Source organism: Sardina pilchardus, chromosome 1 (genome assembly GCF_963854185.1).
Source record: "Sardina pilchardus chromosome 1, fSarPil1.1, whole genome shotgun sequence".
Taxonomy (NCBI): Eukaryota; Metazoa; Chordata; class Actinopteri; order Clupeiformes; family Clupeidae; genus Sardina; species Sardina pilchardus.
This window is the reverse complement of record NC_084994.1, coordinates 21,749,083-21,868,377: the sequence shown is the minus strand read 5'-3', so window position 1 is coordinate 21,868,377 and position 119,295 is coordinate 21,749,083. Positions and strand designations below refer to the sequence as shown.

The following is a 119,295-nucleotide window of genomic DNA, read 5'->3' as shown; positions in this document are numbered from 1 at the left end:
TGGTCGACATAACAGACGCTCCTCAGAAGATCGCAATGGGCGGTTGGGAATGTACATCGTGATTAAAGAACTGAAGTAGCTGGGAGCAGATCCAGTCAGTGTCCTATAGGCCAGAGTGAGAGATTTAAATTTAATTCTGGCTACTATAGGGAGCCAGTGGAGAGTAACTAGGAGAGGGGTTACATGTGTCCTCTTTGGCTGATTGAAGACCAGTCGTCTTTGTCTTTGCAAAGTAAAAAAGTGAAGGGCGTTTGAGTTGCAGCTAATGGCAATATTAGACACATTACATACCCGTGCGTTTTTGCTGTTGTTGGGAAATTATAGCCTAAAGTTAACCGCATGACCATGGCCATATGCCAGTCCTATGAACTCGGAGTGATGTTTGAATGAATGTTATGCCGGTAGCCGATGTCCAGAGTGAAGAGCCGCTGTTTTAAATGTACATTTTAACAGAATGCTACCGACGTGTGTGTCGGCCTGATCAGGCAACAGAAGCGCTAGGCAACCGCGGTTGTTGAGTAGCCTAGCCTATGCAACGTTACGTGACTGTAACAGCCTGCTTACCAACATGGGTGCATGTGTGTCAGACTCAGCATGTTTATCAAACATGAACAATCTTGAAACGGTCCGTTGTTTACGTGAGACATTGTAATTTCCATGACTGGCAACTCGTGACGTGTGTGTCAGCGAAATGGGCTTTTTTGTTTCTGTGCTGGAGTAAGTAGCCCCTTTCACATTCAGAAACGATACATTAGCGTTTAAGAAATAGCGGGTTCAGGGGATTTCGCAATGTGAAAGGTAGACGTGTTTTGGTCATAGACAGTAAAAGATATGGACAGAGCTATCACGTAGACGGCAGCAGAGACCGAGGAAGCAAATTTCAACGGTTTTTTTAGGTCTTCTTATTCCGTCATAGGTCTCCTGCGCAGGCTCAGTTGTCGTACATGTGACGTAGGCACGTAGTCTGACCGAGTCTGACCTATGGCGACGCTTTACTCTCGCTGGACGCATGCGCCTTTAACACTTTAGCATTGACTTCGGAAAAACGTTAATTACTCAGCCGATAAGACAGTTACGAGATTATTATGTCCATTTCACAATGTAGCATGTACCCCGACAATAGAAAATGTTCATATAAAGGCTTAAAACGCCTCAGCTCTAACGTAATTTGATGTGAAAGTGGCGCTTACGCCCCATAGGATTCAATGGAATGGCCAGCTAGCCACGGTCTTCTCGTTAGCATGGCGGCCGCCATGCTGTCTACACTCTCAGAACGTTCGCTGCCCCCTTGGTTTTGGTCCCGGGGTTGTTTGAAGCCGGGTTCAGAGGCGAGTTATGGGAGGCGTTGCCTAGCAGCACGTCACACGCAATTTGGTAGTGAACAATGACGTTAGTTCTAAGCATGCCTTGGACCTCGGAGATAAACTGATAAACACAACTGTCATGCTAGTGCTACGTGGTTTAGCTTCCAAATGATGGCGGGCCACTTGTTATGTTATTTGAATGCCAAATGAGGTCCTTTTGTCTGTCGAAGTCATATTTTAGTGTGCCGAGTGAGTCCTGAACAACTTCTGCTCTGACAGTTAGCTCGTTGGCTAGTTAGCTAGCATTAGGTAAACATGCTAAAAAGACATGCTGGCAGCAGACGGTTTTGGTAACCTAGCAACAATAAACACTTGACCGAAGTGCTGAGAAAAGGAAGTTCAGGGAAGGGAACTCTCTGCGTAAAAAACGGAGCTATGGTTGAGGCCGTGTTCCAGGACCACAACATCGTAACTCCACCTGATTAGTATGCATAAGATCGCTCCCTGATTCGTTCGATGGGAGGCCGGTTCGTATTTCCGTTTCCTGTAGCTGGACACCCGCGGGATATTTAAAAATGGCAGGTAGAAGAGGTAATATATTCATTAATTTTAAGGTATATAGTGATTCGTGATGTTTATAACGATACACGATCGTTGTAGGATATAACAAGGATGATGTCAACTTAACTTTAAGTTCGTTTTTCAAGAGAAAACATTAAATGCTAATGACATAAACGTGACGTAACCTTCAAGTTCATGTTCAAGTTCAAGTAGTCATGCACTCTTAATAATGATAAATGCTAATTCGAATAAGCTCAACTTTAAATAATACATTGAAAGTAATGTTAAGAAGCTATATTGTGTGTATTTGTGTTTGTGTGTATTCTTATACATTAGAATAATGTATAAGAATAATTACATGGCCATGGACACCTCAACAGGCACAGGCAGTTCAGTGCAATGATAATGCAATAGAAATACTGTAGCTGCTAACTAATATTGAAGAGTACATGAGTTAGGCTACAGTAGATGAGCAACACAGGTTGATTGAATATGATCAGTGGAAGGGGGGGGGGGGGGGGGGGGGTATTTCTGAGTGTTCAACAGAGTGATTGCTTGGGGGAAGAAGCTGTCTTTGTGTCGTCTGGTTTTGATGAACAGTGCCCTGTATGGGTTACCAGAGGGATGGAGGTTGAACAGTTTGTGACCAGGATGTGAGGGGGAGATGTAATGGATAACCAAAGAAGACAATTAAGACAAAATCATATATTTTATTTCCAATATTGTATTCCAATTTTATTTCCAAAATCATTTTCATTCCATTCCATTATAAAAGTCAAGCAGAAAATATATGCAGATGTTTGTTTCAGGTATACTCTACGACTTTTAGACTAAGAGTGGTTGTAGCTGTTTATGCATTTTGATCTCTTTCAGATTACCCAACCTTGGCGAAGGTGGCTTCCTCATTCAGCACAAAGAGGGACCTTCTTGGACTGGATTTGGATAAGATTCCCCCTTTGAAGAGGCACAGGCGTCCAGTGAGTAAAATATTTTTCAACAACCCATATCCAGCCCTGTTGGAGTAAGTTACTGTATAAAATGACCAGTATTTCAATAAGGAGTTTTAACCTCACCTAGATAATCTTAAAGAAAAGATTAACTTAAAAAGGGTTCATCTCAAGTGTTTTGTCTTTTCATTCGTGGATATGTAGTTGCAAAGCTTTTAAGAAAAATAACTGAAAAATAATTTCAGAAACAAGCTGCGGAAGCAGTCGGACTACCTCTCCCCTCTACCCCGGTGCCTTCAATCACCCCACCTTCCATCCAATCTGCAGTGGTGCCTGGTAAGCACATCTTGCTCATCTTTCATTCCAGCAGTGCACCATTATTTATTACACATTTGAAAATAACATCCCAATGTTCCCTATAATTACAACAGACAGTTGTACAGATAGTTCCAAGAATTCACTTGAATTCACGGTCATCTGTGAATTCTATTCTTTGGCTTGTTGGATTGACAGATTGTTCTCATAGTCATACAGACTGACATACTGAAATAATTATTATTGGGAAAACAAATATTTAGTTGTTGGAGAATATAACAAAGATGCCGTTACAACAAAGCTATCGCTACACCAGAAACAAATGAGCTACCCGAATTCATGCTATTGTTTTTGAGGTTTGTTTTATTACAGTGCATGCAAATGCACTGTTCTGTTCTCCCTAGGCATCTTCTTCTTCTTCTTCTTCTTCTTATTCTCCTAACCAGGTCAAATTCAGCTTCAACCGTTTATCGTAGAAACTTGGTTCAAACTTTATTAAGTCTATGTATATTTCAGTTCTGTAAACTTGATACTTTTTGAGATATTAGCAAAATATTTTTCCCCATTGACTTTTCATAGACCTCTGAAGCTGCCCTCTTTGCCCATATAAGGAGATCCGGGAGTTAATTGAAGCCAACTGCCTATATATGGCAAGCTTTTTTGTAGGCGAACTTCAGAGGTCTATCACACTGCACTGCTGATTAAACTGATTTGCACCTTGAGCCAGCTGCTCAAGGTCCTATCAAGTTTAATTGACAGCCAGTTAAATTGAACCTGCATTATACGGCTCTCTGCTCAGCTCTCTCTGTCTACCCATTCACTCATCCACACGCACACGCACACACACACACACACACACACACACACACACACACACACACACACACACACACACACACACACACACACACACCTGACTGCAGCACTTCATATATACCACACTTCTCCATGCACTCCACAACATTCTCACCTTAACCTAACTCCCCATTTCACTGCATCATAGAAAGCCATGCTCCTTACATCCACTTACATCCACACACACACACACACACACACACACACACACACACACGCGCACACACACACACACACACACACACACACGCACGCACACTCACACTCAGAGGTGGAAAAGTCAAGCTTCAGAAAGTAAAAGTCCAATCACGTATTGGTTCTATCTGTGCACTTAAAAACAGGTGATCTCACCAATTAGCTGCTCTGCCTGGCTGCCTTCCCTCACCTTCCTCTGTCCACAACTGTTTGTAAATTAAAGTTTGTTTCACATTTTATCTTATGTCTTGCTTTTGCATGCACTGGTAATTTCCTCGAAATTACGTTTTCTAGTTGTTTGTTGTTGTTTATTTGTTTTATTTGTTTTATTGTTTCAGAAGAACATCCAGTGGAGGATCCGGTGGAAGATCCGGTGGAAGATCCAGTGGAGGATCTGGTGGAAGATCCGGTGGAAGATCCGGTGGAGGATCTGGTGGAAGATTCGGTGGAGGATCTGGTGGAAGATCCAGTGGAGGATCTGGTGGAAGATCCGGTGGAAGATCCGGTGGAGGATCTGGTGGAAGATTCGGTGGAGGATCTGGTGGAAGATTCGTCAATCTCCAATTCTAATGTAACATAAATTGCACATTTATGTATTATCATACCCTTTCCTTTATTGGTTGGTCTGTGACTGGTCCAAGTATACATTTATTACATAGACTTGCAATGTCATTGGATAGTGCACAATGTTAGTTGTGTTTGTTTGTTTGTTTGTTTGTTTGTTTGTTTATTTATGTATTTATGTATTTATTTATTTATTTATTTATTCGTTCATTCATTCATGCAGTCATTCATTATACAGCCTGATACAACCTCACAATATCTGTGTTTACAAATGATTTCATTTCATTACACTCATTATACTCATGTTGACAATATGTGACATGTCATTAAAATCACATCAAACATTCATCCCTCTACCAATATTCTTTAATATTTATTCTCATTACAATACTCCAATACACCTACAATTCAAGAGAAACTGCTTTAATACATTTTAACTGTGTAGGGATGGACAAACAATTAATCAGACTTGGCAGAGATTGACTTGACAAAAACACTTCACCATTGAGTTCTACTGTCTAGTTAACCACACAGGCATAGTAAGATAGATTTCATGGCACTACACATATATTATGTATTGATTCCCAGGAGTCCAAGCTTTCAAATGGTGTATAATATGACTCTGAGGCAGATTAAGGGGTAATAGAGGGAAACCCATTACAACTACAAGGAAAGAAACACACAGCAAGAAACAAAGAAAAAAATATTTGCACTTTGGAACGAAACACGATATGATGCAGACGGTGTTGACGGACCAAACATGCCAGTGAAGCACTGGGCAGCCTGGCTATTTGAGATCAACCTAGTATTCTCCACCAGGATTCCAAAAAGGGGTCATTGTTGGATCATCCAGAAGGTCAATAAACCGAAGCATATGTCCAGATCACCACAACTTGCATGTGGATGTGGTTTAATGTCTTGTATCAATTTGTTTTCAATAGCTTGATGAAATATCTGCGTTGGAGGTTTACAAGGGGAAGTTGCTGTCAGAAGGCCTGATGTTGGCATGTAACCCACCAGCAACCATGTTTCTGTTACCTTCATATTCAACAGTGGTAAATAATTCCTTTCACACAATTTCACACAATAACTGATAACTTTCCACTGTTTGATACAATGTGTAATGTAGTAGTAATAACTAGAAAAGCACTCTGAGAGTGCAGACCTCCGCCAAGCGAAAACTTAACCGCCTTCTGGATCCAGACCGTGGATCACTCCCAAAATAGCAAACAAATAAACAAACAGACAGACCCCGATGAAAACAAAACCTCCTTGGCAGAGGTACAGTAATAAGTTACTGTATACATACGGTATTCATTAACAGGAGGCGAATTGTGTGAGTTCTGGTAAGGCCAGTTTGAGTTTTATGGAAGTAATTCACTGTCCATGACCGTGGAGTCTCTATTTTTGTGATGCCAAGCAATCTCAAATCGCACCCTGTTCATTACAGTATTCTCATGCAACTCTGCAACTCTATTTTCTGTCTTTTTTATAATCAGACATCGAAATATGTCATTGTGAAGGCACTGTTGGCACAGTTTGTTGATGGACAAAAAACCATTTATACATGTACGTGCAACCGTCAAAGGGCCTCTCAATTATCTGCCACGTCAAAGAGCAACATGACTCACCAAGGTGATTTTCAGACTTGTCCAGTGGCTGTAGTGTTTATATTTTTCAAGCATCTAATGGTTTTCTACAACAATACTTCCCCACTGCCTACTGCCAGTTAACTCATTTGCTTGTTTCTTTGATAGAGTTTTCCAACATGCATGGCTCTTGTGTTCATGTAGAGGCCATTGCACACATTGTGCAAGAGCCTGACACAGCCGGCGTAGCTGACCACAGCTATGCTGGTCAGGATGTAAGTAATAGAAATGTTTTCTTACCAACATAACAGCCACATTAAAAATTGAGCATCCAGCGTCAGTTCTGGCAGGCAAGAAGTCTAGACGCTGCTGGGCAACTCCCCTCGCTTCTAAATGGCTACATCCAAACGTGGCGCCTTATTTAAAGCTGCCTAGTTGCTCCTAACTGCTTGCTGCTCGCATTTATGCAAACCACCTCCCCTGCTCCACCCTGTCGTGTTCATGTATAACATGGCATAGACTTAATGTCATAGTTGCTGCTCTGTTCTTATGGGGGAATAGCTCGCTCAGTCTTAAACTGTTTGAGCGTCCCTTAATACTGCTGCTGTCTGGGGACTGCTCTGAACAGAGCCATACTGCCAAATTTAATTCGCAATATATTTATTTAAATTGTAATTTTAAATTTCCTAAAGAAATGTATTGTCTGTGTTGTTCTTTACTTAATGGCCCTGACAGAAATGTGGTTACCTCTTGTGTAATTTCTTTTCTTGTTTTCGCTAGGATGGCATACATTTCATCCAGGTCCCTTTTGACCTGGATGTGTTTGTTTTGGTTGATGGTCAGGAGGCAGCCTATCTGTCCCCAAAGTTCGGACAGCCATACTGCCATGTGTGCAAAAATGGACACTGCACACATGTCCGAACTTTGGGGAAATCCAAGGACTCCCAGCCCAGGGGAGCCTTGGATGAGTGGGAGGACAGGCTGGATAAGTCGAAACAGAAAGGCTCTGAGCCGGTTCCAAAGGCCGTTGGTGGGGAGATACCATTTTACATCCCCCCCCAATTAAAGGTTTTGTGACATTTTTGTGACATTAATGACACATGTATTATGACACACATTAATGTTAATTTTTGATAACATTGTTGTTTTAATTAAGGAACTGTTTGCCAATGCCCCACGGCAACATGTGGACATTGTTCCACAGGGCACTGTATGCCAGTGTGGAGCCACATTTGGCCCAGAGCCAATCCCCTCTGGCCCTGTGAGGCAGCTATACTCAAAAGCTGCAACGGTTACATGCCAGCGTGAGTTCACTTCAAAGATTATGCAATCAAAATGAATCAAAAGCAACTAAAAAAAATCACATTTAATTTTCTCATTCATTTATGTTCCCATTCACCTCAGCTTGCCACTTCAGATGCAGTTGTGGCATGGTAAGCCATGGCAGGCATGTTTTCATCCTAGACATGGGAACATATTTTGTCCACCACAGCCTCATGAGGGATTATATGTTTCATTTCCTCTGCTCTGGGTAAGCATAGGAAGAATTAAAAACTTTACACATTTCATTTTCACATACATACTGGAGAGATGTTAAATTCCTTGTGCTATAGGTAGGGGATCTCACACAATGGCCAATCTACAACCAAGCCTATTTACTTTTCAAATCAAAATTACTAACAAATCACTAACAAAAACATCACCACCATCAAAACAGACTTCATAGATGAATTAGGCCTATGATGACACCTCCATGCTCAACGCTGGTATCTGGTGTTCCAGACTCACAACTCTCCACACTCATGATGAGTCCTCACCCAACTTAATACTATAACTAAGTGTATTACTCTTTTATTTGATACTATCACTGAATGTGTTACTCTCATCGTTCATCTTGACACATTTCTTTTGTAGGACTTCAATGTATAATTACCACCAGACCCTGACACAAACCCTGCAGGACTGCGGGATAGAGGACGTTATGTCCTATAAGAGATTTAGATGGGCATGGCTGGGATACCTGAGTCTCCTTCAAATCCCTGAGGCTGAGGGATTTCACTGTCACGCATGTGGTGCATACCCCAGGTTGTTACAATCATTATTGCATCATTGCAGCACTTTATATATCCCATATCTCTTCATGCACTCCACAACACTCAGATTTCTTAACTTTAACACACACACACACACACACACACACACACACACACACACACACACACCCTATTATTACTCTCCCCCCCCCCCCATTTTTTTCACTGTCCCACCACATCCAAGACATCACACATGCCTGCCCTTAGGATTCCCCTGCCTCTCACACACACTTACAGGCTCCCTCTACTAGCTCGACCCCAGGCAGTTGGTTTGGCCCCTTGCCAGATCTGCCCAAGGTTTCTTCCTGGACAAGGGAGTTTTTCCTTGCCCCTGTTGCTCCTGGGTGTCCCCAAACACACACACACACACACACACACATACACATACATCATTTACCCCCTGCAGCTCTTACTCTTACCCCCCTCCCTGCCCATGTACTTAAATGCTTTTTGCACAATAGGAGAAGGAACTGACAATTCCACTGCATTCCTTACATTAGTAATCATATGCATGTGACAAATAAACATCCTTGTATCCTTGTATCATTAGCATTATAACCTTATTTGGATAAATGACCCAGATCCATCTTAGATGCTGTTGTCTGAAGTCACTGAAGACCCTTGACTACTACTTTACAGGCAGTTCTACATGTATACAATTTAGGCGTAACATTTGCTCTCCTTTCAGAGCGGTAATTATGGATGGGACCACACTTGGGTACCATAAAAAGTACTCTAAGCCTGACATCCCGAGGCCTCAAGATCAGAGGTTGAACAGTGGAAGATAAGTTTTTCTAATGTTTGCCATACCATGGCGTGTAATGATTACCACAAAAAAAAAAAATCTTCAAATTATTTAATATACTTCACTTCATGTCGGATATTACCATAATTGACAGGGCATGTTTTCATTCCTTTATACTAGTCACATCATACGCATTACCATAAGGAGCCCACAGCTCAGAGGTCTCCTGGGCAAGTACTGCCATGGCTTGTCACCGGGGGAATGGGATGACCTGCTACCCATTTCTGAGAGGGAGGCCCCATTTCTTTCCCCCATTTTTCAATACATGGCCAGGGAGGGCCACACACACAAGCCGGATGTGGCATTCAATGCTCTTTTTAAAGAGCTGTCGAAAGCCACTCCGGCATGTGCATTCTTTCACCCCACGGCCGACATGGAGGAAACCATAGAGGGCCTACTGAATGAAGAGTCTTTCCATCAGTGCTCTGCACTGATGAAGAAACTTTATGAGCAGTGCCCTCTGCTCTGGGCACTAGTCGTAGCCCATGGCCACTTCCCCCTGTGCCTGCGACCTTTGGTCATTCAGATGTGGCAAGTGGCAAAAGCTCCATTTGGAGAGGAGGAAGATGACCAAGACGTTGTAATTACTGATGGTCCAGAGGGCCAGTGTTTCCCATGTCTCCCTGCTCTTCGGCCCAGAGGGGTGTACAGGGCAGATAAACGAAAGGATGGGAGGACATGCCCTAAACACGCCCCCAGGCACTTCGCCCTAATTCCTGGGCTTTTCACGGTCCTCTGCCCTCACGGTATTTCTGTTTTTTTTTTTTTTTAAATGTCATGACCTGTGGTCCCTCTCACTCACTATAACCCATACATAAAAAGTAACTTCTAAACTTAAAGACTCTTTTTTAACAGGTGTGTGTCTTGGATACTCCATAATGGAGTCCCCGGAATCAGTCAATATTCCATTCACCATTTTGAAGACCAGGTGGCAGACTGGTAAAAAAGGAAATATCTCACTGTTATAAAACTAATACAACTACTACTACTACTACTAGTAATAATAATAATAATAATAACATTATTAGTAATAATAGTAGGAGTGTTGGGAAGGTTACTTTAGAAATGTAATGTGTTACAGTTACAGAAGTTACCCTGTTTAAAATGTAATAGTAGTGTTACTTTTGAATTACTTTATCTGAGTAATGTATCTAATTACTTTTTGATTATTTTTCTGATTTTTTAAATGATATAGTCCCCAAATCCATGCAAAGATTTTTGCCTTGGTGTCCAGGCTGCCAAGCAGTTCGGTACAAGCGCACAAGACACCATGGGCATTCCCAGGCTATATTGAGCCCCTGATAATACATGAATTAGTATCACATTTTTTATGAGGATAATATAATGATAACCACCACAAGGTCAGACTTCATTTTACTGTAAAATCAATCTGAGTTGACATACATGTCACAGCTTTTTCCCCCCTTTATCATAACACGTTTACAGACAGGCATGTACGCTGATGGCGCTATAGACGTGATAGAGCCTGAATCAGAAGGTCCCGTATCAAATGGCTGTGGAGGGAAACAGTTCTTTTTACATACAATATTCTTTGCAAGGTTTTGCTGACAAAATTGAGATTTTGAAAAAGTAACTGTAATTGAATTACACATTTTTCTCCAGTAAATGTAATATATTACTGTGACATTTATTTTCTAGAATAGAATAGAATAGAATATATACTTTTTTGATCCCGTGAGGGAAATTCGTCTCTCTGCATTTAACCCAATTTACTGAATTAGTGAACACACACAGCACACACACAGTGAGGTGAATCACACACTAACCCAGAGCAGTGAGCTGCCAGCCCAACCAGCGGCGCTCAGGGAGCAGTGAGGGGTTAGGTGCCTTGCTCAAGGGCACTTCAACCGTGGTGGACCGGCAACCCTCCGGTTACAAGCCCTAAGCCCTAACCAGTACACCACGGCTGCCCACATAATTTGTAATTAAATTTGTAATGCGTTACTCCCCAACACTGAATAATAGTAGTATTATTTGTTGTTACTGTTGTTCAATTACTTTCCTACTCACTTCAAAACATTCTTGCATGTATTTCAGCCCCTGAAGTCATTATGTATGACAATGCATGCAAATTACATGCTTACAGCCTGAATCGGTCGCCAGTGTTTTTCAAAAACAGTTGGTTTCTGGTTGACCGACTTCATTGGCGGAACCACAAGGGTAAGACATCTTTCAACAATGCAGTTTTCAACTGATTATATCCTATAATGACTACTGACTGAAAATGAATGCATAATAAAGATGCCATAATTACAGTGCATGAAAATGCACTGTACTGTTCTTCCAAAGTCGTCTTCTTCTTCTTCTTCTTCTTCTTCTTCTAACGCACGCAATTCAGCTTCAACAGCTTAACGTAGAAACTCCATTCAAATTTTGTCGCGTAGGTCTTACTTACGCAATGTGGGCTTTGTATTTTTCAACTTTGTAACTTTTATACTTTTTAAACTATTAGTTAAAAACTATTACAATTTCCCCCATAGACTTAACATTGCTCATTATGACATCACGGCAGCAATTAGAATCGTACGCCAGGTGGCCGGCCAGCTGGGCACCAACTGTCAGTTTCTCTGGCTTTAAGCATACAGTCTCTCAGAAGACTACATATCCTGTTAACTGTTTCCTCTGTCCACAACTGTTTCAAAATAAAAGTCCTCACTGCAATAATACACTATTAAATCATTTAACCATTGAAACTACTCAACTATTGAACTGTTCAACCATTCCAACTGTCAGTTATCATCCACTATGCCTCCAGTCAACTACATGAAACCTCCATGTACCTAGCAACCAACATAGCAACCATTAAAATTAAGTGTTTATGACCGTTTCCATAGCAACCAACATGATTATACTGCAGTAACTTCTTGTTTCCTGATAGTGGCCACCATGGACACCCTAGCAACAAATGTTTCAAAATAAAAGTCCCCACTAGCAAGTTAGCTAGTTAGCATGGTTAGCATAGTTAGCATTGTTAGCATAGTTAGCATTTTTAGCATAACTGCATAACAATCATCAACTAAGTTAGCTAATCAACCTGGTTAGCATTGTTAGCAAATTTAGCATTGTTAGCATAGTTAGCATTTTTAGCATTACTGCTAGAAATCATCGGTTAAGTTAGCTAATCAACCTACATTATCTATTTTTGCATTTTCATGCACTGGTAATTCCTTGGAATTGCATTTTTAGTTTAGTTTGCTTTTTATTTATCTGTTTGTCTGTTTTTCAGGGTGTAGTGATGGGTACAACAGCAGAGGTTATCCACAGTTGGCTCATTTCAACACTCAAGTGGCGGAGCAATTCAATGCCCGCCTCAAGAGGCTTAAGCACCATCTGCCGTACATGACCAGGGAGCACTTCCTGCAACATATCAGGTTGTACATCTGGTACCACTCAAAGGGCAAGGCAACCAACTGAGGTACAGCGCCTCTCACCCCCCCCCCCCCCCCCCCCTCGAGGTAAGGACGCTGAGGCACAGCGCCTCTCACAACCCCCTCCCCCTCCCCCCCCCCCCGAGGTAAGGACGCTGAGGCACAGCGCCTCTCACAACCCCCTCCCCCTCCCCCCCCCCGAGGTAAGGACGCTGAGGCACAGCGCCTCTCACAACCCCCCCCTCCCCCACCCACCCCCCCTCCCCCGAGGTAAGGACGCTGAGGCATAGCGCCTCTCACAACCCCCCCCCCCACCCCCCCTCCCCCCCCGAGGTAAGGACGCTGAGGCATAGCGCCTCTCACAACCCCCACCCTGCCCGAGGTAAGGACGCTGAGGCATAGCGCCTCTCACAACCCCCCCCCCCCCCCACCCCCCCCCCCCCCCGAGGTAAGGACGCTGAGGCACAGCGCCTCTCACAACCCCCACCCCTCTCCCCCCCCCCCCTGAGGTAAGTACGCTGAGGTACAGCGCCTCTCACAACCCCCCCCTCCCCCACCCACCCCCCCTCCCCCGAGGTAAGGACGCTGAGGCAGCGCCTCTCACAACCCCCACCCCCCTCCCCCACCCTCCGAGGTAAGGACGCTGAGGCACAGCGCCTCTCACAACCCCCTCCCCCTCCCCCCCCCCGAGGTAAGGACGCTGAGGCACAGCGCCTCTCACAACCCCCTCCCCCTCCCCCCCCCCGAGGTAAGGACGCTGAGGCACAGCGCCTCTCACAACCCCCCCCTCCCCCACCCACCCCCCCTCCCCCGAGGTAAGGACGCTGAGGCACAGCGCCTCTCACAACCCCCCCCCCCACCCCCCCTCCCCCCCCGAGGTAAGGACGCTGAGGCATAGCGCCTCTCACAACCCCCACCCTGCCCGAGGTAAGGGGTAAGGACGCTGAGGCACAGCGCCTCTCACAACCCCCCCCCCCCACCCCCCCTCCCCCCCTGAGGTAAGGACGCTGAGGCACAGCGCCTCTCACAACCCCCCCCCCCACCCCCCCTCCCCCCCTGAGGTAAGGATGCTGAGGCACAGCCCCTCCCCCACCCACCCCCCCTCCCCCGAGGTAAGGACGCTGAGGCATAGCGCCTCTCACAACTCCCCCCCCTCCCCCACCCCCCCCCCCCCCCCTGAGGTAAGTACGCTGAGGCACAGCGCCTCTCACAACCCCCACCCCCCTCCCCCACCCTGCCCGAGGTAAGGACGCTGAGGCACAGCGCCTCTCACAACCAGTAGCAGCACCAGCAGCACCAGCAGCAGCAGCACCGGCAGCACCGGCAGCACCGGCAGCACCGGCAGCACCGGCAGCACCAGCAGCACCAGCAGCACCAGCAGCACCAGCAGCAGCACCGGCAGCAGCACCGGCAGCACCAGCAGCACCAGCAGCAGCACCGGCAGCAGCAGCAGCAGCACCAGCAGCACCAGCAGCACCGGCAGCAGCAGCAGCACCGGCAGCAGCAGCAGCACCAGCAGCACCAGCAGCACCGGCAGCACCAGCAGCAGCAGCGGCAGCAGCAGCAGCAGCGGCAGCAGCAGCAGCAGCGGCAGGAGCAGCTGTCAAAAAATACAGTTCTGTATTTGGTAGTATTCAGTAGTATTTAATAGAGTTCAGACACCATCGCTCAGACCAGTGCAAACGCCTGGTGCGCACGCTTTAACAAACAGGGCACAGATAGAAGTTCATAGTTCCTTACCAAATGCACGGTAATTAAAGTTCTGTGTTGCCTTGTGTATAATAAAGTGTATTTCTTTCCAACTGACATCTTTTCTTTGACTCTCCACAAAACATATTTATTGTGCTATCATATGATATATGCAAGTGTTTTGATATGAAATAGACATGGTTTGCATGACATCACCCTGCTGGTCACTTTTTACCCACGCGATAGCCTAGCAAAGTACCATCCAGACAGCTATTTACAGCAGTTTCAGACTGTTTTGGAAGCACAAAAGTACATGAATCAAACCAAGCACCTCAACACATATTTATTAGACTATTATATGATATATGCAAGTGTTTTGATATGAAATAGACATGGTTTGCATGACATCACCCTGCTGGTCACTTTTTACCTACGCGATAGCCTTGCAAAGTACCATCCAGACAGCTTTTGGCTGCAGTTCTGGATGCACAAAAGTACTCTGAACTGGTTTTCTCACTGGGTGAACTTGTCACTGTCTTCAAAGCCCATGAAATGTGGCCGAATGCTCTCTTTCAAGTGTAGTGTCTGACAACATCATGGTGTTGTGAGAGGATGGAAATGTCAAAACAGGTAAAACTGGTGTTGGGGACATAGAGTGACCATGGAGTGACTGGAATTGAACCTCATGTACAAGATCTGAACTGGTTTTCTCACTGGGTGAACTTATCACTGTCTTCAAAGCCCATGAAATGTGGCCGAATACTCTCTTTCAAGTGTAGTGTCTGACAACATCATGGTGTTGTGAGAGGATGGAAATGTCAAAACAGGTAAAACTGGTGTTGGGGACATAGAGTGACCATGGAGTGACTGGAATTGAACCTCATGTACAAGATCTGAACTGGTTTTCTCACTGGGTGAACTTATCCCTGTCTTCAAAGCCCATGAAATGTGGCCGAATGCTCTCTTTCAAGTGTAGTGTCTGACAACATCACAAAAGGTCACGAATCAAAACAGACACCTCTAAACATCTATATTGTGGTATTATATGATATATGCAAGTGTTTTGATATGAGATATACATGGTTTTCATGACATTACCCTGCTGGACAGTTTTGACCTAAGTGACAGCCTTGCAAAGTACCATCCTGACAGCTATCGGCTGAGTTTTCTGACAGTTTTGGATGCACAAAAGTTCCTGACTCCATCCAAGCACCTCTAAACATATATATTGTGGTATTATATGATATATGCAAGTGTTTTGATATGAGATATACATGGTTTTCATGACATCACCCTGCTGGACAGTTTTGACCTAAGCGACAGCCTTGCAAAGTACCATCCTGACAGCTATTGGCTGAGTTTTCTGACAGTTTTGGATGCACAAAAGGTCACGAATCAAAACACACACCTCTAAACATCTATATTATGGTATTATATGATATATGCAAGTGTTTTGATATGAGATATACATGGTTTTCATGACATTACCCTGCTGGACAGTTTTGACCTAAGTGACAGCCTTGCAAAGTACCATCCTGACAGCTATCGGCTGAGTTTTCTGACAGTTTTGGATGCACAAAAGTTCCTGACTCCATCCAAGCACCTCTAAACATCTATATTGTGGTATTATATGATATATGCAAGTGTTTTGATATGAGATATACATGGTTTTCATGACATTACCCTGCTGGACAGTTTTGACCTAAGCGACAGCCTTGCAAAGTACCATCCTGACAGCTATCGGCTGAGTTTCCTGACAGTTTTGGATGCACAAAAGGTCACGAATCAAAACACACACCTCTAAACATATATATTGTGGTATTATATGATATATGCAAGTGTTTTGATATGAGATATACATGGTTTTCATGACATTACCCTGCTGGACAGTTTTGACCTAAGCGACAGCCTTGCAAAGTACCATCCTGACAGCTATCGGCTGAGTTTTCTGACAGTTTTGGATGCACAAAAGTTCCTGACTCCATCCAAGCACCTCTAAACATATATATTGTGGTATTATATGATATATGCAAGTGTTTTGATATGAGATATACATGGTTTTCATGACATCACCCTGCTGGACAGTTTTGACCTAAGCGACAGCCTTGCAAAGTACCATCCTGACAGCTATCGGCTGAGTTTTCTGACAGTTTTGGATGCACAAAAGTTCACGAATCAAAACACACACCTCTAAACATCTATATTGTGGTATTATATGATATATGCAAGTGTTTTGATATGAGATATACATGGTTTTCATGACATTACCCTGCTGGACAGTTTTGACCTAAGTGACAGCCTTGCAAAGTACCATCCTGACAGCTATCGGCTGAGTTTTCTGACAGTTTTGGATGCACAAAAGTTCCTGACTCCATCCAAGCACCTCTAAACATATATATTGTGGTATTATATGATATATGCAAGTGTTTTGATATGAGATATACATGGTTTTCATGACATTACCCTGCTGGACAGTTTTGACCTAAGCGACAGCCTTGCAAAGTACCATCCTGACAGCTATCGGCTGAGTTTCCTGACAGTTTTGGATGCACAAAAGGTCACGAATCAAAACACACACTTCTAAACATATATATTGTGGTATTATATGATATATGCAAGTGTTTTGACATGAGATATACATGGTTTTCATGACATTACCCTGCTGGACAGTTTTGACCTAAGCGACAGCCTTGCAAAGTACCATCCTGACAGCTATCGGCTGAGTTTTCTGACAGTTTTGGATGCACAAAAGTTCCTGACTCCATCCAAGCACCTCTAAACATATATATTGTGGTATTATATGATATATGCAAGTGTTTTGATATGAGATATACATGGTTTTCATGACATCACCCTGCTGGACAGTTTTGACCTAAGCGACAGCCTTGCAAAGTACCATCCTGACAGCTATCGGCTGAGTTTTCTGACAGTTTTGGATGCACAAAAGTTCACGAATCAAAACACACACCTCTAAACATCTATATTGTGGTATTATATGATATATGCAAGTGTTTTGATATGAGATATACATGGTTTTCATGACATTACCCTGCTGGACAGTTTTGACCTAAGTGACAGCCTTGCAAAGTACCATCCTGACAGCTATCGGCTGAGTTTTCTGACAGTTTTGGATGCACAAAAGTTCCTGACTCCATCCAAGCACCTCTAAACATATATATTGTGGTATTATATGATATATGCAAGTGTTTTGATATGAGATATACATGGTTTTCATGACATTACCCTGCTGGACAGTTTTGACCTAAGCGACAGCCTTGCAAAGTACCATCCTGACAGCTATCGGCTGAGTTTCCTGACAGTTTTGGATGCACAAAAGGTCACGAATCAAAACACACACCTCTAAACATATATATTGTGGTATTATATGATATATGCAAGTGTTTTGATATGAGATATACATGGTTTTCATGACATTACCCTGCTGGACAGTTTTGACCTAAGCGACAGCCTTGCAAAGTACCATCCTGACAGCTATCGGCTGAGTTTTCTGACAGTTTTGGATGCACAAAAGTTCCTGACTCCATCCAAGCACCTCTAAACATATATATTGTGGTATTATATGATATATGCAAGTGTTTTGATATGAGATATACATGGTTTTCATGACATCACCCTGCTGGACAGTTTTGACCTAAGCGACAGCCTTGCAAAGTACCATCCTGACAGCTATCGGCTGAGTTTTCTGACAGTTTTGGATGCACAAAAGTTCACGAATCAAAACACACACCTCTAAACATCTATATTGTGGTATTATATGATATATGCAAGTGTTTTGATATGAGATATACATGGTTTTCATGACATTACCCTGCTGGACAGTTTTGACCTAAGCGACAGCCTTGCAAAGTACCATCCTGACAGCTATCGGCTGAGTTTTCTGACAGTTTTGGATGCACAAAAGTTCCTGACTCCATCCAAGCACCTCTAAACATATATATTGTGGTATTATATGATATATGCAAGTGTTTTGATATGAGATATACATGGTTTTCATGACATCACCCTGCTGGACAGTTTTGACCTAAGCGACAGCCTTGCAAAGTACCATCCTGACAGCTATCGGCTGAGTTTTCTGACAGTTTTGGATGCACAAAAGTTCACGAATCAAAACACACACCTCTAAACATCTATATTGTGGTATTATATGATATATGCAAGTGTTTTGATATGAGATATACATGGTTTTCATGACATTACCCTGCTGGACAGTTTTGACCTAAGTGACAGCCTTGCAAAGTACCATCCTGACAGCTATCGGCTGAGTTTTCTGACAGTTTTGGATGCACAAAAGTTCCTGACTCCATCCAAGCACCTCTAAACATATATATTGTGGTATTATATGATATATGCAAGTGTTTTGATATGAGATATACATGGTTTTCATGACATTACCCTGCTGGACAGTTTTGACCTAAGCGACAGCCTTGCAAAGTACCATCCTGACAGCTATCGGCTGAGTTTCCTGACAGTTTTGGATGCACAAAAGGTCACGAATCAAAACACACACTTCTAAACATATATATTGTGGTATTATATGATATATGCAAGTGTTTTGACATGAGATATACATGGTTTTCATGACATTACCCTGCTGGACAGTTTTGACCTAAGCGACAGCCTTGCAAAGTACCATCCTGACAGCTATCGGCTGAGTTTTCTGACAGTTTTGGATGCACAAAAGTTCCTGACTCCATCCAAGCACCTCTAAACATATATATTGTGGTATTATATGATATATGCAAGTGTTTTGATATGAGATATACATGGTTTTCATGACATTACCCTGCTGGACAGTTTTGACCTAAGCGACAGCCTTGCAAAGTACCATCCTGACAGCTATCGGCTGAGTTTCCTGACAGTTTTGGATGCACAAAAGGTCACGAATCAAAACACACACTTCTAAACATATATATTGTGGTATTATATGATATATGCAAGTGTTTTGACATGAGATATACATGGTTTTCATGACATTACCCTGCTGGACAGTTTTGACCTAAGCGACAGCCTTGCAAAGTACCATCCTGACAGCTATCGGCTGAGTTTTCTGACAGTTTTGGATGCACAAAAGTTCCTGACTCCATCCAAGCACCTCTAAACATATATATTGTGGTATTATATGATATATGCAAGTGTTTTGATATGAGATATACATGGTTTTCATGACATCACCCTGCTGGACAGTTTTGACCTAAGCGACAGCCTTGCAAAGTACCATCCTGACAGCTATCGGCTGAGTTTTCTGACAGTTTTGGATGCACAAAAGTTCACGAATCAAAACACACACCTCTAAACATCTATATTGTGGTATTATATGATATATGCAAGTGTTTTGATATGAGATATACATGGTTTTCATGACATTACCCTGCTGGACAGTTTTGACCTAAGTGACAGCCTTGCAAAGTACCATCCTGACAGCTATCGGCTGAGTTTTCTGACAGTTTTGGATGCACAAAAGTTCCTGACTCCATCCAAGCACCTCTAAACATATATATTGTGGTATTATATGATATATGCAAGTGTTTTGATATGAGATATACATGGTTTTCATGACATTACCCTGCTGGACAGTTTTGACCTAAGCGACAGCCTTGCAAAGTACCATCCTGACAGCTATCGGCTGAGTTTCCTGACAGTTTTGGATGCACAAAAGGTCACGAATCAAAACACACACCTCTAAACATATATATTGTGGTATTATATGATATATGCAAGTGTTTTGATATGAGATATACATGGTTTTCATGACATTACCCTGCTGGACAGTTTTGACCTAAGCGACAGCCTTGCAAAGTACCATCCTGACAGCTGTCGGCTGAGTTTTCTGACAGTTTTGGATGCACAAAAGTTCCTGACTCCATCCAAGCACCTCTAAACATCTATATTGTGCTATAATATGATGTATGCAAGTGTTTTGATATGAGATATACATGGTTTTCATGACATCACCCTGCTGGACAGTTTTGACCTAAGCGACAGCCTTGCAAAGTACCATCCTGACAGCTGTCGGCTGAGTTTTCTGACAGTTTTGGATGCACAAAAGTTCACGAATCAAAACACACACCTCTAAACATCTATATTGTGGTATTATATGATGTATGCAAGTGTCTTGATATGAATTCACACTGTGACCTGAGAACGTCTTCGCAAGCTAACTTTGCACCTCAGTCGCTGTCCATGTCTGGTGGTGCTGAAGTTTCCTTGTCGTAAAGTACTATCCTGACAGCTATCGGCTGAGTTTTCTGACAGTTTTGAGAGAGTTTGAATAGTGCTGGCTTGGTGCGCACTTCACATTCAGAGAATTCACACTGTGTCACCTGAGAAGGTCGCAAGCTAACTTTGCACCTCTGTCGCTGTCCATGTCTGGTGGTGCTGAAGTTTGAAAAGTGCTGGCTTGGTGCGCACTTCACATTCAGAGAATTCACACTGTGGCTGTGTCTGAAACATCCGTACGCACGCTGGGCAGTGTGCATTTTCCGGAAGTTACATCAGAATAGACTGTCCGAAAGTCAAGCGCTCTCACTAGTTGGGTACTTCGTTTGGCATGATTTCCAAGCGTGCATCGATGCATTATTTCAGTACAGCACACCTCTGTGTATCATAATCAATCAAAATATGGATGTTCTAATGGTTTGGGTATGATTTAAGAACTTTTGTGTATCGACTTATGTCAAAAATATGCTCTCTGAACATCAGCTTCTGAAGATGTCTTGTGGATCAAAATTCCCACAGCAAGTAAGATCAGTGAAATTGGATTTATTTCAGTACAGCACACCTTTGTGTATCAAAAACAGTCAAAATATGGATGTTTTAATGGTTTGGGTATGATTTAAGGACTCTTGCTTATCAACGTATGTCAAAAATATGCCCTTTAAACATCAGTCTGAAGATGGTTCATCAACTTGTGTGCATGCAAAACTCTCTGAAAACTCAACCGAATAGCTGTACTTTTCAAGGCTGTCACGTAGGTCAAAACTGACCTGCAAATCATGTTTATTTATCACAACACATGTAAATATGAGAAAATGGCACAAAATGGGTTTTATGAGGTGGTTGGTTCGATTCATCAACTTGTGTGCATGCAAAACTGTCTGACGATAGCCAGAGTGCAGTCTATATGAACATAACTGGTTTAACCCTAAGGTGCAATCAAGGCCTGCCTGTCTATGCAAATCATGAACTTAACACGTATATGTTTACTAAGACATAGCCTACAGCATTCAGATTAACTTTTTCAGCTCTGGATCGAGCATAGTTGACGGCGCAATTCCAGACCGTACTTCCCGACCTGAAATGTTGTGGGAAGGCCTAAGTTTGGCTGGCACCCAGGCTAAATGAATGTAATAATAAAAACTGAAATGACAAAATAATTAAATGAATGCCTTTATTTTATTTATTCCAGTATAATGAAATTGTAGAGACACTCAAGTAAGGTGCATATATATACTGTATATGAAACATAAAAGCACAACTTCCCAGTCTGATTTCATTGTTATCCTTCTTTATAATCTGCCGCTGCTGCTGGTGGCGTTTATAGTGCTGGTGGTGCTGCTTCTGCTGCTGCTGCTGCTTCTGTTGTTGGTGCTGCTCCTGCTGCTGCTGCCTCAACAAACAGCTGATCATTGACATGTGCATTGTAGGACTGCAAAAGCTGTCTCAGCTATTCAGCTGTAAAAGCCTTACGTCCTTTTTACGTATTTTCTGAAAGCTCAGAAAGAATAGATGTCATTTAATGTATGCAAAGCCATATCTCACTCTTCTACATGCAAAAGAACTGACATCATACGTGGTAGGCACGTATGACAAACTGGCCAGCTGAACTCACAGTCAGTACATTTTGAGGTGTAACGCTGGGATACGTACACCTAGGTACCATAAGTCATATATTTTCTGAAAGCTCTTGAAGAATAGATGTCATTTAATGTATGCAAAGCCATATCTCACTCTTCTACATGCAAAAGAACTGACATCATATGTGGTAGGCACGTATGACAAACTGGCCAGCTGAACTCACAGTCAGTACATTTTGAGGTGTAACGCTGGGATACGTACACCTAGGTACCATAAGTCATATATATTCTGAAAGCTCTTGAAGAATAGATGTCATTTAATGTATGCAAAGCCATATCTCACTCTTCTACATGCAAAAGAACTGACATCATACGTGGTAGGCACGTATGACAAACTGGCCAGCTGAACTCACAGTCAGTACATTTTGAGGTGTAACGCTGGGATACGTACACCTAGGTACCATAAGTCATATATTTTCTGAAAGCTCTTGAAGAATAGATGTCATTTAATGTATGCAAAGCCATATCTCACTCTTCTACATGCAAAAGAACTGACATCATACGTGGTAGGCACGTATGACAAACTGGCCAGCTGAACTCACAGTCAGTACATTTTGAGGTGTAACGCTGGGATACGTACACCTAGGTACCATAAGTCATATATTTTCTGAAAGCTCTTGAAGAATAGATGTCATTTAATGTATGCAAAGCCATATCTCACTCTTCTACATGCAAAAGAACTGACATCATACGTGGTAGGCACGTATGACAAACTGGCCAGCTGAACTCACAGTCAGTACATTTTGAGGTGTAACGCTGGGATACGTACACCTAGGTACCATAAGTCATATATTTTCTGAAAGCTCTTGAAGAATAGATGTCATTTAATGTATGCAAAGCCATATCTCACTCTTCTACATGCAAAAGAACTGACATCATACGTGGTAGGCACGTATGACAAACTGGCCAGCTGAACTCACAGTCAGTACATTTTGAGGTGTAACGCTGGGATACGTACACCTAGGTACCATAAGTCATATATTTTCTGAAAGCTCTTGAAGAATAGATGTCATTTAATGTATGCAAAGCCATATCTCACTCTTCTACATGCAAAAGAACTGACATCATACGTGGTAGGCACGTATGACAAACTGGCCAGCTGAACTCACAGTCAGTACATTTTGAGGTGTAACGCTGGGATACGTACACCTAGGTACCATAAGTCATATATTTTCTGAAAGCTCTTGAAGAATAGATGTCATTTAATGTATGCAAAGCCATATCTCACTCTTCTACATGCAAAAGAACTGACATCATACGTGGTAGGCACGTATGACAAACTGGCCAGCTGAACTCACAGTCAGTACATTTTGAGGTGTAACGCTGGGATACGTATACCTAGGTACCATAAGTCATATATTTTCTGAAAGCTCTTGAAGAATAGATGTCATTTAATGTATGCAAAGCCATATCTCACTCTTCTACATGCAAAAGAACTGACATCATACGTGGTAGGCACGTATGACAAACTGGCCAGCTGAACTCACAGTCAGTACATTTTGAGGTGTAACGCTGGGATACGTACACCTAGGTACCATAAGTCATATATTTTCTGAAAGCTCTTGAAGAATAGATGTCATTTAATGTATGCAAAGCCATATCTCACTCTTCTACATGCAAAAGAACTGACATCATACGTGGTAGGCACGTATGACAAACTGGCCAGCTGAACTCACAGTCAGTACATTTTGAGGTGTAACGCTGGGATACGTACACCTAGGTACCATAAGTCATATATTTTCTGAAAGCTCTTGAAGAATAGATGTCATTTAATGTATGCAAAGCCATATCTCACTCTTCTACATGCAAAAGAACTGACATCATACGTGGTAGGCGCGTATGACAAACTGGCCAGCTGAACTCACAGTCAGTACATTTTGAGGTGTAACGCTGGGATACGTACACCTAGGTACCACAAGTCATATATTTTCTGAAAGCTCTTAAAGAATAGATGTCATTTAATGTAAGCAAAGCCATATCTCACTCTTCTACATGCAAAAGAACTGACCTCATACGTGGTAGGCGCGTATAACAAACTGGCCAGCTGAACTCACAGTCAGTACATTTTGAGGTGCAACGCTGGTATACGTACACCTAGGTACCATAAGTCATATATTTTCTGAAAGCCAGAAAGAATAGATGTCATTTAATGTATGCAAAGCCATATCTCACTCTTCTACATGCAAAAGAACTGACATCATACGTGGTAGGCACGTATGACAAACTGGCCAGCTGAACTCACAGTCAGTACATTTTGAGGTGCAACGTTGGGATACGTACACCTAGGTACCATAAGTCATATATTTTCTGAAAGCTCTTAAAGAATAGATGTCATTTAATGTATGGAAAGCCATATCTCACTCTACTACATGCAAAAAACCTACCTCATACGTGGTAGGTGCATGTCTTAGGGCATTTTTTTTGCCTATTTAATAAATTTTTCCAGTACATTCTTTTAAAAAAAAAAGTATTAGTTGTCAGACCATTAGCAGTTTCTGAAACATCAGTCTATGCACTAATAAAATTAAAACTAAAAAAACTTTTAGGGTCAGCTAAATGTAACTGATTTATAAAATTAGAAATGGGTGTAGGCCTATATGAATGTGATAGAAATGTAAACTACGGACCATGAAATGTGGCCGAATGCTCTCTTTCAAGTGTAGTTTCTGACAACATCATGGTGTTGTGAGAGGATGGAAATGTCAAAACAGGTAAAACTGGTGTTGGGGACATAGAGTGACCATGGAGTGACTGGAATTGAACCTCATGTACAAGATCTGAACTGGTTTTCTCACTGGGTGAACTTATCCCTGTCTTCAAAGCCCATGAAATGTGGCCGAATGCTCTCTTTCAAGTGTAGTTTCTGACAACATCATGGTGATGTCCTCCTGGCAGATGCTGTTATCAAGCACACAGAAGGGTGGAATATGGCCTATCATACCTTAAATGGCATGTATCCATCACAAGCATTCCAAAAATATATGGTTTATCCTATTTCATGTGATCTGTCTTCATGTTACACCCTAAAAACAACCAGTACACTAGAGTCTCAGGTCAATGCAAACGGTCATGTCCTCCTGGCAGATGCTGTTATCAAGCACACAGAAGGGTGGAATATGGCCTATCATACCTTAAATGGCATGTATCCATCACAAGCATTCCAAAAATATATGGTTTATGCTATTTCATGTGATCTGTCTTCATGTTACACCCTAAAAACAACCAGTACACTAGAGTCTCAGGTCAATGCAAACGGTCATGTCCTCCTGGCAGATGCTGTTATCAAGCACACAGAAGGGTGGAACATGGCCTATCATACCTTAAATGGCATGTATCCATCACAAGCATTCCAAAAATATATGGTTTATGCTATTTCATGTGATCTGTCTTCATGTTACACCCTAAAAACAACCAGTACACTAGAGTCTCAGGTCAATGCAAACGGTCATGTCCTCCTGGCAGATGCTGTTATCAAGCACACAGAAGGGTGGAACATGGCCTATCATACCTTAAATGGCATGTATCCATCACAAGCATTCCAAAAATATATGGTTTATGCTATTTCATGTGATCTGTCTTCATGTCACACCCTAAAAACTACTACTACACTAGAGTCTCAGGTCAATGCAAATGGTCATGTCCTCCTGGCAGATGCTGTTATCAAGCACACAGAAGGGTGGAACATGGCCTATCATACCTTAAATGGCATGTATCCATCACAAGCATTCCAAAAATATATGGTTTATGCTATTTCATGTGATCTGTCTTCATGTTACACCCTAAAAACAACCAGTACACTAGAGTCTCAGGTCAATGCAAACGGTCATGTCCTCCTGGCAGATGCTGTTATCAAGCACACAGAAGGGTGGAACATGGCCTATCATACCTTAAATGGCATGTATCCATCACAAGCATTCCAAAAATATATGGTTTATGCTATTTCATGTGATCTGTCTTCATGTCACACCCTAAAAACTACTACTACACTAGAGTCTCAGGTCAATGCAAATGGTCATGTCCTCCTGGCAGATGCTGTTATCAAGCACACAGAAGGGTGGAATATGGCCTATCATACATTAAATGGCATGTATCCATCACAAGCATTCCAAAAATATATGGTTTAGGCTATTTCATGTGATCTGTCTTCATGTTACACCCTAAAAACAACCAGTACACTAGAGTCTCAGGTCAATGCAAACGGTCATGTCCTCCTGGCAGATGCTGTTATCAAGCATACAGAAGGGTGGAATATGGCCTATCATACCTTAAATGGCATGTATCCATCACAAGCATTCCAAAAATATATGGTTTAGGCTATTTAATGTTATCTGTCTTCATGTTACACCCTAAAAACAACTACTACACTAAAGTCTCAGGTCAATGCAAACAGTCATGTCCTCCTGGCAGATGCTGTTATCAAGCACACAGAAGGGTGAAATATGGCCTATCATACCTTAAATGGCATGTATCCATCACAAGCATTCCAAAAATATATGGTTTATGCTATTTCATGTGATCTGTCTTCATGTTACACCCTAAAAACTACTACTACACTAGAGTCTCAGGTCAATGCAAACGGTCATGTCCTCCTGGCAGATGCTGTTATCAAGCACACAGAAGGGTGGAATAGGGCTTATCATACCTTAAATGGCATGTATCCATCACAAGCATTCCAAAAATATATGGTTTATGCTATTTCATGTGATCTGTCTTCATGTTACACCCTAAAAACTACTACTACACTAGAGTCTCAGGTCAATGCAAACGGTCACGTCCTCCTGGCAGATGCTGTTATTGGCTTCAATGGCATCTACACACCACAAGCATTCCAAAAAAATATTTAACATAATATTTTAAGTAAAGCTATTGTCAACCACGATCATTAATGCACTACTAAGTGACACAATCAACACCACATCAAACAACATCAAAACTTATATGTCTCTGTCACTACAAACGCACTAACTAATACTCCATTAAATCTCATCCAAATTAGTCACTGTTTTCTGTGTATAACACCAAATTCCTGTTTCTTTTATAAGTCACCTGGATTCAAATGTTCGCCATTTCAATATACTTTGGAAATTCAAAAATCTGTTCGCAATTCCTCTTGGGTAACCCCTCAAGATCATTTCACTGCTCATATGACATGATTTCGATAAACCGAATGTTCAAAATACATGGTGTGCAAAAATCAGAAAATCTCACATAACTGAAATTCTTTTAATATTTTCTATATAGTTCAAATGTAAAACTTGTTCAGATCCATACAACCACTAAATGCGGTCCATTTTCATGAATGTATGTGTCAACCACATGTATAGGTGGCGCTATACAGTCCCTAAGCCACACCCTAGGCCAGAGCTCTGTCTCTGAGTAGCGATACCAATTCCACACATATAGTTGCCACATTTCAAGAGTTTTAGAGAATGCCAAGTATGGTGAAAAAAGGCAAAACGTGGGACGCAAAGACGAACCTACTATAATAATAATCTGAGCAAAAACACCTACGCTGCAGCCGCTGCAGCCGCTGCGTCCGCGCCCGCACCTCGGTGCTCGGGCATCACATTTTTGTCAATGCACCAAATGGTGTTGCTGGTACTGGTGGTGCTGATGCTGGTGCTGCTGCTGCTGCTACTACTACTGCTACTGGTGCTGTTGCTGGTGGTGGTGGTGGTGCTACTGCCTCAACAAAGCGGTTGTAGGACTGCACGATCTCCCTTAGCTTTTCAGCTGTGAAAGCCTTCCGTCCCTGACCTTTGCCTTTAAAAATGGCAAACAATGCAAAGAAGTGTGTAGATGAATTCAATTGTCACATTTTTGTATTTCCCAAAATGTTCAGCTAAAATGTAATGTTGGGTCAAAAGAGAAGATAGAAAAAGTCTAGTAGGACAACATAAAATAAGCAGAGGTCTGCATAGGTTAGTAGCAGGACAGTCATGGCCAACTTCTGTACTGGTAGGATAGGCAATCATTACTGTTTTTTTTTATCATACTCGACAAGCCTAATCATGATGTAACAGTTGTGTGCATGAAGTTGTAACAATAATAGTTGGTTAATCAATATTAACATACCATTACTGACTGACGCGAAAGGTAACTCCTCAGGCCACCAAGGTGGCCTGTGCTCCTCGGCATATGTGGGCCTTGATAAACCCTGTCTCAGTGCTGAGGTAGAAGGGTGTTAAGGGTGTAATTAGACACAGTAGTCTGCATAATTGTCATCTTTAAATAAGGAAAATGAAAACATAGAATGACAGTCCTACCAAGCTTTTTGACCACTCTGCCAATTGCCATCCTGCAATATGTGCCACTGACGTTGGGGTCAATATATGTTGGTATATCGGCGGCGGCGCTCTCATCTCTCAAAACATCTGTAAGACAGTAAACAGTAGTGTCCTTACTACTATCTCATAGTAAAGCATTTGGAAAACACTAAGGCATTTTCCAGACTACTTTTTAGTTCTGTTTTTAAATAGGGCTGTCAAAATAACTGATTAATAAAATGGGTCCAGCATGTTGAGGTTTCATGTTTAAGGATCAGCCAGCATCTTCATTTTTTGAGAAAGCTAAGAGTGTTTGGCATACAGAAAGACAACAAGCTAACTTATCTTATCAAAAACAACCCTGCTGAAAAAAACAGCCTGACCAGCTAAAGGTGGTTTGCTGGTTGACCAGCTTGTTAACCAGCTTGTTTGACCACCCTTTGATGGTTGACCAGCTAGACCAGCAAAACTCTCGCAAAAACATACCTTCAGCTGGTTTACCCAGCTTACGATGGTAATTCAGCTGGTTTTGATTGTCGTACCACCTCAAGCTGGTCCTTTTAGTTGGTGTAGCTGGTCTACATTGCTGGTTTTAACTGGCCACGCCAGCTTATGTTGGTCATTCTAGAAAACCAGCTTGACCATCTTTGTCAAGCTTGACAGGCTGGTCACCAGCATGACCACCTTAAACCAGCTGTATCCCAAACGACAGGCTGGTCACACCAGCACTACCAGCTTCCTCAGATGGTCACGCCAGCAAGTCTAGCTGGTGGCCTAACCAGCTACAGCAGCAAAGACCAGCAATAGCTGGAAGAAAACCAGCAAAGACCAGCTAAGACCAGCTAAAACCAGCTACCAGCCTAAGCTGGTTTCTTGCTGTTTTTTTCACGTTCACGTTTCATGTTACGGTTCCATGTTTGAACTTCAAGAAAGGATTGACACAGAAACAAACTTTCATTTATACATACCCCTTGACACGCTTCTGTTGGTGTACAGGTTCACCAGCTCTGTCTTCTTCTCCTCAGTCCAGAAGGCCTCAAGATGCTTTGGGCCTGAATAAACAGTAACAGCAAAAAAAACACACATGCCAAGAGATGCATACACTTACACAGAGGTCTTCATTCAAGTGAAGTCTGAAGGAGCATTATATTGTTTGTGTCAATATAATTTCTATCATAACTCAGGGCTAGATCCTGACCATACTAAAATAACTGTTTTTGCATTGAATGTCATCTTCGATGGATCTCATTGAAATGCTGTTGAATAAACACATTACACATACCTGTAAAATTGAAAGTGGGTGACTCACTACTAAAATCAACCCACACAGAAAATGCCAGGGGTGCTCCAGTCTCCCCACGGCACCAATTCGTCATCTGAAAAATAAATAAATAAATGACATGAAAAAGATTATACTTTACCTTTCTTTTCAAAGCAGTCTCCCTCCCTTTCTGTCATCACTGAACTCAGTATCATTGGGTGCACACATCTGTACTGTCAAGTCCTCCAAAAAGTCACCAAATGTAACATTATAGCTACACTGTCAGCCTACAAATACCCTGCCACTGATACTCTTCCAAGAAGCACGACTGGCCCTCCTTTTCTTTTGAACCTGGCTCCTTTTTCTCTTCCAACCTTTAATTATGAAGAAAAAGATGAAAATGTAACAAGAATTTTGAGCTCCAACACAGAAGGAAATTTAATACATGAAAACTATGTATTTTCTGAAAGCTACTCAGCTTTTGTCCACATAAAAGTACAGGTGGTTGTATGTTGCATATTGGCGAACGAGGCGTACACATGACGCATTTTGAGCTCCAACACGGAGGGAAAGCAATTTGAGGCAGGTAAACTAAACTATATTGCCAAAAGTATTCGCTCACCTGCCTTGACTCACATATGAGCTTCAATCACATCCCATCCTTAATCCATAGGGTTTATTATGACGTTGGTCCACCCTTTACAGCAAACTGCTTCAACTCTTCTGGGAAGACTTTCCACAAGGTTTAGGAGTGTGTTTATGGGATTTGTTTAGCATTCTTTCAGAAGCGCATTTGTGAGGTCACACACTGATGTTGGACGAGGCGACAGGCTCTCAGGATTCGCTCTAATTCATCCCAAAGGTGTTCTATTGGGTTGAGGTCAGGCAGGCCAGTCAAGTTCATCCACACCAAACTCTGTCATCCATGTCTTTATGGACCCTGCTTTGTGTACTGGTGCACAGTCATGTTGGAACAGGAACGGGCCATCCCCGAGCTGGGCTTGGTCCCTTAGTTCTGTTCATCTCTATCTCTCTCATACGCTTTCTCTCTCTCTCTCTCTCTCTCTCTTTCTCTCTCCCCCCTCCCTTCCTCTTTCGTGAGTTTGCCGAAGGGACGTCTCGCTGGTGACAGGCAGGCCCGTGATTGAGTCCCCCCCCTCCTCCCTCCCTCCCTCTCTCTCTCTGTATTTGGTGAGGCCTGTGAAATTTCTATGTTAAATGTGAGGCGGATGTTGAGCAGCCTCGGACCCGGGGCTCTGAGTAATTAAAGACCTTAGTTTCAGTAAAAGGAACACTGAATGCTTCAGCATTAACCAAGAGATTTTGGACAATTCCATGCTCACAACTTTGTGAAAAGTTTGTGGATGGCCATTTCATAACTGTGCACCAGTACACAAAGCAAGGTCCATAAAGGCATGGATGACAGAGTTTGGTGTAGATGAAGAACTTGACTGGCCTGGCCACGCCTAACATCAGTGTGTGACCTCACAAATACGCTTATGAAATAATTGTCAAAAAATCCCATAAACATGCTCCTAAACCTTATAGAGAGTCTTCCCAGAAGAGTTGAAGTTGTTGTAGCTGCAAAGGGTGAACCAACGTCATAATAAACCCTATAATAAACCCTATGGATTAAGGATGGGATGTGACTGAAGTTCACATGTGAGTCAAGGCAGGTGAGCGAATACTTCTGGCAATATAGTGTATGCATTTTCTGAAAGCCAATCAGTTGTAGATGTCAATAAAGATGAATTAGGACATGTCTCACCTTCCTGCAAGCTTTTGTCCACATAGATGTTCAGGTGGGTGTATTTTGCATATTGGCGAATGACGCATGTTGAGCTCCAATTCAGAGGGAAAGCAATTTAATACATGCAAACTATGTACTTTCTGAAAGCCAATCAGTGTAGATTTCAATTAAGATGAATTAGGACATGTTCCACCTTCCTGCAAGCTTTAACTAATATTTATTTTAATTATAGCATTGCTGCTATACATCTTATATTACTATGTTTACTTTTTTTTATCTTATATTACTATGTTTACATTTTGTCAATATATTTATACTATTATATTACTATGGTTATGTTTTTCTCTCTATTGTCCATATTACTGGTCGCTAGATTTTAACCCTGCACTCACTGTTGGGTTCATTTGCATTACCACCATGATGACACACACCTCATACTGAAACATAGGGTCAGTCCCTGCCCTGTCACTGCAAGCGCCTCATGCTTATACATCCTTAGTACATTCATGTATACATTTATACATATATCATACATGTGGATCCTTGTTTTAGTATCTTTAGAACATTTTCCTGTTCTTTTTTAGCCCTGTGGATTTGTTATTTATCATCCTGTTTACGCTGTAGTGTACAGTATGTTGTGTCTTAGGCTACTGGGACCTTGAATTTCCCCTTGGTGATCAATAAAGTGTGTGTGTGTGTGTGTGTGTGTGTGTGTGTGTGTGTGTGTGTGTGTGTGTGTGCGTGCGTGCGTGCGTGCGTGTGTGCGTGCGTGCGTGCGTGCGTGCGTGCGTGCGTGCGTGCGTGCGTGCGTGCGTATGTATCTATTTATGGAATGATTGTACTGTAAATGTGATATGTCATTTTGTGACACTATATTCCACTCTTCCGTGTGTTTGAGAAAACCATATGCCAGGAAGAGATCACCATTTTGGTCACATTTGAGTGTAATATAACGATAGATCCATGTACTGTAGGATACCTAAATAACATACTTCTGGAATGCTATTCCATACAACGTATTGGTGTTCTCAAGCACACATAAGGATGGAATATACTGTAGGTTATACCTTCACGAGGCAGAGGAGCAGCACCGCACACCAGGGATCCCTCTCGAACTTCTGCAGGATGTAAAGGCAAGACTTTCAGAACATGCTTTAGGTGGATAAATTACTTGTCCCTTAATAGTGGAGTCCACAATGGCCTTGGTGGTCAATATCAGAGAAAGCCCTGAACAAGGGCAGCCTGCAAATGTTATTCACCATCTGATAAAAGACAAAAATGTTTTCCAATTATGCAATTATGCAAATGGACGATTGGGTTATTGTAGGACCATTTCTCATAATTATTTAAGGTTTTGAAGTTTACTAATCTAAGTGCCTGCATTGTTAGGCTAATAATAATGGTTCACTTGTAGTATAAACTCAGAGACAGAGAAAATCACAACCCATTTAACAGGATTTCTGAGAAATGATCATGGTTCATGCTCTTCTCATAATACTGAAATGATTGCATGTATTTGTATGACAACAGTTTTCGTAATATATCGTCGTAGTAGCCTACAAACGTTCCTATTTATTAGCATGTGGAATCGCTATAACTTAGTTGTTGTTTATTTTGTTTTGGCGATTAGTGTTGGTACTTGGTACATATGCTACGATAAACGCCTCTGTTTCAGTATCAGCCTTCTGGGGTTTCAGAATTTAACAAAAGTCTTAAATAAATCATAAATATAGAATCATTATAGCAATGATAGCAAATTGCTCCGAGTGTTACCTGTATTTTCCGCCATATTTACTTGTCCTATGGTGTAAACATGAGTCCTGGACTGTAATACGCAGCCGCAAACTGTGAACCAATGAACGAGCTCCATTCTTAAGATGTTCTCAGAGCCCTGTTCTTCGGTACCAGACATACCTCAAAAAACGCGATTGTTGTAGGCTACACAGCCATAGATATGGACACAGCAAAGTTGTCTTGTCTCTTGTGTGTTTCCTGTATTTTAACCTCCTGCCTTGCCAAATACGTCATCAGTCACACACCCCTAATAGCGGGGTTGACCTCTGTTCCTTTCATATTCAACACGGCTCGGCTCTGATACTACCCCCCGAGACGGGTTGGATTGCCGAGGCGGGTTGACTCCCCACCCCGTGTCGTCAATGTGAAAGGAACAGCCTAAACGTTAAATTTGGCTGATTTAGCGTTAAATTCGGTGAATGTGAAAGGGGCTAGTGAGAGTGAGGGGGAGTGGCTAGTGTGAGAGTAGTAGAATTGTGGGATTGCGGTAGAGTTGTATTTCGCTCAATTTAACGATATCTTTGTCATTTGTTGTCCAACAACGACCAAACTTCGCACTGCACTCACACATGTCATTAGCAATACCTGTGTCAAATTTTAGGTCAGTCGGATTTGTGGTTCGAGAGTTATGCGTGGAACACACAGACAGACAGACAGACAGAGTGACACACAGACAGACGTTCCTCGCATTAATAGATAGATATCATTTGGTTTAAGATGGTTTAAATTATTAAATTATTTAAACAATCGCCCTGGTCTACAAGGTATTAACCGTATATAAATAATGAACAGAAAACTGTGATTAAGGCATTTGTCAAAAAAAAATAAGGGTGCTTTTGCTGTTCTACCAATGTTGCGCTGATTGGTTATGTCTATCCAAAGGTCGTACATCCCAATGCTGCAGTTCCAGACTAAAATTCTGAATACGATTGAGTATGGCTACTCTACAGTATGTCAGACCGTAGGCTTGCTTGTTTTTGGACCGATTCTTTAAGTGTAACTCCAGCGAAAACTGACCAAAGACTGTTTTTTTTTTCTGAATGAAAATATTAGCAGTGCAGTGTTTTTCATTGATCAAGCACCACAGAGTTAGCACTGGCATAAGCTAGAGTTCAAAATCGCGGGAGCGTGCCTTTGTACCCATAGCCCAATGTCCCATCATTCCCAAGGGCTTCATCAATTTGCATCAGATTTCATCCCCATTTTTCCCAATTTTATAGTCACTTACACCCCAAAACCTAACCCTTAAGGGCCTGTCCCAATTTTCATCTTCCCCTTGATTTTTGCCCTAAACCCTAGATTTTGCACGTTCCCTTGTAGGGTTAGGGTGTCCCATTACTTTAGGGAGCAAGTAGAAGTGCAAATTTCCCCTTATATCCACCCTAACATTATAGTGGGCTTGGAGGCAGGCTCAAGACGAAGTGGAAGATGAAATGAACGAGACGGCAGACATGTCCAGTTGGTAAGTGTTTGCGAGTTTGTGAACTACATTGTTGTTGGTGCTTTGTTTTATCTAGGGACTCAGAGCAAGCTACTGAGAAGGTTTAGTGCTGTTTCGAGAGATATCACTGGTTAAAAAAAATGCTAATTGGAATGCACCAAGCTCACCACCCTTAGCTAATCCACTGTTTCGAATTTGGGACTCTACTGTAGCTTGTGCCAGTGCAAGCTGTGTAGTGCTTGAGCCACGAAGAACAGTCTCCACGATTTATTTGATGTACTGTATTTTCATTCAGAAAAACACCCTTTGGTTAATAGTTGCTGGAGTTACACTTTAATGTAAAAAGGATTTTTCCATCTATCAATATTTGGATACATTCCATATTACTCATGTCCAGCTATGCCAAACAGGCTCCAGGTGTTTCCAACATATTTGTTTCATTGTATTCATACTGGGTTTCTTTTGTCTCTTCACATGTTGTTAGGAGCTGCTCATGTGGCGTTTTCAACCTATAAGAATATGGAGCGCTATCTGCAGCCAAAACATTTCCACACTGAGAATGACACCATCAAGATTATGATGTCCCCTGTATTCTCTGCTTCCCTTCCCAAGATTGCAAACAAAATCCTCACCCAGCCAGTCAACTTCACCCTTTGGCACCTCAAGGTGACATTTAACTTGAGATTAGAAAGCCTCATAGATTTTATATATGTGTATGCAGTGCTGTGAAAAAGTATTTGCCCCTTTCCCAATTTGTTCTATTTTTGCGTGTTTGTCACACTTCTGTTGTCCACGCAATAGGATAGCGCTAAACGATTTACTCAAAACAAGGTATATTGTGATAATTAGAATAGTATGTTGTGATTCCCTGACATCTCAATGGCATGTTTACTGCCAAGCATAAAACATTGAATCACAGTCCACTGTTGCATGTTGTTGCTTTTAGGCAACATGGTTGTTTTATCAATATACAAAATAAATATTTGAGGAAAAATAGTAAAAATGGGTATTGAAGAGTGCAGGACTTTTCCAAGATTGAAATTAGTATTAATAGTTGATGAAAAAAATAGGATAGTGCCATTATTAGACCATTATTGGGAGACCAAAAATAGCCACCAGATATGTCCTCAGTAGAGGAAAAGAGTATGACAAAAACTAGTTTGAAAAGAGAAAAACGGCAGTATGTTGAGGCAACTCTATAACAATAAAGGGTCATATACAGTATATACCAGTAGATTGCTAACTGTGTCTGATCTGATATACTTCTATTGATTTTTTTCTTCTTCTGTGTTTTTGGGGGCTGGGTAGAGTGTTGAACCCCAAGGAGTACTCTCCTGTGTGTACTGGAATGGCAGCGCCTGGGTGGTAGACGGCTGTGATGTCACCCAGACCAACACCACCCACACCGTCTGCACCTGTGTGCACTTCTCCACCTTCGCTCTGATCATGCAGGTGGAGCGACCTCCAGAGGTAATAAGGTCTTCACATTTAACATTACAGTTCATAAGATCAGTCCAGTGCTTCCTTATGTTATAAAATAGCTACAATGCACAAGACTTATAGGCGGGGATCACATTAGCCAGCGGCAAGCGGCAGAGGCAAGCGTAACGCACCGCTCAGACCATAATAATAAATCCAAAACATTCTATCTCGTTCCTAAGTTCAATCTTTGTTGCTACGTTATTAGACAAATCTGATTGGTCAAAATACCTAAACATTCCAAAACTGATTGTGATGAGCCGAGCGGAGCGCTTCAAAGTTGAACCAAGTTTGCTCAACGCTAGCGTTATGCCAGTGTTGTCACTGGTCCGCTGCCGAACCATAGAGAACAATAGGAAACCTGCCGTTTGCCGCTGGCTACTGTGATCCCGCCTTTGCCCCTCACAGGACCCTTCGTTCGAGAGTAAAACCACACAGTCTAAGGGCCATTTTATAGTCTACACAAACTACACGGACATAGTTGGCAATTGGTGCTGCGTTCACACATATTCAATAAGCTCTACTCAGACAATGCACTCCGGTGTGATTTGTTTGGTTTTGTTATCGTGTTGTGCATAATTATCATGTATCTGCTGGATAGTTTAAGGAGTTCGAACTTCATACACGTAATCCTTAAGACAACTGTTCTGGGATGTATAACTTTTTTTTCAGACTGATGAGTTGATGAAGTTGCTGAACCGGATTGCTGTCTCCATTGGTCTGGTGTTCCTGGCACTGGCTGTGATGGCCTTTTGCTTCTGTCGATGGAAGGCCAACGTGAACAACACGGCTCGCCTGAACATCTGCATCAGTCTGCTGCTCGCTCACCTCCTCTTCCTGCTCGTCCAGGAGTTCATCCACCTCATCCGCCCTCAAAAGGTGCCTGAAACTGGGTCAGTATGTCTCGGGGGCAGCCGTGGCCTACTGGTTAGGGCTTCGAGCTTGTAACGGGAGGGTTGCCGGTTCGATCCCCGACCAGTCCACGGCTGAAGTGCCCTTGAGCAAGGCACCTAACCCCTCACTGCTCCCCGAGCGCCGCTGGTTGGGCAGGCACCTCACTGCTCTGGGTTAGTGTGTGCTTCACCTCACTGCGTGCTGTGTGTGTTCACTAATTCACAGATTGGGATAAATGCAGAGGCTGAATTTCCCTCATGGAATCAAACAATAATATATACTTATTATACATTATCAAGCCATTATAATCAGAACTACCAAGGCATTTGCTGTTCAAGCCTACTGGAAGGCACAAGTTGTAACAACATTGTCATTGGTTGGCAGTGTCGGCATGCCAATAGCTAGCTGCAATGTCGACTTCGATATCAGATAAGAGGATTTACAACTTTTAAAGACTGTCACACAGCTAAAAACTCTGTTTCGGACAGCCTAGCAAGATATCAACATAGAACGCCGTTGCTATGTTACCGACAGCTGTGCTTTAGGTGCGTTAGCGTAAATCGCTATTAGCATGCTAGTCATTGCAAATTAATTGCCACTGATGTGTAATGACCGGACAATTTCTGGAAATGCTTTAAAAACCTGACCAGCCGACGCAGTTCACTTGTTAAGACCCCGGGGATGGTGTTGTGGAGGAGAGGAGTCGAAATTTGAAGTATAAACATGCTTTAGACATGTAAACAGACCTATCGTGATTTTTGCCAGCTAAATACAACGAGGTGAATGGAAGCATTTTACCGTTCACTGACATCATAGTTGAATAGAACTTTGGGATGTTGAAGGCAGCATGAAGGATACATCTATGCTGCCTTCAAAACTGGGCAAAACGAAGGTATCTTAGAAGGCAGCGTTTTTGTTTCGGACGTGACACGATGCCTCGCTCCCCTGTAAGATATCTTAGAAGGCAGCATTTTGCCCGTTTCGGACACAGCCAATGGGTATGTCCGAAACGGAACGCAGCTGCCTACTGCCACGCTGCCTTCACTGCCTAGCGAGTGAGTTGCCATAGAAGGCACCAAGGTAGTGGATAAAAACTCTGTTTCGGACAGCCTAGCAAGATATCAACATAGAACGCTGTTGCTATGTTACCGACAGCTGTGCTTTAGGTGCGTTAGCGTAAATCGCTATTAGCATGCTAGTCATTTCAAATTAATTGCCACTGATGTGTAATGACCGGACAATTTCTGGAAATGCTTTAAAAACCTGACTAGTCAACGCGGTTCACTTGTTAAAACCCTAGGGATGGAGTTGTGGAGGAGAGGAGTCGAAATTTGAAGTATAAACATGCTTTAGACGTGTAAACAGACCTATCGTGATTTTTGCAAGCTGAATACAAAGAGGTGAATTGAAGCATTTTACCGTTCACTGACATCATAGTTAAATAGAACTTTTGGACATTGAAGGCAGCATGAAGGATACATCTAAGCTGCCTTCAAAACTGGGCAAAACGAAGGTATCTTAGAAGGCAGCGTTTTTGTTTCGGACGTGACACGATGCCTCGCTCCCCTGTAAGATATCTTAGAAGGCAGCATTTTAGCCCGTTTCGGACACAGCCAATGTCACAACAATGGCAGCCCCTCAGCAAGTGTACAGAGAATGTACATAGAGCATGACATTTCTAGTCATTTTCTGCGACAATGCCAACGACTAGTTGCTATGGAAGCCCGTTTCCGCCACTTGGTGGAAAAAAACTGGCAGATACTAAGTCATAATTATGAGATGCAAAGTCGTAATTATGAGATAGAAAGTCATAATTATGAGATAAAAAGTCATAATTATGAGATAAAAAGTCATAATTATGAGATAGAAAGTCGTAATTATGAGATAAAAAGTCGAAATTATGAGATAGAAAGTCATAATTATGAGATAAAAAGTCATAATTATGAGATAGGAAAGTCGAAATTATGAGATAAAAAGTCATAATTATGAGATAAAAAGTCGAAATTATGAGATAAAAAGTCATAATTATGAGATAAAAAGTCATAATTATGAGTTAAAAAGTCAAAATTATGAGATAAAAAGTCATAATTATGAGATAAAAAGTCGAAATTATGAGATACTTTCTCATAATTATGAGATGGTAAGTCATAATTATGAGATTATAATAAAGTCGTAATTAAGATTATAAAGTCAAAATTTTGACTTTATTGGTTGGTAGCCTGCCTTGACCTCGCATCACTTCCTTCCCGTTCAAAACTGTTGCCGGCAGTGTTGTGCACGTTCACACTCTTCAGTAGCCGGACTACCTAAATCTAACAAGTTAGGATTATTAAAACAATATTTGAGATGGGAAAGTGGTGCTAAATTTCCATAAACTTTATTCAGTGAACGGGTAAAGCCGTCCGTTTGTAAGCAAAATCAAGAAATACGATCTTTTAGTTCTGTTTACCGTTACCTAGCAACCCCAACAACAAGTGAGTGAATAATTAGTATTCTCCCTCATTATCCCAACAGCGTGTAGTGCAGTGGGCTAATGATTGGTTTACCATGCCTGAGATGTGGGGTTCGAATCCCAGTTGAACTGCTGTTTTCTTGCATGTCAAAGTACGATCGATTACTTCTTTTTTCTTAGATGACGTTACCTCGCGGCAAATAAGAGTTTGTGCTTTTTGAACCTATAATAAATATATATATTTGACAGGTTCAAAAAGCACAAACTCTTATTTGCCGCGAGGTAACGTCATCTAAGAAAAAAGAAGTAATCGATCGTACTTTGACATGCAAGAAAACGGCAGTTCAACTCGGATTCGAACCCCACATTTCAGGCATGGTAAACCAATCATTAGCCCGCTGCACTATGCGCTGTTGGGTTAAAGTAGGAGAATACTAATTATTCACTCACTTGTTGTTGGGGTTGCTAGGTAACGGTAAACAGAACTAAAAGATCGTATTTCTTGATTTTGCTTACAAACGGACGGCTTTACCCGTTCACTGAATAAAGTTTATGGAAATTTAGCACCACTTTCCCATCTCAAATATTGTTTTAATAATCCTAACTTGTTAGATTTAGGTAGGCCGGCTACTGAAGAGTGTGAACGTGCGCAACACTGCCGGCAACAGTTTTGAACGGCAAGGAAGTGATGCGAGGTCAAGGCAGGCTACCAACCAATAAAGTCAAAATTTTGACTTTATAATCTTAATTACGACTTTATTATAATCTCATAATTATGACTTACCATCTCATAATTATGAGAAAGTATCTCATAATTTCGACTTTTTATCTCATAATTATGACTTTTTATCTCATAATTATGACTTTTTATCTCATAATTTCGACTTTTTATCTCATAATTATGACTTTCTATCTCATAATTTCGACTTTTTAACTCATAATTATGACTTTTTATCTCATAATTATGACTTTTTATCTCATAATTTCGACTTTTTATCTCATAATTATGACTTTTATCTCATAATTTCGACTTTCCTATCTCATAATTATGACTTTTTATCTCATAATTATGACTTTCTATCTCATAATTTCGACTTTTTATCTCATAATTACGACTTTCTATCTCATAATTACGACTTTCTATCTCATAATTATGACTTTTTATCTCATAATTATGACTTTCTATCTCATAATTACGACTTTGCATCTCATAATTATGACTTAGTATCTGCCAGTTTTTTTCCACCAAGTGGCGGAAACGGGCTTCCATAAGTTGCAATGTCGACTTTGATGCTAGATAAGATGATTTACAACTTTTAAAGACCATCACAATGTCAGTCCACGACTGTTTGCAACTGCAGCAGCAATTTAGCCTGGCTAACACCACCAACCAAAAATTAATTTCCCCATTAAAAATAGCCAGAGCTGTTTATTGGGCACTACGGATATCTGTCAAATGCATCTGTGCATAGCTCACAGGCTAGCCAGTCGTATCAATTAGCCTATAATACTGTATGTAGAGATGACATATGTTTTAATACTTCAAATTAACATTCGATAAATTAATCTTACATTTTTCAGTAGTGAAAGGTGTGTACATTTGAACAAAAGCTGGTTTGACTCTTAACCAAAATAAAAGCATTGGTGTGTTAAGCTTCGTTATCATCTTGCTGCCATTATATTGAAATTGTTTGGCTGTCTAGGCCTGAAAAACAATTGAGCATTCATATTTGCTGGATTTGGCTGAGGACATTGTGGACAGAGGAGTACTTCATAAACAGATGATGCAGGCTCAGCCAACAACAAAATCTTCTTAGAGCAGTTTAGAGATGCTGTGTGGATTGGCATGGCTGCCATATTATCCACCTTTTGTAATATGTGCTAAAGGGGAATGTAACGCCATGTATCACTTCAAGAATAAGTTACTCTGAAATATAAGAATAAACAAATAAACACAAAAAAGCAACACATTTTCATCGGTTTACTATAAACTCTTCTGCGTTCAGTTCCACCACCAACGGAAGATGGCACATGGAGTAGCTTAATCCACAGGCTTTACCTTTAGAAATCTCCCATCTTCTACCAAATCTCCCATACAATTGTATCCAGTGATGTTTAATACCACTACAAGCTATGACTTCGGTTTGGATTAGTAAATACATTTCAAATGCATCATAAATAATTATTACACTGGTAACACTTGATGTTCTTTCAGATCGTGTGCGTGGTCCTTTCAGGAATCCTGCATTTCCTGTTCCTGAGTAGCTTTGTGTGGATGTCCATAGAGGCTGTGCTGCTTCTGTTAGCAGTACTCAGCCTCAGATATGTTCAGAAGGAAGTGGGACTTCACTGGGGCTACCTCTGTCTGATTGGCTATGGAGCCCCATTGGCTGGGATAGCTGTGTCTGCAGGCATCATGCCTGATGGCTATGGAAGTGACAAGTAGGTTTGAGCTGTTTATGAAGTGGCTTTGTCAGAGGTGTCCTAATAGGAAGAGATAGCAATCTTAGCCCTTAAGAGTGTACCGTCACACCGGTGTGACAGGAATGTTGGAAAATTAACATTCTAAAGAATATCTGGGTTCATTGAATTCTACATAGAATTTTAGAACGTTGAATTGTTGCGGAATGGAATCTTGTGTTAGAATGTTCAAAACCCACCCTTTTAAAGGTTAGCAATAATTGAAAATCCTCATGTTACTTTCCCATAGAAAAAAATCTCAAGATACCGGATCTCCTTCTTTGGCGGTAGCTTTTTTGTAGGCGAATTCAGAGGTCTATAAGGAGATCCGGTATATTGAGATTGTTGCTATGGGAAAGTAACATGAGGATTTTCAATTATCGCACCTGTTAAACTCTCGCGGGACGATGACATTAGAAATGCAGACGTTTTTTTTTTCGCTACACAGTTTTGTCCACTGCCGTCTAGTGGATACTGTGATGTCCGGTAGGTGAAGACAGCACACTTTTGATCTTTGCTACCCCAGAGCTAACTTATGGGCAAAGATGGCGAGTAGGCGAAAGTAGGCGAACTTCAGAGGTCTATTCCAAGGTACCCATTTGGGCAAAACAGGCATTACAGTACAAAGTAAAGTCCATCTGCACAATGAAGACCCCGCATGGTCAAAAGAGGCATTACAGTCCAGAAAGTCCTGACAGTATCATGCCCTTTTATGGAAATTGTCAGGTCTTTTTACCTATGCTAATTATCAACAAGTGGCACGTCCTGTCAATTTAAGAAGACATGGCATTCAGAATGATAGGAGTTAAACTGCAAACATGGTGAATTTGCTTAAACCCAATTGTCCTTATTTTCAGATGCTGGCTTAAGCATGATAAAGGCTTCATATGGAGCTTCTTGGGTCCCGTGTGCGTCCTCCTTGGGGTGAGTTTCAGATTGCTCACGGTTAAGAAGCCATCGACTTAATCCAAACAGTGATTAACTATAATGAAATAAACTTAATCTAATCTAATTATTATTTTGTGTTACCTTTAATTAAATCAAAGTTTCATGTCATTATTTGATCACCCTGTCCAGACCAATATACTGCTCTTCATCATCATTGTCTTCATGTTACACACAACACTCTCATCCATGAAAGGCATGAATTCTCAGATTAAAGATATCAGGTAAGCAATGTCAATTTATCACACACTGTACTCTGACCTGAACTAATTTATTTTATTTGACCTATATGCCAAGGAGGTTATATTGTAACCCATTGGTTTGTTGTTAGCTTTGTTGATTTGTTGTTGTCTTTGTTACTGGCGTTACACAAAACCTAGTTGTCATGACATTTTGTGGAAATACAGTGTTTAGGAACAGGTTGACTCCTAGGATGCCTAGACGATAGTACTATTACTTACTGTACATCCTCTTCAAAAGTGCTGTCACAGCACACATTTTATTTATTATATTTAACCTTTAGACATTCAACTTAACTTGTTTGTGTTCTAGTACGTATAGTGTATACAGAGAGTTGTGGTGTAGTATGTATCCTTTGTCCTGTTTTTATGTATAAAAATATATATTTTCTTTTTTTTGCACTGTGACTTTATTTTCACAGAATTGAGGGGTTGGAGATCCTTGATTTTTGCTCCGTTTCAGCCCTTTCTGGTGAAATTTCACCAACTTAAAAGAATAATTTGGAATTTTGGACCTCATTTCCAACTTAGCCAGTGATATAGGTCGGTGGAGACAGATTTCAGCATATTTCATCCCGTCTTTAGATCACAGCAGTCACCTGGTGCTAAGCTGGTGCTGAGCTAAGGCAATTCAACGGTATCATCCAGCCTGCCACTAAAAACAGTCTTAATCTACTCCACAGAACACCCCCAAAAAAGTTTATTTACCTGCCGCGCCAACTCTGCCAGGATTCGGATACCATCCTAGCAACATTCTGGACACTGTCCCCTAGTAAAATCCCAAATATCAACTTCTCAAAATCTTGGATGTTGCTAGGATGGTATCAAATTTGTAAGTTGGTACAATTGCACCATGTGAAGGGTTTTCCACTTCACAGATGTTCATGAATCCGCTCAAAATAAGGTGACAGCATGAGCTAAATGGAGATCCAGCTAATAGCATTCTATTGGGCCCTTTGGTGTTATATATCAATGAATCAGTGCTAACCTGAAAACTTTACTGTTTTGTTGTCAAAAGAGTTGTGGTGCTGAAAACTGTGGCCCAATTATTGATCATCGGTGGCCCTTGGGTACTGGGATTCTTCATTCACAACAAGTTCCTGGAATTGGCCTTCCACATTCTGAGCTCCCAGCAGGGATCCTTCATCTTTCTGATCCACTGTGTTCTTAATGCAGAGGTGAGCGAACCAGTATGTCAGTTATGGAATGACAACTACTTACTATGATAACTATGATGATAACTTTTGTTTTTTTAAAGGGGGAATCCAACGATTTTCACAGATCTCCATTTCTCGAGGTCACTGAGTAGTGTTGGTATTTAGAGAGAGAGAGAGAGAGAGAGAGAGAGAAAACGGAAACGGCTTAACGGAGCTCGAGTTGTTGTAACCAGGCAGCTACAGCAATATACTCTGGGAGCATGAACATAGGGACTCAGTGTAGCACTGAAGCTGCCTTGCTGCTGTAACTGTTGTCTGCAACAGTTCAAGTTTGGTAAAACTGAGTGTTTTAGTGTTTTCCGTACTGACAGTATTCAGATCGGACTGTGTTGGATTTAGGTCATCACTACATATCTACATTTATTTTTATAGTCAGTTACCTTGCTAACCCACAAGTAATGCAAACATGGTAATATACTGTAACAACATTAATACTTTTTTTATTCCATTTCCAGCCTAAACCTTGTAGGTAGAAGGTCAAAAATCTGTAGCTTAACTCACTAACAGTCATGTATTTGTCGTCTTTTAGAAAGACTTTGCAACCAATATGGATGCGCAAGGATGCTCAACAACAGTAAACTCATGCATGAGCAGTCTCCCTCCAAACAGCATGTAAAACCTGGTGCCAGGAGTCGACACATGGAATGCCATATTTTAGTTATCAAACGTTGGTGGCCACATGCCATGCTGATTGGGTGAAGCTAATCTTCCAAATAGTGATCCCTTGACTGCATCTACTTAATTGTGGTTTCTTTTTTTTTTTTTCAGGTGCGGCAACAGTTCACAGCGATCTGCAGAGGATGACACTTTTTTTTTTAAAACGCCTATAATCACTGCCTTTATTTTTGTTTCAGCTTATACTTATGAAGAAACAACACAACACAACACAACACAACACAACACAACACAACACAACACAACACAACACAACACAACACAACACAACACAACACAACCATGTGTGCACAAATAATCTCAAACCTTTCGCTTTGTCAGATATACTGTAACCCTACAAATGTAGTCCACCAGGTATGTTTTCAAAATCATTTTCAAATTCAAGTTCAAGAAGTTTATTGTCATGTACTCAAATAAGAAATTACAGTATAAGCAATGGAATTGTTTTTGTTGTTTGGGGGTATGGTGTGTGAGTGTGTGTGTGTCTGTGTGTGGGGGGGGGGGGTTACCTGTGGGGGTATTTATACATATTTAGGTGCAAAAATATGTAATTGTTGTACGTTGTCAATACGAACATTATACAATTGAGATTGGCTACAAACTTATAAAGGTTTGGGTGACCCGGAACACAAGTGTATGTAAACGAAATGTACACAAAATCTATATTTGCAAATTTCACAATAAATATTTACCATTTAAAAAACATACATTTGGTCAAATATTCAAATCTTACAAGGTTTAAAACCTACATTAGAAAACATTGCACTAGAAAAACTGAAAATGTGTTGAGATGAAGTAAATATAGCCAGAGAGGGTAGGCAAAGGGGAGGGGGGCTAAATCCCCCTTTAAGCAGACCTCCGTTACATTCGAACTGAACTGCTTGCCAATCTGACAGAGCTCGATATCCCACTACACAGTAAAATGAAAAGTGTTGATTTTTTGGTGATATTTTTTCCAGTGTTGATTAGTGTTAATTAGTGTAACTTACGGAGTTAAACATATGAATGTACACCTACAGTGTAATTAAAACTCGCAACCTAGTGTTTTAAGTGGGAGTGAATGTACGCTCACTGGGCTGGAGTTATTTGAACATCCGGTCCTTCAGTTTTTTGAAAAGAAGACGGACGCCATTGAAGTTCAGCGCGGGATATGAAAAGGTAAAGTAATTTCTCCCCACTACTTGTGAAAGCTAGCATGAAAACTACGATAAATACACAATTAAGTAATGTAACATCACAAGTATGTATTTTCATACGAACGTGTTTTACCTACTAAGAAATATTAGGTCGCTAGCTGGAAAATTGTTTGTAAACTAGCCAACAAGCTAACATTAACTTCGGTGGGTTATAACCTAACCAATTTGAAATGGTCACGTTTATGTTCTTTTGTAGTACTTGGGACACTATAAACTGACATTAATATAATATTGTAGTCGACGACGAAACCTTCCCGTAATTCGAAAGGAGGTTGAAATTTTAATAGCAGCCACCAACGGTGGTAATAGCAGCTAGCTAACATGCTAACGTAACCGCTAGCTGGTTACGGTTAGCGGTTACGTTAGCATGTTAGCTAGCTGCTATTACCACAGTCGCTGGCTGCTATTAAAATTTCAACCTCCTTTCGAATTACGGGAAGGTTTCGTCGTCGACTACAATATAATACTAATGTCAGTTTATAGTGTCCCAAGTACTACAGAAGAACATAAACGTGACCATTTCAAATTGGTTGGGTTATAGCTAACCATCTGTTAGCTTGTTGGTTACAGCCAGGATTCCACTGTTCTTAGATCTCGTAAATGGTCGTCTAGCAGCACTAAGGAATCTGTTGACTGCTTAATTATAAGTCTGTCGACAAATTGACGTTTGATTTAACTCAACACTATTTGTATTTAATTCGGGTTATACGTTTTAGCTGGTAGCTAACGCTAGCTGTGACCACGAGGGCATTTTTGTAGGCATTTGTAGCACACAGGTAACGGTCAGCCTGGTTGGTTAGGTGCAGTGTACATTCTCAGTATATTAGGTAAGTTTCTGTTGGTTTTATTTGGGTTTGATCAACTATTGAGGGTGCAGGTAAGTCAAAGATCTTAGAAGTAAGTTAGCCAGCTGAGACTAATTTCAGATTTTGTAGAAATATGCTAGCTTAAAGCATGCAAGTGCAGAAGGATATTAAGTCCATCAGTCATACAACTGAGCTGAGCAGACATAGCCTACATGTTAATTCTGTTTTTATGAATGGTGTAGACTATAGTACTGCCTAATGAAATTATCTGACTTAATACCAGTCAAGTTGCTTTAAATCAGTAGCGACTACTGTATGTCAACATATTTGAACACAAAACACTGCTGTTTGTCATGGTGAATGATATTGGAATTTTTAGAAGTCTGTTGCTAGTTAGTTGATATACTGTTGATAGTCAAATCATTGTGGTTGTCGTATTGATGTAATCATGGATTTTGTTTGTTTTAACAGGGCCGGCACCGTGGACTAGAAAAGTATAACTGCAGCCTGTTCTTTTGAAAGTTTCATTGAAGGTGAGGCTTTATGTGAAACTTAGATTAGTATTCAATTTCCTGAACATGCTTTTATTCACCCATTGATGCTAATGACACTGAGATGATACAAAGATTTAGACTCACCCTTTTGTTGAATTGAATGAACTAAAATCAGAGACTAGATTTATTGAATTCTAAAAGCAACCCTTTAAGATTCCAATGTTGTGTTTTTGCAGAATTTGCGCTAGTAGATTCTTCTACTCCAAATTCTTCACTTTTGAGTGGAGTGGTATGGGGTGATATGGACTCTTCAAACAAGGCACATCAATCCACTGGTGCAGGAGGCGAGAACACCTGCCATAGGAGATGCAGCAGAGAAGGCCAAACGAGTGAGTATTTGAAATTAAAATCTCACCAGGAGAAATCCTTGTCTGTCCGGTCTCTAAAATGCAGAAGCCTGGCTTCTTGTTCTGTTCAGTGTCAAATCAGCGGGCACGTTGTGTCACTAGAGACCCTCAGTGGTATAAAGTAGCGTTTCTCTTTTGATATGCTAGCTGCCGCCTTAGCTTTCACTGCAAACCCATTTGGTATTAACGCAAAAAACGGTCTGGCTCAAAACTCCACCAAATAATGTAATTTTGCTACCATACTACCATAAATAGACCCTAGGTTGTTTGTATTGTGGAGTTAGGTGCAGGTATGTTTTCTGTTTGCAAGTGTATCACTGTTGTTGTTTCTCTTTTATGTATAGATGGTCCAGGAGGTTCTGGAAAAGAGTTCAGGGGGAGAGGAAATAATGGAGGATTATAGAAGATCAAGCACCTTGATTCACTGCACAAGAAGACTTCTTGTGAATATTCCATCAGCCACATGATTGAAATGCATGGGTAGGTTTTGTTTTGAATAAATTAATGTAACTAACCGTTTCCTGTCAGCACACATACGTCTCCAAGATGCCTGGAAAACTTCTGATCAGCTTAATTACATTGCGTTTTGTATATATAATATATAATAGCGCCAACATTTGTAAGATCAAAATAAGACGATTCTAAATGGAACGTGATGTAATTAAGTTTTTCAGATCTTTTCCAGGCGTCTTGGAGACCTATGTCTGCTGACAGGGTTTGGTTTGATCAAACTATTGACTTATTCTAGGGGTGTCACGATTCTCCAGATCCTCGATTTTCGATCTTTTTTTCCAACACGTGTGTGTGTGTGTGTGTGTGTGTGTGTCTTGGCATATATGTTGGACGTGAGATTTGGGGTGTGGCTACATTACATTGTCGATTCTTCCTTTAAAATCGAATTTTGAGATTGAGATGTAATTTCGATCGAAATTGGGACATCCCTACTCCATTTTTGAGTTAAATCATTTAATAAATTCTGAGTGAATAATCAAATGAACATGTAATGTGGGGGAAAAGTTGATAAATTTGAGTGCAGACAACTTCCTTGCAGAGTGATAATCATAGTTCTTGCCTACATTTTTTTACAGGAACACTTCTACGACCCTGTGAGTGGGACAGGCTATGGCATGGCGTCCAGAAACTGCGGCGATGAGTGTCCCCGCGTTAGGTCAAGAACAACTCGGGGAGCTTTGCATTTCATACGTGAACACCATGATCATTGAAGTTATGTTAAGGTAGCAAGTTACAGTGTGGGTATACCTCCGGAACACTTAACAAAACTGTCGATACTCGATAACATGGGTCAAGATTGATGGCTCTGAATATGGGGAGGGATTTGTTCTTTGCACTTAAGTCAAGGATGAAATTCCAGTGTTTGCCAGTATTATTTAAATTCTCTTAATTTATATTTTATGTTATGTTTTATTTCAGTGTTTTGCTGAACATTTCCATGCATATGATTGTGAGGACAATGTTTATTGTTACAGTTAATGATTTGTACAAGTGTAAGGCTAAACAAAATGTCTATGGGCCGAACAGTGACCTATATTGTACCTGTGCACATTATTTTAGCCATGTCATGCCAAAGGTCAATAAAGAAAAAGAAAAGTAATTCATTTTCTGTGGTTTGATTAATATGTTTATTATTTAGGATGATTATTTTTCATTTCTACTCACTATTTTGCAAGCACAAAACCTTTTTCCAGGCTCTAGAAACTTATTAATGATTAAACTCCAATGGAGTTAATTTTGAAACTCTGATAAGAGTTAATAAAGAAACTGGTGGAGTTAAATATTAAACTCCAGTAGAGTGAATTTTGAAACTGGTAGAAACACTGATGGAGTTGATTAAACTCCCAACAGAGTTAATTTTGAACCTCTGATGGAGTTAATTATTAAACACTAGGCTGGTGTTAAGTTTGAAACTCTGATGGAGTTCATTATTAAACACTAGGCTGGTGTTAATATGTCAACACTATGGAAAGTGTTGTTTTAACACTAACGAGTGAGGATTATATAAACTCTGGAATAGTGTTAAAATTAACACTCATAGAGTAAAATTAACACTGTCCGTTTTACTGTGTATGACGTCTTTGCGACACGCCTCTTTAAGCAGACAGGAACTGTTCGAATTTGGCTTCCATAGAGATGCATTATGTTGCTCTATCTTGTCAGTAATGAAGGATCTTTGATATAGCTGCTGAAGAGTAACCCAATTGCTCCATGTGCTCCTCAAGTCCACTCCCATGTTTTGCTTTCAGCTTACACTTCCTGGTTCCTGTGTTGTGCCACTGAGCCTTTGACAAGCCCACTCGATCTCCACTCCTAGTCACTGCGGAAGTGGGAATCTCTGAGCAACTTCAGGCGTGTTGTTTACTCTTTCCGTCTCAGTTTAGACAGATCAATCTCCTCTGTTGCGTGATTACGTGCTAAAACATATCACAGCTGCACAGAGAAGTTGACTGGTTTTGCTGGAGCTGGAGCAGTTAAGTGGCCAGTTGGGCTTTCTCTCCTTATTTTTTCAAAATCTATCTTTCTCTCTTTTTTTCTTTCTCCCTCTTTCTCTTGAATTTCCAGTCTCTTTTCCGCTTAAATGCTCTCTCTCTTTCAGTGTTTTCTGATTTTTACTTTCTGATTATTCCTTAACTAATTATTTATATCAGGGTTTCTTGTTCCCTCTCTCTCTCTCACTCAGCATTTGTGTGTTTTTTCATATGGCTGCCTCTGCCTCCCTGTAAGTCTTTTCTATAAAAAAAAAATAGCTTGACAGCTTGTTGCCCCTTATTCCTTCTCACTCATTCTCAGCCCTTGTGTTCTATTTCTCCTCTCTTTTTTTCTCTTTTCTCTTTCCACCGCTCTTTCCCTCTCTACTTCCCGTTATGGCTGCCTCTGTCTTGTCCCTGGAGGAGGACTTGTCGTGCAGCGTGTGCTGCGACGTCTTCCAGGAGCCCGTGCTGCTGGGCTGCGGCCACAGCTTCTGCAGGAAGTGCCTGAGCCGCCACTGGAGCTCCAGCCCGGGCCGCCGCTGCCCCGTCTGCCGACGCCCCTCGCCCCAGGAGCCCGTCCTCAATATCAGCCTGAGGAGCACCTGCGAGTCCTTCCTGAAGCATCAGAGAGCGGCCAAGAAGGCCCAGATGAGGAGGATAAAGAAGAGGGAGCAGAAGAAAGGGGAGAAAGACAAGCTGTGTCCTGAGCATGGACGGAAGCTGGTTTTCTTCTGTCAGAGGGAGGGTGAGCTTGTCTGCTGCCAATGGAAGAATAGCGGACACAGGGGCCATCGCGTTCTTCCTTGGCAGAGAGCAGTAAAGAAGCGCAAGGTCAGTGAGTGTGTAACAATTTAACTTAACAATCTAATTTATCAATCAAATTGAACAGTTTTCATAAGGCACACTAGCGCAAACTTGACTGGCCTGCACAGAGTTCTGACCTCAATCCAATAGAACACTTTTGGCATGAATTGGAGTGGAGACTGAGAGCCAGTCTCCTCGTCCAGCATCAGTGTGTGACCTAACAAATGCGTTTCTGAAAGAAGTGGCTACAGAGCAAAAAGGAAAAGTGAACCTGGGGTGCTTTGTGTTCAGATTAGGTAAACTGCACCTCTGGCTTCAAAACAAACCGTGCCAAGACTGCCTCCTGAGCTGGTATCGGCATGATCACTTTAGAGGGGTCTAAGTTCATTTGGTCTTCATACAGTATATGCACAAAAATGCTGAGCCACCAATCAGAGTTCATGTAGAAGGCTGAAAGGGGCAAAGTGTGAACTAGAACTGGCGTGGCTTGCCTTCAGGAGGCACTTTGATACAAGTATCTGTGCTTGTAAAGATCTGTGAAAGAGATAAAGATATACTGTTGTTTATAGGGAGACTTGTGGTCAGGAGAAATTAAGCACATACAGTGACAACGTAAGTAGATGAGAATCCAAAACCTGAGCACAAAAATACAAAAGTGAATGTACAATAGAACATTGATCCTTGAAGCAGACAGACCATAGACAAATTAACTTAAAGAAAACGGTGAGTCGTGCAACCGACTGAAGAAATTCACCAAAAGTAGCCTAAGTCCACCAGCTGTGGACATGCATGTCCTGTGTGCACATGAGAAAAATGAAAGATTCTCTGCCAATCAAACAATCACATGATTCTTCTTACTTAGCAATAGACCCCTTAAGTTCACTGACAAAAAAACTGCCATCTTTGAGATCCGGTATCTGACGATTTTTCCTGTGGGAAAATAACATGGGTATTTTTTAATTACTGCACCTGTTTAACTCTTGTGGGGACGTAAACGTTTGAAATGCAGACATTTTTCGGAAAACACTTGTGTGCTCTGCCTTCGAGTAGATAAGTGATCTCCGGTACGTAAAGTGCCACTCTTTGATAACGTGCATGAGATTTTCAAATGCATTCTTGGTTCCGCCCCTCGAGTTAGGCCATTTTCATTAATTGTGGCCAGACCCTTAATCTGAAAGACTCCAGGGTCTGGTTTACTACCAGGCTATTTATTCACAGCATCTTTGCAGAATGTCTTCAACCAAAGCCTTATTTTCACACAGTGCAACAAGGAAAATTAACCCACAAATGTGTAAACATGGGGAACTCACCCCATTGTGTGACATGCACATGCACAACTCAAAGCGTGTGTGTGTGTGTGTGTGTGTCTTGCTCAGAGAGAGCTGGCAGAAGCCACAGAAACTTGGAGAAAGAGACTGGATGCCCTGAGAAGTGGATCAGCTGATGACCACACGTCAACAGCAGACATCAAGGTAATTTACCCAGGTTGATCTTGTTGATCCAGTTCCCACTCATTCTCACACAAGAACGGATTGCAGTACCGTAATTGCTGCCGCATTGATTTTGCATAATGTCTTCAGCTATGAGGTTGATACATGGAGCAGTTAATACCGTGTTTATATGGTTTTGCCTTTGACTTGAAACACTGTCCTGTGGCTTATACACAATGCAACTATACACAGGAGATTACTGTATGAGCAGGGGCAGAAATTAGCAATTCTGTCCATCTGTCACAATGGCTGGTGGATTAAAAAAAAAGATTTTACCAGCCACTAGAGATTAATTAGCTGGTTTCATTCTCATTGAACTCAATGCCATTCAAACCAGCTAATTAGCTAACAGCTAATAACTGACAAAAAACATGCCAAACTCTTAGTTTGGTGAAGGGTATAGTGTTGATGTGGGGTTATTTTAATTCCAAAGGCCAAGGGGATTTTATCGGGGTGCATAGTATCCTGGATCCATGAAATAACTGGCCTTTAAAAATAAAAATAAAAATCCTCTATGGGAATTTAACAATTCCAATACTTATGACCCTCTATATTTTAAGGAAAACATTTATTTATTTACAATACGTTATTCATTCACAAAGACAATTGATGTCCTTAAAGGTTGAATATTTCCTCATTGTTTCATTTAAGGCATTAAGATCAATTTCCAAAAGATGATTTTATATTTAACTTTAAGCATGTGTTCCAATACTTTTGGAGGGCACTGTATAGTCTAAAAATGCAGGAAAGCACAAAAGCTAACATTAAAGCTGTCGAACAGAAAAGCACTCAGGCAAGCATAGTCAATGTTTAAGGTACCCCGTATGACAAGGATTCCCACAGACACATTGAGATTAGAGATGCTACTGTATCTCTGCATTCATATGTGTCGACATTGTCCCAGACCTACATTTGAATTTATTTCCCTTACATTTTCCAGTAAGAAAACAGTAGTAACGAAAATATGTCATTGTTCTATTCTTCTCTCTTTATATAAAAATGTTTTTTTAAATAATAGGAGAACAGATAAGAACAATTTGCATTCATGTGTGGATATAAATATATAATTTTAAGTAGAAATACTATATTGGGATATATATTGTTATCAGGATATAGAATTTCCGATATCAGGAAATAACTTTTTGTTCATATCGCACAGCATTAACTGGGCTACTAATGCTACAAAGCTTAATGCAAATGTTTAAAATTCAGACATAAATACAAGCAAATGTATCTGCCAATGTCTGCCAACAAATTGTCTTAAATCTTAAATCTCAGCTAAAATTAAGGCACATGTTCTTAATCCACTGGCAGATAAATCTGCTTCTGCTTAATTGAAGAGGATTTTGATTTATTTTAAGTCAAATAATCTTACAAGAAAGTTCACAGTATCTTTATACTTAAAACAATACAAAGATTATAACACTTGGTAAGATATCAATGTTTGCTGTGTAGGCTATGCCGTGGACGGCGGCTCATACCAATACAGAAATTCACCCGCATTTGGTGGATGGGGGGTGCTAATTTCCATCCCTGAATCATAGTGCTTACAATCTTATTCCTGCCATTCAAAACAGTACCGCTGCATTGCCATCTCACCATAAAATATGTTTCTCTATTTGCTTGTATTGATTGGTTCCCAACTTGTTTGTTTGTTTGTTTGTTTTCACTAGGCTGTTGTGGAAAAGTGTGAGGTGCAGATGCGGAAAGAATTCGATAAGCTCTTCAAGTTCCTGCAGGAGGAACAGAAAGACCGTCTGGAGGCCATGAGGGTTGCTGGGATACGAGAGATCCAGTTAACGAGAAAGGCCATCGAAGCCGAGGCAACTCTCCTCTTAAATCAAATTCAGGAAGCGGAGGAGATGGCACAGAACAATGACATCATTTTAAAGCAGGTGGCTATTGTCATTTTATCTAATGTTACTTTTGTAATTGTAAGATAAATGTAGCAATTGATATAGTATGTCTGAGTATTGAGTGTGTGTGTGTTTATATACATTTAATTTATGTAATGTGTGTTTTAGGAATTCAACGCCATAATGAGGTGAGGTGCAAACATGTGTCTGTTTAACTAAAACTAATTCAGACATGGAACCTTATGGATGATTAAGGAACCAATGTATCCTTCTCTCTCTCCCCCCCCCCCCCCCCCCCCCCTCTCTCTCTCTCTCTCTCTCTCTCTCTCTCTCTCTCTCTCTGTATATGTGTGTGTGTGTGTGTGTGTGTGTGTGTGTGTGTGTGTGTTTCTCCTCTTCAGTGCACAGTTCAGCCAACGAGAGCCAGCCAGGTGTCCCTGGGATAAGATTGAAGTCGCCGAACGACTTGGCAACCTGAGGTTCCATTTCTGCAAGAAGATGATGGAAGTTACTCCCTCCTGTGAGTACACATATGAGTCATTCTGTGTGAAATCAGACAAAATCCAGGAAAATGGTTGCAGCACCGACTCCGATTTTCTACACAATGTTTAGGTTCGATAACTAAAACCTGTAAAAAATTTCTGTTCTCATTGTTTTCATTGTATTTTTGCCCTTGAATTTTTACACTTTCTACATGGCCTAATAGGCCAGTCAATCTGGCTCAAAAAAGGGCCAAAAATTAAACTAATTGCAATAGTAATGTTTCATACTTTTTATTGATCCTTAAACCCTCCTGCATCACATATTAAAAATCTACCCATTTATATTTAGTGGAACAAACGTTTTTTCAAGGTCAAAGGCAGCAATTTCCAATGCATTTTGCCATTGGGATTTACTGTACTACAGGTGAAATGGGTAAAATTTTAAACTATAGATATCAACTTGAAACTTTCACAGTTGTTTACTCACATTAAGGCAAAGATTTTTTGTATTGCAAGTTTTCTGAAATGGGATGTTTAGATATGCAAATGAGACCAGTTTTACTTAAATATGCAATAATTTGCATATATTTCTATAAAACTAAATCTGAGCAATAGGTACAGTCAGCTTCAAAATAATTGCTGCATTTTGCTTATATATTGGATACCAAAAGCCTATGCAAAGGGAATATTAGATATCACTTCATATGCATGCCAAGTCACATAAGGAAGATATTGACCTTCAGACAACATATCAAGTGACCTGGGATGCATTGAGATACTTCCATCATACCATATCATTGACAATCATTTGTTCTATAATGTACTTCAATTGAAACACATTGATTTTGACTTGACTCGATATCCTCCTTTCTGAGGTGATATGAAGTGATATCTATATTCCCATTGTATTTTGTATTTTAATGTGAAGTCTCCAAAACAAATGGCCCTCATGACAATAATAAGGATAAATTAAGGTGTATTTGTATTTTTATGTCATTTTCATGCAGCTGAAATGCTATGTGGGGTAGGTAGTAGGACCATGCAAATATATGTGGAAATAACAAAGTATATGGATATTTAGTGTGTAAAGTACCAATATTGTACATGACGGGGGGCCACTCCACCCCCGCGCTGGCCTCCCTGAAACTCCAAAACTGCAGTTTCTCCTAAATAACTACCTGAACCGTGGCACAGGGGATGACGAAATGTTGGTATGTTAGTCTCAAGAGCCCGCATCAACCGAGTTTATAACCAGTAATTTGTGATTTGCTAGCCTGGATGCCAGACCGAAGTTTAGCCCCGCCTACATTGTTTTTCTGCAGGGAACTTCGGTCTGGCACTGCTCCGTTCAGCTGCTACTATTCGAGATACAGAGCTGTTCGGACCAATCACATTGTCAGGGCGGGCTTTACGTGATGATTGACAGATGAACAGCAGTGAGGTTCACGGCTGCATGCGTCCTCGTTCGACGAGTTGGGTGTGAGACCGTGTTGGCTTAGGTTGATTTTGATTGCGACAGAAACGCTATGGCTATGAATAATTGTTCATGCAGTTTGGCCTTTCGTTTATCTTAGCTATTGAAACGGAGGTTTTATCACGGATTCACACAACTATTTCTGAACACTTAGACCAACGTGGATATGTGGGAAAACAGTTTCACTTTCACTTTCAGTTAAAACAGCATGTTTGGGTGATGTTGTTCCCGTTTGTTTAAAAATGCCTGTTTGCTCGTTGGGTTAACGTAACGACACACTTCCCCAGCTGTTCATTGCATACAGTTTGAAGGAATTATTTTTAAAAACGAAGGAGGATGTTTTCCATATAGCCTACCCTGCTACATATTTCGTTGTCTTAGATTTCGCAGATACTGACAGCCAATAACTTGTTCTGTTTGGTTTAGGCTATCCAATGAGTGCAGAGCTATCCCCCCCGCCCTGTATCAGTTGAATCACGCTCCATAATCGCAACTGAATGGAGCAGTTTCAGACTCATATTCTGATAAGAATTGAGTATGACGTCGTCAGGCTAGTGATTTGCACCCCCATGGTCAAAAAATTAAAATGCAATATTATATTGCTTTAATTGGCCCTATCTTCAGATGAAATGTTATGAACTGCACCAAATTGCATGTGTATGGGAGTATGCCAAGTTTTGTGGAATTACATCCATGGGGGGCTATAAAATAGATTAATTTATGTACATTTAGTGACATGTACACCCATCGGACTGCAGATGGTGCTATTGAACGAAGAGTTGCTGGTTAAGAATGAATACTGTCACGCTCACGCTCTGAAATATTTTTCCTTTTCTTCACCAAAAGACCCAGTGATCCTGAACCCCAGAACCCCTCTAGACGGCATCATTCTATCAGATGGCCTGACTAGTGTTGAAGTTGAAAAGTTGCCTGAATGCTACTATTTTGTTGTGGGTTCCAAGGCCCTCGACGAAGATTATCACGTTTGGGATGTTTGCGTCAAGGACTGCTCGGACTGGATAGTGGGCGTGTCACCGGAACAACACTCTTTCACCTCGAGCCTTCCTCTGTCTTCAGACCTATTTTGTAGTTTCTGTGCGATCCAGCGGAAGAAGGACCAGTACTTAGCTCATCCCTACCCTGCCACCACACTGAAGTTACCCAGCCCCCTAGAGGTGCTCAGAGTCAAGCTAAGGACTAAGTTGGTGATGAAGGACAATCATAATTACCAACGCTTCTGGACAGTTACGTTCTCTGATGCTCAGACAGGGTCAACCATTTTCAGCTCTCCGTTTTACTGCTTGAGGAGGCCAGTCTACCCATTTCTGTCTGCATTACAACAGGGGGGAAAGTTGACAATTCAGCCCACTGAGGTGATGGTTGAGAGGGAAAAAAGCTACTGGGAGAAGAATCGGTCTGATATTCTTATTGCTGGCATTTACATTATTATGCTTATAGCTTTCACCTTTCTGTTTACGTGCACAAATTTCATGGATGTAATGCTAGAGTGGAATGATAAATTGGAACAATATATGGAGAGTTGGACAGGCATCTCATCTGCTAAGTTAAGAGCTTGATGTTGTGGCAGAGGCGTATTCAATTTCACTTCCAAACCACTTTTGCTGATCAAAACAAATACACATTGTATATTATGCACTTGAATATCACTGACTTTTGCTCAACTGTTGATCATCATGTGTGGCATGTCTTTTATTAAGATCACTTTACTTGAATCACTTTACTTAAAGGGGACATATTATGCAAAACTCACTTTTTGCGGGCCTTTGTGTTCATATTTGGGCCTCTACTGTTCTTATAAACACTCTTTCGTTTTCTATAAACACGTTTTCTGTAAGTCAGTAGAAAGACTTTGGTGTCAAGAATAGTATGCTGCTGTGAGCCATTTGGATGGCGCCCTTATTCTGATGTCATACTAAGGGAATTTGCATAGACCAACCCTGGCACCACGGTCTAACATACCGTATGTGGTTGGATATTGGTTCTGTTTGCGGTCATTTTCACGTGTGAAACGAGCAGCGTAAACAGTACACGCAGCCGGAGGCGTGGCCAGCAACAGCTTATTTGCATAAAAGTGACAGAGCCCTGAAACGGCTCAATTTGGGAGAGACTGAAACTGGCAAGAAAAGAGCTGGTGAAATCTCTTTATGTGAGAGTGATTTTTGTGCAAAGAACTTCATGAACATGTTTTGTATATCCCATAGACCAATTCTAACTTGTTAAAAAAGAGGTATAATATGTCCCCTTTAACAAACCTAGAAACACCAACATCTGTTTTTATTAAATGCAAAATACTGCATATGTTTACTTTGTTGTATATTTGTTTACATTTGCTTTTTAAAGATTGCCTTATTATTTGCCTTTGTCATTGTTTCCTTATTTTTACATGTTGAAGTGCAAACATATACTTGTTGTCTCTGTACATTTTCAGTTAGAATATTAAATAATTGAGATTGGCTTCAAAGGTCTGTGGGGGTTGTCCTTTCAAACCGTATATTTGGCTAAAGATTCAGATCATGGCAATTCACAAGTATCCAAAAAACATTGCCCCAGGAGGACAGTGACAAGTTTGTAACTCTTGCAAAACTGAAAATATATTTATCTAAAGTAAAGAGCTGTAGAGATGAAGTAAATATAGCTGCTGAAGAGTAACACATTTGAATCGTGCGCGTCTGACTCAGAGGAAAGTGCTCCATGCCCTCTTCTAGTCCACTCCACGTTTTGCTTTCCGCTTACACTTCCTGGTTCCTGTGTTGTTCCACTGAGCCTTTGACAAGCCCACTCGATCTCCACTCCTAGTCAGTGCACAATGCCATTGTCACATTGCTTTTGATTCTGTGGAAGTGGGAGTTCTGCCTGTAATGTAATGTAATAAAGGCATGCTGTTTACTCTCTCCGTCTGTGTCTGGACAGATCTCTCCGTCTGTGTCTGGACAGATCAGTCTCCTCTAGATCTATTGTGTGATTACGTGCTAAAACATGCTATGGCTGCTGGCAAGAAGTTGACCAGTTTTGATGGAGCCGGAGCAGTTAAGTAGCCTGTTGGGCGTTCTCCCTCCCTCTGTATTTTCACAATTATCTCTGTATTTCTATCTTTCTCCCTCTATTTCTCTCTTTCTCCCCCCCCCCACTCTCTCTCTTGAATTTCCATTTCTCCTCAATCTCTCTGTCTAAGTATTCTGCTTTTTGATTATTCAGTAACAAAATAATGTAAACAGATACAATCTCTCTTTCTCTCTCTCTTGAATTTCCATTCCCTTTCCCCCTTAACACTTCAAGGTCCAAGGCCTTTCAGACACTCTGAGGCAGTTAGCTACCACTTTAGATTAACATCCATGCAAATGTGACACCTATGGTTATAGTCTAGAAGTCCTCAGCAATAAGAAAATGAGAGTGAAGTGAATATAAAGAAATGTTTTCTGATTTTGTACTATTCCTTAAACAATTATTTCTATCAGGGATTATTGTTCCCTCTCTCAGCATTTGTGTTCTCTTTTTCATCTTTATGTCCATTATGGCTGCCTCTGCCCCAGATATATGATCCCTGTAAGTCTTTATTTAAAAAAAAAAAGCTTGACAGCTTGTTGCTTCTCTGTCCATCTCTCTCAATCTCAGTCCTTGTTTTCTATTTCTCCTCTCTTCTCTCTCTTTTCTCTTTCCACCCCTCTTTCCCTCTCTACCTCCCCCCCCTGTTATGGCTGCCTGTGTCTTGTCCCTGGAGGAGGACTTGTCGTGCAGCGTGTGCTGCGACGTCTTCCAGGAGCCCGTGCTTCTGAGCTGCGGCCACAGCTTCTGCAGGAAGTGCCTGAGCTTCCACTGGAGCTCCAGCCCGGGCCGCCGCCGCTGCCCCGTCTGCCGACGCTCCTCACCCCAGGAGCCCGTCCCCAACATCAGCCTGAGGAGCACCTGCGAGTCCTTCCTGAAGCAGCGGCGAGAGGCCAGCGAGGCCCAGGTGATGAGGAGGAGGAGGAAGAAGAGGGAGGAGGAGGAGGAGGAGGAGGAAGAGGAGAGAGGCAAGCTGTGTCCTGAGCATGGACAGGAGCTGGTGTTGTTCTGCGAGACGGATCAAGAACCCGTCTGTTCCCAGTGTAAGAACAGCCGACACAGGGGCCACCACACCATGCCTGTGCAGAGAGCAGTGAAGGAGCGTAAGGTCGGTGTGTGTTCTCTAAAGGATCATAACAGGGTTTGTGTACTAGTCTGGCTATCACCATATACTAAGCTCAATCTTTTACGATTGAACATTAGACTTAAACTTTTTTGCAAACTCAATGTATAAGCCGCGGCTAATATTTCGGAAATTCTGGTAATAAAGTGACTAGGTGAACTACTCATTTTCTCTCTCTCCCTGAACTATAGATATACTGTATATATATACGTGTATATATATATATATATATATATATATATATATATATATATATATATATATATATATTGTAGGAGCTGTCAAATTAACTGATTAATTTCGATTAATTAATTTTAGAAAAATTAACTGATTAAAAAAAATAACGCAGATTAATCGATTGTGACCTTTGACCCAGAGCCAGTAACCATTAGACTGTAAAATGAAGGAGAGAGAAGAGAATGTGCTGCCTAGATCATTGATTGGAACATTTACTTTTTAAAAAATGGCCTGATGGTGCTGATAAAAAAAAGTGTTGATATATCCTGCATAGGGAAGGCTGGCAGATGCCACAGAACCTTTGAGAGATAGACTGGGTGCCTTGAGAAGTGGATCAGCTGATGGTCACACCTCAACAGCTCACATCAAGGTAAATCAGTGATCAACTCAGGTTGGTCCTGTCACAGTTCCCATTACATCTTGATCTTGTCACAGTTCCAACACATTACAATTACAATAAAAACAGGCTGCAGTGCAGAGTACACATTTAGTCTAATTTGTCTATTTTCTTGTTTTGATTGTTTCCCAACTTGTTTGTTTGTTTGTTTGTTTGTGTGTTTGTTTGTTTGTTTTTTACTAGGCTGTTGTGGAAAAGTGTGAGGTGCAGATACGGAAAGACTTCGATAAGCTCTTCAAGTTCCTGCAGGAGGAACAGAAAGACCGTCTGGAGGCTGTGAGGGTTGCTGGGATACGAGAGATCCAGCTAGCGAGTGAGGCCATCGAAGCCGAGGCGACTCTCCTCTCCAGTCGAGTGCAGGAAGCGGAGGAGATGGCGCAGAAAGATGACATCACTTTCCTGCAGGTGGCTAGTACCTCTCTGTCCTGCTTTGACTTGATGCAATTAGGGTAATGAACTTAGCCTGCATGGGATGGATTTCTGGATAGCTTTTTTTGTCAGCAGTGTTGCCACAATTGGTCTGCTGGTCTGCTTGTCTGCTGACCCACCAATCAAAGTATTCCAACCCATGTTTACTGTTGCTAATGTAGCCTACTTGTAATGTACTATGTACTTAAAGAAACAAATTGAGTGGTAAAATCATACACTGTGTTTCAAATAGCGTACTTCTGCACTTACAATACCTCCTTTTAGTGCATGAGTGCATTTACATTCAACATTCCAACAGCACACAATGCACTGCTAGTCCCCGGATGGTTCACTCACAATGATCAGTTGAATGGGGTATGCCATCTACCTTGGCTTAGACGGCAACAGCAGAAGGGAGCATTTTCAAACTCATGATAATTTTGGTTGCGAAAGCTGGAGCAGCAGCATTGGAAAACACACTTTACAAGTGTACAAGCAAGTTATAACATAAGCTGTTAATTTACGACCATATCACTGTCGAATTGAGGACACCAATGAAGTTATATTTAAATGATGCGATGGTCATTGCCGTTAAGTGCACAGAGTTCTGTTGAAATATACTGTATGCACTCCACTGGCAGAAGTACACCATCTAAGACAATGACTGGCACAGAAAATGAGATAATGGAAATAGAAGATTTTACGTGCTAATTGTAAGAAAAATGAAATGATGAATGTATATGTCTTGAGTATTGAGTGTGTGTGTTTATGTGAATTTTTGTGATGTTGTGTGTTTTAGGAATTCGACGCCGTTATGATGAGGTGGAGTACACATGTGTATATGTTCAGCTAAGCCAATTCATACAAGGAGCCATATGGGTAATGAAGGTACCAATGTGTGTCTCTCTCTCTCTCTCTCTCTCTCTCTCTCTCTCTCTCTCTCTCTCTCTCTCTCTGTGTGTGTGTGTGTGTTCCTCCACTTCAGTACAAAGCTCAGGCCCCCAGAGCCAGCCAGGTGTCCCTGGGCAATGATCGATGTCCCCAGACGACTTGGCAACCTGAGGTTCAACGTCTGGAAGAAGATGAAGGAAGTCGCTCCCTACTGTGAGTGCGCTTGTCATTTCATATCATCGTACGTCACAATGTTTTATCTCTTCATCGAGATAAATTCATCATCGAGGTATAAATACCACTGCATCTTCAAGTTGGTTTCTATACGGTTCTCACGCTAACATTATTTTACTTGTTCTTGTTTAAAGTGATCCTCCTTATCATATTGATACAAGTGGTTATTAGAATCATAATGACAAGTTATTGTAAGCAGGACCTTGCTGCTGGCAATGGAGGCATAAACCTGCTGCTAACATGACAATTCTGCTCGCTAATGACACACTGGTAGCAATCTACTGTATGTATCTGAGAGGAATCCATGTTTCAATATCCACATAAGTTGATATACAGTGTGTGCAAGGAGAAACACATTATGGTTTGAAGACTTTGTAGAACCAATTTGTGTTCTACAAAGGCAAAGTAATATCGCCTCACTTTTTTTGAATGCGTAGCCAATGCTTCTCAATAATGCCACTGTGAGTGCAGGCTAGCTAACCTGAAATGGTAGATGAAGCTGAAACATCAAAAGATAAAACTTCCACCTCGTGTAGTGTTGTCTCATTGCAGTCATCATGACACCTTCTCCTAAAAATAAAAAAAAAGATAGGTTTCTTAATGTCCATGGTAAGTCCATAAGACTGGTATCGACATAACAGTAGATTATGAAATTCAGCACACTGTGTCTCGCATCACAAACAATTGTCATTCACTCACTACTGTTTTAGATGTAATGTTCCGTTTCTTCACCAAAAGACCCAGTGATCCTGGACCCCGACATTCCGCCCGTCGGCATCATCCTATCAGACGACCTGACCAGTGTCAAAGCCACGCCCATTTCGGACACCTCCTCTCCGTTGTCCAAGTGCTACGTTTTGGTCATGGGTTCCAAGGCCCTCGACGACGACTGTCACGTTTGGGACGTCCATGTCGGCGACTCCTCGGACTGGATGGTGGGCGTGACGTCCCAGCGACACTTTCATCTGGGGGTCCCCCTCTCCGTGTCCCCGTTTTGGGGCTTCTGGGCGATCCAGCGGAAGAACGAGGAGTACTTTGCGCTCACCTCCCCCCCTACCCGACTCAGGCTTCCTTTCTCCGCCGACGCCCTTCAGGTGCTCAGAGTCAAACTGCTGTACAAGATGGTCGCCTACGAGGGCTCTTGCAAACGCTTCTGGGAGGTGACCTTCTCCGACGCGCGGAAAAGCCGGGGGTCAACCATTTACAGCTTTTTGCTGGGCGGGCGCAAGAGGCCACTCTACCCATTCTTGTGTCCACTGCGACGGGGGGGCAAGCTGACCCTCGAGCCTGCCGAGGTGACGGTGGAGGTGAAAGGGGTCGTGGGATTCTGGGAAAAGTATGGGTCAGAGGTCATTCTGTTTGGGACTGTCGTCATTATCGTCATTATAGCCATCATCTCTCTGGCATTACGGACAGACCTGTTTAGCTCTCTAATCAGATGGAATGCACTATAGAGTCACATGTAAATTAATAATTGGATTGGATTGGATTTTGTCCTTAACTAAGGAAGGAGAAAACTGTTTTTTTTGTGATTGGCAGCAAAGCCAAAGAGAAAGAGCAGCAAAAATTGGATCAGCAATAGAGAGTTAGCTTCAGTAGACATCTTGACTCTGGTTTGTTGCCTATAAAGACCAAGCTCATCCATGTTTTTACGTATTATTATTATTATTATTATTATTATTATTATTATTATATTGTATGTGTAATCATTTCTTCTCTTTTCTATTCTGTTTTATGACTTTTTCACTTTTATGTAATATTTCTTTGAATTCAATTTGAATGAATGCAGCAAAATATGACATGTGACATGAACCACATCTAATTAAATTAGTCTGTTTGTTTATGAAGTCAATTTGATAATTTATGTTTTTGCAATATACAGTTTAAAATACAGTTGCGTGTCAAATGTTAAGCGTTAATCTGAAACGATTTGGTAAGAGTTTAATGTACCAATTTAACTTTAATTTCACGGCTGGTTAGGCCCTTGGCTGTCAAGTCAATGAAGTACAGTATTTCCAGACCCACTCTCAATCGCAACTAGGGCCGGATGCGGCCCATTGGATTTCACTGTACCTGTGAACCGCCCGCAAACTGCCTTCAAATATGCCTGTCATGGCTATGCTATAATCAATAAAATAAAACGACAGCAGTGACTGGCTGCGAAAGTAAACAATGTTGCCCTTTTTGCAATTGCTGGACTTTTATTTTGACAAGTTGTCGTTATTCTGTCTTCCACATTCATGAAAGGTTTAGTATGAATATTGAGTTAAGTCTCGTGAAAACAATCATGAATGTTTTATGCACAGTTTATGACAGCTACTCTGAATATGTCAAGTAAATTGTTACCAAAGTTTCAGTGTAGGATATTGGAGCACTCGAAGTGGCAATTTACGAACGCACCTGTGACCTGTTGGCAGCAGCAATCACAATGTTAAAGAGACCCTATGCAACATTTTCATAGTCATAAAATCACTTAGAAATCGTTGTTTTGCTTGACTGACCAGTTTTATCCAAAACAGTCATATTTCCTCCTGCCCCCAGTGTCCCTATCCGCTATTGCAGCCTTGCAGTTTGTCTAGGAAGCGATCGCTCCTTGTTTACATCTGGAAGTCTAAGACGCGTGAGGAACGAGAAGAACCACGCTTGCCATTTATATATATATATATAGCCTATTGGTGCATCTCAGAATGGTGTCCACCACATCCAGTGTTTGTGAATATATTAAACTGAACTTATTAAATGTAGCTGGATATGCATGCACACATGTCTCTTCAAGCAACACTAGTCATTTTTGTAACGGCTAATTTTGGGTGGCCCCCAAAGACCTAGTGGTTTTCCTGTCTGGCCCACTCGGTAATGAAGTTGAATAGCCCTGGCCTAAGGTGTTCAATTCTGATTTCAGATCTGTACTCATTGAACCACCTGCTGTAGTCCCCCTCCACCCTGCAGAGGGAGCTGTGGTGCCATAGGTTATGCCCACTCAGTGCTACAGTAGCCTATGAATGCCTTTCATTTGGGCTTTTATGCATCCCCCCTCCCTCCTCGGGCCTCGATCCTCACTGATCTACATAAAGAATGATGGGGCGGCAACAATGGGATAGTCTATCCAGTGTTAGTTATAGATCAGTGGGAATGCCCGTCAAGGATCGAACATCGAGGATTGAGGAGAAATGTTGAGAGGCACTCTATATGATGAGCAAATATCAGGTGGCAACAGATTAACTAAAGCTAATTTACTAACTATGCAAAATCAATTCTTTAATGTAAGCGACAAACTTGGGTAAGTTAACTCCACCTCCTTATAGAACAGCCATAGCCTACAGGTTTTCTCTCCTGACAATACAGTGTAAAACAGCTGTTAGTTTGCCTTGAGATGGGGGAAATACGCATTTCAATGAATCCCATGAGTAGGACTTCCTGCTTTCAATGATGTAAAATGATGATTTTTACATCATTGAAAGCAGGATGTCCGACATTGAAATCCGTATTTCTCCCATATCAAGGCAAACTGAGGGAATGATGCACGACCATTCAATGAACATGACTGGTTTTCTAAAGATACAAAGCTTAATGCTAATCGGTGAAGTGTCTCTTTAATGGGCTTATTGCTTCTCCTGCTTTCACCTGTCCCTGTGTCTTTATATTCTCTACGCATCTAGGCCAGCAGAAGAGATGGACGGGTGGCAGGCGTGCACCCCTCTGCTTTGCTACTTTGGTTCAGCTTATCCTGTATAGCAACACCTTACTCCTCATGCATTCATTCACTCACTTACATATTACTGACTACTGATTACTTACACGGACACGTCTTCTTTAAAATTATGCACTTTTTGGTATATTAGTCAATCAATTCAATCAAGTTAAAATGCGTGTCCTCCTTTGTTTTGTGACGGCTTGGAGTCAGGTCGTTAGCCCACACACACACACACTCTCTCCCTCTCTCTCACACACACACACTCTCTCCCTCTCTCTCACACACACAAACTCTCTCTCACACACACACATGCTGCTATATGACATCTGACGTCTGTATAATGTCCAGTTTATCACTAACACAAAGTAAACATTTATCAAAACACCCTCGCAAGACTTTGTTGTTTAAGTAATTTGCATTTGACCTTCTTTGGTCAAAAGATAACGATCTGGTGGTTGGTGTCGCATTATGCATGTAAAATGATGTTGTAGTTGTTGTGTTTTAACACAGGAGCTATTTCTCTGAGTGTGTATTAATGTGAGGGGGTTTCTCTGCTGTATGCAAAGTCATTTCCTCCTCTGAACAAACCAGATACAAATAGATTATGAGACTGTCTTTCTGTTTGTGAATTAATGTGGGTGAGAGAGAGAGAGAGAGAGAGAGAGAGAGATTGTATCAAATAGATGAAATAAGAGTGTCTTTCTGTTTGTGCAGTGACTGGAAACACAAACAGACCATCAGGGATGTTCTGACCAGAACATCTCTCCACCTTTTCACAGGGACTCAGAAAATACAAATCGCTCACTCAGTCACTCAGTCACTCAGTCACTCACACTCTCTCAATTTCAATTGGCATTACTCAGTGAAGCAGTGTTTTCCAAAGAGAAATACAGTGCCCTCCAAAAGTATTGGAACACATGCTTAAAGTTAAATATAGAATCATCTTTTGGAAATTGATCTTAATGCCTTAAATGAAACAATGAGGAAATATTTAACCTTTAAAGACATCAGTTTTCTTTGTGAATGAATAATGTATTTCTAATAAATAAATGTTTTCCTTAAAATACAGGGGCCATAAGTACGCCCATGTTAAATTCCCATAGAGGATTTTTATTTTTATTTTTAAAGGCCAGTTATGGATTCATGGATCCAGGACACTATGCACCCTGATAAAGTCCCCTTGGCCTTTGGAATTAAAATAACCCCACATCATCACTATACCCTTCATGAATGAAACCAGCTAATAAGCTAACAGCTAATAACTGACATAAAAGCATGCCAAAGTCTTAGTATGGTGAAGGGTGGTGTTGATGTGGGGTTATTTTAATTCCAAAGGCCAAGAGGAATATACTGTATATATATATATATATATATATATATAATTCAGCTAATGGCATATATATTTTGGTCTTTCAGCTGAAGGTTCCTCTCCTAAGAGGATAGCCTTTTTTATGTTTGGGTAGTTGGTTTTGAATTGATGGAGAAAGGTTTTTCTTAATTCACTATTCTTCACAGTGAAGAGTAACGTGCTCAACCTTCCCTCTCTGGTAGTGACCACATACAGTATTCTCTCTTCCTTTGGCATCCAGGCCATTCTTTCTCTACCAGTTTCCACTTTAAGGGTGTGGTCACTGAGTCTGTATCTGGTCAAAATTTGCCTCTGCTTTGCCTTAAACCAGAGGATGTTTTGGGGACTAAATTTCAGGTGCATCCAGAATTGTAGAGATATTTTTTAATTGGTAAAGCCAATGGATAATGGCTTAATTCTACCCTATTGTTTGGCCCTTCTGATGGATGTTTGTCCCCATGTAGTGTAGTTTTGCTTACTGAGTGGGTTCCAAACCTCACTTACATTTAGCGCAATAGGCTGTCAAACAATTTGCACCAGATTGTGATGGATCTCTCTCTCTCTCTCTCTCTCTCTGTCTCTCTCTGTCTCTCTCTCTCTATCTCTCTCTCTTTCTTTCTATCCTTCTCACACACAACACACACACACACACACACACACACACACACACACACACACACACACACACACACACACACACACATACAGTACACAAGCACACAAACTAAATATATGTAAATAAATACATCAATGTTAGAGCACTCACAAACTCTCTCTTATCTCTCACTCACCCCCCCTCACCCCCCCACACACACACCCCACCCCCCCACACACACACACATCATCATCAGTTATCTCTCTCTCATCTCTATAATTTCAGGATGCTCAGGCACACACCTCCTCAGTTGACTATTCCTGCATGCCAACACACAGTCGGACCTGTGCAGGCAAAACACCATGAGGGTTCCTGGATGGCACCATGTTTGTAAGTTTATACTATTATTTTATATTCTTTGTAACAGTAGCAGTCAAAGTAGTACTACTACTACTAGTCGTGTCGTCATCATAATGATTGATGCATTTACCAAAGAAGTTCATATAAATCAAATCCAATAGGTATCAACCTAAAAGAAACCTAAAAAATGATTTAGAACTTTTAAAAACAGTAATCCGTTCTGACAATTGATAATCTGCCTCAATTTCTATTTGTTGGTTTACTTGTAGTGAATTTGAATACCATTTTGGCCATTTTCATCATTGGTAAGTAAATAATAATAAAAAAAACTATAAAAGATGTCCATGATAAGATACGACATTATTAGGCTACTCAGAGAGGGTTACACTTACAAGAACGCATTAGCAACTTTGCATACTCATTTGCCATTCTTCTGAATGTGTGCAGGTTTGCCTCCTATAGCAATGTCTCTCTCTCTCTAACTCTATCTCTCTCTCTCTTTCTCTCTCTCTCTCTCTCTCTCTCTCTCTCTCTGTCTGTTTCATACTCACTCTCTTGGACTCTCTCTCTCTCTCTCTCTCTCTCTCTCTTTCTCTCTCTCTCTCTCTGTCTGTTTCATACTTACTCTCTTGGACTCTCTCTCTCTCTCTCTCTCTCTTTCTCTCCTTTCAAAGTTCCTTCATCAGTAATAATATTGAGATACAGTATTGCCAAGGAATAAAAAGTAGCATATTCAAGATAATATCAAAAATAATAATGAAAGAAAAGTCAGATGAAACACAAAGTGATATGGAAAGTATTATGTGCTCTCTCACACGTGCACACACTGAATATACTCTCTCACACACAGATCACACCTACCGTACAATAACACACGCACCGAACACACACGCACATACAGTACTGTACATAGCTCAAACACACACACACACACACACACACACAGCTCTATCATGCAATATCAAACAAAGGATATTTAACACACATACAGTAGCTCACACATACACTTACACACACTGACTGAACACACACACACACACACACACACGCGCGCACACACACACACACAAACACCTGAACCTGGCATCGCCTCACTTCCCCTCAGGTGAGAGAAAGTCAGTTAGCATGTGTGTCATTACATTACATTAGATCACATGACATTTGGCTGACACTTTTTAAACAAAGCGACTTACAACATTGCAATTTCTTTAATACTGACAAAAACATTTTTCAACAATAAACAACAACCACAATAAGTTCATCAATGAGTATAGTAAGTGCATCAATGAGTGCAATTGTCTGTAAGATAAGCAAGACTAGTTGTAAGTAGTGCTATGAGAGCAGATGGTCTCTGAAGAGTTTTCAGACTTTTTTTTTAAGACTCTAGTAGGAACCGGTAGTGTGTTCCACCAACGAGGAACGAGGAAGTAAGGGCAGTCCGAAGACAGGCATGTAATCAGTGTCAGTCTTTGCCACTGTCGCATTTATTTAGATTATATTATGGTTCTATTATTGTCAGTGCTGCTCCATACTGTATCCTATTTAACAAATACATATCAGTTAAAATGTCAGCACTGATTTGCATGGTTGTTCAGTACACGGAGCACTTTGATTAATCTTTTTCTCTTTTTCTATGTCTCATGCTTATACGTGCTTAAAAATGTATTGAGCCAATTGTTTTCAGGTATAATGGTTGCCCATTCAGTGTCAGCCGTCAGCAGTGGTGAGTGTTACTTGATTCCTTTTTATAACTTTTTAAAGGGGACATATTATGCAAAACGCACTTTTTGCGGGCCTTTGTGTTCATATTTAGGCCTCTACTGTTCTTATAAACACTCCAAGCGTGAAAAAAAAAAAACCATCCATCCGTTTTCTGTAGATCAGTACAAAGACTTTGGTGTCAAGAATAGTATGCTACTGTGAGCCATTTGGATTGCTCCCTTATTCTGATGTAATACTAAGGGAATTTGCATAGACCAACCCTAGCACCAGGGTCTAACATATGTGATTGGATGGCGGCTCTGTTTGTAGTCATTTTCACCTGTGAAACGAGCAGCGTAATCAATACACGCAGCCGGAGGCGTGGCCAGCCCAGAAACGGCTCAATTTGGGAGAGACCTTCTAACCTCGTTTAAAAAGAGGTATAATATGTCCCCTTTAACTTTTTTTTGTAAATAGCAGGGTAAAATATAAAAATATTGCAACAGTAGAGGGAGCTCTACAGTCACCAAGAAATACCTAAACCTGCACAGTGTACCTTTTAAGGCAGGCTGCAACAACACACTATTCTAAGTATGCATAGGGGTGCATAGGGGTGAATTTTAGGATATTTTTTTTTTTTAATGTAAGAAAAGTGAGCAAAAATACAATTCTCACACATTTCCAGATGCGTATAACTGCTTGGAATTTATTGAGCCAATTGTTTTCAGGTACAACGGTCAACCCAGTGTCCGCTGTCAGCAATGGTGAGTGTTAGATGTTTTTTCTTCTCAATTTTTGTATAATTTTTGCCTGCCAAACCTACAAAAGTTGAACTGTGATATGAGGAAAAAAACAAATAATAACTAGAAAGTATTTCCGAGGAACTGCGAAGTGTGCTTGCTCAGGTGTGGTGTGCTCTATTAATACCCCATCTGGTACAAATATTTTATTTGCACCCCTGTGCATTTACCCTGACATACTGATCAGAAAATGCAATTAAAAAGAAAAAAAAGACATGTTTTTGTTGTTATGTCACAATTTCAAATTTCAACAAAGTACCCATCTTCAAGAAGTTAAAGCTTGGCAAAGGACAGTGGCCAGACACCATGTACATTGTGAAATCGAGAGTTTGGTAGGACCAGACTAATTGGTACCTTGGTCTATATAGTAATGAGTGTCTTTTGCTTTTTGTTCTGAATAGGGGTCAAACCCCTATTTTTGCTGGATTTCGTTAGACTATTCTTTATTCCTCACAGTTGACAGACTAGGAAGAAACACTTGTGATTGTATTGAGTTATATGCAATATGCGACAGTATAGCAGTAAAAGGTTTTGAGTGGTGTTGTGCTGAGAGATCGCCACTCGTGATGACACATAGAATGCCTCTAATCCAAACGGAACGGTTTTATAATGTTTCATTTAAGAATAATGGATAAAAAATAATTCTCATACATTTCAGTGCTTGTGATTTATTGAGCCAATTGTTTTCAGGTACAGCGGTCACACCAATGTCAACTGGCAGCAATGGTGAGTACCAGCCAAACCTACTGTACAAAATTTTAAGGAAAAGAACAAATAAAAAATCTGAAAACAATATACTGTAACAAGTTATTGCTTTACACAGGAATGAAACATGCAAACGCGTGTACATTCTATAGACATGTTGGCAGGGAATAAAACACATAAAACCAACAAATATATATTTAGGGTTCTTTATAGGATATGCAAAGAAATAATTTTTAGAAAAGATGTACAAAACAAAAGATGTACAGTACGAAACTGCTCTTAGGCAGGTGTAAGAGAATAGAAAACAGCAACTGGTGCTTCAATAACGTAACACTCTGCTGGTCAATAGCCTCGCCAAAGTCACTTCAAGATGGCATATCAAAAAGTAATAGCCTACAAATATAACCCAATAAACGAGCACAGCAAGGTGATACAGTGTAAATCTCTGTGGCATAAAACGGTAGCGGTGATTCTAAAATCCTAATAACATCTAATGCAACGACTATGAATGAAATGAAAAATCTAAAGGTTTGTGTGTGCGTGTGTGTATGTGTGTGTGTGTATGCGTGGTGTGTGTGTGTGTGTGTGTGTGTGTGTGTGTGTGTGTGTGTGTGTGTGTTTGTGTGTGCGTGCTGTGTCTGTCCCCCCTTTCCCCACCACCCCCCCCCCCCCCCCCCCCCCCCCCCCCCAAATTTAATAAAGTTACATCCACTCCACTCAGTGGCCCTTGTTACAACTACACTCTGTTGAATTACACCTGGGAGTCAGTTCACTACAACGGTGACCGTGAAGATACGTCATATGCCATCACATGCAGCAACACTTCTGACCACCAGAGGGCAGGCTTGGTACCGGCTCGGCCAACGGGAGGAAAGCGTCCTGATGCTCAACCAGAGTGAGAACGTGTCGGAGGAAAATTGTACTTCTTACGCACCCATCTGGCTTAACGGTTCTCACCTGAGCCCAGAAGATGACAACGTCACCATGTACGTGCACAGACCCCGGGAGCGCAAATGCTGCGACGTCCAACCACCGTCCGTACAGGTTCAAGCGTTGTCCTGGAAACTACCTGGTGTACGACCTTCGGCATCACCTGTGTTGTTATGCAGCATGCTGCGCAAGTAAATCTATTCATTTTCTTTGGCATGTCATCAAAATGCTCGTTCATACACTGTTTTGGTGATTTATTGTCGCTTTATTTTGAAATTGTGTTATTGTTAGGGATTCAAGCCGTGAAGCTGTGCTAACTCCTTCGCTTTTTGTTCTAAATGGGGTGAAAAATCTATTTTTGCTGGATTTCGATAGACTTTTGGTTTATTCCTCACAGCTGACAGATTAGAAGGAAACACTTGTGATTGAGTTTGTGTATTTTTTTTTGTGTATGAGTACTGTGTGTGTGTTGGGGGGGGGGGGGGGGGGGGGTATTGTGTTTTGAAAATTGTATTTTGTATATTGTAATACTACTACTACTACTAATGTTTAAAGAAATAATAATAAAAATAATAGAAATGTTTAAATAATAATGCTAATAATAATCAATGGCCACATATTTTATTTGTAGAACTGACGAAGAAGAAGAACATTTCGGAATTGAGCGAAGGTAGGATACATGTTCTCTTAAGATAAGATAACCACATATTGTATTGTAACCATCTATACTGTATCATGGGATTATTCGTCATGGCCACTGTGGCCCAAGGCAAGCCTCTAGGTTAATTTCAGTCAAATTCACTTGAGATTATGAGTTATGAGATGGGAAGTTTAAATTACAAATATGCACAACACTCACAAATCTATTTTACGAATATAGATCAGTTTTTATAGCCACAATTTTTTTACCATGACAAATATAGCCTGGGTATACCTGTGCTGCTTTGCATGCAATTTCGTTCCTGCTGAAGAACCAGGGAGGAAACTTTTTCATGATATTGCATTCACTTCATGTTGGTTGTAGACTGATTGAATTAATGGGAGGCGTTGGCAAAGAAACTGAAACTGATGAACAGATGATGTAGCGAGAAACTTGCTAGTAGTACTTCTCCTGAGCTGTGATTGGTTAGCGATTTATGAATTAAATAGTGACTACGAGTCTTTCCTGTAGAGCTTCGCTAAAGCTACCATTTCTGGAGGGGAACAGGGAACACAGAAAGTAAGCCAGTGAGCAACGACGGTCGTGAACATATCTCATACATATCTCTTTTTTTTTGTTGTTGTTTTTTTGCTGATCTAATGTCCGGATAGACATTTTTTTTCGCTGGAACATTGAAAATGTACTGTTAAATAAATGCTAAGATTTAAGAAAATGCAACAGCAATGGGTGAGAAAAAACTATTGGGGATCCCATCTGAGAGATTCATGTATCAATTTGACTGACAGGAAGACAGTCATCTCAGTAAAAACCAAAGAACTGTTCAGATACAGTTTATTTCCATTTCGTAAATGTAAATGTAAATAAATTGTAAATAAAATTATAAACGGAGTGTCTATTTGCACCCCTGGTGCAAATAGCCTTGGCCACATAGCTGAGCTATTTACACCCTATAACGTGTAAACAAAAGAAATGAACCATCTTGGCAGGAGATGTCCTATCTAAGTCCTAAATCTAACAATTTAGGATTATTAAAACAATATTTTAGATGGGGAAGTGGTGCTAAATTTCCACAAACTTTGCTCAGTGAACTGGTAAAACCGTCCGTTTGTAAGCACAATCAAAAAATACGATCTTTTAGTTTGTTTACCGTTACCTAGCAGTGACAACTTATATGCAATATCTCCAAAATTTCGTTATGCAGTGTAGTACATCGGCGATGTCATTGGGTTATGACTCCATGGTCCAGGGTTTGATTTCCATGCAGTTGAGACAATGCCTTTTTTTTGCATGGCAAAGTACAAGCGACTCTCTCTTTTCTTAGTTGACGTTACCCCGCAACAAATAAGAGTTTGTGCTTTTTGAACCTGTCAAAGATTGACTAGTTTTATTTCAGTTATGACTACAGTTGAGTAGAAGTAGGCTTAGTTGTGAGTAGAAAGGTTGCTTGGTGTTTTGAGCCCCCAAGGCGCTGGGGTTAGGCATGGGTTAAGGTAAGGCCTACTGTATCAGTTAAAATGTCAGCACTGATTTGCATGGTTGTTCAGTACACGGAGCACTTTGATTAATCTTTTTCTCTTTTTCTATGTCTCATGCTTATACGTGCTTAAAAATGTATTGAGCCAATTGTTTTCAGGTATAATGGTTGCCCATTCAGTGTCAGCCGTCAGCAATGGTGAGTGTTGCTTGATTCCTTTTCATAACTTTTTAACTTTTTTTGTAAATAGCAGGGTAAAATATAAAAATATTGCAACAGTGGAGGGAGCTCTACAGTCACCAAAAATACATGTAGCTACACCTGCACAGTGTACCTTTTGAGGCAGGCTGCAACAACACACTATTCTAAGTATGCATAGGTGTGCGTAGGGGTGAATTTTAGGGAGATTTTTTATTTTTTTAATGTAAGAAAAGTGAACAAAAATTCAATTCTCACACATTTCCAGATGCGTATAACTGCTTGGAATTTATTGAGACAATTGTTTTCAGGTACAATGGTCACCCCAGTGTCCGCTGTCAGCAATGGTGAGTGTTACTGTAGATGTTTCATGATTTATTTTTCTTCTCAATTTTTTTAATACTTTTTGCCTGCCAAACCTACAAAAGTTGAACTGTGATATCAGGAAAAGAACAAATAATAACTAGAAAGTATTTCCGAGGAACTGCGAAGTGTGCTTGCTCAGGTGTGGTATGTTCTATTAAAACCCCATCTGGTACAAATATGTTATTTGCACCCCTGTGCATTTACCCTGGCATACTGATCAGAAAATGTGATTAAAAAGAAGAAAGAGTTTGGTAGGACCAGGCTAATTCGTACCTTGGTGTACAGTATATAGTAATGAGTGTGTTTTGCTTTTTGTTCTGAATAGGGATCAAACCCCTATTTTTGCTGGATTTCGTTAGACTATTCTTTATTCCTCACAGTTGACAGACTAGGAATAAATACTTGTGATTGTATTGAGTTATATGCAATATGAGACAGTACTTGCAGTGAAAAGTTTTGAGTGGTGCTGAGAGACCACTCGTGATGACACATAGAATGCCTCTAATCCAAACGGAACGGTTTTATAATGTTTCATACATTTTTTAATTCATTTCAGTGCTTGTAATTTATTGAGCCAATTGTTTTCAGGTACAGCGGTCACACCAATGTCAACTGACAGCAATGGTGAGTACCAGCCAAACCTACAAAACTTTAAGGAAAAGAACAAATAAAAAATATGAAAACAATATACTGTATCAAGTTATTGCTTTACACAGGAATGAAACATGCAAACGCGTGTACAGTACATTCTATAGACATGTTGGCAGGGAATAAAACACACAAAACCAACAAAGATATACAGTGCCTATAGAAAGTTATCATACCCTTTTGAAATAGTTACCTTTTTTGTCTTACAGCCTGAAATCAAAACCCATTTAAAAAAAAATCTTTTCCAGTTTTATTTACAAATGTAGCTGTACAACATCAAAATAATGAAAAAAAAACTCAACAATTCTGAAAATTAATAAAAAATGAAAAACTAGAATAACAGGGTTGGAAAAGTCATCATACCCCTGACTTAATACTTTGTAAAGCTTCCTTTTGCTTTCATTACAGCCATCAATCTGTTTGGATATGTCTGTATTATAGCTTTGCACACCTAGATAGGGGAATATTTGCCCAATTTTCCGTACAGAAATGTTACAATTTAGTCAAATTCTGTAGGGAATGGCGATGGACTGCTCTCTTCAAGTCAATCCACATATTTTCTATAGGATTTAAGTCAGGGCTCTGACTTTGCCACTCAAGGATATTCACCATCCTATCCTTAAGCCACTGCTTTGTTCTTTTGGCAGTATGTTTAAGATTATTGTCGTGTTGGAAGGCGAATGACCTCCCCATCCTCAGCTGTTTAGGAGAGGGACGCAGGTTTTCCTCAAGAATTTTGGTGTACTTGGCAGCATCCATTTTCCCTTCTATCCTGACCAATTGCCCAGTCCCCGCTGAAGAGAAACATCCCCAAAACATAATGTTGCCCCCACCATGCTTCAAAGTAGGTATGGTGTGTTTTGGGTGTGTTTGGGTGTGTATACTGTGTTTGGTTAGCGCCTGGAGCTCAGTCCAAAAACTTCAATCTTAGTCTCCAAAAAGTTCGATCTTAGTCTCATCTGACCATATAAGCTTTTTCCACATGGTAGCAGAATATTCCAGATGTGTTTTTGCACTGAACTCCAAGCGCAATGTTTGGCGAAAACCAACACAGTACACCTCCCAAAACACACCATACCTAGTGTGAAGCATGGTGGGGGCAACATTATGTTGTGGGGATGTTTCTTTTCAGCAGGAACTGGGCACTGGAGTAAAAGATACACTACGGGTCTCCCTAGTAGAACTTTCGCTGAAGCTATCATTTCCGGAAAGGTACTCAATTAAATTCATTCTGGACTCTCTATCCGACCACATAAAGACGTGGGGATACTTCGGTTTGGCTTTAGGGACCCTCTACTCACTACCACGTAAGTGTAGTGTTGTTTGGAACCGTAGAAGAGGTATAAAAATAGCGTTTTGTAGCGGCGAAAGGACACGCCCCAGTCACTTCCAGGCTAACGAGTTTTGGCTAAAAACGGTGAGCTCGAACTTTCTCAAAATACATCCGAATGACATGATTTTGGTGTCAACTCAACGTATGTACCCCCAATAGTCCGAAAAATTGATCTAAAGTGCATTTCAATCCGGATTATCCCTTTAAGTTTTCGGTAACACTTTACATTATGGCTCGCTAATAAGGTGGTAATTGTATGGTAATTTCTATGTACTGTAATTTCAGGGTAACAATCCCTTGTTACCACTTATTACAAGTAATTTCCATGCAGTTTCTAGTGCAATTACTCTGCAGTTTCTAGGTAATAGCAATGCAAACAGCATTAATTAAGGTGGTCATTTCTATGGTATTTTTATGTAATTTCATGGTAATAATATTTTGTAGCCCCTTATTACTAGTAATTTCTATGCAATTTCCAGTGCAATTACTCTGCAGTTTCTAAGTAATAGTGATGCAAACAGCTTTCATTTTAAGTTTAATAAAATGGTAATGATTTAAAATGAATCTAGTTCTTGAAATGATAGTCCAGGATTTCCTTATTGTTTTTGTTTAATTACCTGAAAAACAAGGAGGTAATTTCCAGGAAAATACACAGCATCAGGGCCGTAAAATACACTATCACTTATTTCCACTCAGTTACTTAGTTATTACCATCTCTGATCTGAAATAGGTTACCGTGTACTGACATTCAACACACAACCACATGTTGAGCACAACCTTAACTTTGTTCTGCAAAAAAACATTGTTTTCACACATTTAACATGTTCTGCAATAATAAAACAACATAAGCAAATTCTGAAACAGTAGGCTAAATATTGTATTTGCAGTGCAGCCTAAACCTACCAAAACATTCATACAGGTACAGAGGTGACGTGTTTGTTACAGATGAAAATATTATAATATTTCGTTGACTTCTTTGGTCAGAAGCTCCTCTCGGAATAACGAAGTCGTCCTTCTCAAAATTATGACAGCAGACACGGTAATCCCTCACTTTAGCGTTTCGATTGAGGTGTCAATTATGTCCACATTCAAAACAATAAGCCACTGGAGACCGACCGTATCGCAATGACAGCTGATGAAAACTTGCTGGATTGTAAACTTTTAATTTTTGTTTCGCTTCCGGGAAAGGAACAGATACGAACCACTCTCCTTGTCCTCTTTCTGATCTCACTGTAATTTGAGCACCGGACTACCCGTAGCAATAGCTCCCGTGCGTGCTTCCGTGTGAGAACTCGCGTGACATTTCTGTGCTTCAGATTAGATAGAGTTGCAGTCTCGAACAAGTGTGTACAGACTATTCCAAAGTTTACAGACTGACTGGTGCTTTGTTTTATGTGTAGACACCTCAAGTTAGCTGCTGACGAGGTTTTGCTGTTTTGAGCAATGTTAGTGGTTTAATTTTGAAAGCGTAGCCTATGGCTTTATGCCACTGTTAGCTATTTTGGGCTGTAGCTCATGCTAGCTCTGCAGGCTAGCCTACTGCGTGATCAATGAAAAATACTTGTTCCATGGCTTAGTTAAATTTTCGGCGGACTTATAGGCTACTTTAAATGTTGTATGTTAAATGTTAACTTTCTATTTTTGCAGAACAAAGTAATAAAGGTCGTACATGTGTTTGCGTGTTGAATGTCAGTAGGCTACAAAATGTAGCCTATGGCTTTATGCCACTGTTAGCTATTTTGGGCTGTAGCTCATGCTAGCTCTGCAGGCTAGCCTACTGCGTGATCAATGAAAAATACTTGTTCCATGGCTTAGTTAAATTTTCGGCGGACTTATAGGCTACTTTAAATGTTGTATGTTAAATGTTAACTTTCTATTTTTGCAGAACAAAGTAATAAAGGTTGTACATGTGTTTGCGTGTTGAATGTCAGTAGGCTACAAAATAGCCTATTTCAGATCAGACATGGTAATAACTAAGTAATTGAGTGGAAATAGGTGATAATGTATTTTACGGCCCTGACGCTGTGTATTTTCCTGGTAATTACCTCCTTGTTTTTCAGGTAATTAAACAAAAACAACACTCAAAATGTCATAAGGATAAATGATGGGTTTATCAACACAGCTAGGTAATTAAATAGGAAGTAGGCAATAGTGCATTTTACAGCTCTGATACCATATAGTTTCCTTAAAATTACTTCACTTGTTCCAGTTTAGTTACAGGCACATAATGTCTTCTTTACCAGCTTACTACGACAATGACTTGGTTTGTCTCTTTCTTAGTAGGCTAATAACTAAGTAATTGGGTGGAAATAAATGATAATGTATTTTACGGCCCTGATGCTGTGTATTTTCCTGGAAATTACCTCCTTGTTTGTCATGTAATTAAACAAAAACAATAAGTAAAGTTTTAAATAATTACCATTTCATTATACTTAAAATGAAAGCTGTTTGCATCGCTATTACCTAAAAACTGCAGAGTTATTGCACTGGAAACTGCAGGGTAATAACTTGTAATAAGTGGCTACAAAGGATTATTCATAAAATTATATCAAAATACCATAGAAATGACCACCTTACTTAATGCTGTTTGCATTGCTATTACCTAGAAACAGCAGAGTAATTGCACTAGAAACTGCGTAGAAATTACTGGTAATAAGTGGTAACAAGTGGTAACAAGGGATTGTTACCATGAAATTCCATAGAAATTACCATACAATTACCACCTTATTAGCGAGCCGTAATGTAAAGTGTTACCGAACGGTTTTATAATGTTTCATACATTTTTTAATTCATTTCAGTGCTTGTAATTTATTGAGCCAATTGTTTTCAGGTACAGCGGTCACACCAATGTCAACTGGCAGCAATGGTGAGTACCAGCAAAACCTACAAAACTTTAAGGAAAAGAATAAATAACAAATATGAAAACAATATACTGTAACAAGTTATTGCTTTACACAGGAATGAAACATGCAAACGCGTGTACAGTACATTCTATAGACATGTTGGCAGGGAATAAAACACACAAAACCAACAAAGATATATTTAGGGTTCCTTATCCACGATATTCCGCAGCCAACAATGGGGGTCGCCATGACACCGAGACGGTTTTCTATTTCCGGCGAAGCTGCATTGTATCTGTTTTAACGTGACGGTTTACGGCGCTTAACATATCATAACGCATATAAAAGTCAACTTTTCTATTTTATATCGGTTATATGTGATGCAGTATATACATGCTGAGGGCAGAATTGTCAACATTTCGAAAGAAATCTAAGTTGAGGCATAACCTAGTTTGCTATGGAGAACGCACATGTTAACAGAATGAACGGAAGTTGAAAACAGTATCGTAACCATCGCAACGATACATATTTCCGGGTTAAGGAAAGAGGTGGATAGGATATGCAAAGAAATTATTTTTAGAAAAGATGTACAAAACAAAAGATGTACGAAACTGCTCTTAGGCAGGTGTAAGAGAATAGAAAACAGCAACTGGTGCTTCAATAACGTAACACTCTGCAAGTCAATAGCCTCGCCAAAGTCATTTCAAGATGACATATCAAAAAGTAATAGCCTACAAATATAACCCAATAAACGAGCACAGCAAGGTGATACAGTGTAAATCTCTGTGGCATAAAACGGTAGCGGTGATTCTAAAATCCTAATAACATCTAATGCAACGACTCTATGAATGAAATGAAAAATCTAAAGGTTTGTGTGTGTGTGTGTATGTGTGTGTGTGTGTGTGTGTGTGTTTGTGTGTGTGTGCTGTGTCTGCTCCCCCCCCATCCCCCCAAAAATGTAATGAAGTTACGTCCGCCCCACTCAGTGGCCCTTGTTACAACTACACTCTGTTGAATTACACCTGGGAGTCAGTTTACTACAACGGTGACCGTGAAGATAATTCATATGCCATCACATGCAGCAAACATTCTGACCACCAGAGGGCAGGCTGGTACCGGCTCGGCCAACGGGAGGAAAGCGTCCTGATGCTCAACCAGAGTGAGAACGTGTCGGAGGAAAATTGTACTTCTTACGCCCCCATCTGGCTTAACGGTTCTCACCTGAGCCCAGAAGATGACAACGTCACCATGTACTTGCACAGACCCCGGGAGCGCAAATGCTGCGACGTCCAACCACCGTCCGTACAGGTTCAAGCGTGTCCTGGAAACTACCTGGTGTACGACCTTCGGCATCACCTGTGTTGTTATGCAGCATGCTGCGCAAGTAAATCTATTCATTTCTTTGGCATGTCATCAAAATGTTCGTTCATACACTGTTTTGGTGATTTATTGTCGCTTTATTTATAAAATTGTGTTATTGTTAGGGATTCAAGCCGTGAAGCTGTGCTAACTCCTTCGCTTTTTGTTCTAAATGGGGTGAAAAATCTATTTTTGCTGGATTTCGATAGACTTTTGGTTTATTCCTCACAGCTGACAGACTAGAAGGAAACACTTGTGATTGAGTTTGTGTATTTTTTTTGTGTGTATGAGTACTGTGTGTGTGTTGGGGGGGGGGGGGGGGGTATTGTGTTTTGAAATATGTATTTTGTATATTGTAATACTATTAATGTTTAAAGAAATAATAATAAAAATAATAGAAATGTTTAAATAATAATGCTAATAATAATCAATGGCCACATATTTTATTTGTAGAACTGACGAAGAAGAACATTTCGGAATTGAGTGAAGGTAGGATACATGTTCTCTTAAGATAAGATAACCACATATTGTATTGTAACCATCTATACTGTATCATGGGATTATTCGTCATGGCCACTGTGGCCCAAGGCAAGCCTCTAGGTTAATTTCAGTCAAATTCACTTGATGTTATGAGATTGGAAGTTAAAATTACAAATATGCACAACACTCACAAATCTATTTTACGAATATAGATCAGTTTTTATAGCCACAATTTGTTTACCATTACAAAATAGCCTGGATATACCTGTGCTGCTTTGCATGCAATTTTGCTCCTGCTGAAGAACCAGGGAGGAAACTTTGTCATGATATTGCATTCACTTCATGTTGGTTAGACTGATTGAATTAATGGGAGGCGTTGGCAAAGAAACTGAATCAACTGATTGGCTAGGAATGAAGAGATGATGTAGCGAGAAACTTGCTAGTAGTACTTCCCCTGAGCTGTGATTGGTTAGCGATTTATGAACGAAATAGTGACTACAAGTCTTTCCTGTGAACTTCGCTAAAGCTACCATTTCTGGAGGGGATGAAAAATACCATAGAAATTATTACCACCTTAATCAATGCTGTTTGCATTGCTATTACCTAGAAAATGCAGAGTAATTGCACTAGATACTGCATGGAAATTACTTGTAAAAAGTGGTAAAAAGGGATTGTTACCATGAAATTACATAGAAATTACCATACAATTACCACCTTATTAGCGAGCCGTAATGTAAAGTGTTACCGAAATGGGTCTGCATTTGTTGTTTCTGTTGTGCTCCCTCTTTCATCATTATTCTTTCATCTCTCTCTTTACCCCCACCCTACACAAACACACACACACACACACACACACACACACACACACACACACACACACAGACACACACACACACTTAACACACACACTCTCTCTCTCAACTTATTACAGTGCATGAAAATGCACTGTACTGTTCTTCCTAGTCTTCTTATTACAGTGCATGAAAATGCACTGTACTGTTCTTCCTAGTCTTCTTATTATTACAGTGCATGAAAATGCACTGTACTGTTCTTCCTAGTCTTCTTATTATTTTCTTTATTATTATTCCGCTGACAGCTTTTTCTAACCGCAATTTCTCTTCAACCGTTTAACTTAGAAACTTCATTCAAACTTTGTAACGTAGGTATTCTAATGGATCGGGTTGCTATGATTTTTCAACTTTGTAACTTTTATACTTTTTGAACTAAAAATTAAAAACTATTAAAAATTTCCCCATAGACTTAACATTGGCCTCTATGACATCACAATCAGGTCGTTGAGCAATTAGAATCTTATGCCAGGTGGCCAGCCCCACCTGCAGCAGCCCTCTCTCTCTCAGGCTTTAAGCATACAATTTCTCTGTGAAGACTACATATCCTGTTAACTGTTTCCTCTGTCCACAACTGTTTCAAAATAAAAGTCCTCACTGCAATAATACACTATTAAATCATTTAACCACTGAAACTACTCAACTATTTAACTGTTCAACCATTCCAACTGTCAGTTATCATCAACTATGCCTCCAGTCAACTAAATGAAACCTCCATGTACCTAGCAACCAACATAGCAACCATTTAAATTAAGTGTTTTTGACAGTTTCCATAGCAACCAACATGATAATACTACAGTAACTTCTTTATTCCTGATAGTGGGCACCATGGATACCCTAGCAACTACTGTTTCAAAATAAAAGTCCTCACTAGCAAGTTAGCATTGTTAGCATGGTTAGCATTGTTAACATAGTTAGCATTTTTAGCGTAACTGCTAAAAATGATTAGCTAAGTTAGCTAATCAACCTGGTTAGCATTGTTAGCATAGTTAGCATTGTTAGCATTTTTAGCACAACTGCTAAAATGATTAGCTAAGTTAGCTAATCAACGTGGTTAGCATTGTTAACATAGTTATCAATGTTAGCATAGTTAGCTGATGATTTCTAGCAGTAATGCTAAAAATGCTAAGTTAACTTATCAACCTGGTTAGCATTGTTAACATAGTTAACATTTTAGAATACCTGTTAGAAATTATTAGTTAAGTTAGAACAGGAATGTTTAAGCTTTAAAATGTCTACCTTAACACTATCAACTCTCTTTAAACTATGCAACCACCATGTTTACCCTAGCTACACCTTAGTAGCCATATCTAATTTTTTTTGCATTTTCATGCACTGGTAATTCCTTGGAATTGCATTTCTAGTTTTCTTTATTATTATTCCGCTGACAGCTTTTTCTAACCGCAATTTCTCTTCAACCGTTTAACTTAGAAACTTCATTCAAACTTTGTAACGTAGGTATTCTAATGGATCGGGTTGCTATGACTTTTCAACTTTGTAACTTTTATACTTTTTGAACTATAAATTAAAAACTATTAAAAATTTCCCCATAGACTTAACATTGGCCTCTATGACATCACAATCGGGTCGTTGAGCAATTAGAATCTTATGCCAGGTGGCCAGCCCCACCTGCAGCAGCCCTCTCTCTCTCAGGCTTTAAGCATACAATCTCTCTGTGAAGACTACATATCCTGTTAACTGTTTCCTCTGTCCACAACCGTTTCAAAATAAAAGTCCTCACTGCAATAATACACTATTAAATCATTTAACCACTGAAACTACTCAACTATTTAACTGTTCAACCATTCCAACTGTCATTTATCATCAACTATGCCTCCAGTCAACTAAATGAATCCTCCATGTACCTAGCAACCAACATAGCAACCATTAAAATTAAGCGTTTTTGAAAGTTTCCATAGCAACCAACATGATTATACTACAGTAACTTCTTTATTCTTGATAGTGGGCACCATGGATACCCTAGCAACTACTGTTTCAAAATAAAAGTCCTCACTAGCAAGTTAGCATTGTTAGCATGGTTAGCACAGTTAGCATTGTTAACATAGTTAGCAATTTTAGCATAACTGCTAAAAATGATTGGCTAAGTTAGCTCATCAACCTGGTTAGCATTGTTAGCATAGTTAGCATTGTTAACATAGTTAGCATTTTTAGCACAACTGCTAAAATGATTAGCTAAGTTAGCTAATCAACGTGGTTAGCATAGTTAACATAGTTAGCAATGTTAGCATAGTTAGCATTTTTTAGCATTACTGCTAGAAATCATCAGCTAAGTTAACTTATCAACCTGGTTAGCATTGTTAGCATAGTTAACATTTTAGAATACCTGTTAGAAATTATTAGTTAAGTTAGAACAGGAATGTTTAAGCTTTAAAATGTCTACCTTAACACTATCAACTCTCTTTAAACTATGCAACCACCATGTTTACCCTAGCTACACCTTAGTAGCCATATCTAAAATTTTTTGCATTTTCATGCACTGGTAATTCCTTGGAATTGCATTTCTAGTTATTTTCTTTATTATTATTCCGCTGACAGCTTTTTCTAACCGCAATTTCTCTTCAACCGTTTAACTTAGAAACTTCATTCAAACTTTGTAACGTAGGTATTCTAATGGATCGGGTTGCTATGATTTTTCAACTTTGTAACTTTTATACTTTTTGAACTAAAAATTAAAAACTATTAAAAATTTCCCCATAGACTTAACATTGGCCTCTATGACATCACAATCAGGTCGTTGAGCAATTAGAATCTTATGCCAGGTGGCCAGCCCCACCTGCAGCAGCCCTCTCTCTCTCAGGCTTTAAGCATACAATCTCTCTGTGAAGACTACATATCCTGTTAACTGTTTCCTCTGTCCACAACTGTTTCAAAATAAAAGTCCTCACTGCAATAATACACTATTAAATCATTTAACCACTGAAACTACTCAACTATTTAACTGTTCAACCATTCCAACTGTCAGTTATCATCAACTATGCCTCCAGTCAACTAAATGAAACCTCCATGTACCTAGCAACCAACATAGCAACCATTTAAATTAAGTGTTTTTGACAGTTTCCATAGCAACCAACATGATAATATTACAGTAACTTCTTTATTCCTGATAGTGGGCACCATGGATACCCTAGCAACTACTGTTTCAAAATAAAAGTCCTCACTAGCAAGTTAGCATTGTTAGCATGGTTAGCATTGTTAACATAGTTAGCATTTTTAGCATAACTGCTAAAAATTATTAGCTAAGTTAGCTAATCAACCTGGTTAGCATTGTTAGCATAGTTAGCATTGTTAGCATTTTTAGCACAACTGCTAAAATGATTAGCTAAGTTAGCTAATCAACGTGGTTAGCATTGTTAACATAGTTATCAATGTTAGCATAGTTAGCTGATGATTTCTAGCAGTAATGCTAAAAATGCTAAGTTAACTTATCAACCTGGTTAGCATTGTTAACATAGTTAACATTTTAGAATACCTGTTAGAAATTATTAGTTAAGTTAGAACAGGAATGTTTAAGCTTTAAAATGTCTACCTTAACACTATCAACTCTCTTTAAACTATGCAACCACCATGTTTACCCTAGCTACACCTTAGTAGCCATATCTAAATTTTTTTGCATTTTGCTGCAGTGACATTCATTATGTCTACCTTAACACTATCAACTCTCTTTAAACTATGCAACCACCATGTTTACCCTAGCTACACCTTAGTAGCCATATCTAAATTTTTTTGCATTTTCATGCACTGGTAATTCCTTGGAATTGCATTTCTAGTTTTTTCTGTTCTTCCTCTTCATCTTTCCCTCACCCAGGTTCAGGTGTTGGGGTCCAAATGAATGTCACTGCAGCTTTAAGAGAAGAAGCATCCACGTCACAGGAAGGAGCAGGTACAGTATAGTAATGATCTATTTGCATTTGAATCCACTCTTCATCTCTCTGTTTTCATGTCATTTGTCCCCTAATCCTCTCTCCATGTATCTCTTCCTAAATGGAAGGCCAGCAGAATGCCCCAGGAGGTGATGGTGATGGAGTCAAAATGGGCGTTACTGCTCAATCTACAACTTTGAGTGGAGGAGAACCCATGTCACAGCAAGGAGCAGGTATGACTCACTGCCAGCATTATTTACAATCGAAACCAGTTGTACATTAACAACAATGCTCAGTTGTGTTCAGATAAAGTGTGTTTAAAAAGTGAATAAAGTACACATTGTATTGCATAGTTTTTCATTCATATTTCAAATGCAACGGAAACATTTAACATTTGATTCCAAGTGAGATTATTAACTTATTTTTTCAAGTCCGATTTGTTTTTTACAGGAATCAAAATAGATGAAGCAAAATAGAAAAGCAATGTATAACCTCAAATATTTGATAATAAACTGACCACTTAATTAGCCTGGGAACTCCAGACCCTGTAATCTTTCAGATTAAGGGTCTGGCCACGAATAATGCCATGGCCCAAATCGAGGTGCAGCACCAAGCATGCATTTAAAAATCTCACTGCATAGCACGACCAATGTTTACTCTGATTGATTCCGGACTTCGACGTAATTGGATAACACTATGATCAATGCTTACTGACTTCAAACTTTGCAGCGTTGTCTCATCAGTTTAGCTTGCTTTTGGCACGCCTATATCAGATACACCGATTTGATTGGTTACCCCAGATGGTTGGGGTAAATGTAACGTGCATCATTGCTTGTTACCAGAGTACTGTATCTTGCAGACACAATTAAAATCGTGCTCTCACGAGAACTCATGATTTCCAGGGTGTCATCCCACACATTTTCAGTAGGTTTGAGGTCAGGGGATTAAGTTGATCACTCAATTGGGTCATTCCGTGTCAAATGAGGACACTTTCGGACCTCATAGGAACGGATTTCAACGAAACTTGGTATGCTGATTTAGTCATACGGTATGAGAAGGCCTCAGAAATGAACTTGCACGTTTCTTGCATCAATATTAAGGGAGATTCAGACTAAGAAAGTTTGCATAAATTGGGGTGGGGACTATACATTTGACTTACAGTATTGTATCTCCTTTACTGTAAGTCACATAGAAATGGTTCTTATGTCGTTTGAAAGCTCTTTTCCAGCTCTATATTATATTAAAACAGCATACAATACCCAAAATGAAAGGTAGCCGAGTTATCAGAGATTATAATATTAAAAATTGAATAGCAAAAAAACCTATATTTTAAATTTCTTCATTTTTTCCCTAAAGCTAGCCTATAATGTCATTGATATCATCTGAAAATGTGGTCTGTGGTTTTTGAGGCATTGCAGAGATATTGTGACAAGGTGGCATCACATAGGTTACAGTCACTAATGGGCCACTTTGACATGAAACTGTCTTGAAAACACAGGTGTAACTAATTCAGTTAATTAAAGGGATAATCCGGAGTGAAATGCACTTTAGATCAATTTTTCGGACTATTGGGGGTACATACGTTGAGTTGACACCAAAATCATGTCATTCGGATGTATTTTGAGAAAGTTCGAGCTCACCGTTTTTAGCCAAAACTCGTTAGCCTGGAAGTGACCGGGGCGTGTCCTTTCGCCGCTACAAAACGCTATTTTTATACCTCTTCTACTGTTCCAAACAACACTACACTTACGTGGTAGTGAGTAGAGGGTCCCTAAAGCCAAACCGAAGTATCCCCACGTCTTAATGTGGTCGGATAGAGAGTCCAGAATGAATTTAATCGAGTCCGTACCTTTCCGGAAATGTTAGTAAAGTGTTGTTAAAACGTTGACAGCTGCAGCAGCGACATTTCTACCAGGAAGACTCAGTAGACAGAATAGAAGCAGATAACAATTTAATTTGATAAGGAGTAGCTTCAAGCATATAAAAGTTCAGGATAAACAACAATCTTTGGCGTAGGCCCCGTCTCGACTCCGTCCAGGGATGAACGGAATTTGGATCCTGCTGATCGAAGAAGCAGGGGCGACGAGCCTACCCCCCGATGATGAGACAGGGACCAACTGGTGGCGGTGGCTGTGAGGGAGAAGGTGTAGATAGCATGCAGCGGCCGACAAGACGAAGACTGCTGGTCGTGGTGGCTGGAGGGGTGGTGGAGGGAACGACAAAGTCGGCGTACTGAGTAGCAGAGAGAAGTGTTAGTAAAACAGTTGTAAAACCCCCGCTGAATTCCTATAGGCTAGCACTGATTGGATGAATCGAATGGGGGAGTTCCCTGAAAATGTAAACAAAGGCTACGATTCGTTAATGAATAGGAGGAGTAAAAGATACACTACGGGTCTCCCTAGTAGAACTTTCGCTGAAGCTATCATTTCCGGAAAGGTACTCGATTAAATTCATTCACGACTCTCTATCCGACCACATAAAGACGTGGGGATACTTCGGTTTGGCTTTAGGGACCCTCTACTCACTACCACGTAAGTGTAGTGTTGTTTGGAACCGTAGAAGAGGTATAAAAATAGCGTTTTGTAGCGGCGAAAGGACACGCCCCAGTCACTTCCAGGCTAACGAGTTTTGGCTAAAAACGGTGAGCTCGAACTTTCTCAAAATACATCCGAATGACATGATTTTGGTGTCAACTCAACGTATGTACCCCCAATAGTCCGAAAAATTTATCTAAAGTGCATTTCACTCCGGATTATCCCTTTAAGTTTTCGGTAACACTTTACATTATGGCTCGCTAATAAGGTAGTAATTGTATGGTAATTTCTATGTAATTTCATGGTAACAATCCCTTGTTACCACTTATTACAAGTAATTTCCATGCAGTTTCTAGTGCAATTACTCTGCAGTTTCTAGGTAATAGCAATGCAAACAGCATTAATTAAGGTGGTCATTTCTATGGTATTTTTATGTAATTTCATGGTAATAATATTTTGTAGCCCCTTATTACTAGTAATTTCTATGCAATTTCCAGTGCAATTACTCTGCAGTTTCTAAGTAATAGTGATGCAAACAGCTTTCATTTTAAGTTTAATAAAATGGTAATGATTTAAAATGAATCTAGTTCTTGAAATGATAGTCCAGGATTTCCTTATTGTTTTTGTTTAATTACCTGAAAAACGAGGAGGTAATTTCCAGGAAAATACACAGCATCAGGGCCGTAAAATACACTATCACTTATTTCCACTCAGTTACTTAGTTATTACCATCTCTGATCTGAAATAGGTTACCGTGTACTGACATTCAACACACAACCACATGTTGAGCACAACCTTAACTTTGTTCTGCAAAAAAACATTGTTTTCACACATTTAACATGTTCTGCAATAATAAAACAACATAAGCAAATTCTGAAACAGTAGGCTAAATATTGTATTTGCAGTGCAGCCTAAACCTACCAAAACATTCATACAGGTACAGAGGTGACGTGTTTGTTACAGATGAAAATATTATAATATTTCGTTGACTTCTTTGGTCAGAAGCTCCTCTCGGAATAACGAAGTCGTCCTTCTCAAAATTATGACAGCAGACACGGTAATCCCTCACTTTAGCGTTTCGATTGAGGTGTCAATTATGTCCACATTCAAAACAATAAGCCACTGGAGACCGACCGTATCGCAATGACAGCTGATGAAAACTTGCTGGATTGTAAACTTTTAATTTTTGTTTCGCTTCCGGGAAAGGAACAGATACGAACCACTCTCCTTGTCCTCTTTCTGATCTCACTGTAATTTGAGCACCGGACTACCCGTAGCAATAGCTCCCGTGCGTGCTTCCGTGTGAGAACTCGCGTGACATTTCTGTGCTTCAGATTAGATAGAGTTGCAGTCTCGAACAAGTGTGTACAGACTATTCCAAAGTTTACAGACTGACTGGTGCTTTGTTTTATGTGTAGACACCTCAAGTTAGCTGCTGACGAGGTTTTGCTGTTTTGAGCAATGTTAGTGGTTTCATTTTGAAAGCGTAGCCTATGGCTTTATGCCACTGTTAGCTATTTTGGGCTGTAGCTCATGCTAGCTCTGCAGGCTAGCCTACTGCGTGATCAATGAAAAATACTTGTTCCATGGCTTAGTTAAATTTTCGGCGGACTTATAGGCTACTTTAAATGTTGTATGTTAAATGTTAACTTTCTATTTTTGCAGAACAAAGTAATAAAGGTCGTACATGTGTTTGCGTGTTGAATGTCAGTAGGCTACAAAATGTAGCCTATGGCTTTATGCCACTGTTAGCTATTTTGGGCTGTAGCTCATGCTAGCTCTGCAGGCTAGCCTACTGCGTGATCAATGAAAAATACTTGTTCCATGGCTTAGTTAAATTTTCGGCGGACTTATAGGCTACTTTAAATGTTGTATGTTAAATGTTAACTTTCTATTTTTGCAGAACAAAGTAATGAAGGTCGTACATGTGTTTGCGTGTTGAATGTCAGTAGGCTACAAAATAGCCTATTTCAGATCAGACATGGTAATAACTAAGTAATTGAGTGGAAATAGGTGATAATGTATTTTACGGCCCTGATGCTGTGTATTTTCCTGGTAATTACCTCCTTGTTTTTCAGGTAATTAAACAAAAACAACACTCAAAATGTCATAAGGATAAATGATGGGTTTATCAACACAGCTAGGTAATTAAATAGGAAGTAGGCAATAGTGCATTTTACAGCTCTGATACCATATAGTTTCCTTAAAATTACTTCACTTGTTCCAGTTTAGTTACAGGCACATAATGTCTTCTTTACCAGCTTACTACGACAATGACTTGGTTTGTCTCTTTCTTAGTAGGCTAATAACTAAGTAATTGGGTGGAAATAAGTGATAATGTATTTTACGGCCCTGATGCTGTGTATTTTCCTGGAAATTACCTCCTTGTTTGTCATGTAATTAAACAAAAACAATAAGTAAAGTTTCAAATAATTACCATTTTATTATACTTAAAATGAAAGCTGTTTGCATCGCTATTACCTAAAAACTGCAGAGTTATTGCACTGGAAACTGCATGGTAATAACTTGTAATAAGTGGCTACAAAGGATTATTCATACAATTATATCAAAATACCATAGAAATGACCACCTTAATTAATGCTGTTTGCATTGCTATTACCTAGAAACAGCAGAGTAATTGCACTAGAAACTGCGTAGAAATTACTGGTAATAAGTGGTAACAAGTGGTAACAAGTGGTAACAAGGGATTGTTACCATGAAATTCCATAGAAATTACCATACAATTACCACCTTATTAGCGAGCCGTAATGTAAAGTGTTACCGAACGGTTTTATAATGTTTCATACATTTTTTAATTCATTTCAGTGCTTGTAATTTATTGAGCCAATTGTTTTCAGGTACAGCGGTCACACCAATGTCAACTGGCAGCAATGGTGAGTACCAGCAAAACCTACAAAACTTTAAGGAAAAGAATAAATAACAAATATGAAAACAATATACTGTAACAAGTTATTGCTTTACACAGGAATGAAACATGCAAACGCGTGTACAGTACATTCTATAGACATGTTGGCAGGGAATAAAACACACAAAACCAACAAAGATATATTTAGGGTTCCTTATAGGATATGCAAAGAAATTATTTTTAGAAAAGATGTACAAAACAAAAGATGTACGAAACTGCTCTTAGGCAGGTGTAAGAGAATAGAAAACAGCAACTGGTGCTTCAATAACGTAACACTCTGCAAGTCAATAGCCTCGCCAAAGTCATTTCAAGATGACGTATCAAAAAGTAATAGCCTACAAATATAACCCAATAAACGAGCACAGCAAGGTGATACAGTGTAAATCTCTGTGGCATAAAACGGTAGCGGTGATTCTAAAATCCTAATAACATCTAATGCAACGACTCTATGAATGAAATGAAAAATCTAAAGGTTTGTGTGTGTGTGTGTATGTGTGTGTGTGTGTGTGTGTGTGTGTGTGTTTGTGTGTGTGTGCTGTGTCTGCTCCCCCCCCATCCCCCCCAAAATGTAATAAAGTTACATCCACTCCACTCAGTGGCCCTTGTTACAACTACACTCTGTTGAATTACACCTGGGAGTCAGTTTACTACAACGGTGACCGTGAAGATACGTCATATGCCATCACATGCAGCAAACATTCTGACCACCAGAGGGCAGGCTGGTACCGGCTCGGCCAACGGGAGGAAAGCGTCCTGATGCTCAACCAGAGTGAGAACGTGTCGGAGGAAAATTGTACTTCTTACGCCCCCATCTGGCTTAACGGTTCTCACCTGAGCCCAGAAGATGACAACGTCACCATGTACTTGCACAGACCCCGGGAGCGCAAATGCTGCGACGTCCAACCACCGTCCGTACAGGTTCAAGCGTGTCCTGGAAACTACCTGGTGTACGACCTTCGGCATCACCTGTGTTGTTATGCAGCATGCTGCGCAAGTAAATCTATTCATTTCTTTGGCATGTCATCAAAATGTTCGTTCATACACTGTTTTGGTGATTTATTGTCGCTTTATTTATAAAATTGTGTTATTGTTAGGGATTCAAGCCGTGAAGCTGTGCTAACTCCTTCGCTTTTTGTTCTAAATGGGGTGAAAAATCTATTTTTGCTGGATTTCGATAGACTTTTGGTTTATTCCTCACAGCTGACAGACTAGAAGGAAACACTTGTGATTGAGTTTGTGTATTTTTTTGTGTGTGTATGAGTACTGTGTGTGTGTTGGGGGGGGGGGGGGGGGGTATTGTGTTTTGAAATATGTATTTTGTATATTGTAATACTATTAATGTTTAAAGAAATAATAATAAAAATAATAGAAATGTTTAAATAATAATGCTAATAATAATCAATGGCCACATATTTTATTTGTAGAACTGACGAAGAAGAACATTTCGGAATTGAGTGAAGGTAGGATACATGTTCTCTTAAGATAAGATAACCACATATTGTATTGTAACCATCTACTACTGTATCATGGGATTATTCGTCATGGCCACTGTGGCCCAAGGCAAGCCTCTAGGTTAATTTCAGTCAAATTCACTTGATGTTATGAGATTGGAAGTTAAAATTACAAATATGCACAACACTCACAAATCTATTTTACGAATATAGATCAGTTTTTATAGCCACAATTTGTTTACCATTACAAAATAGCCTGGATATACCTGTGCTGCTTTACATGCAATTTTGCTCCTGCTGAAGAACCAGGGAGGAAACTTTGTCATGATATTGCATTCACTTCATGTTGGTTAGACTGATTGAATTAATGGGAGGCGTTGGCAAAGAAACTGAATCAACTGATTGGCTAGGAATGAAGACATGATGTAGCGAGAAACTTGCTAGTAGTACTTCCCCTGAGCTGTGATTGGTTAGCGATTTATGAACGAAATAGTGACTACAAGTCTTTCCTGTGAACTTCGCTAAAGCTACCATTTCTGGAGGGGATGAAAAATACCATAGAAATTACCACCTTAATCAATGCTGTTTGCATTGCTATTACCTAGAAAATGCAGAGTAATTGCACTAGATACTGCATGGAAATTACTTGTAAAAAGTGGTAAAAAGGGATTGTTACCATGAAATTACATAGAAATTACCATACAATTACCACCTTATTAGCGAGCCGTGATGTAAAGTGTTACCGAAATGGGTCTGCATTTGTTGTTTCTGTTGTGCTCCCTCTTTCATCATTATTCTTTCATCTCTCTCTTTACCCCCACCCTACACAAACACACACACACACACACACACACACACACACACACACACACACACACACACTCTCTCTCTCTCTCTTTCAACTTATTTTTTTCTGTTCTTCCTCTTCATCTTTCCCTCACCCAGGTTCAGGTGTTGGGGTCCAAATGAATGTCACTGCAGCTTTAAGAGAAGAAGCATCCACGTCACAGGAAGGAGCAGGTACAGTATAGTAATGATCTATTTGCATTTGAATCCACTCTTCATCTCTCTGTTTTCATGTCATTTGTCCCCTAATCCTCTCTCCATGTATCTCTTCCTAAATGGAAGGCCAGCAGAATGCCCCAGGAGGTGATGGTGATGGGGTCAAAATGGGCGTTACTGCTCAATCTACAACTTTGAGTGGAGGAGCACCCATGTCACAGCAAGGAGCAGGTATGACTCACTGCCAGCATTATTTACAATCGAAACCAGTTGTACATTAACAACACTGCTAAGTTGTGTTCAGATAAAGTGTGTTTAAAAAGTGAATACAGTGCACATTGTATTGCATAGTTTTTCATTCATATTTCAAATGCAACGGAAACATTTAACATTTGATTCCAAGTGAGATTATTAACTTATTTTTTCAAGTCCGATTTGTTTTTTACAGGAATCAAAATAGATGAAGCAAAATAGAAAAGCAATGTTTAACCTCAAATATTTGATAATAAACTGACCACTTAACTAGCCTGGGAACTCCAGACCCTGTAATCTTTCAGATTAAGGGTCTGGCCACGAATAATGCCATGGCCCAAATCGAAGGGGCAGCACCAAGCATGCATTTAAAAATCTCACTGCATAGCACGACCAATGTTTACTCTGATTGATTCCGGACTTCGACGTAATTGGATAACACTATGATCAATGCTTACTGACTTCGAACATTGCAGCGTTGTCTCATCAGTTTAGCTTGCTTTTGGCACGCCTATATCAGATACACCGATTTGATTGGTTACCCCAGATGGTTGGGGTAAATGTAACATGCATCATTGCTTGTTACCAGAGTACTGTATCTTGCAGACACAATTAAAATCGTGCTCTCACGAGAACTCAGGATTTCCAGGGTGTCATCCCACACATTTTCAGTAGGTTTGAGGTCAGGGGATTAAGTTGATCACTCAATTGGGTCAATCCGTGTCAAATCAGGACACTTTCGGACCTCATAGGAACGGATTTCAACAAAACTTGGTATGCTGATTTAGTCATATGAGAAGGCCTCAGAAATTAACTTGCACGTTTCTTGCATCAATATTAAGGGAGATTCAGACTAAGAAAGTTTGCATAAATTGGGGTGGGGACTATACATTTGACTTATTGTATCTCCTTTACCAGTGGCGGTTCTAGACTGAATTACTCCCCAGGCGAGATCCTCCACGAGCGCCCCCATGAGTGTTTTTTGACACACTTTGCGTCAGTCGGGCTCATAGGGTTAAGCGCTCGTGCCGCCCCATACAAGATGCCGTACCTAAAACCGCCACTGTCCTTTACTGTAAGTCACACAGAAATGGTTCTTATGTCGTTTGAAAGCTCTTTTCCAGCTCTATATTTTATTAAAACAGCATACAATACCAAAAATGAAAGGTAGCCGAGTTATCAGAGATTATAATATTAAAAATTGAATAGAGAAAAAATGAAGAAATTTAAAATATAGGCTTTTTTGCTAAAGCTAGCCTATAATGTCATTGATATCATCTAAAAATGTGGTCTGTGGTTTTTGAGGCATTGCAGAGATATTGTGATAAGGTGGCATCACATAGGTTACAGCCACTAATGGGCCACCTTGACATGAAACTGTCTTGAAAACACAGGTGTAACTAATTCAGTTAATTAAGTTTTCGGTAACACTTTACATTATGGCTCGCTAATAAGGTGGTAATTGTATGGTAATTTCTATGTAATTTTATTGTAACAATCCAATCCCTTGTTACCACTTATTACAAGTAATTTCCATGCAGTTTCTAGTGCAATTACTCTGCAGTTTCTAGGTAATAGCAATGCAAACAGCATTGATTAAGGTAGTAATTTCTATGGTATTTTTATGTAATTTCATGGTAATAATATTTTGTAGTCCCTTATTACTAGTCATTTCTATGCAATTTCCAGTGCAATTACTCTGCAGTTTCTAAGTAATAGTGATGCAAACAGCTTTCATTTTACGTTTAATAAAATGGTCATGATTTAAAATGAATCTAGTTCTTGAAATGATAGTCCAGGATTTACTTATTGTTTCTGTTTAATTACCTGAAAAACAAGGAGGTAATTTCCAGGAAAATACACAGCATCAAGGCCGTAAAATACACTATTACTGTTTGCATTGCTACTACCTAGAAAATGCAGAGTAATTGCACTAGAAACTGCATGGAAATGACTTGTAAAAAGTGGTAAAAAGGGATTGTTACCATGAAATTACATAGAAATTACCATACAATTACCACCTTATTAGCGAGCCGTAATGTAAAGTGTTACCGAAATGGGTCTGCCTTTGTTGTTTCTGTTGTGCTCCCTCTTTCATCATTATTCTTTCATCTCTTTCTTTACCCCCACCCTACACAAACACACACACACACACACACACACACACACACACACACACACACTCTTTCAACTTATTTTTTCTGTTCTCTTTCCCTCACCCAGGTTCAGGTGTTGGGGTCCAAATGAATGTCACTGCAGCTTTAAGAGAAGAAGCATCCACGTCACAGGAAGGAGCAGGTACAGTATAGTAATGATCTATTTGCATTTGAATCCACTCTTCATCTCTCTGTTTTCATGTCATTTGTCCCCTCATCCTCTCTCCATGTATCTCTTCCTAAATGGAAGGCCAGCAGAATGCCCCAGGAGGTGATGGTGATGGGGTCAAAATGGGCGTTACTGCTCAATCTACAACTTTGAGGGGAGGAGCACCCATGTCACACCAAGGAGCAGGTATGACTCACTGCCAGCATTATTTACAATCGAAACCAGTTGTACATTAACAACAATGCTCAGTTGTGTTCAGATAAAGTGTGTTTAAAAAGTGAATAAAGTGCACATTGTATTGCATAGTTTTTCATTCATATTTCAAATGCAACGGAAACATTTAACATTTGATTCCAAGTGAGATTATTAACTTATTTTTTCAAGTCCGATTTGTTTTTTACAGGAATCAAAATAGATGAAGCAAAATAGAAAAGCAATGTTTAACCTCAAATATTTGATAATAAACTGACCACTTAACTAGCCTGGGAACTCCAGACCCTGTAATCTTTCAGATTAAGGGTCTGGCCACGAATAATGCCATGGCCCAAATCGAAGGGGCAGCACCAAGCATGCATTTAAAAATCTCACTGCATAGCACGACCAATGTTTACTCTGATTGATTCCGGACTTCGACGTAATTGGATAACACTATGATCAATGCTTACTGACTTCGAACATTGCAGCGTTGTCTCATCAGTTTAGCTTGCTTTTGGCACGCCTATATCAGATACACCGATTTGATTGGTTACCCCAGATGGTTGGGGTAAATGTAACGTGCATCATTGCTTGTTACCAGAGTACTGTATCTTGCAGACACAATTAAAATCGTGCTCTCACGAGAACTCAGGATTTCCAGGGTGTCATCCCACACATTTTCAGTAGGTTTGAGGTCAGGGGATTAAGTTGATCACTCAATTGGGTCAATCCGTGTCAAATCAGGACACTTTCGGACCTCATAGGAACGGATTTCAACAAAACTTGGTATGCTGATTTAGTCATATGAGAAGGCCTCAGAAATTAACTTGCACGTTTCTTGCATCAATATTAAGGGAGATTCAGACTAAGAAAGTTTGCATAAATTGGGGTGGGGACTATACATTTGACTTATTGTATCTCCTTTACCCGTGGCGGTTCTAGATTGAATTACTCCCCAGGCGAGATCCTCCACGAGCGCCCCATGAGTGTTTTTTGACACACTTTGCGTCAGTCGGGCTCATAGGGTTAAGCGCTCGTGCCGCCCCATACAAGATGCCGTACCTAAAACCGCCACTGTCCTTTACTGTAAGTCACACAGAAATGGTTCTTATGTCGTTTGAAAGCTCTTTTCCAGCTCTATATTTTATTAAAACAGCATACAATACCAAAAATGAAAGGTAGCCGAGTTATCAGAGATTATAATATTAAAAATTGAATAGCAAAAAAGCCTATATTTTAAATTTCTTCATTTTTTCTCTAAAGCTAGCCTATAATGTCATTGATATCATCTGAAAATGTGGTCTGTGGTTTTTGAGGCATTGCAGAGATATTGTGATAAGGTGGCATCACATAGGTTACAGCCACTAATGGGCCACTTTGACATGAAACTGTCTTGAAAACACAGGTGTAACTAATTCAGTTAATTAAGTTTTCGGTAACACTTTACATTACGGCTCGCTAATAAGGTGGTAATTGTATGGTAATTTCTATGTAATTTCATTGTAACAATCCAATCCCTTGTTACCACTTATTAAAAGTAATTTCCATGCAGTTTCTAGTGCAATTACTCTGCAGTTTCTAGGTAATAGCAATGCAAACAGCATTGATTAAGGTAGTAATTTCTATGGTATTTTTATGTAATTTCATGGTAATAATATTTTGTAGCCCCTTATTACTAGTCATTTCTATGCAATTTCCAGTGCAATTACTCTGCAGTTTCTAAGTAATAGTGATGCAAACAGCTTTCATTTTACGTTTAATAAAATGGTAATGATTTAAAATGAATCTAGTTCTTGAAATGATAGTCCAGGATTTACTTATTGTATCTGTTTAATTACCTGAAAAACAAGGAGGTAATTTCCAGGAAAATACACAGCATCAAGGCCGTAAAATACACTATTACTGTTTGCATTGCTACTACCTAGAAAATGCAGATTAATTGCACTAGAAACTGCATGGAAATGACTTGTAAAAAGTGGTAAAAAGGGATTGTTACCATGAAATTACATAGAAATTACCATACAATTACCACCTTATTAGCGAGCCGTAATGTAAAGTGTTACCGAAATGGGTCTGCCTTTGTTGTTTCTGTTGTGCTCCCTCTTTCATCATTATTCTTTCATCTCTTTCTTTACCCCCACCCTACACAAACACACACACACACACACACACACACACACACACACACACACACACACACACACACACACACACACACACTCTTTCAACTTATTTTTTCTGTTCTTCCTCTTCATCTTTCCCTCACCCAGGTTCAGGTGTTGGGGTCCAAATGAATGTCACTGCAGCTTTAAGAGAAGAAGCATCCACGTCACAGGAAGGAGCAGGTACAGTATAGTAATGATCTATTTGCATTTGAATCCACTCTTCATCTCTCTGTTTTCATGTCATTTGTCCCCTCATCCTCTCTCCATGTATCTCTTCCTAAATGGAAGGCCAGCAGAATGCCCCAGGAGGTGATGGTGATGGGGTCAAAATGGGCGTTACTGCTCAATCTACAACTTTGAGGGGAGGAGCACCCATGTCACACCAAGGAACAGGTATGACTCACTGCCAGCATTATTTACAATCGAAACCAGTTGTACATTAACAACAATGCTCAGTTGTGTTCAGATAAAGTGTGTTTAAAAAGTGAATAAAGTGCACATTGTATTGCATAGTTTTTCATTCATATTTCAAATGCAACGGAAACATTTAACATTTGATTCCAAGTGAGATTATTAACTTATTTTTTCAAGTCCGATTTGTTTTTTACAGGAATCAAAATAGATGAAGCAAAATAGAAAAGCAATGTTTAACCTCAAATATTTGATAATAAACTGACCGCTTAACTAGCCTGGGAACTCCAGACCCTGTAATCTTTCAGATTAAGGGTCTGGCCACGAATAATGCCATGGCCCAAATCGAAGGGGCAGCACCAAGCATGCATTTAAAAATCTCACTGCATAGCACGACCAATGTTTACTCTGATTGATTCCGGACTTCGACGTAATTGGATAACACTATGATCAATGCTTACTGACTTCGAACATTGCAGCGTTGTCTCATCAGTTTAGCTTGCTTTTGGCACGCCTATATCAGATACACCGATTTGATTGGTTACCCCAGATGGTTGGGGTAAATGTAACGTGCATCATTGCTTGTTACCAGAGTACTGTATCTTGCAGACACAATTAAAATCGTGCTCTCACGAGAACTCAGGATTTCCAGGGTGTCATCCCACACATTTTCAGTAGGTTTGAGGTCAGGGGATTAAGTTGATCACTCAATTGGGTCAATCCGTGTCAAATCAGGACACTTTCGGACCTCATAGGAACGGATTTCAACAAAACTTGGTATGCTGATTTAGTCATATGAGAAGGCCTCAGAAATTAACTTGCACGTTTCTTGCATCAATATTAAGGGAGATTCAGACTAAGAAAGTTTGCATAAATTGGGGTGGGGACTATACATTTGACTTATTGTATCTCCTTTACCAGTGGCGGTTCTAGACTGAATTACTCCCCAGGCGAGATCCTCCACGAGCGCCCCATGAGTGTTTTTTGACGCACTTTGCGTCAGTCGGGCTCATAGGGTTAAGCGCTCGTGCCGCCCCATACAAGATGCCGTACCTAAAACCGCCACTGTCCTTTACTGTAAGTCACACAGAAATGGTTCTTATGTCGTTTGAAAGCTCTTTTCCAGCTCTATATTTTATTAAAACAGCATACAATACCCAAAATGAAAGGTAGCCGAGTTATCAGAGATTATAATATTAAAAATTGAATGGCAAAAAAGCCTATATCTTAAATTTCTTCATTTTTTCTCTAAAGCTAGCCTATAATGTCATTGATATCATCTGAAAATGTGGTCTGTGGTTTTTGAGGCATAGCAGAGCTATTGTGACAAGGTGGCATCACATAGGTTACAGCCACTAATGGGCCACTTTGACATGAAACTGTCTTGAAAACACAGGTGTAACTAATTCAGTTAATTAAGTTTTCGGTAACACTTTACATTACGGCTCGCTAATAAGGTGGTAATTGTATGGTAATTTCTATGTAATTTCATGGTAACAATCCAATCCCTTGTTACCACTTATTACAAGTAATTTCCATGCAGTTTCTAGTGCAATTACTCTGCAGTTTCTAGGTAATAGCAATGCAAACAGCATTGATTAAGGTAGTAATTTCTATGGTATTTCTATGTAATTTCATGGTAATAATATTTTGTAGCCCCTTATTACTAGTCATTTCTATGCAATTTCCAGTGCAATTACTCTGCAGTTTCTAAGTAATAGTGATGCAAACAGCTTTCATTTTACGTTTAATAAAATGGTAGTGATTTAAAATGAATCTAGTTCTTGAAATGATAGTCCAGGATTTACTTATTGTTTCTGTTTAATTACCTGAAAAACAAGGAGGTAATTTCCAGGAAAATACACAGCATCAAGGCCGTAAAATACACTATTACTGTTTGCATTGCTACTACCTAGAAAATGCAGATTAATTGCACTAGAAACTGCATGGAAATGACTTGTAAAAAGTGGTAAAAAGGGATTGTTACCATGAAATTGAAATTACCATACAATTACCACCTTATTAGCGAGCCGTAATGTAAAGTGTTACCGAAATGGGTCTGCCTTTGTTGTTTCTGTTGTGCTCCCTCTTTCATCATTATTCTTTCATCTCTCTCTTTACCCCCACCCTACACAAACACACACACACACACACACACACACACACACACACACACACACACACACACACACACACACTCTCTCTTTCAACTTATTTTTTCTGTTCTTCCTCTTCATCTTTCCCTCACCCAGGTTCAGGTGTTGGGGTCCAAATGAATGTCACTGCAGCTTTAAGAGAAGAAGCATCCACGTCACAGGAAGGAGCAGGTACAGTATAGTAATGATCTATTTGCATTTGAATCCACTCTTCATCTCTCTGTTTTCATGTCATTTGTCCCCTCATCCTCTCTCCATGTATCTCTTCCTAAATGGAAGGCCAGCAGAATGCCCCAGGAGGTGATGGTGATGGGGTCAAAATGGGCGTTACTGCTCAATCTACAACTTTGAGGGGAGGAGCACCCATGTCACAGCAAGGAGCTGGTATGACTCACTGCCAGCATTATTTACAATCGAAACCAGTTGTACACGAACAACAATGCTCAGTTGTGTTCAGATAAAGTGTGTTTAAAAAGTGAATAAAGTGCACATTGTATTGCATAGTTTTTAATTCATATTTCAAATGCAACGGAAACATTTAACATTTGATTCCAAGTGAGATTATTAACTTATTTTTTCAAGTCCGATTTGTTTTTTACAGGAATCAAAATAGATGAAGCAAAATAGAAAAGCAATGTTTAACCTCAAATATTTGATAATAAACTGACCGCTTAACTAGCCTGGGAACTCCAGACCCTGTAATCTTTCAGATTAAGGGTCTGGCCACGAATAATGCCATGGCCCAAATCGAGGGGCAGCACCAAGCATGCATTTAAAAATCTCACTGCATAGCACGACCAATGTTTACTCTGATTGATTCCGGACTAACACTATGATTCCGGGATAACACTATGATCAATGCTTACTGACTTCAAACTTTGCAGCGTTGTCTCATCAGTTTAGCTTGCTTTTGGCACGCCTATATCAGATACACCGATTTGATTGGTTACCCCAGATGGTTGGGGTAAATGTAACGTGCATCATTGCTTGTTACCAGAGTACTGTATCTTGCAGACACAATTAAAATCGTGCTCTCACGAGAACTCAGGATTTCCAGGGTGTCATCCCACACATTTTCAGTAGGTTTGAGGTCAGGGGATTAAGTTGATCACTATATTTTAAATTTCTTCATTTTTTCCCTAGAGATAGCCTATAATGTCATTGATATCATCTGAAAATGTGGTCTGTGGTTTTTGAGGCATTGCAGAGATATTGTGACAAGGTGGCAACACATAGGTTACAGTCACTAATGGGCCACTTTGACATGAAACTGTCTTGAAAACACAGGTGTAACTAATTCAGTTAATTAAGTTTTCGGTAACACTTTACATTACGGCTCGCTAATAAGGTGGTAATAGTATGGTCATTTCTATGTAATTTCATGGTAACAATCCCTTGTTACCACTTATAATTTAGTAGTAATTTCCATGCAGTTTCTAGTGCAATTACTCTGCAGTTTCTAGGTAATAGCAATGCAAACAGACTCATCTCAGTAAAAAACAAAGAACTGTTTAGATACAGTTTATTTCCATTTTGGAAATGTAAATGTAAATGTAAATAAATTGTAAATAAAAATTATATTTGTTGTAAACACTCTTTAATGTCATATTGTTTCTTGTACATTTCAGATTCATTACAACTTCAGGTATGGTTAGCAGAAAAAGAGATGGAATTGTCTATTTCCAAACCTCATTTGTATTTTGGGGATAATCTAAAGTACAAGAAAGCATGTTGATGTACTGTACCTTCCAATATTAATAAACATTGACTTATTTTCTTAGTGTCAAGATTGTGATGTGTACAACATAAATAAAATGCTCCAAGATCTAAAAGACGATGTCATTCTGTCAAGTGAAGTAAGTAAGAGTATAATATCCAGTCTAAATCAATGCACAGAGGGGGCTAATCTCCTATCTCTCTAATGCCCAATTCACACGGAAGATTCCCAACGCGATGAGACCGAGTTGAAGCGGTGTGAATTAGAAGTTGCACGGAGTTGCAAGCTGTCGCAAGCCGTCTCGAAGCATTCAACATGTTCAGTCGCAGATGGAAGGTTTGAGAACATCGCAGCTCGTCTCGTCTTGTCACGAATCTTTGGTCTGAGCCCTACTTAATACCAAGCAATTCATTTTTGTTCTCTGTGGGGGACATGGGTCTTAAGCCCAATTCACACCAAAGATTCCCGACTCGACGAGACTGAGTTGCAGCGGTGTGAATTAGAAGTTTCATGTAGTTGCAAGCCGTCGCAGAGCATTAAACACGTTAAGTCGCAGTCGCAAGGTTATGGAACGTTGCGGCTCGTCTCGTCAGGAATCTTTGGTCTGAACCCTACTTTAAGGCCTATAAGTGAGTCTAAAGCCCAATTCACACCAAAGATTCCTGACGCGACGAGACCGAGTTGCAGCGGTGTGAATTAAATGTTGCACGTAGTTGCAAGCCATCGCAGAGCATCCAACATGTGTAGTCGCAGTTGCAAGGTTTTAGAATGTTGCGTCTTGTCTCATCTCGTCGGGAATCTTTGGTCTGAGACCTAGTTAAGGCCTATAAGTCAAGCATAATCAATTCAATGAGCTTGTTAATTTATGAATAAATGAATTAATGATTAAAAAAAATAACTGTGAAGGAATAAATGTCAATCAATAAATACATTTTAACACTGTGAATGTTCACCAGGATGTGCCCTCTGTGCTAAAAAACCTTGACGACGCCCTGGCAGCATCCGCGCCTAGCACAGATTCGGTGGGCCAGGGAGAAGCCACAGTTGCAGTGGTAGACAGGCTATCATATCTCCTGGTTGTACCCACTTCTACCGAGCAGGCCAAGATCGTCAGTAGCAATATAGCAGGTGTGCTCTTGGTGATGCTTTTGTTAGTGCCAAGTCCTCTTTTAAATCACATGTATTATTTGTGAGCCATTTGGTGATAAAATCTGAAGTTGTTTTTCAACTAGAGTTACAAACGTACAGCATCGGAAGAGAAACTACTGTGAGAGGAATCTCACATATTGGAAATGCGAACATCCTCATGTGTATACACATTCTTGGAATAGCGAAGAACAACGATGGTAGGTTTGGTTACGCTGAGGTTAACCTCTGAGTTTGTATTCCGACTGTGTCTCTGAGCTCTCTGTATTCGTTCTGTTAAAGGGACACTTCACCGATTAGCATTAAGCTTTGTATCTTTAGAAAACCAGTCATGTTTTTCAATGGTCGTGCATCTTTCCCTCAGTTTGCCTTGAGATGGGAGAAATACGGATTTCAATGTTGGACTTCCTTCTTTCAATAATGTAAAAATCATCATTTTACATCATTGAAAGCAGGAAGTCCTATTCATGGGTTTCATTGAAATCCGTATTTCTCCCATCTCAAGGCAAACTGCTGAAATGATGCGCAACCATTCAAAAACATGACTGGTTTTCTAAAGATACAAAGCTTAACACTAATCGGTGAAGTGTCCCTTCAACAACCTTATCGAAATAGGACAGGATTTGCCTTTTACTGGCTAGATTGAATTCTCAATGGAAAACTGTTATTAAATTCTTCACACATACAGTACTGTATCAGTTTTGGGTTATGTGGGAGTATAGCTGAATGAATATAGAGTGCTTATAAAATGTATGGATATTTCCTCTTTTACTACTTACTGGGATTTTGAGCAATTTAACTTGGCCTTTACAATAATTGACAAAAAAGTTATAATTGAAAATAAGCAATACCCTTCAACTCAGCATTTAGTAGATGCATCTTTAGTCGCAGTTGAAATGTTTTTCCACCACTTTGGTTGAATTACTCCCTTACACCTCCCCTCGAGTTAAACAATTATTTTTTACCTCTCTCTAGTTCATCCAGGGGTTCTCTTTTCATATCATGGGCACAGCAGCACAATGATATCATGCAGCACCTGAAAAATAGTCCCTGTATGCCTTCTAGCAACAAATTTGCGCTGCAGCAGATTATTATGTAATAATATTATGATTATCATGGTTTCACTTTAACATTAAAGTGGTTATTTTTGTCAATTATTGTGAAAAAGGCCAAATTAAATAGATCAAGATGGCATTTATAAAGACAGAAAAGGGGGAGATGTCCGGGGAGGGGGGAGGGAGGGTGACTCTTAGGCACTTGTATGAACTCCTTGCAATGAGTGCGGATTAAAGCTACAGTACATATCCAGGTGTTTTCAACGTGTTCATTGTATTCAGACTGGGTTTCTTTTGTCTCTTCACATGGTATTAGGAGCTGCTCATGTGACGTTTTCAACCTATAAGTATATGGAGCGCTATCTGCAGCCAAAACATTTCCACACTGAGAATGACACCATCAAGATTATGATGTCCCCTGTATTCTCTGCTTCCCTTCCCAAGACTGCAAACAAAATCCTCACCCAGCCAGTCAACTTCACCCTTCGGCACCTCAAGGTGACATTTATCTTGAGATTAGAAAGCCTCAAAGATGAAGATGATTGAAATGGCATACTGTGTTAAATCATTGTTCTTTGGGGGTTTTAGGCACTGTGCTGACCATTTAGTTTGTCATTTGAAGTTTACATTTATGTGTAAAATCTGCTTGCTCTGACAAAAATATTCTTTCTAGTCGTGTCCTGCCTTGAACAGTTTTTTTTTTCCCCTTGACCCCTGTGACCTTGCTCTAAGGCAGTGTTTCCCAACCTGGTGTCCGGTCCCGGGACCCCAATAGGGGCTACCAGACATTGCAGGGGGTCCGCACAATGTTGCCTGGGTTGAGGTTGTGCGATTGCCAAAATTATGTTTGTGCACGTTAAATGTATAAAATACCAATAAATTACCCAGGTGGATAATCAAAACTCTGTATTAATCCAAATTAAAACATAGTTTTGTTCCACATTTAAATTCATGTAGCTATTTATTACCTCTGACCTCTGAACTTGCGTAAACAAACTTCAAGTCGGGCAAGGCAAGCTTATTCATCCCCGGACCCCAATTGTTGAATAAAACAATGTCTTGTGTGTGTATGCGGGTAGGAGTTTGGTTAGGGGACCCTGGCTTGTCTTTGGCCCAGGCAAGGGGAAACTTCAAGGGAAAAAGGTTGGAAAAACTACTCTAGGGGGCTCAGGCTCTAGGCTTTGTGAACTGCCTTGAGACAATTCCATTGTTTAGACACTATATGGATCAAAAGGAATTTATTTTTTTTATGTCAAATATGCTCATGTCTACTCTATCAGATACTGTACCTTGATGGCTTTTCTGTGTTGTTTGTTTGTTTTGTGTTTTGGGGGTGAGTAGACTCTGGACCCCAAAGGAGTACTCTCCTGTGTGACCTGGAATGGCAGCGCCTGGGTGGTAGACGGCTGTGATGTCACCCAGACCAACACCACCCACACCGTCTGCACCTGTGTGCACTTCTCCACCTTCGCTCTGATCATGCAGGTGGAGCGACCTCCAGAGGTAATGAATAAGGTCTTCACATTTAGCTCTGATCATGCAGGTGGAGCGACCTCCAGAGGTAATGAATAAGGTCTTCAGGTTAGAGTTCATAGCAAGATTCTACTTGGAATTGTAAAATACCCAGAGTGATGTAATACTATGTAATGTGACACCATTGACTGCCCCACACACACACACTCAAATACTAAAGACATTGGCCGTGTTTCCCAGATTTGTTAAGAAGCTAAGAATGTTCTGAGAACGCTCCTAAGAAGTTTTTAGCACTTAAGAGCTTCTTAACGAATCTGGGAAACGCGGCCATTAACAGTATTCAGAAATATTACTTTTCTGTTGTTGTGTTTTTTTTTTTCAGACAGACAAGTGGATGAAGTTGCTGAACCGGATTGCTGTGTCCATTGGTCTGGTGTTCCTGGCACTGGCTGTGATGGCCTTTTGCTTCTGTCGATGGAAGGTCAACGTGAACAACACGGCTCGCCTGAACCTCTGCATCAGTCTGTTTCTTGCTCAGCTCCTCTTCCTGCTCGTCCAGGAGTTCATCCACCTCATCCGCCCTCACAAGGTGAAGAAAACTGATTCATTATGGAAGGTCCAAATGTCAAATGCAGCCCATGACTCACAATTTGCAACCCTATCTTAACGGTGGAATACTTCGAGATAATTTGTGCAGTTTACAAGCCGCCTCCCCGCTCCACACACACACACACACACACACACACACACACGTGTTTGCTTTTTTGTTTGTTTGCTTGTTTTTCAACAAATTGCTTACTAAAATTGGTGTTCTTTCAGATCGTGTGCGTGGTCCTTTCAGGAATCCTGCATTACCTGTTCCTGAGTAGCTTTGTGTGGATGTCCATAGAGGCTGTGCTGCTTCTGTTAGCAGTACTCAGCCTCAGATATGTTCAGAAGAAAGTGGGACTTCTTTGGGGCTACCTCTGTCTGATTGGCTATGGAGTCCCATTGGCTGGGATAGCTGTGTCTGCAGGCATCATGCCTGATGGCTATGGAAGTGACAGGTGAGTTTGAGGTGTGCTGGTTTGCTGGTATTGTAAGTGGAGCTTTCAAGCAGTCTCACTGGAGAAGAGTCATCACATGATGAGAGATAACTATTAGCTTAACCTCCACAACATTTAGACATTTGTGCACATCACAGTAGCAATTTCTCCTTCCTCTGAATAAATTGCAAATGCTTTTGGACATGTATCAGTTGCTTTCATACAATTGTGTACTGGTTTATAACAGTATCATTTGCTTAATGTCATGTCAGTCAAAATGAACTATGTACTTATGGATGCCTAATACTCCTTAGGCAAAAGCGACTGAGAAAACTGTAAATTGTATGAATATATCTCCTCATGCAAATTTACCTCAGAGGATATGGTCCAATATCATGTTTGTCTATTTGACTAGGGTTTGTAAGAATGGTCAGGTTCACTGTCAGGTCAGGTTTGACTAGGGTTTGTAAGAATGGTCAGGTTCACTGTCCTTATTTCAGATGCTGGATTAAGCTTGAAAAGGGCTTTGTGTGGAGCTTCTTGGGGCCTGTGTCTGTCATCCTTGGGGTGAGTTCCCAATAGTTCACTGTTAATTCATTATCTAGTCCAGTATTAATATGTTTATGTTCAAGCCAGATTCATGTCTAAGATGACCACCGTCAAGTGTGATGCGGCGATTGCAATCAAATTAACCACTGGCAATGTGAAATTTGCACAAAATTTAAATAATTTAGACTTTTGAGGTGACTAACGCATTGCTGTGTATTTGAATAGGACTTTACAGTCTCTTAGTACCACAAAATAAACATCATTTTTGGATCTTGAATTCATTCACATTTTCATTTGTTATCATATTATCATTCTGTCCAGGTCAACATACTGATCTTCATTATCATTTGCATTGTCGTACGCAATGTCACACTGTCAACCATGAATGGCACGACCTCTCAGATTAAAGCTATCAAGTAAGTAACGCAAACTTGTTACGCACTGTACACAGACTTAATGTATTTTGTGTTAGCCCCTGTTACATTTTAAATGTGTCCTTAGTTTTATACTTCACAGTATGTCATATACAGTATTGTTTTATATTCACACAGCCTAAAGACCCTATTCGTACGGGATTAGTATTACCAGGTGGACCTTTGGTGATTTGTGATAGTTGCGGAGGATGCCTTAGGTCTTAGTCCCGTGTGAATGTGCCATGTCTGTAATTTGTAAAGTAAAAATTCCGCCGCAAATTTCCTACAGTACTGTATTTCGCCAAACACAGACGTCCAGTGATGATACTATCCTGTGTGAATCTGCATCTCAGTGATTGTTATTGCAATTGCTGCCTTTTCTATCTTTTCTGCTTTCTGTCAGTGAAAATAGAGTCATTTACAGACTTTGCTTATCCCGTGTGAATGCGCTGCAAGTATCACAGAGGTGGGGCAGTAATTTGAAAATTACCAGAGTTCCTTAGGTAATACTAATCCCGTGCGAAGCAATCAATGTTCCAGCTCCAGCTATATGGGGTTTATGTCTGACATGTCAGAAATTTTTGTTGGCCTTCTTAAAGTGTGAGTAGTTTGAACGTACAGTGTTAGCACAGCAAGCATGACAGATTGAAAATATTTGTGGGACTGTTTGCCATCATTTAGTCAGGACAGTGAACATCGACAGGAAAGAAAGTCGGAGGGAGAGAGAAAGAGAGACAGGGTGTGACCAGGAAATGACTCTAGTTTGAAATTTCATAACTTCACTGCAGTGGGCATTTTCTAAACAATGTAACAGTCAATTGTTCTGCACAGGTCTAAACAGTAAATCTCACTTGCATTTTGATGGCTACTAACATCTATGGGGCATCTTAGCCAAGGTTTTACAAAGTCAAGCTCTTTGATAGCCTGGCACGCCCTCCCAGTGACGCAACGCCTTCAGGCTTTTGCTGCTGGTCTGGTCAACTGCTCATTGAGAAGGATTTCTGAGTTCCCGAAATCTGCGGAACTGCCCCCTTTGGTCGAGAACCAATCAACTTTGAGCAGCTCCAACGGCTCTGGTAGAGGCGTGTTCAAGGCAGAGGAAAGAGTGTTGTTATTGGTTTAAACTCGGCAAACCGCTTTCTGACATCTACCAGTAGCAAATCGAGGCACTTAAAGGAGGCGGGTCAACCAGCGCTTGCAAGAAACCGTGTTAGTACAGGCTGTTGGTCAGACTAAAGTCTCGCAGAGCCTTTGAAAGTCGATGGTAATCAGGCTAGCTCTTTGATCCTATACAACTCAAAGAATCGGTGTTGACCCAAAGACGTTGCTGTTTTGTTGTCAAAAGAGTGGTGGTACTGAAAACTGTGGCCCAGCTCTTCATCATCGGAGGCCCCTGGGTGCTAGGATTCTTTGTTCAAGGCAACAAGGTCCTGGAATTGATCTTTCATGTGGTGAACTCCCAGCAGGGAACCGTCATCTTTCTGATCCACTGTGTCCTCAATCAGGAGGTGAGAGAAATAAGTATACTTTCTGATCCACTGTGTCCTCAATCAGGAGGTGAGAGAAATAAGTATACAGTACTTTCTGATCCACTGTGTCCTCAATCAGGAGGTGAGAGAAATAAGTATACTTTCTGATCCACTGTGACTGTGTCCTCAATCAGGAGGTGAGAGAAATAAGTATACTTTCTGATCCTCTGTGTCCTCAATCAGGAGGGGAGCAAAGTAGATACACAAGTGGGGCAATTGACTAGTTGCACGAAAGGCTCTCGGTGAGCTTGTTTATTTTCTGGGGAGCCAGGTGTGCTTGAACCCGCTGCTATTCTGAATGCAATTAGTGTCCACACGTCCTTCTTTATCGTAGCGTGCTGATTCACTAGGTGCAACACCCAACCGGGTCCGTGTAGACGCTAATTACATTCAGAATAGTGGCAGGTTCAAACACACCTGGCTCCACAGGAATTAAACGAGCTCTGCGAGAGCATTTTGTGCAACTAGCCCGTAAAGTCTTATCTTATGTAACAGCTGCTGGAAACCCTCTCTACCTCCCCTCTTCCAGTTGTCGAGTAACAACTTCTTATTGTGTGTTTTAGGTGAGAGAACAGTTCTCGAAGGCCTGCAAAGGATGTTTTGTATCTCCATTTTCATTCCTCTATTTGTTTACCCATAACGTTTTCAAGCACTATTATTTCCAACGTGTACAAGATCGCCACCTTTTCCCTCCCACGGAATGTCAGTCAACAACACGTCAAAAAAGTCTCTAGAGTCAACCTTTGTAGTGGTTCTCTAGTCCACACCTAATTTGTTACATACTGTCAACTGTGCTTATTAGTGCTATACCTTGGGATGAAGCTCTGTTTTATTTCAATGAGACAGACATAAGCTATGGCAAAAGGCCAGTATGTTCTGAGACATTGATGTCTAAAAAATTTTAAAGAGATATAAAAAAAAAAAGCTGATGGTGGGAATACGTCAATAGAATGTGTTACTTTGGTTAGGGATGGTGGGGGTACGCGAGCCGAGTCAGGACGTAGAAGGTGGTACGTGGGGAAAAAAAGTTTGTGAACCGCTGCTGTACGACATACTATATACACTCAAGATGACAGATATGAATTCACGTTGTTCTATTATACAACAGTTAGTCCGGTGGAGCTATTTATTCATTTTTTGATTGGACTACAGGCATTCTATGAGTCATCACTAGTGGCGATGTCATTTGACATGAGTGACAATGTTCTTCGGCCTCACTGTACCTACGGCCGGATTACAGCCATGGCGATATCCTTTACCATCCCCACTCCCACTCAAAGTTTGTTGTTTGATTGGGCTTACTTTGTTCTTTTATTACTTTATTACAGGATGTGTAACTATCTGAGTTTTACTTTACATTAAGTTTAAGTGATATTGGTCACATTTACCTTCATGGTTTACTGGTTAAGAAATTCTTAATTCACCCACTATTTATATATATTATTCTCGTATGCCATGCCACTACTCTGCAATAGTTGATAAACTACTTTGTAATTGTTCAAGGTCAAAATCTTAATTTTATGGAGTCAGATTAATTGTGGTTTCTGATACGATTACCATTGCTTCACCAGTCTCTGCTATTGTTCAATACACATCTAAACCTTTTTACGGGCCACGCAATTCTCATCCTGAGTGCGTTGTGCTGTTCCTTACATACTGTAGATGTGTTATAGGTGTCAATGCCTTAAAGATGTCTGAGTGTCTTGTATTTGCTCCTTAAAGTACAACTCTGGCAAAGTAAAAAAAAAATAAATAAATAAAAAAAAAAAGATGATTAATTGGTGTGTACCGATTTGCCTCATCTTGGTCTTGAATGAAACTTAAGACTCATTACCATCCAAAAATAGACCCTCGGTTGAAAAAGGATGGATTCTCCTTTAATGATGTGAAGACACAATTACCTATAGGGCAGATTAATTCAGTGTACTCTACATGGCATACTCATATATTGTTCTTATACTCAATATCACTGTATATCACTACTTACCATATGCTCAATATATAATTCTTAATTACCATGTATCTTGTGTACTCCTTCTACTCATGGTGTAATATCATGGTGTACTGTCAGATGGTAAACGGTAGCATAACCACACTTTAGCACTTTGAGACAGTCTGCTATACCTTGAGATTTTTAGGTTTTTCATCTAACTAAAAACACCACTGCAAAAGTGGCACATATCGTTATATTCTAGAGGTCCTTTACAATAATTATATGAGAGTAAAGTGGATGTAATGACATTAGTTTTTATTATAATTCAGTGTAAACACAACTTTTTAAACGGTAGCTTAGCGTCATGCTCATGTATCAGCACTGTACTATTTACATTTAGTGCAGTAGGTCTGGGATAACGCTGCAACGTTAACATTCTGTGTGTAACCATGTAACATCTTTTTTGCCTTGTTACCATTAAATCTGACACAAAAAGCATCTCTCTCTTTGCCACTGTATTCATTGACATTTCTCTGGCCTTGGAATAATATGATGTTCACAGATGTTGACATACAGTGCCTATAGAAAGTCATCATACCCTTTTGAAATAGTTACTTTTTTTGTCTTACAGCCTGAAATCAAAACCCATTTAAAAAAATATCTTTTCCAGTTATATTAACAAATTTAGCTGTACAACATCAAAATAATGAAAAAAAAGTCAACAGTTCTGAAAATTAATAAAAAAATAAAAACTAGAATAACAGGGTTGGAAAAGTCATCATACCCCTGACTTAATACTTTGTAAAGCTTCCTTTTGCTTTCATTACAGCCATCAATCTGTTTGGATATGTCTCTATTTTAGCTTTGCACACCTAGATAGGGGAATATTTGCCCAATTTTCCGTGCAGAAATGTTCAAATTTAGTCAAATTCTGTAGGGAATGGCAATGGACTGCTCTCTTCAAGTCAATCCACAGATTTTCTATAGGATTTAAGTCAGGGCTCTGACTTTGCCACTCAAGGATATTCACCATCCTATCCTTAGGCCACTGCTTTGTTCTTTTGGCAGTATGTTTAGGATTATTGTCGTGTTGAAAGGCGAATGACCTCCCCATCCTCAGCTGTCTAGGAGAGGGACGCAGGTTTTCCTCAAGAATTTGGGTGTACTTGGCAGCATCCATTTTCCCTTCTATCCTGACCAATTGCCCAGTCCCCGCTGAAGAGAAACATCCCCAAAACATAATGTTGCCCCCACCATGCTTCACAGTAGGTATGGTGTGTTTTGGGTGTGTTTGGGTGTGTATACTGTGTTTGGTTAGCGCCTGGAGCTCAGTCCAAAAACTTCAATCTTAGTCTCCAAAAAGTTTGATCTTAGTCTCATCTGACCATAAAAGCTTTTTCCACATGGTAGCAGAATATTCCAGATGTGTATTTGCACTGAACTCCAAGCGCAATGTTTGGCGAAAACCAACACAGTACACCACCCAAAACACACCATACCTAGTGTGAAGCATGGTGGGGGCAACATTATGTTGTGGGAATGTTTCTTTTCAGCGGGAACTGGGCAATTGGTCAGGATAGAAGGGAAAGTGGATGCTGCCAAGTACACCCAAATTCTTGAGGAAAACCTGCGTCCCTCTCCTAGACAGCTGAGGATGGGGAGGTCATTCGCCTTTCAACACGACAATAATCCTAAACATACTGCCAAAAGAACAAAGCAGTGGCCTAAGGATAGGATGGTGAATATCCTTGAGTGGCAAAGTCAGAGCCCTGACTTAAATCCTATAGAAAATCTGTGGATTGACTTGAAGAGAGCAGTCCATTGCCATTCCCTACAGAATTTGACTAAATTTGAACATTTCTGCACGGAAAATTGGGCAAATATTCCCCTATCTAGGTGTGCAAAGCTAAAATAGAGACATATCCAAACAGATTGATGGCTGTAATGAAAGCAAAAGGAAGCTTTACAAAGTATTAAGTCAGGGGTATGATGACTTTTCCAACCCTGTTATTCTAGTTTTTATTTTTTTATTAATTTTCAGAACTGTTGACTTTTTTTTCATTATTTTGATGTTGTACAGCTAAATTTGTTAATAAAACTGGAAAAGATATTTTTTTAAATGGGTTTTGATTTCAGGCTGTAAGACAAAAAAAGTAACTATTTCAAAAGGGTATGATGACTTTCTATAGGCACTGTATGTTCACAGGAAAATAATTATAAAACAATATTCAAAAAAGACGTCAATTAGACTCTGCACCTGTGTTTGCTAATGGTAAACATTGCATATGTGTCCTCCCTTGATACAGCTTGTTTATAGTATGACTGTAGTTTCTTCCCCCATGTTCGTAACTGCTGTTGGACCTGAGAACAAACGCAATTACAACTTATTTATAAAAAATGCATGTGTAAAAATGCATTAATACTACATGCCGCCTTTACAAAAGGCAATGATGAGTTGATGATTGATTGCTTAATTGAAGTAAGAAGGATACCTGACCAGTATGTGTAATGGATGACAGATAGATAGATAGATAGATAGATAGATAGATATATTGATTGATTGATTGATTGATTGATTGATTGATTGGTTGGTTGATTGATTCCAGGCATTTCACGTAAAATAAGAAGCCTGACCCCTTGGTTCAGCACACAGTGGATGAGGAAGATGAAGGTGCCTTGCTGGGAAGTGAAGAGTAGGAAGAGTGCCTCCAGCACCTCACTCCTGGATGCAAAGAGCCCCAGGATCCATGGGCAACCAAGGGCAGTGAACTGATAAAGGCTTTTGAGTACCAGCACCCTGCAAAGAGGAGACAGTGTGAAGAGGTATAGAAGTACATTCGGAAAGAACATGCACAAAAAAAGGAGAGAAAAGAATAGGCCACACACTCTTTAAAAAGGGTTCCTGGGGAACCATGTAGACTTTTAAGAATCTAGAGGAAGAAGAGGAAGAGTAATTAAGCGCTCTTACCTGGCCTCTTTAATCTTGTAGAGGTCATTGCTAGTTCATGTGAGTTGGAAGAAGAGGAAGAGCGATTGAGCGATCTTACCTGGTCTCTTTAATCTTGTAGAGGTCAGTGCTAGAAGAGGAAGAGTGATTGAGCGATCTTACCTGGTCTCTTTAATCTTGTAGAGGTCATTGCTAGTTCATGTGAGTTGGAAGAAGAGGAAGAGTGATTGAGCGATCTTACCTGGCCTCTTTAATCTTGTAGAGGTCATTGAGTTGGAAGAAGAGGAAGAGTGATTGAGCGATCTTACCTGGCCTCTTTAATCTTGTAGAGGTCATTGCTAGTTCATGTGAGTTGGAAGTAGAGGAAGAGTGATTGAGCGATCTTACCTGGCCTCTTTAATCTTGTAGAGGTCATTGAGTTGGAAGAGGAAGAGTGATTGAGCGCTCTTACCTGGTCTCTTTAATCTTGTAGAGGTCATTGAGTTGGAAGAAGAGGAAGAGTGATTGAGCGATCTTACCTGGTCTCTTTAATCTTGTAGAGGTCATTGCAAGGAGAGGAAGAGTGATCGAGCGATCTTACCTGGTCTCTTTAATCTTGTAGAGGTCATTGCTAGGAGAGGAAGAGTGATCGAGCGATCTTACCTGGTCTCTTTAATCTTGTAGAGGTCATTGCTAGCTTCAGCCAGGGTGCAGGTCAGACTGATGAAGATGCCGAGGAAGAGGAGGGTATTACACTAGAAAGATACAAAAGTCATAAAGCAATATGAGTTTGGGTCAAGAATTGTTCGTATGCCATTGTTACACGTATCACATCACATTGACATTGCACACTGCATGTATGCATGTCCAGTGTGACTGTAACAGTATAGACACAATATAGGTACAGATGATAGAATTAGGATACTATTAGGATGAAGATCACAGGACCGACGAAACTCCACATGAATCCCCTGTCTGCCTTCAGCCAGCACCTACCAACAAAAATGTATGTCACATTGTGGAGTATTATTTATGTTTAAAAGATGTGTAACATTGTAGAGTATTATATAGAATATATATATATATACTGTATATATAGACTTAGACTTCCTAGACATCAGACTTTCTGTTTGCCCTGCAGTAGACGTTGGCCTACAAAAAAAGCAGTCGTTTTGGTCAACACACTTTTGTCCTCAGCCTTGAAGTGGGTGATCTTCGGTACATCAAAACGTCAAACCTAGATTTTTGCTACCCCAGAGCTAACTTGAAAATGCAACTTCAGTAGCTTCACCCAGATCTCCTTATATGGGCAAAGATGGCAGCTTTGGTTTCTTTTTAGTAGGCGAACTTCAGAGGTCTATACTCACTCCTTCCTGTATTGAATCAGACTTCCTGTTTGCCCCCGTGACACTCACTCCTTACTGCCGTAGCCATCAGGCATCACTCCTGCAGCCACGCCCACCAGCAGGAGAGGAGCCCCGTAGCCAATCAGGTGCAGGTAGGCCCAGTTGGGGGCGTGCACCCTGTGGGCGCGCAGCTCCTTGAGTTTGCGCACCAGCAGGAGGAGCGTCACCGCCTCCAGGTGCATCCAGGTGAAGGCACACAGGAAGAGGAAGTGCAGCAGCCCGGACAGCACACAGCACAACACCTGCAGGGCAGCACACACACACATATACATACAGTATATATACTATATATATATATATATATATATACAGCACACAGCACACAGCACAACACCTGCAGGGCAGCACACACACACACACACATATATATATATATATACACAGCACACAGCACACAGCACAACACCTGCAGGGCAGCACACACACACACACACATATATATATATACACAGCACACAGCACAACACCTGCAGGGCAGCACACACACACATACTGTATACATATATATATACAGCACAACACCTGCATACAGTATATACACACACATACTGTATACATATATATACAGCACAACACCTGCATACAGTATATACACACACATACTGTATACATATATATACAGCACAACACCTGCAGGGCAGCACACACATACTGTATACATATATATACAGCACAACACCTGCAGGGCAGCACACACACACATATACATACAGTATATATACTATATATATATATATATATATATATACAGCACACAGCACACAGCACAACACCTGCAGGGCAGCACACACATACTGTATACATATACAGCACAACACCTGCAGGGCAGCACACACATACTGTATACATATATATACAGCACAACACCTGTATATATACAGACACACATACTGTATACATATATATACAGCACAACACCTGCAGGGCAGCACACACACACATATACATACAGTATATATACTATATATATATATATATATATATATATATATATACAGCACACAGCACACAGCACAACACCTGCAGGGCAGCACACACACACACACACACACACATATATATATATATATATATATATATATATTTATTATACGGCTCTCTAGAATGTTGAGGGAGCTCCCATTCACTTTGAATGGGCCTCTCAACGTTCTACCGGTCCGTTATATCTGCTTATCTCCCTCAACAATGGAATTCTCTTCTCTGATTGGCTGATGGGGTGGCCATTAACTTCGTATAACCTGCTACCTGTGAAGTAGTTCCCTTATTACACTTGAATATTAATTCGCCAAACTCGTTGCGAAGTTTAAATGAACTGTCACGTTGCATCCAAGCTGAAATACAGACGTGCAGAACCATAGTAACATTGTAGCATATGACGGAGGTGGATTGTAGCTAGTTGGATGCCATGTAGGCTATAAAAGTAGCGATCTTTCAAAGTTAAAGTTAATCAGAATCCTGGGATATGGCCGCTTGACAACGGGAGAGATGGAACTAACGACTGGCTTTTGGCCGTAGCAACCAGCCATTTAGAACTAACGACTGGCCTTTGGCCATAGCAACCATCCATTTTAGAACTAGTAACGG

General features: G+C 40.3%; 6 protein-coding genes and 1 long non-coding RNA gene across 16 annotated transcripts in view; 6 read left to right on the top strand and 1 right to left on the bottom strand.

Annotated features, from left to right (window-relative positions):
* The first annotated feature begins 35,184 nt into the window (after nucleotides 1-35,184).
* LOC134069604 (adhesion G protein-coupled receptor E3-like) lies at nucleotides 35,185-42,901 on the top strand. The gene is made up of 4 exons (XM_062525638.1): nucleotides 35,185-35,358; nucleotides 36,001-36,162; nucleotides 36,844-37,050; nucleotides 42,835-42,901. The coding sequence occupies exons 1-4, from the start codon at nucleotides 35,212-35,214 to the stop codon at nucleotides 42,844-42,846; spliced, it is 528 nt and encodes a 175-aa protein (XP_062381622.1). The 5' UTR covers nucleotides 35,185-35,211; the 3' UTR covers nucleotides 42,847-42,901.
* Nucleotides 42,902-43,059: 158 nt separating this feature from the next.
* On the top strand, nucleotides 43,060-45,216 carry LOC134069514 (putative adhesion G protein-coupled receptor E4P). The gene is made up of 3 exons (XM_062525516.1): nucleotides 43,060-43,146; nucleotides 44,180-44,339; nucleotides 45,147-45,216. The coding sequence occupies exons 1-3, from the start codon at nucleotides 43,088-43,090 to the stop codon at nucleotides 45,180-45,182; spliced, it is 255 nt and encodes an 84-aa protein (XP_062381500.1). The 5' UTR covers nucleotides 43,060-43,087; the 3' UTR covers nucleotides 45,183-45,216.
* Nucleotides 45,217-47,555: 2,339 nt separating this feature from the next.
* Nucleotides 47,556-49,105, top strand: LOC134069459 (uncharacterized). The gene is made up of 4 exons (XR_009936815.1): nucleotides 47,556-47,588; nucleotides 47,786-47,938; nucleotides 48,301-48,436; nucleotides 49,045-49,105. It is a non-coding gene; the product is annotated as an uncharacterized LOC134069459 (long non-coding RNA).
* Nucleotides 49,106-50,518: 1,413 nt separating this feature from the next.
* LOC134084743 (E3 ubiquitin-protein ligase TRIM35-like) lies at nucleotides 50,519-59,624 on the top strand. Of its 2 annotated transcripts, none has more exons than XM_062539901.1 (6): nucleotides 50,519-51,273; nucleotides 52,623-52,718; nucleotides 54,410-54,631; nucleotides 54,761-54,780; nucleotides 54,994-55,112; nucleotides 59,480-59,624. In XM_062539901.1, the coding sequence occupies exons 1-6, from the start codon at nucleotides 50,836-50,838 to the stop codon at nucleotides 59,602-59,604; spliced, it is 1,020 nt and encodes a 339-aa protein (XP_062395885.1). In that variant the 5' UTR covers nucleotides 50,519-50,835; the 3' UTR covers nucleotides 59,605-59,624. The 2 variants fall into 2 exon arrangements, with proteins under 2 accessions (XP_062395885.1, XP_062395884.1); XM_062539900.1 differs by lacking the exon at nucleotides 59,480-59,624 and adding an exon at nucleotides 57,395-58,826.
* A 636-nt stretch (nucleotides 59,625-60,260) lies between these two features.
* Nucleotides 60,261-65,065, top strand: LOC134077230 (E3 ubiquitin-protein ligase TRIM35-like). Its single transcript, XM_062532714.1, has 7 exons — nucleotides 60,261-60,518; nucleotides 60,561-60,719; nucleotides 61,246-61,341; nucleotides 61,552-61,773; nucleotides 62,576-62,598; nucleotides 62,762-62,880; nucleotides 63,640-65,065. Exons 1-7 carry the CDS (start codon nucleotides 60,261-60,263, stop codon nucleotides 64,353-64,355), a joined length of 1,593 nt encoding a protein of 530 aa, XP_062388698.1. The 3' UTR covers nucleotides 64,356-65,065.
* Nucleotides 65,066-69,162: 4,097 nt separating this feature from the next.
* On the top strand, nucleotides 69,163-113,861 carry LOC134084657 (uncharacterized). 8 transcript variants are annotated; one of them, XM_062539895.1, is made up of 37 exons: nucleotides 69,163-69,203; nucleotides 70,583-70,621; nucleotides 71,328-71,363; nucleotides 72,090-72,125; nucleotides 72,807-73,225; nucleotides 73,666-73,704; nucleotides 75,329-75,367; nucleotides 75,679-75,714; nucleotides 76,322-76,357; nucleotides 80,545-80,580; nucleotides 81,522-81,938; nucleotides 82,367-82,402; nucleotides 87,068-87,142; nucleotides 87,251-87,355; nucleotides 92,515-92,550; nucleotides 93,160-93,576; nucleotides 94,007-94,042; nucleotides 94,979-95,053; nucleotides 95,162-95,188; nucleotides 97,517-97,585; nucleotides 97,694-97,798; nucleotides 100,078-100,152; nucleotides 100,261-100,365; nucleotides 102,636-102,710; nucleotides 102,819-102,923; nucleotides 104,168-104,184; nucleotides 104,321-104,395; nucleotides 105,213-105,384; nucleotides 105,474-105,602; nucleotides 106,774-106,955; nucleotides 107,799-107,960; nucleotides 108,313-108,519; nucleotides 108,750-108,976; nucleotides 109,456-109,522; nucleotides 109,826-109,920; nucleotides 111,263-111,425; nucleotides 112,010-113,861. In XM_062539895.1, exons 5-37 carry the CDS (start codon nucleotides 73,075-73,077, stop codon nucleotides 112,178-112,180), a joined length of 3,762 nt encoding a protein of 1,253 aa, XP_062395879.1. In that variant the 5' UTR covers nucleotides 69,163-69,203; nucleotides 70,583-70,621; nucleotides 71,328-71,363; nucleotides 72,090-72,125; nucleotides 72,807-73,074; the 3' UTR covers nucleotides 112,181-113,861. The 8 variants fall into 8 exon arrangements, with proteins under 8 accessions (XP_062395879.1, XP_062395878.1, XP_062395877.1 ...); XM_062539894.1 differs by having other exon boundaries at nucleotides 95,162-95,266; nucleotides 97,511-97,585; nucleotides 100,261-100,287; nucleotides 102,642-102,710; XM_062539893.1 differs by having other exon boundaries at nucleotides 95,162-95,266; nucleotides 97,511-97,585; nucleotides 105,489-105,602.
* A 1,706-nt stretch (nucleotides 113,862-115,567) lies between these two features.
* LOC134084809 (adhesion G protein-coupled receptor E1-like) overlaps nucleotides 115,568-119,295 on the bottom strand; it is a 14,220-nt gene continuing 10,492 nt past the window's right edge. The window contains exons 6-10 of one of the 2 annotated variants that reach the window (XM_062539903.1): nucleotides 117,721-117,953; nucleotides 117,231-117,297; nucleotides 116,969-117,060; nucleotides 116,014-116,176; nucleotides 115,568-115,740 (exon numbers count right to left, since the gene is read on the bottom strand). In XM_062539903.1, the coding sequence (XP_062395887.1) occupies nucleotides 115,624-115,740; nucleotides 116,014-116,176; nucleotides 116,969-117,060; nucleotides 117,231-117,297; nucleotides 117,721-117,953 (672 nt within the window). In that variant the 3' untranslated portion in view covers nucleotides 115,568-115,623. Of the gene's footprint in view, nucleotides 116,177-116,968; nucleotides 117,061-117,230; nucleotides 117,298-117,720; nucleotides 117,954-119,295 lie in introns of both variants that reach the window. The other variant, XM_062539902.1, reaches the window with a different exon arrangement.

What these genes read in the sequence shown, in the direction of transcription:
- LOC134069604 (XM_062525638.1), top strand. Translation starts at nt 35,212, where the DNA reads ATGGAGCGCTATCTGCAGCCAAAACATTTCCACACTGAGAATGACACC. An exon ending in TCACCCTTTGGCACCTCAAG is followed by an intron (nt 35,359 to 36,000) that starts GTGACATTTAAC and finishes GGGGCTGGGTAG; the next exon opens with AGTGTTGAACCCCAAGGAGT. An exon ending in AGGTGGAGCGACCTCCAGAG is followed by an intron (nt 36,163 to 36,843) that starts GTAATAAGGTCT and finishes CTTTTTTTTCAG; the next exon opens with ACTGATGAGTTGATGAAGTT.
- LOC134069514 (XM_062525516.1), top strand. Translation starts at nt 43,088, where the DNA reads ATGTTACACACAACACTCTCATCCATGAAAGGCATGAATTCTCAGATT. An exon ending in TCTCAGATTAAAGATATCAG is followed by an intron (nt 43,147 to 44,179) that starts GTAAGCAATGTC and finishes TGTTGTCAAAAG; the next exon opens with AGTTGTGGTGCTGAAAACTG. An exon ending in ACTGTGTTCTTAATGCAGAG is followed by an intron (nt 44,340 to 45,146) that starts GTGAGCGAACCA and finishes TTTTTTTTTCAG; the next exon opens with GTGCGGCAACAGTTCACAGC.
- LOC134084743 (XM_062539900.1), top strand. Translation starts at nt 50,836, where the DNA reads ATGGCTGCCTCTGTCTTGTCCCTGGAGGAGGACTTGTCGTGCAGCGTG. An exon ending in GAGCAGTAAAGAAGCGCAAG is followed by an intron (nt 51,274 to 52,622) that starts GTCAGTGAGTGT and finishes TGTCTTGCTCAG; the next exon opens with AGAGAGCTGGCAGAAGCCAC. An exon ending in GATGGAAGTTACTCCCTCCT is followed by an intron (nt 55,113 to 57,394) that starts GTGAGTACACAT and finishes CTTCACCAAAAG; the next exon opens with ACCCAGTGATCCTGAACCCC.
- LOC134077230 (XM_062532714.1), top strand. Translation starts at nt 60,261, where the DNA reads ATGGCTGCCTGTGTCTTGTCCCTGGAGGAGGACTTGTCGTGCAGCGTG. An exon ending in GAGCAGTGAAGGAGCGTAAG is followed by an intron (nt 60,720 to 61,245) that starts GTCGGTGTGTGT and finishes TATCCTGCATAG; the next exon opens with GGAAGGCTGGCAGATGCCAC. An exon ending in ATGACATCACTTTCCTGCAG is followed by an intron (nt 61,774 to 62,575) that starts GTGGCTAGTACC and finishes TGTGTGTTTTAG; the next exon opens with GAATTCGACGCCGTTATGAT.
- LOC134084657 (XM_062539891.1), top strand. Translation starts at nt 73,075, where the DNA reads ATGACAACGTCACCATGTACGTGCACAGACCCCGGGAGCGCAAATGCT. An exon ending in TTATGCAGCATGCTGCGCAA is followed by an intron (nt 93,577 to 94,006) that starts GTAAATCTATTC and finishes TTTTATTTGTAG; the next exon opens with AACTGACGAAGAAGAACATT. An exon ending in CACGTCACAGGAAGGAGCAG is followed by an intron (nt 102,711 to 102,818) that starts GTACAGTATAGT and finishes CCTAAATGGAAG; the next exon opens with GCCAGCAGAATGCCCCAGGA.